We start from the raw sequence: 144,179 nt of genomic DNA on the forward strand, positions 1-144,179 counted from the left end.
TTGTATGCTAAGGACATTGGTTACAATTTCAGCAAGATAATTAACAAAACTTGATGTTTGTACCTCTTAGTAGCACTGGCTCAGAACTCCAGTGATCAATGTTAAAACTTTAAACTCAGAAATAACAATAGTATGTAGGAGGAATATGAATCATTTACTATTTTTTCTTTAAATCATTTCTTACCTCTCAATAATTTACATTTATATACATTAAAACATCTTCTTAGACTCTCTAACATTTTTAACTTGCATTTGCCAACTTTATACTAATTGCAATTATCAACTTCAAAACATCTTTGCATTTATCAATCTCAAACATTTTTCATGAACTTATTTTCTTAGACATTGACCTCCTAGATGGATCATAACTCACCTATGCCAGAGCACAGGCACACCTATGCCTTTGCAGTGGCCCAACAAGGGAGGGATGAGAGTGAGCTCCGGCTGCTGCTGTGGGACTGCTTTCCTATATTAGTACATGTTCTCTCACTGAACTGTAGGTCAGTTTCATTCATGTCTCCAGTTGTGTGTATAATATCAGTCACATCAACATCATCCTGTGTTTCTGGGATCCCATGCCAGTTGGTGTTCCCACTCTCCTCAACCTCAGCTTCCATACCCTTGTCCCGTGGGGTTTAGCTCAAATCAGGAGTGCTGTCCTCCAGGTAGGAGAGAGGGGGTCTTTGGATGTGTCACTATATGAGATAGATGTCGTATACATCCACAAGATTCTCCTGTGTGTCAGAAGTCCAAGGCGAGTTGATATCTAGTGTATTGTATAAATCAGGTGATCTAGACCTAGAGGAACCCTTGTTACATTTTTCTTCATTTATCTCCTTTCCTTTTCTCTCCTCAGAAGCCATGAATGTGAGCAGGGAAGGCTAACTCCATCTCCCCATTAAGGGAAAGAGGGAGGGTTAGGAGACATGCAAAACCATTTTTGAATGGATCTTTTGAAGAAGCCCAATTACCCCAAGAATGTAACCACTACTTTTTTTCTGGTAGAAGATATCTTTTTTAACAATGGCCAGGGCATCATTAAGTCTATTTATTCTTCCAGTTACTGGGTTTCCATTGGTGTGTAGTTCAAGAAACACATAGCATCCACAATGGTGGACATGGACCACCTGGAATGACTGTGAATGCTGATGGCAAATTTGCATCACAGAGATCCAGGCATGGAAATTCCACCTTCATTTCTGCCACTTCTAGGTGGGTAATGACACCACTACAAGGTGCTAGAAGTAAAATACAAAAAACCAAAGCAGGCCTAGCAGACAAGTTTATGGCTCTCAGTTTCTGTGCATTTAGGCTTCATTTTTTTTCCAAAGATTTATTTATTATGTAAGTACAACTGTGACTGTCTTTAGACATACCTGAAGAGGGCATCAGACCCCATTAAAGATGGTTGTGAGCCACCATGTGTTTGCTGGGAATTGAACTAGGTTCAGTTTCTATATCATGAAAATCACAAAAATCTCAAGCATCCTAATGATGCATCTTGTGTTCAGAGATTAAGAACAACAACAAAAAACCAACCCAAACCCCAAAGCAGTTATGCAAAGCATAAGAAATATCAGAGCTGGAAATAAGCAGACACATATATGCTGAAACAAAAATCACACAAACAAAGGCCTGGAAATTTGAGGGGACAAACCAATCTGACAGACCCTTGGCATTAATCACTCAGAAGACATAAATTATTAAAATGTGAGACACAGAAGAGACAAGTTAGAATCCACTGGAACCCTAAGGGCTATGAGGCAAACTTGCACTCCAGAGTGCTCACAATCCTGAAAGATATTTCTCAGACACAAAAATTGATAGGAGGTTATCAATTATGAACCATCTTCTGCCTTCCCACTGCCAACCTGTTGGCATGATAATAAATTCAGGATGTTACAAATCCTTAACAGGTCAATATATGAACAAGATAGGAAGATGTGGTATAATCTCCCCTAATAAAGAGAGTCTAGATCAACAGATTGATGGAGCTTAGCTACTGGCTGTAAAGTGCCATGAAAAAGAATGCTCAAGCTGCTTCACCAAAAGGATGAGATCATTCTAAACAACCTATAAAACCAGTTTTACTCTGGTGTCAGAACGATAACAGTAAATGGGTACACATAGGCAGCATGCACAAACATCATACATACATACGTACATACATACATATCACATACACATAAATGCATCTGTCAATATTCTTGAACATTCACATATACATCTGTTAGGAGATTACTTTGTAGGTCAGATACATTTCAGCATGATAGAGGTGATGTTTTGTGTTCATGTTGGGTTCAGCATGGGATCTTAGGGTAATTCCAAAAACCAAGTGGTCAACAAGAAGCATATGAGGAGGACAAGTGAAGAGGCCCATGCTCAGCAATGAAGAATGAAATTTTGTCATTTTTCTGAAATGTGAACAGACTGAGGGTTGCTTGTCTGCAACATGTCAGTTCCAGAGATAAGGAGAGCCTAACTAGGGCCATGGATATGTAGCTGGAACCTTAATAAAAATGAGAGGCTTTCAGCCACATGCCAGGGCCTGCTGCAGTGGAACAGAGTAGATGATGACCCAAGTTCAGTACATAAGTGTATAAAAACGTCACAGGGAAATAAATTCCTTATCTTACAGGGAAGGTTTCAAATAAGAAAATGAAACCAAAGGAAAACAGGGCAGACACAAACTGTTGACAAAGGAACAATTAAGAAAATTTAACACAGAAGCAGAAATCAATGCTTCAAGCAAAAGAATTGAGTGTGTGAATGAAAAGGAAAAACAACACGAACACCAAACCAACAAAGAGGAAACCTGCCCATATCAAGGTCCAAGAGATTAGGAAAGCCAAAGTTTATTAGGACCAATGCTAGGGTCCAGCTGGCATGATTTTGTTTTTTCAAGGAGGGGTAATGGCAAGATAGTTATCAGGAGAGAAAAACTTTAAGCTCATCAAAGGTTAGTGGATATAACAGTTCAGCGGATGTTTTCTTTCTTTCTTTTTTTTTTCTTTATTAACTTGAGTATTTCTTATTTACATTTCGATTGTTATTCCCTTTCCCGGTTTCCAGGCCAACATCCACCTAACCCCTCTCTCTCCCCTTCTATATGAGTGTTCTCCTCCCCACCCTCCCCCCATTACCACCCTCCCCCCAACAATCACGTTCACTGGGGGTTCAGTCCTGCTAAGGCAGGACCAAGGGCTTCCCCTTCCACTGGTGATCTTACTAGACTATTCATTGCTACCTATGAGGCTGGAGCCCAGGCTCAGTCCATGTATAGTCTTTGGGTAGTGGCTTAGTTCCTGGAAGCTCTGGTTGGTTGGCATGGTTGTTCATATGGGGTCTTGAGCCCCTTCAAGCTCTTCCAGTCCTTTCTCTGATTCCTTCAACGGGGTCCTGTTCTCAGTTCAGTGGTTTGCTGCTGGCATTCGCCTCTGCATTTGCTGTATTCTGGCTGTGTCTCTCAGGAGAGATCTACATCTGGTCCCTGTCGGCCTGCACTTCTTTGCTTCATCCATCTTGTCTAATTGGGTGGCTGTATATGTATGGGCCACACATGGGGCAGGCTCTGAATGGGTGTTCCTTCTGCCTCTGTTTTAATCTTTGCCTCTCTATTCCCTGCCAAGGGTATTCTTGTTCCCCTTTTAAAGAAGGAGTGAAGCATTCACATTTTGGTCATCCTTCTTGAGTTTCATGTGTTCTAGGCATCTAGGGTAATTCAAGCATTTGGGCTAATAGCCACTTATCAATGAGTGCATACCAAGTGTGTTTTTCTATGATTGGGTTAGCTCACTCAGGATGATATTTTCCAGTTCCATCCATTTGCCTATGAATTTCATAAAGTCATTGTTTTTGATAGCTGAGTGATATTCCATTGTGTAGATGTACCACATTTTCTGTATTCATTCCTCTGTTGAAGGGCATCTGGGTTCTTTCCAGCTTCTGGCTATTATAAATAAGGCTTCAGCGGATGTTTTCAAGTACGTACTGTGATGAGATACTTTATTGTCCACTTCTTATTCACACTAATGATGCATTTAAAATAAAAATTAAATTGAAAAATATCAATGAACTGTGCTTATGTAAGAATTTTTTATAAGTCTAGAAAACAAGAAATTCAAGTTAAACCCAAACTTAATCCAGAAAACACTTAAGAGATATAAATCGAAACCAGCAAAACCAGATACAAACCGACTCTTTGGATGTCAAATCAGATCAACAATGTCTGTTTTCAAGAGATCAATAATACCAAAGTCTACAAGAACCAATGTCTGAGTCCAACTTCTCTGCAGCCAACCAAATAACAGGCTCTGTGTAGTATGGGAACATGATCCAGTGTCTCCCTGCCAACCCCTCCCCACCACCGTGCTCCCTTTCCAGCCTTCTATGACAGGGGTCTGTACTTTCTCACAATGGCGCCAATGAGGTCATAGCAAGAAATGAGGCAATCAGTATGGCTCTTCACAACCAAAAAAGAATGTTTTCACTTCCTGTTCCAAAGCGCTCCATTATTTTTATTGCCATGACTAAATCCCTGAGAAGAAGCAACGTACTGTACACAGGTTCTATTCTCAGACAACAGGGAAGGCATGGCTGGAGACTTGGGAAGATGTGTCTGAAGCAGCTGTTTACATGGCTTTGGCAAATCCCATTGCTTCTAATGACCTAGTTCCTCCTGGTGGATTCCACTGTCCTGGTCTTTAATGACTCCTCCAAGCACAACTGTGCAAGAGACCAGCATTTTAGAGATAAGAGGCAGTGTGACTTCTCATACACAAACCTTGAAGAGGACATTTTTTACCTTAATGAGAGCAGCAGTAAAAAGAAGGATAAGCTTTGTGCTGACTTGGATTCGAGATGTGGCTGGAGAGTGAACACACGGGCTCCTTTAAGGCCCTTTTCTCTAGAGCTTTTCAAGAGAGGCAGAGATCATTTTGGCTCAGACCCTTAAATTCTCTAATGACCAACTACTGCAGACCTTCTATTAGCTACCTACATGCATGAGACCTACTTCCTTTCTTTTAAACTCATAGTTATAGGCATCAAAAAGATGGTAGCCTGTTGGTGACAATGTATTGCCCAAAGGAACTATGCCGTCCCTCAAGATCCCCAGGGTGTTTTGCCTCCTGAGTGGCAGGGTAGTAAGTTAGGACTCTTAACATGATAGGGGAATTTATCACTACAGAGAAAGGCTTGAAGGGTGGTGTGGTGTGAGGAGTAACAAGCTGGTGGTTATGATCCCAATATAATTAAAGTCCTTATTTTTATAGCTGATATATACTAACAAGAGCTTTTACAGTAAAGAAATAAGTCAACATACAAAGTGTCAAATATAAATGAAGAGATAACAATAGAAAAAGGTGATACTAGGAAGCAAATGCACAAATAAACCCAAAACAATAAACTGTAACTCAAAAATCTAGGCACAGAAAACAAAACAACAACAAAAAACCCCAACTCACCAGGAAGCAAACTCATTATGTTCAGGTCAGTGGGAACCACCGATGTTCAATTCCAAAGAGGGACAATAAAAAATAAAATTCTCTGAGAACCAAAGTCTGAGTCCAACTGCTCTACAATCAACTGCCTTTCTTCAGTGTGTGCACAAGATCCAGTTCCAACTGGTAACCTTCTGAGGGTGGGCTACACCACAATGGCAGCTTTTGAGGTCATGGGATAGACGCCCTGCAGCTGACCAAAAAAACCATTATCATCTTTCAGTTCTTTTCAAGAGAGGTGGAGACCATTTTGGCTAAGACTTTGTCTTAGTCAGGGTTTCGATTCCTGTGACAAAACAAGAATGACCAAAAAGCAAGTTGGGGAGGAAAATGTTTATTTGACCTACACGTTCACATCATAGTCCATTATTGGAGGAAGTCAGGACGGGAACTCAAGCAGGGCTGGAATCTGGAGGCAGGAGGTGATGCAGAGGCCATGGAGGGTGAGGGTGCTGCAAACTGGCTTGCTCCTCATGGCTTTCTCAGCCAGCGTTATTGTAAAACCCAGGACCACCAGATCAGAGATGGTACCACCAACCATGGACTGGGCCCTCCCTCATTGATCACCAATTGAGAAAATGCCCCACTGCTGGATCTCATGGAGCCATTTTCTCAACTGAGGCTCTTTCCTCTCTAATGGCTCTAAATTGTGTCAAAGTGACACACAAAACTATGCTGTACTGGTTTTCAGAGGACTAGGCCCAGTGTGGTGGTGGACTCAGCTGTTCCACTGGCAGCAGGGTCCAAGGCAACTGGTTTCACTGTATTGACAATCTCCCAGGTCTCCTACCTCCAGCCAGGCCATACATATAAAGGTTTCCTAACTTCTCAAACAATGCCTACCTAAGTGGACAACATCAGATAGCACAGGACATATTTCATGTAAAAACAGCCTTTCACTCTTTATGGTAATGATTAATAAAGACCCAGATAATGGTAGACTCCGGAACCGTTGATAGACTTCCCTGGTGATGGACGCTGGCTTTTACTACTTAGAGTTAGGAAGAGTTCTTTAATGGTTTTGTGACTTGGCTTTTACAGACTCATCATCTCTGCATGCAGGCACTCAATTCCCTTTGCTTTAAACTTACATAGGTTTTAAAAAGTGCTCCCTCACTTACATGGAGATACTGTAATAAAAGGTACTCTGTTTCCAAGGCCACAGGGACAGGTGAGGAACATCTATGGGCCTCAGAGGAAGAAGCTTTAACCCAACTACCCTATAATATCCTCATGTGACTTCTCATGAGAAACTCTAGATCTCAAAAGACGGTGGTTGATGGGTTCAGTATCATTGAGAATGCCATCATTGCAGAGTAATATGCTCAAAAAGGATTTATTTCTATGGCCATGGAAGGTGGTGTCATGTTGCCCTCCAACAAATGCCTCAGCTTGGGTTATTATTAAACTGTGGAAATAAATTTCTTGTTTAATTGGCAATTGTGAAGTCAAGACCAACCTACATGAAGATGAAGGGTGTGAGGAGGGCTGCTTTTTCTGTTACTGTTTTTGTCCCCCAGTGAGCTTAGTTCTTTACATTCTGTTCATCCATTCTGTCACATGTGTTTTCGCCCAAAGCATCAACCCTGATCTGCCTCTCTGCCCTGCATGAAGACAGGAAATTGCAGGAAGATTGTAGGATTGTCCCCTGGGAGATTTCCTGCGAAGCTTTTACCTTGTCTTTCAGTGTATTTTGAAGATGGGCAGATGGAGAACTGACTCCTAGGACTTCATCTTGGTTTAATCCCTACCATTGACAAAGCAACTGGCCTCTGTATTCCCCTTCATAGGACCTGCTGTCTATCCATCTATCTGCCTAGTCCTGGCCACTGTCCTTTCTCCTTTGGACTCAAGTCTGTACCTCTGATCTCAGACCCAGGATGTGTCTTCAGCTTCTGTTATCACTGCAGACGCATTTGAGCTTTTGTTATCTGGCTTCTGAAACCTCAATGCTTCCGTGGCCTCTTAGGCCCTTAAAGTGATTATAAAACCAAAGAATAGCTAGCAAGTAAAGAAGCAGATATGACAAGGAAGGGAGAGAAAAAGAAAGAAAGGAAAGAAGGATGAAAGAAAGATGATAGATTTAGTATGTAATATGTTATTGAGTTCTAATATTCCTAATTAAAATTTTATGATTACACAAAGCTGCTCAACTCAGCAGAGGTTAACAAGGACAATAGGAATGTCTGAACATTTCCTGCTTCTGGCACCTCCACACCTTGTTCCTTTTTTATTTCAGTAATTTCAGATATTGTGGAAAGACACAAATGCTCTTTTCTATTCAGGACACAGTGTGCTCAGAACACGCCCTCTTTATGGGACGGTGTAACTGCCAAGAAGCACCTTCCACACACCTTGGTAGACATCTGCCTGCTACCCTTTGACTTCAAATGGTCTTTCAGAGGGGATTTGAGCTAATTGCTTAAGACAGCATTGCATCAAAGACTGAACTTTCCCCAGCACTGATCCATTCACAGAGGCTCAGACCTTATGATCGATCTGATTATCTCAGTTAAAACTAACTTCTTTATTTATTAGCTTTCTATTTATTTAGACTTTTTCACTTCAGTCACAATAATTTTGTATTTGCTGTACATAACACCTTACCTATTGTACCATATTTATCTAATTTTTGGAATATAGTAATATAGTCCATAAGATATAATAATTTTTAAATAAAAAGTAGTTTCAGGTTTTCATTGTTTATATATATAAGCAAATATGGATTTTTAAATATTGGCCATATATTCCACAACAATCACTGAACCGTTCCATAAACATCTCTGTTAAATTCATGACATTGTCAACATACATGAGCTTGCTGTCTGAGGAGAATGCTTTTCCTTCCCAAGGCACATGCCTTCTCTTCTCTTCCTACCTGTTATCTACATAAGGCTTCTAATGGGAGATTGAGTTTGAATAGAGAAAAAGATATTTGTCTGTTCTCAGTCTTTGGGAGAAAGAACCTAATTTCTCTCATTAAATATCATGTTGCTTTCGGATATTTGTGATGTTATGAATGTCTAGTCCTAGCTTGTGGAGAGTTTTTTGCAAAAAAAAAAAAGCTGGCATTCAGCATTTTTCACTTTTTCTACACCAATTCTTATAATCAACTTTTATTTTTGATTCCATCAAAATAGTTGACCAAATAGATTGACTTTCAGTTTCCTTTTTTACTTTATCTTTTCAAAGAATTGTTGAGTTTTATTTTCATGTGTGCTCTGAAACACAAATTTGTACTCCATGCATGCTTGGTGGCCTCTGAGAATAAAAGCCGCCATCAGCTACCCTGGAGTTGGAGTTATAGATGATTGTGAGCAACCACATGGGTGCTGGGACTGAGCCCAGGTCTTTGCAAAATCCATAGTGCTCTTAACTCTGACAAGTCCCTTATTTTATTCACATTTATGCACATTTTCATGTTTGAGTGTGTGTGTGTGTGTGTGTCTGTGTGTCTGTGTCTGTGTGTGTGTGTGTGTGTGTGTGCGCGCGCGCGCGCTCGCACGCGTGCGTGCAGTACTCATGGAACTCAGGAGAGGGCATCAGATCCCTTAGAGATACAGTGGCTGTATATAGATGCTGGGAACCATACTGTGGTGGTTTGAATAGTTATGACCCTCATAGACTCATGTGTTTGAATGTTCGGCCCATGAAGAGTGGCACTACTAGGAGGTGTGGCTTTGTTGGAGTAGGTGTGGCCTTGTTGGAGTAAGTGTGTCACTGTGGATGTGGGCTTTGAGGTCTCCTATGCTCAAGCTCTATTCAGTGTGGCAGACAGTGTCCTCCTGGCTGCCTTCAGTTCAATGTAGAACTCCAGGCTCCTCCAGACCGTGTCTACCTGCAGGCTGCCATGGTTCTCACATGATGAAAATTGACTTACACCTCTGAAACTCTAAGCCAGCCTAAACTAAATGTTTGCTTTTATAAGAGCTGCATTGGTCATGGTGTCTCTTTACAGCAATAACACGCTAAGACATATGCCCTTGTCCTCTGAAAAGGCGGGTCATGCTCTTTACTGCCAAGTCATGTCTTGTGAACAAGAGTTTCTTTATAAACTGATGAAAGAAGCTTACCTTTAACAAATCCATCCTGATCTTGATGAATAAGCCATGTGTTGGGTTTGATTTGCTCATATTTTGTTGATGATACATACATCATCTTTGTTCCTTCCATGTATTAGTTTTCCTTCCATATTACTTATTTACCTCATGTTCATATCATGGTAATGTTAAAATAATGGCATGATTTAGGAAGCATTACCTATGCATCTGCTTTCTAAGAGAGGTAATAGAGGGTTGATGTTATTTCCTCTTTCATGTACAGACGATCTCTCCAGTGAAATTGTCTTGGAAAGAATTTATCTTTTCTTTTTGTAAAAAAGACTGTTAATTATTGTCTTCATGGGACATGGAGAGATGCTACAGTTGTTATATCCCTTTTGAGGCAAGCTTGGGCCCAGGAGTTCTGAATCCCAAGACCCAGATAAAGCAAGACACACGGTGCTGCCCGTCTAGAATCCCAGATTTCCTACATCAAATTAGGAGATAGAGAAAAAGGCACCCTGGATGCTTGAGAGCCAAGTAGCTTGTGTTTACAGCACAAATAAATTTAGTTTTAATTATGAGCAATTAATCAAAATAAAACCCTGGAAGAAGTGTCTTAGCAGCTGAAATTGCTTAAAAGAAGAGAAAAAGTTGGGGGGGGCAGAAACCTGGATGGTGAGGGGACAAGATGATGCAGAGTCAGTAGGAGGGGCCACTAACATGGCTCAGAGCCCTGAGGACTTCAGGATACGTTTAGAACTGGTTTGTTCCCATCCTTCCTCAGTTTCACGTGACTGACCTGGTTGTCTGGGCTGTGGTTCTCTGAGGAAGTCAAGTCTGAAGTCAAGGTGCTTCATTGTTGAGTGTTGGCAGTCTTGGGAGAGATAGGATATTGCCGGGCCATATTTCTGCCTTACCGCTGGGGAGCCTGAGTCCCACCTGTGAGCTGCTTAGGGGTGGCAGAGCACAGTTCATGATAGGGGTCCCAGCCTGTGCCTCCCAAGATTAGAAACAGCAAGGTCTGGGATGGATCCTGCAGTTTTCTGTCTCCTGTGTACCCAGACACCACTGGGATACCAAGGTGAGTTGAGAACGGATAGAGTGTCGGTACTTCACCAAAATGCCAGGTAGGAAGGAGATGGCTGAATCTGGGATAGGATGGAGTCCAGTTTGATTCTGGCTGAGTTTGGAGGGGCTGGAAGAGAGAAGGCCTCTGGGAGATTTGGGCACAGGTCTTTACAATGAAGGCCTCCCCCTGCAGTGATCGTTGATGAAGGAGCTGGTCCCTGCTTGTCCAAACTACTTTATTTGATGGTGGGTGTGAATGCATATGTCTTACTTAAAATGAACCATAGATTAAATACCTTTTGCAAGAAGGAATGCCCAGGAAGGGAAACTCATTGGCTAAACACTCAGAGCCTATCTAGATACCTCATTAACAAGGAGAACTCCAGGTTTTGATACTATGTAAATATTATGGTCCTCTCAATGGGGTGTCATGGTAACTTGCTCCAGATCAGGTCATTTGGTAGGGAGCTGACCTCATGCCTGCCATTCTCAATTCTAAGATTTCCCAAGGTTTAGGCTGGCTCAACCTTACCCGTTCTTCTGTACAGTGGCAAAGTCCATTTGCCCCGTAGGATATGGGTAGTGAAGAAACAAAATAATCTTGGGCCATCTTATGAATTTTACTAACTGCAGTGGTTTAAAGAAGAATACCTCCCTCTCCATATGCTTAGTTACCAGGGAGTGACACTATTTGAAAAGATTAGAAGGATTAAGAGCTGTGGCCTTGTTAGAGAAATAATGTCATGAAGGTGTGGGTTTTGAGATCAAAAGACCACACCATATCAAGATTTTCCCTCTTTTTTGACTGTAGATCAGGATGTAGCTCTCTACTACTACTCCAGAACCTGCCTACATCCCGCCATACCCCTTACCACACTGATAAGGGACTAAGCCTCTGAAACTATGAGTAAGCCCCCAGTCAAAAGCCTTCTTTCCTAAGAGTTGTCTTAATCATGGTGTCTCTTCACAGTCAAATAAATGAACATTGACTAAGACAGAAATTGGTACCAGAGGCCGGAGTACTATCATTACATGCCTGATGTGCTGTTTATTGTATGAATATGGAAAATTTAGGGACTCTGGGCTAGAAAAGCAGTCAGATGCTTTAATTGGGGCTAACTGGGCCATCCTAGAAGAACAAGGGAGGCAGTGTTTTCTGTGATTTGACCTATGGTAGCCCAGCTCAAGAAGTTTCTGGAGGGAAAATATTAGTGAGAGTCCTAGGGACTGTTCTTGGGATACTTTAGTGAAGCATGAAGCTGCTTTCTGCCCTTGTTTTGCCTGAGGTTGAATTGAAGACTTTTGGATTAGTGGCCTTGGCTGAGATTTCAAGAGAACTTAGTATTGACATGGTTACTAGCTGATACTCTCATGCAGATATACAATAAAGAGAGACAAGTAGGGTGGGGGAGAGATAACAGATGTAGAGTTTGGGAGAAAATGGAAACAGTAAATGTAATGGAGGTAAGTCCAGTGTTCAAGGAGATTAAAAAATGTCAAGAAGAGCCCAATGCTGGATGGAATCTTGACTTCAGGGCAAGACCCCACCAACAAAACCTTCCAATGTGTGAAAGGTGATGTAGACAAGCTTAAGCAGTGAAGGGCAGCGTGAGCAACAGAAAGCTGATGCAGACGTGATTTTAAAGGGGGTCAAATTCCAGTCTGATTAAGCAGCAGAATTGGGCATCAGTACATGGCTTTGTCTTTAGAATCAAGGATACAAGAAAGGGTTTGTAGAATCTCCTGCTAAGAAAAGCTTCTGCACCTAGGCATGTGTAAGGGTTATAGCCCTGCATGGAGGCTCAGAGAGTCCATTGCGTGAAACTGTGAAGGTAAAGCCTGGATTTCTAGAGATACCTGTTAGAGAGATGAAATCCATTGGGAAAAAGATCACAGAGTTAATTAAAATGACCATCTATTAGTTACTACTAACAGGCCAACAGCCCTAAACCCAAATAGAAGGTGTGTTATGTAGAACCAGTTAGAAGGAAGGTTTTTAAAGGGAGGCATCTCATTTGTGTGAGATGAGAAGCTGGGTGAGAAACGGCTTTTATGCCTCTCAGCTGTGAGGCTCTGTTTCTCTCCCCCTGCATCAGCAATAGAGTGGTTGTCTCACTCCCTGGTACACAGCAACATATGGGTTTAAAAAGGAAAGGGATTGGTTTATTACCTCATAGGAGTTTTACAAGTTTGGTGAGGATGGTCCAGTATTTCCTCACTAGGCTCCCTGTCCACTTTTTGGAATGGTAATGTATATTCTATGTCATTGTAGGTCAATGTGCTTTTTGATTTTGATTTTACATGGATGGCGGTTAAGAGATTGCCTCAAATCTCAAAAGAGACTCTGGACTTTTAAACACTGTAGAGACTACGAAAGATACGGAGATCTCTTCATTGTTGGTGGATGTATGCCACTGGGAATGGGCTTTGAGGTTTCCAAAGTCCATACCAGAATCAGGTCCTCTGGCTTTCTGTCCATCGGTATGATGTAGCATTCACCTGCTGCTCAAGCACCTGCCTGTGAGCCGCCATGTTCCACAACATGATGATGAGAGATTTAACTTCTGAAACAGTAGGGATGCTCCAATTAAGTTCTTTCCTTGATAAAAGTTTCCTTGGTCTTGGTGTTTCTTCACAGCAATGACTAAGACTTTCAACCTTGATATCTGAACTGTTATATCTTATTTATGAAAAAGAATACTCTAAGAACGTATCTCAGAATCAGACATACTCCACCAAGCCTGAGGCTAAGGATGCTGTATGTACATCTAACACCCGTAGATGTAAATTTCCCTACCTTGTTGTAACTGCTCATATAGTCCCTTCTATATATCTGGGAGACCATATTATTTTGGAGGGATAAAAGAATATTACTTTTCTTATTAATCTTACAAGATATTTGACAGATTCGGTATAAGCAGGGTTTGTTTTGTTTCACATGAAGGGCATACGTTAGTATCTACAATGATGACTGCTAAGCCTTCGTACCTGCAGTTGTCTGTTCCCTGCCACAGCTATCAGAGGCTCCTAGTATTACACCGTCTGTGAGTCTCTAGCCAAATGATGTGATACACACTTGAGATGTGACAGGAGACAAGTTCTTCTTGGAGTTTTTGTGTCTGTAGTGGTTTTATTTCTAGGCTTCGAGAGTCTTCAGTCTGTAAATGAGAATCATCGTTTTTTCCTCCCAACTCACGAAGAACTCAGGGGTCATGGACCTGCCGATTTTGTGATGCCAGTTCTATTGCAGGATTCTAAAGAACAACCTTGGTAAGAGCAACTTAACAGGAAAAATGGTGTCTCCTGAGTCACATCTCAAGAGTGTAGCACATCAGGGTGGGGAAATCAAGGCAGCAGGAGAGTAAAGCAGATGGTCAAATGACCTCCACAACCAGGAAACAGTGAATGCATGCATGCCTTCTCGACATGAAGAAGCAATGCATGCCATACGTTCATGTGTGGACACACATGAGACAAAATGGAAAGGAATGTACTGTACACTTGTTATGGGTACTGATCTCTGCACCTGTGAGGTTGCACTAATCAGCCATGATGTTAGGGAGGGACTCTCACCAACAGGCATGGACTTAACATGGCCACAGACAAAAATTCGAGGAGAGTGCAAAAGGAAAGGGCAGTCTTCATTTTTTTTGAAGCAGAAAAATCCAAACTTTCATTTAATTTATGGACTTAACAAGCGATAGAGTCAGAGCCATCCAGACTGTATCTCTTTGGGTCACTTTTTAGGGAAATGATCAGTAAATCTACTTTGCAAATGGCCTTTATGATACCACCTAGATTCGTGTTTAATGACGTGATTCCTGAGATGTGTATAAGCAACACACGGCACTTCTGCCCACCTCCCCCTGTTTCCCACCAGGGAGCAATCCTTGATGCATGTTCCAGCGAGAGACAGACATAGCAGGAAGGACATTCCAGAGTAGAGCTGAGCCACAGTGGTGTGCCCAGAGCTAGTTCCTGTGGAACATGCAGCTTTGACCAGACGTGGTTTTCTTCCATATTGATTCAGGTTTGTGTTTTACATTTGCTTGTGAAATCACACTGTGGTATACAATGTGTGTGTGTGTGTGTGTGTGTGCGTGTGTGTGTGTGTGTGTGTGTGTGTGTGTGTGTGTGTGTGTGTGTAGACATCAGAGTAAAGCTTGCAGGAATCAGTTTTCTCATGTGTTACAAGGATCCCTGCCAGTGTCATAGCAGCATGGCAGGCAGGGAAGTGAACAGCGGCAAAGAGGTTAGAATGAAATCTTGGGTCAGCTTGACTTTGTTAGGCCAGATCAAACTCCAGGAGTCTGGTTTGTAGCCTGCATATTTAAACACAGTACAATTTGGAGACAAGTTTCCAGGCCACAATCATTCCCATCCTAGGTTTCCAGACAATCATCATTCCAGTTCCAAGGACACAATAAAGCATAAGGTGTGACCACATAGAAACTTGTTTGCAAGTTTCATGTGACCATGAAGGTGGGCTCTACAGCTAAAGGCCTAGAGTCTTCTATGGCTTCTCACTGTGATAGCAGAGAGGTCAGCAGGCTAACTTTAGGAACCCCCTAAAGTTAGGTTCCATTCACTGAGAACTAAAGATAAAAGTCTGGAGAGGTAGAGTCAAGGATAAACATTCGGGGGACTTAGGTTTGGTCTGCCTCTGCAGATAGCAACGTCCTCACTATGTCCTTAACAACATCCACTTCTAGCCTTCTGAGTGGAAAACAAGTATTTCTTCCTTTGAGGAGACACTAACGCAAGATTAACATTCCTGGTTTCCCTAGTGATCTTTGGATGCAAGAAACTTTGTGTCCCCAATAACGTGGATCCCAGAGATTTAGCTGGGGTCATCAGAATTGGCAGCAAGCACCAACTCACTGTTAGGTCCAAAGTTGGGGCTCAACCCCCAAAATGACTTTCTGGGCTCAGGGCAGGCTGGATCCTGACCTGGTAAATAGATTGATTGCCAAAGATAAACAAAAGTCTAAAAGTCTAGTCTCTGACACTTAAGGTGCCTTTATGCTGCGAGGCTCCCGTCATGGTGGTAAAGGTTTAACCCTTTGGAACTGTAAGTCCCAATAACCTTTTTCTTCTATAAGTTGTTCCAATATGGCATCTCGTCACAGCCCTTAAAACATAACTACGACATCAACTGAGCCACATCTGAGCCTGTGGCCTTCTGAGCTTTTCTCACAACCATGACCCAATTTTTGCTTGCAAACCTCTTTCTGGACAGAATCTTCCTGCTTCTCCCCATCCACATGTCCCTGTCCAATTTATTCCACAAGATCCTGGAAAGTCCAGTGTGTACCCTCCACACTCCCTCCTCACATGAAGCACTATTTCAGCAGACTTGTGTGTTTCTAGGGCTGCCTTCTGAACATGGTTAGGTGGAACTGCTTTGAGCAAAGAAAGCACTTGGAGACATTGGCAAGATTCCATGGCCTCTCTATCTCTCCTCTTCTACTCATTTGAAAGCTAATGATTCAGACTAGGGAATACTTTTAAAAGTAGGAATACTTTAAAAGTTTGAAGCCATGCCTAGCTTCATAATAACTGGGCACTCGGGCTCTTCAATACACCCCTATTATACCTCTCTATTTAATCTAGCTCTCCTTGGGGGTGAACAGGAAGAAAAGCATAGGACAAAATCTCTAGACCTTCAAGGGAGAGGGAAAACAACCTTGGGATTTTCTCAATAAGCCACAGCCTGACTGCCCACAGACCATAGGTTAAGAGAAAAGTGAATGCCAATGGTGTCTTCTCAATCCCAGGAGTGACTTCCTATAATTTCCTTTCAAGTATTCATACAGAAAGCATAGGATTTATCTTGCTGCTTGCTCACTTGAGAGTCACACAAGTGTGATAGGCAGCCAGTCAAAATGGAGGCATATATAGTGGGATGGGATGATGTTCCTATGGGATATAGTAAGTTAAGGAAGCAATAGCCAATAGGCAAATGCCAGCAGCAAACCACTGAACTGAGAACAGGACCCCTGTTGAAGGAATCAGAGAAAGAACTGGAAGAGCTTGAAGGGGCTTGAGACCCCATATGAACAACAATGCCAAGCAACCAGAGCTTCCAGGGACTAAGCCACTACCTAAAGACTATACATGGACTGACCCTGGGCTCCAACCTCATAGGTAGCAATGAATATCCTAGTAAGAGCACCAGTGGAAGGGAAGCCCTTGGTCCTACCAAGACTGAACCCCCAGTGAACGTGATTGTTGGGGGGAGGGCGGTAATGGGGGGGAGGGGGGAGGGGAACACCAATAGAGAAGGGGAGGGAGAGGGGTTAGGGGGATGTTGGCCCGGAAACCAGGAAGGGGAATAACGATCGAAATGTAAATAAGAAATACTCAAGTTAATAAAGATGGAAAAAAAATTTAAAAAATAAAAATAAATTAAAAAAAGGAGGCAATAGCCAGTCACAGATGGATGAGTAAATCAATGAAGTTGGGGAATGGGGGACCATCATACAAACACTGGACTGCCTCCTTCAGCATAAAGCATGTTTTGGGGATGAAGGAAAGGTAGACTTTTCTCTGTTAAAAATCTGTAAAACCTCACAGGCAATCAAACCACCCAGACTTATAAACTGTGGTTTGTTTGACACAGAGAGGTGTTATCAGAGTGTGCTTGGCTTCATTTGCAGCTGTATTAGATGAACTCGGGAAGTTTGGGCTGCATTTGTTTGCATTTCAAATCTGTGGGCAGAGGCTGACTTTAGACCTGGTGCCTCCACTTGCTGATTGTGTCTTCTTGGTCATTTCCTTAATGTATTAATAGATTGATAACAACAGTCTCCTGAGATGCTATGGGGTCCCTACTGTATCTCCTTGGCTCTCTGCAAGAGTCCCCAGTCTCTCTCTCTGTCTCTCTCTCTGTCTCTCTCTCTGTCTCTCTCTGTCTCTCTCCCTCTCCCTCTCCCTCTCCCTCTGTCTCTCCCTCTGTCTCTCCCTCTGTCTCTCTATACCTCCCTTCTTTTACCCTCTTTCTCCCTCTCTCCGTCCCTCCTCTCCCCTCTCTCTGTGTGCCCCAATTCCCAGTAGATCATGTGTAGCTCTCAGCTACTTCTTCATGCTATGTCTGACTGCAAGCTACCCTGGTCCTTGCCAGGATTATAAAGAACTAAATCTGAAACTTTAAACAATTAAGTGCTTTCTTTTATAAGAGTTTCCTGGTTGTGTTGGCTTGAATACGCTTGGCTCAGGGAGTGGCACTATTTGGAGGTGTGTCACTGTTGCACTAGTTGTGGCCTTGTTGGAGGAAGTGTGTCACTGTGGGGGGTGCCGGTCTTCTCTTAGGGTCCTTCAGATGAAGATATAGGACTCTCAGGTCCTCCAGCACTGTGGCTGCCTAGACGCTGTCATGCTTCCTACCATAATGCTAACGGACTGAGCCTCTGTGAGCAAGCCCCAATTGAATGTTGGCCTTTATAAGATTTTCGGTGGTCATGGTGTCCCTTCACAGCACTGGAACCCTAACTGAGACTCTGGTCATAATGTCTCTTCATAGTTATAGAATAGTGGTTAAGACATTTACCCTCCTGATCTGAGAGAAAGGCATTGTGGACTTTTGTTTCCCACCAGCAGGTCTCTGCTAATGGACGGGATCCCCAAGCTCAAGGGTGGCTCAGATCAGGTCACGTGACAAACCATTGCGGACCAATCGACCTTCCTATTCTTCTTCAACAACTTCTAAATTAGGGGAGAAAGAATCTTCAGAGACTTTAAAATCTTTTTAGCATATTTTTCTCTGTGTGTCTGCTGCATGGGTGTGTTTCCTTATGACCAATAAACGACTTTCTTCAACTGCTGATCCTGTCTGCTGCTCTCTGAGGTATTTGAGATTTCTCTGTAGCTCTCTGTTGGGCTCAAGGTTTTTCCTGCCTCTTAATTCTTTAGTTGGCAGAGAAAATGAACCTGATAAAGATCCATAGACTGTATTAAAACTTCAGTGGATAAAGAGTTTGGAAGGCTGAGAAGATAATCTACTTAATTAGAGAAAAACTATGGCGGCCATCTGGTGAATCGTCGTATGTTCCAGATGGAAAGGGCGGAGAAAAGTGTGTATTACCCGGCAACTCTCACTTATAAATTGGGGTGTGTTTGCTGACTGAAAGCAAAGAATATGTGAACTTGTGTTTCATGTGTAAAATTATGGATGCAGGGGTTTGCATGTGAGGTGTCTGTAGAGCCTACTGTGCTAGTTAGCATTTAGCTTCTGTAACAAAATACCTGAGAGATGTTTGGTCTCAGACCCTGGGACAAGGGGCTGTGGTGCATATTTTACACACCAAAGCGGACCTGGCCTCCAGGTTCTCCCAGAATCCCTCAGTCCCTACCTGACATACCCTGCCCCTAACCCTGAACTTTACAGCCCAGAGGTTGGGCTGCCTTTCCCCTAGAGGCTCTTGCCTATAATCCAGACATTTTGTCTTCTTTCTCTCCTTGGCGCCCCACGCTCACTCCCATTCCTGCGCATGTTCTTTCTTGCTTTCTCCCTTTATTTCCCACCTCTCCGATTTCTTCCTTCTTATGGCAGGAAATTTGCCTTTATATATTTTAATCTGGCTTGAGTTGGCTCATTTCACCTCTGGAGAAACAATCTATCAAGAGACATCTTATAAGCAGAAAAGGTTTGGTTGCCTTGCCGTCTGTAATGAGGCTTCAAAACACAATGGAGGCTTTTGATGGGAGAGTTTGTGGATTGTAGGAGGGCCAAGGGAGGGTTTCCAATATCCTTTTCAATGATCTGGCTTTGTAAAGCCCAACCAGCTCCGTTTATGAAGAAACTCCATTTTGTGGGAGACCGGGGGATAAACTCCAATTCCAGGAAGAAAATCACAAAATCCACCTGAGCAAACATCCTATGACAGCTCCTCCCTCCACAACCTCCTCTGCACTCCCTCCACACCCACCCTGCAACAGCCAATCAGGCCACAGTAGCAGGATCAAAGTACATATAGGTAACTGAAGATATCCTGCAGAGAGTAGGCAACTTGGCTATCCTGTTTGTCGGCAGTTTTGGCCCTGTTTTTGGTTCTTGCAGATGATGCCAGAAATGCAGTTTTTAAAAATATTAACTTGCTGACCCGTATGGAAATTCCCCAAACTTGCTATAACTACAAAACAAACAAACAAACAAACAAACAAACAACAAAAAAAAAAAAACCTGCAGCCCTAGACTCAGGGCTCTCATTCTGACCTGCTGTGAGGTGGCATGGTGAGAGACCTTGCTTGAGTGCTCATAATAAAGACCCTTATGTGTTTGTATCACAATCGGCTCCTCGGTAGTCTTCAGGGTCCCTTTGACTTGGACATAATAGGTTCAATAGTCAATTCCCTCAGTTAGGTCTGACCTCCCGGAAGTCCCGCCTCTTCTCACACGTGATTTGACTGACGTTGAAGGGAATATGGAAGGACCCTGGGAGTTAATGCTTCCTGAGGCCTGGGACTCTTTTTTACATTTTTTGATTTGCATCACTGACTGGTGGTGGGGCCTCGAGCACCGTGGAATCGTGGAATCGTGGAATCGTGGAATCGTGGAATCGTGGAATCGTGGAATCATGGAATTTGAAAGACATTTCAGGTCAAAACTGAAACTTCGACTAGTGTGTTGTACATGTCAGAGTTAACCCAAATAAAGAACGTTTGAAAGCTATATGAAAACCCACAATCTCGCAACCCAATTAAAAACATATATAATAAGAGACTGTAATGGGACACACGTGATTTGACTGACCGTGACGGGAGTTGGAAGGATACTGTGAGTTAAAGCTTCCTGAGGCCTGGGACTCCTTTTACATTTTTTATTGTATTTCTTATCTCTAATATCTTTATACAAATTTTCTCACCTCGTGTTCCTATCTTCTATTTACCTTTCTCTCCTATATTTATTTCTTATCAATCTTTTTTTTTTGGTTCTTTTTTTCAGAGCTGGGGATCGAACCCAGGGCCTTGCGCTTCCTAGGCAAGCGCTCTACCACTGAGCTAAATCCCCATCCCTTCTTATCAATCTTCTAATCGTCATTTCTCTCTTTTCCTTTCCAATCATGTACGTGCTGCAGTCTTAATTCCCACCATATCATATCAGTGTTCTTGTACTTTCTGATAGGATTAGATTTTAAGTGGTTATTGCTATTTCACTCTTATCCTGTGTTCATAGGGAGTGACACGTCAATAGTGACTTTTTTGTATATAGTTTTCCTTCTTTTACTAGTGAATTCTATTCTTTCACAATTTGTGTGCTATGTATTTAGGTCTCTCAGTTCCTTTCCGCCCCAAATGGCTCCCATCTCTATAAATCTCTCCTTTTTATTTATTAGGTTCTTTTCCTTCCTTATTGTGTCTCACAGAATTTAACCGGAACTGCTTGTGTAGTTCTGAGTTTGGAAATAATCACCAAAACCCAATGTGCTCTCCTGTGTACAGATGGGTGTCATGCTTCTCCCTTCTCCTAGAATGGATTGACTGCCCACGGTGCAGCAGCATGGTTCTGGGTTGCCTTTCACAGTGCCAGAAAGAGCTATGCAGGTCTCTGCAGGACAACGTGATCAGTAGCTCTATGCAGTTACAGATCAGGCATCCTATAATATTAATCTTCCAGGTAAGATGGACCCACTGGTGCAATTATGCTTGGGTGTTATGGGGGTTACTGAGTATTTTTTGGATATAGTTAAGAACTGCTTCACTGGAAGAAACTCATGTTTGATGTGACTGGAAAGATCATGGACCCTGGACGGGAACCTCCTAGTACTGGTTTGTTTGTTTGTTTTATTTTTAATGGACATTGTCAAATTATCTTCTAATTATTAATGTTTATGCTTGATATATTATTGCTCCTGTCAGCCTTTTCTGGAGAAGCTGCTTCTGCTTCTTCTGCTTCTGCTTCTGCTTCTTCTGCTTCTGCTTCTTCTTCTTCTTCTTCTTCTTCTTCTTCTTCTTCTTCTTCTTCTTCTTTTTCTTCTTCTTCGTCTTCTTCTTCTTCTTCTTCTTCTTCTTCTTCTTCTCCTTCTCCTCCTTCTCCTTCTCCTTTTCTCCTTTTCTCCTTTTCTCCTTTTCTCCTTTTCTCCTTTTCTCCTTTTTTTTCTCCTTTTCTCCTTTTCTCCTTTTCTCCTTTTTCTCCTTTTCTCCTTTTTCCTTTTTTCTCCTTTTCTCCTTTTCTCTCCTTTTCTCCTTTTCTCTCCTTCCTCTCTTCTCTCCTTCTCTCCTCTCCTTCTCTCCTTCTCTCCTTCTCCTCTCCTTCTCTCCTTCTCTCCTCCTTCTATCCTTCTCCTTCTCTATCTCCTCCTCCTCTTCCTCCTCCTCCTCCTTCTTCACCTTCGTAATCAGTGGTTATTGCAAGATACTCGAGTGAGTAATGTGTAGAGAATAAATGACAGTTGAGTGCTTAGCCCCAAAGTGGGACATCAATATGGACTCCCTACCTCCAAGGCTTGGAAAACATCATGGAAGAGGGCAATAAAAGGGAAGGGAGAGTGTAAGAGCCAGGACATGAGGAGTACTGAGAAATACTCTCTTGCGAACATGACACGTGCACTGCACTCATGAACTCACAGTAGTTGTGGTTATCTACACAAGAACTTCCAAACGTTGAGCTAGATAACATCCCAGCGTGGGTGGGGGAGGGGCTTTCGAGGCCCTGCCCTAGATGAGAAGCTATTTATTCATAGTTAATGGCTACTGGAGATGAGTCATTTTTCTTTGGGGATGTAGCTTTGGCTCAGGTGGAAGTCTGAGGTAGATTGCCTTTGTTCATGAAGAAGATTCCATATCTAAGTGCACGTGGGCATTAATGGGATTCAGAGAAGAGAACATGAAGATTGGGTGGAGATGTGTTGGAAAGATGGAAAGAGACACGAGAAAGGGTGTTGGATGAGAAAGTGGATGGGATCAGAAACATTGTATACATGTATGAAGCTGTCAAATGATAAATAAAAACATTAACGAAAGTAATTATATAAAACAGAAATAGTTTTCCATGCAGGATTGTTAATCTTTTGCGCAGATATTCAAGGCCTGTCTCTGTGCCCTAGCTCTCCAGAGCAGGCAGCATGGGGGGAGGAGAAGGCCTTTTAACTCTCAAAATGTAGGGCTATCAAGTAGCAGCGACTTCTTCAAAATGGCTTTCTGCAGCTGTCTGGTGGAAGACAAGAGAAGGGAGGATTTTTATCACAGGTGCATGGTAGGGGGACGCCAGAATTTCTGCTTGTATACAGATCAATTCAGTGATGAGCCTCTGCCCTCTTCTGGTTTGCTGCTTTTGTTCTTTGAGACTAGCTGCAAGCTCTTTGCTTTCTCACTCACCATTACCGCCTCCTCCCTTCTCTTTCTCCAAGTTCTTGTCACATGGCACAGACTGGCCTGAGGCTAGTGGTCTCCTTCACCTCTGCCTTCTGAGGGCAATTACAGGTAAATAAAATACGGAAGACAATATAGTATACAGAAAAGGGGTGCAATTAAACAAAAAGAAATCTTAGTATTAAGCTCCACCAATAAAATGGCTTCAATGGAAGACCCAAGATCAGGGCAAATCATGGGCATAGAAGATGGAGAAGCCTCCCTCCTCTGTGTGATATGTCTGGCTTAGAGAAACGTTTACAGCTATGTTTACTGCAGTGCTGTTTTATTGGATGTTATATCAAATAGTCCTGTGCTTTCCAGATGAGAGGCAAATAGTTGGTATTTCATTAATGAACCTTTTTGGACTAGGTGCGACAGCTAAATGAAAGCATTTTCAGTTGTGAGTCCCACACCGACAGAGAGGAAAGGTCTAGGGCTGTGAGGTGCTTACAGCATAATGTATCACAAAACATGATTGCATTTAAGGACTGACTAAATTTCAAAGTCCGGCTATGGCCTCGGTTTAATCCACCTCCACTTGTCTTCTGCCAAAGTAAACAAACATTGTCTTCTTTCCATGGCAAAGTAAGGCCGGTTAGACAGGATTGCCTTCAGAGTACCTCTGAATTCTTCTGTCTGCGAGTACTCTTTCTCTACAAATCTCTGGAAGCTTCCACGTATCATTTCCCATAATGAATGATTTGAATGTTGAATACAAGAAAAATAAAATAAGTATGGAAGGGACCTGAGAGCACAGAACGCTGGTTTCTGTGTCTAATGCCCCTCGACTTCGTCACCATCCTTCCACCCTGACTCAATGACCCCCGAGATGCAGGCATTGAACAGCTCTCCCATTTGGGCTTGAGTGACCTTACTTCTGAGAATAATTGCATCTACATATTTCACAACTTTAGTTTGCCTTCTGCCATGGAACCCGAGTGTCAAGAGTGATGGACGGGTCACTCTTACTACTCCTCAGGAGGTTTTAACCTTGCGTGATGTGGAACACGTAAATCCCAAGCAGTAAGGCTATTTTCCAATATCAACATACTCAACTTTGTACTTCTGGTCAAGTCAGTCTTTATTGGCTCATAAGCTTTCACTCTTTGGCTCTTCCTTGAGGCATCTCTATAACTGAATGTGCTTTACTCTCTCTGAGCTGTGATCCAATACTTTTTGACCCATCCCCCATCCCATAAATCCCACTGAAACCAATATCACTGTATCACCTTTTGGTATTCTAAATTCCTTCCATTCCTGATTTTCATCAGTTTTTATTGAGTACTAGATGTGGAAGCATGAAAATGTAAAAAAATGATGACTGAATTAATGAGGGAACGGTGATGGGTAGATATGAAAAAATGGTTTATTTATCAAATCTCTGGAAATACAAATACACTGTTTTTCTTGGGAAGTCCTGAGGTCAGGGCTCTGGTGAAACACTTCTTATTCACCGCATCCTCAGGCATTTCCATAATCTGTGGTAGTGGAAAGAAGAGAAAATTAAGGTAGGCATGGGTTTGCATGAACAAATCATCCCCCTGCCTCTAAGTCTGAACCACATAGTGTCTACAACGACTCAATGAATACAGGAGTAGCTGAGACCCACAACAGCTAATTACCCAATAGACTGTGCAGCAAACTAGCTGAGGGTTCACGAGGCATCACACCTCCCCGAAAGCATACATTTTTCTATAATAATATGCAATCTAAGCAAAATGATTCCTAAAGGAGAGTATTTACCTAGAAGTGTATGGAGGAGGAAATTTGGGACACAAGCTAGAGGGATTCTGGAAGCCCTTTAAAAGAATATGAACTACTTACCTGCGCTGCAGGGAGCGCTGTATTTTGCAACTGCAAACTCATCTAAGTAAAAGAAAAAACAGAAACAAATGCATCATGTGATGTCACTCTGGGCATCTGTGTTTGCACCAGAAATGCCCACGTCATTTCCCTAATCCTCTCCTTGCTGCTCTGGGTAGCCTTCCAGCTACAGTGAGCCACATTTCACCCCAGACTCCTGACAGTCAGTGGTTGTACATCCTTATCTGACAAAAAGTTAAACTCTGTGATTAATTGGTTTCTCTGGTTGATGGTTTTAAAATGTGCTTTCTTCCACAGAAGTAAGGAGATGAAAGGGGCAGGTGTCAAAACCGAAGGACACAACAGGAAGTGATAAGAATCCAGTATTACTTGGCAGCCTGGCTCATTCCAAGTCTAAGTTTCGGTATTGGGAGTTGAATGTCTCTGTTCAGGCTGCTCTCTCTCACCTTTCTCATAGTAATCGTAGACTTTCACTACAGCTGACTTCAGGTCTCTTATTGGAATATCTTGCTGAACCGTGAAGGACAAGTTCACCGTCTGATTTGACACCTGGAAATCAAAAGGGGCTAAGTGACATCCTGGAACTTTTCATGTTGAAATTAATTGTGGTTTTATGGGTCAGAGATTTTTATCAGCCGACAATATTGTGCTTGGTATAGAAAACACCCAAAGTAAATGGAATATTGCCAAAAATTACTTCTTAAATGACTAATATAACTTAGCAAGTCCATACACTTTAATCCAGGGTTCGAAACCGTCTTAATGCTTCAACCCTTTAATACAGTTCCTCGATATTTTGTTGCTACTTAACTGTAATTTTGTTACTGCTATGATTGTAATGTAAATATCTGATATTCTGGATAACTGATATGGATTCTCCCCCATCCCGCCCAAAAGGTGTTTTGACCCACAGTTTGGGAACTACTGCCTTTTAAAACAAAACAAAACAAAACAAAACAAAACATTTATTTATTTAATATCTTCTGCCTGCAGGCCAGAAGAGGGCACCAGGTCCCATTACAGATGGTTGTGAGCCACCATGTGGTTGCTGGGAATTGAACTCAGGACCTCTGAAAGAGCAGTCAGTACTCTTAACCGCTGAGCCATCTCTCCAGCCTGGTAACGACTTCCTTAATCAATGCCAGCACATGGCTCTGTTCATGGAGGGATCTATACATAATTTCAGTTTTACTATCTATTATATCTTCTCCTAAACTTCAGAGGTTCAGCAATTTTGCCTTTCCATCTTGTAAAAATACAGACGCAGACCCAAAAAATTCTATAAAAATCAAGTCACTGCTGCTGCGTCAACAGAAATTCCTATCAATAGACGTTGAATAATTCGGCTACTGTTCCCATCTTTTCAATTATTGGTCCATGGATGGACTGCGGCTTTACTATCACGAGGCCCAACGGCCAGCTGAGATTCACGGTATTTTCCCCTCTTCAACTGTTGATGAAGATGATGATGTAATGACTGACTAATCATAATTATGCATTATTATTTATCTTCCTTGCATTATTCAGTATCTCCCAGCTAACTGGTTGCTATAATAAAAACCTGTTGGGGAGACTGTCTTTCAGGCTTGGAAGTATTCATACCCCTGGATTATATTGCAGAAGTATTCATACGCCAGGAGTATAGTCTACCCACAGGCTCAGGTGAAATAACTCCAAAGAGAGGAGAGCCATTGTGATACTAGAAATCTCATGTCTCTAGCACAGAGGCCACGACTCTAAAATATAGACACACCTTCCCACATAGTTTCTAGAGGACGATTACGTATGTGCTTTCCACATAGACAGTCGGGGGTCTCACCTTATCCAGGTAAATCAAGACATGGTTATTGCTGACTTCTGTCCGACTCACATGCACAGATCTTTCAAGCTAAAGAAAATGGAGACACCACAAATGTTAAGCATTCCTGGAGAATTCAGGAAAAAGAATGAAAATATCTATTATCAAAATATCCTGAGGGTAGAATTTCTTCAAAGGTTCCTTTTACATGAAGAAGTAAAATTAAAAATGATAACTAATTTGGATAAAGGGCATGCTGTTGGTATGTCATAGGAACACACATTAAAGTTGATTTATCTGAAGAAAGGGGTTATCCATCACTGAATGGTCAACTCTGAATCTATACATACAAGTAACAAGAAATGAACTCAGCAAGTTGTATTGTATAGTTATGTGCTTGCATAATATACATATACACCCATATAGGGACATGTACACATATGTAATGATAATTAAGAAAAAGAAGCCATGAATTTGAGAGTGAGTAAGAGGGGAGCATGGGAGACAGAGGAAAGAAAGGGATAGGGGGAAATGATGTAACTATATTTTAATTAGCATAAAGAAATAAAAGGAAACTATTAAGAAGTTTCCCCAGTAGCCACAATACACACAGTGATACATATACAAGCACAATCACACTTTGTTTGGACAAGGCATACATCTTTTAAGAGTCAATGTAATATTTATTTTAATAAATATTATCTTGATCTGGGGATGCATAACAAATAAAATGAACTGTGCTATCCTGCCTGATAGTGAGCATACCATTTTCACTGTTGGTTTCAAGGGGATGAAGCCAGACACCATCTTCACGTCAGCAATTGCCATGTTGGATTCAGAACGGCTTCCAGTGTAACTGAAGGTTCAGGAAAGGAAGAGTTAGGTTTTCCCAAATCAGTAAATAGTCTTTTTCTCTGTCTGCATAGTGTATACTGTATGGTTCTATGAAGTACACATAAGACTTTCCAAGGATCCTGAAAAAACTGGTGTGTATTAGAATTTGTACAGAACTGAGTAAACCCATAGAAACTGGATCTGGAACCAGAATTCAAGCCTGTGGACTCAGGTCTGTGTCTTAAGGAAGCCTGGCCAGGTGACAGGCCCTAGAGGGTTCTAATCTGTTCTGGGTTTTCTGTTATTCTCACTTTATCACCAGAGTTTCCTGGGTAGAGCAGCAAGCCGAGTGTTTGTGAGTTCTGTGGCCACTTGACTCCTGCTGTGTACATGCATGCTGTTTTCCAAACATATTATACCGTATATGACTAGATTTACTTATTTATAGTAGAATTACAATGGAAAAGCCACTACTTCCTTTCATTTAAATCTTCCCAGAATTTTTTTCTGTAAAGACCAAGATAACTAAAGGATCTCATTACATAGAAGGAATTCAAGTAATAGACAAAGGATGGTATTATTCATTTATATATTATCAGGAGTAAGTGATTATTCGAGGGAATTAACTTCTGAAGGTAGAGAACAGGCAACACAGCTCCGTTGCTGAGAAACTCGATTTTACCAACTTAATACCTTATTTCTAAAACAGATCCAGATATTTGCTACCCAACAGCTTTGTTTAGTGATCAGCTCCGGTAAAAAGCTGGGTTGTTTTCCCCGGATTATGAAAATTGGTCTTACCTGATGTTGAGTGAGATCTGGAAGCTGGTGTGAGCTTTGGGATCCTCACATGTCCCAGGCAGAGTCTGCACCACCACAGCGAAGGGGAACTCCTCCTCTCTCGGGAGAACACTGTATTTCAAGGATGTCTGTGGCACATTTAAGATAGGCATCTGTGTTTCTCCTTTCCTCAGGATTCCCCTCAGCTCCCTCCTCTTTCTCTGACTTGTCCATTTGCTCACCTAAGTTCTGGCTTTTTACAGGAAGAGTGATTCCTGGGACCCTCCTACTCTACCCAAGCCTCACCTGGAGGTAGACACAGCCTTCTCCTGTCACCTTCATGGTGTAATCCCCAGGCACAGTCGGCAATGTGACTCTCTGGAGTAATAATTGGTTGTTGTTGTTCACTTGGAATTTTGTAGAAAATGCGCCCGAAGAACGGATGGTCACCTGTGCAGCTTTCTTAGCTCTTGTGAAAGTGGCTGACCCGTATTTGGACAAAGCGTGGAGAGCCACTACTGTGTCCTGAAAGAAGAAGAGGATAACTCATTCAGGGATGGCCACATCCTGAAGTGATTGGTTGCCCAGAGCTCTGATGCTTAGGCCCTACGGTGATACTTTTGGATGAAAATATCAGTAAAGACTGTTCTGGTTTCGATGAAAATGTCTCACATAGAGTCATGTAGTTGAACACTTGTGCATTTCCCTGTTGGTGGCACTCTGTGGGGAATCTTAGATGGTGGCCTTGCTGGAGGGAAAGTATGCCACTGGGGGTGGGTTTCCAGAGTCCAAAACCTTGCATTAATGTCACTTGGCTTTCTGCTCCATGCTTCATGTTCAAAATGTGGTTCCTTAGTGTCTAGCTCCTGCCACCACATCTGTCCTGTGCCATCACTCTTCCTCTTCCTCTTCCTCTTCCTCTTCCTCACTAAGAGACAGACTCTTACCTGTTTGGAACTATAAGCCAAACAACCCTTGCCTTCTGTAAGTTGCCTTGGTTGTGGCGTTTTTATCACAGCAATAAGAAAGGAACTAATGCAGTGGTCCTTAAGTCGCTGGCAGCGTGGATCCTGGAAGGGATTCTGTTCTGGTGGGAATCCCAGGTAGCGCTTGTGAGTAGGTTGTCACAAAAAGGACAATCCTCGCCTATCCAGATCTCTGGCTTCCTGCTTTCAAATAGGGTATCATGTTCCCAAATATGCTCCCTCCATGGCTCTCCACTGTAAGGTGGGAAAGCCACCAGGCAAGGCAGCCCACTCCAGAACTTTATTTCTAATGTTCACATGCTCTCTGGACTCTCAAAAGCAAAACACAACCTCCTTGCTTTGTAGAACTACTCTCATGTATTTTGTTATGAACAAAAAAGACAAGACACTAATATAGGTATGAAAACTCCTATTTTCCAACATCTATTAGCAGTCATACGGGGTTGAGTTTCCTAATTTTGTATCGTCCTCACATAGATATTTAAGATTTAAAGATTGATTATAACCTTCAGGTGGATAACAGGATCATAGCATCACCTATATGCCCTGAGTTGTACATCCTACAAATAAGTCAGCAAATTAATTTTGATCTCCCCCTGTATAAAGTTTTGTGATATGGGATGTCGAAAATATATGTAAATGGGGATGGAGTGCTTTCTTGGCATTAGGTCTTTACTTATGATGTCACTTTGACCATTGTGATCCTATCTGCTGTTTCCTAGCCAAAACTTAGCCTGGTCCCCTTCCCAAATTAAACACTTCTCTGCTGATGAGAAGCCGAGGCCTTTTATAACTGTGCTCAGAGTCAGGCTTTCTCCAAAGGAAGCAAAGAGTCTTATAAACAACCCCCTGACGTATCGCTGCTCTGACTTGGCTCTCCCAGCTCAGCAAATACCACCTGTGCTCAACTCCCCCTTGCTACACACATTCTCAATGCCGCTGGCATGAGCTGCGAGGGAATATTTAAATAATAGATTTCTAAGAGATAAATAAAACATTTTTAATAAAATAGCTCATTTTTTATTCATGTGGGGAAAATAATCTTATTTTTTAACACAATAGAAAAAGACAAGGTTGTATTTCTCTATACCCTCCTTTCACTTACAGAGGACATATGCTAACATATGTCTCTGAGAATAAAGCGTCTTCCTGGGCACATGCTGATGAATTGTTTAGGTGTACGAATATAGAGTTGAGCTTGAGTAAACATATTTTTGTATACTAAGAGGCATCTGGAGACCATCAAAAGTGTCTAGTTTAAATATAGGCCTACAAATGGACACATTTGTAAGGAAATAATGTTGAGTTAGGGTTCCTATGAACAGCTCAAAAGAGAATCCTAGCCTTCAAGAAGAATAACAGGTATCCTGCTGTGGACACATAGATTTGTTGTTGAAACTAGGAGACTGTAGGATGATGTCACACAGGTGAAGTTAGGTACATGATAGAATGAGGCCTGTAATTGGATGAGAAGGAAGGATGGGTGGGAGAAAAGTTTTAGAGAGAGGAGGAGACTGGAACGAGAGAGAAGAGAAGTGGCTGTGAGAACATGGAGGCAGATGTTAAGATTCCTCTCTGCACCTTTACAGTTTGTTATCAATATTCATAAGGAATGGATGTGTACAGGGATTTGTGTGTCTAGATGAGCAAATTACATGTTATCAATTGGATCAGAGGTTATTGTGTTGTGTGTTCTTTCATGTGGTGATTTAAGTCCAAGATAGTATATGGTAGCTGGAGACGTGTATGGGGTGGCAACCTGCCTGGAGAACTAGATGGGTAGAGAGATTGTTGCCAGGCTCAGAGAGAAGCCATCAGCAGTGTGATATGAGATGGAGCAAAGTGAGTGAGAGACTTGCTGACTGAAATGAAGATGTCTACCAGATATCTTGGGGCACTGCAGTGCCAGACCTAGTGTGGGGTAAAAGACAGCCTTTTATTTTTTATAATTTTACAGCAACAGGAGACCATGATAATGCAAGACTAAGGTAGAGTGTCAGAGTTTAAGAATTCTTTTTTAGATGTTTTTGAATTTCTTTTTATTATCTCTGCATATGAATAATCCTCCAATAATCCTCCATTGTTTTCTTCTCATGTGTGTTTTTAGTCAGCAAACCTTTCACTAACTAAAGATGAAGTAAAATGCTCTAGCCAATCACTGACCTGGGTGGAAGAGAAGCCACCGTGGGAATTCTGCTGCTTTGTGAGCCACTTCACGATGAGCATGGCAGCTGTTAGGTCCTCTTGGGTTGGCGCTGGCTCAGTGGTAAGATAAGCCAGGAGCACATATGCAGTCATCTCTACCTCAGCCGAGGGCGCCTGGGGTTGGTACCAGAGGCCCACTGATGCGCTGGGTTTCTGAGGTCTGGTCCAGTGGACAGAATCTTCTGGAGGTGGAAAAAGGATGCGTATGAGTGATTAAACATTTGCACTTAATTGCTTGGAAGCATCCAAGACAGAGTTAAAGTGAGGACAGCTCTTCAAAGGTCATTCTTCAAACCCTAAAGAGATAACGGTCCTTAGGTGTAAATGGGAAGTCGACATTTCAATCCAGCCAGTGTAGGGTGGTGTTGGTAGAGTGACAGGCCCCTTAACCACTTACGACTTAAGACAGTTATTACAGTTGTGTGATGGGAGAAAGTTTTCTCATAGGCTGCGGGTATTCTCTGCTTCAGACAGGATCTAGAGCTTAACCAGAATGTATTAGATATCTTGTAAAGCCCTTCCTGAGGAGGCTCTTGTGACTATCACAAAGCACATGGAATGATAAAAAATGTATACTCATTAGATTGTCAAAAAAATTACTGTGGTCTTTAAAACAGCTGATATGGCCGTTAAGGAGTAGGACTGACAAGAGTTGTCACGGAAAGTCAGTTTTTCTTTGAGAGCAACTTGGCAATAGTCAGCAAAGAAAATAAATGTCTCGTCTACAATGAGTCGTTCATTGTGCTACTAGAAGTCTAACTTGGAGGAAACTGGTGCGCGCCCAGAGACTGGCACCTGTGCATCTACTGCTGTGTTAGCAATCAAGAAGTCTAACATAGTGCCACACATCTGTAATCCCAGTACTTGGGTTTGTACTGAGGTGGGAGAACTGTGACTTTGAGGCTAGCTGAGGCTACCTAGCAGGACTTTGTCTAACAAATAGAAGACGAAGGATGAAAATCAATAGCTATTGAATGGAGGTTCATTTGTATAATCTTACACCTAAAAATCAAGAGGAAAACAAGCTGCGAGATATCAATGGGTATGATACTACATACATAAAGCTGGACACTTTAAAAAATTAAAATATTATTTATGGATACATATGCAAGAAATACATAGGTATATATCACATATATACATATAAGTAGAAATAATGATAATGAATTTAAGATAATGTTAATCTCTAGAGGTGTAAATGACACATGGGTTTTTCATGCACTGAGAATACTTTAGTTTTTACACTGGGAATGAGTTACTCTGGTATTTTCTTATTATTCTTTATGCCTTTTGCAACAACTGAAATATTTCTCAATGTATTAAGAACTTTAAATGACACTAGCAAAGAAGAAAGACAAGTTCACTGGATATGTGCATTGTATTTTCTGTCTCTTTAACTTGTCATATAAGCTGTGACACATGGAAAACTATTACCTGAGAATAAAAAAAGACCGATCAACATGACTAACTTATGTAATGAATAAAACACCAGAACTTTCTCACGAGGTCACCAAGTAAGGGTCAGGTATAGATTAGGAAGTGACATCTTAGTAGTAGGTAATGACAGCTATTCTCTTGTAACATTCACCACCAGGCCACAGACCCCACTGTCTTCACATTTACTATTCATTACTTTCTATTTGACAACTCCAAGGGGAGCAGTGTTGTTGTTTGCAGATGAAGGAGCAGAACCATCAGTGACTGGATGGCTTGCCCGGCTTCACATGAATACTTCATTTTGGAACAAATCTCCAACACTGAGCTTCTCGCTGCTACACCTGATGCTTCTTAGTTTTTGATGTGTGATTTCACTTCTAAAAGTCCTAGATTTTAAAAGTAAATTCTACATGGAATAGATAGATACATCTAGATGATAGATGACGGGTAGCAGAGAGGACAGATTACAAAAGGCAGATCAGGGAAATTCTGCAGTGTGGTTTTGGTGCACAACATGTTAGCAGGAGAATGGCCTCAGATGTACTCACCTTCTTTTACAGCCTCCTCATCGAGTGATTTTAGGATCTCCTTCTTTGTGTCCTGGTTACCAGCAAGGGCAAATGCATAGGCCAACAGCGCCTTAGTGTAGACATGGCTGCCACCAGCTCCTCCCCTTGCCAACTTCCAGGCTGTGTCCAGGCAAAAGAGGGCATTGCGGACAACAGGATGCTGTGATCAGGGAGCAGAAAGGAGACAGCAATGTGAGGAAAGGTGCTGACACTCCCAGGTGAGCAGACAGAGTAGACCTGGCGATAAGAAGGGTTTCCAATTCATTCTTAGACAGGCAGGGAAGAAGCAGCAGCTAACCAAGGCCCAGGAAATGTCACAGAAGAGGCAGAAAGAATGTAACAGCCACAGGATGGGGAGGAGTGTTATGACATGCTCGCTTCTGAAGATGGTGTGGCTATTACATTCATGAGCTTACAGTAGCTGGAGCTACCTGCACAAGACACATGATCAAGCCAGTCAAAATTCTGGCAGAGATGGGGCAGGTGTTCTCCATATCCCACCCTCTACTTTGGCTCTCGTGGCATTTGGTAGTTTCTAGAGGAAGAGAGAATCATTATTTCTCAAGAATGCAGCCTCCCATCAGAGCCCCATGTGTGGATCCACACCCATGAACATATTGGCGGCACTAACTGGATTTTGCAGTTATATTTTTCAAAAAACAGGCATGATGTGGGAAGGGATGAGTTGAAGAGGATAAGGCAGGGGAAGTTGGAGGGAGGAAACGGAATGGGGTAGATATGATTTATGTGATTGTAGATGCATTTATGAAATTCTTAAAAGTAAAAAATTAAATAGTTTACCATTAAGTATTTATCTGGTATTATCCATGCCTTTAGGATTCTTTAGGGAGTGAAAATGGTTATAGGAGAGAAACAGCATAGATACAGCCCTCAGAAAATGCAAACCTTTTCTCTCTGCTGGAGCAAATGGGTTTGGGAAGCATTTGCACTGCATAGAAGGGAAACAGACACATGCTGTTTAGGAAGCTCAAGTCTCAGACAACAGGCCAGAGAGTTTTGTTGCACTCAGAACCATCCTTTGATAGGGAAGGAAGTGGCACCTACAGTGACAGGAAGAGACATCTCCAGGAGGGCTATGGTGATGTAGGCAGACAAAGTGACTTCATCTTCTACTCCTCCCTGTGAATGGGCAAGAGGAAATGATCTGAGTAGTTCTAGGAATTCTAATAAATAGCTATTCTTATTCTGCTGTGCTGTGGAACCTGTCATTTTTTAATATCCACCCCCAAACATTGCACTACAATCAATATGAACTCTATTCTCTCTTTCTTGGTAATGTCTAGGTCTTATTGTTCTTTGGTGGCTCTGCCTGTAATTTCTGCCCTATAATCTCTGTGCTCACAGATCTTATAATGGATAAACCAGAACTAGCTCTGGAATACTCACCTTCATGGCATTGTTGAGCAGTGACCCAGAGCTCCTGAAACAACCATTGTCCTTCTGCTGCTGAGAGAGCCATAAGAGGGCTTGGGTGATGTGTACTTCATCGATGAAGATATATTTTCGAGCCTGAGCAAAACTCTTCAATACAAAGGCTGTGAGCCTGAGTGAGGTGGAAATGATTGTATATTTGCTGTTACAATGATTTTAGAGCCCCATCACATCAACATGCCTTGAGAGTCCCTTCCTGACACTGAAGAAGTATCTAACAGGAATTGGTGCACACTGGAGAGTCCCTCTTCCCGGTCTCCAGAATTTGCCTTAGCCATAATAAAGAGTCTACAGATTTCTGACACACTTGTTTTTCTTGGCTTTTTGAGAAGATGAAACAACATGGGATGGTTCTTGACCCTTGGAAGGTTTCTTGCTACGTATTGATGACAGTATCGTCACATGTCCATGTTACATGCAGTAACTTTATGTTTGCTTTTACTTAGGAATGCAAAACTAAGATTTTGCATCATTCTATCCTTAATTCTTTCCCCTCTAAATCAATCCATCCTCTCCCAAGGTGAGTATGATCCAAGAAAGATAATAAAAAGTGAAGCTGATACGGTTTATCTAGAAGTCATGTGATATGCTCACTATATCCCTTTAAAACTGTTGGTTAGGGGAACTTAGAAAAGAAAATGTTGCTATACATAATATGACCAGGATAACTTTTAAGAACACATTTAACATGCATATATCTGAATATCAGATTCTCTGCTTGTTAATTCTCCAATATTGGTGCGCTTGTTTAATACAATTCACACTAATTTCAACAATACATGTCTTGACAGAGTTGTTATTGATATAACTAGGGTGCTACATGTAAAGAGCTTGTTCAAAATAAGAACTCAAGCCATGGGCTTCCCCTTACCAGGTATTGGCATGATTCCTGCCAGGTTTATCCCCAAAGGTGCTGTAGGAGCCATCCCGGTGCTTGTAGTTTAATTGTCTTTGGTAGCCTGTGAGTGGAGGTTAGTGAAACAATATGGCAGGGTGAGGATCTGTGGTAGCCAGAAAGATTATTAAAATGCTTGACTTCTCTTGTACCTGTTTAAAACTGTTTTGCCATATCTAAAGCATGCTCTGGGTTCATAGCATGTTATTAGAAGTTGGAGAGTAGAGTTATTTCTATGAAATAAACCGTACTGGTGTTTTCTATTGTGTTACTAGAATAATATGCAGTTGTAATAATAAATAACTCAACCTCATTGAAGAAGCCAACTGAAACAATACTGCCAACCTTTACCCTCTCATTCAGTACCTACCCGTATTGAGATAGGCAATGGCCTTGGTCTTGATCTCCTGTGTCAGCTGCTGTGTTTCATTCAGATAGTCCAGGACATAGATATTAGGAGCAAAGAGAACCATGTTCTGTTCTCCACAGCCATAGGGCATCTTGAGGAGATCCTGTGTGTTCTGCATGGCCGAACCCAATATATCTCCTAGAAAATGGGAGAGATGGGAAATAATGACCTTTAAGATTATATATGAAATGAATAATTAGCCATGTTTTAAAAATGAGTTCTTTTACAAAGGGTTCAGACAGGACATTGGAATTTTTGGAATTTGGAAATTATTGGAAACAGTTCAAAGAAGGGAAGTTAAAATTATAATTTGATGAATTTGTGTTTGTATGTATGTATGTATGTATGTATGTATGTATATTTTAACCTCAGCTGGCCACAGACTATGCATGTATCCTCCTGCCTCAGGCTTTTAATGTTGGGATTGAAGGTGTATACTACCACATTTTGTTGTTGTTGTCTTTTATTTTGAATAGATATTTATAGAACAGTAACACCATATGGACTGAGAAGTTACATTATTACATTTAAGAGTGTGTCTGTATATGTCAAAACAATTTTTACAAAAGAGGTAATATTTTAAGAGAGAGTGCAAGGGGAAACCATGGGAGGGGTTAGAGGGAAGAAATGGAAATGGGAAATGATATAATTATGTTTTAATTAAGAAAATTAAGAATTATAAAGTAAAAAACAATTTTTGCTGTGCAAATACAAACTACATATAAATATGTGTGTGTGAGTGTGTGTGTGTGTATACACATGCACAAATATATGAACAAAAAAGAAATACAGCAAAAGTTAATGTCCAAATTCTCTAGGGAATGAACTCACCCAAAACTGTGACAGAGGCTCTGGCAGATTCCTCTACCACATCTGATGGCAGCTTCAGGGCTATCAGTTCAGATATCTCAGCACCTAGGGCCAGAAGCACAGTCACAGGGAAGACCATTCTGCACTGGATCCTTCAGAGATGCTGATGGCCCAGAACTAGCGTTGTGCCTTAACCATGAGCTACTTCTGAAAAGTTCTTCCTTTTAAAAGATAAACAGTCTTTTTTTTTTCCTGATCTTAGAAGTTACTGAGACTCGAAGATTTTTATCCCAAATCTCCTCGGTGTGAAGTAGAATTTCCAAACAAGGTGACAAGTGAGTGAGAGTACAGAGCTGGAGGTTGGTGGCAGTCACCCCACTGTCTGCAGGATAAGATGACCCATTTTAGCTTTCCCACTCACAGCTTTTCTCTCAAAAGCCGTGAAAGGGGAAAAATACAACAAAGGTTCGTGTGTATAAATAAGCAAAGAAAACCTCCCTCAAAAGTTCAAACTCTACAACAATGTCATGTCCTTTCTTTCAGATGTGAATGTTGGTATATCTTATTGGGAAACCTCTAAAATAAGAGTGAATAAATAAATAGTGCCTGAGTCATTATGAAGAAAACAATCACTGTATATAAAAATAAAGTGGAAAGTATAATAGTTATTTTCCTTTCATAAAGTTATTCCTATGTACCCTCTTCACAAAGTTAATGTCAATCATTTTGAAAGAAAAATATTCTAAGCAAAAATAAAATAAAGATAAAAAGGTGGAAGAAAATATGTGGGCTTATTTAAAATAAGATAACAATTGCTGAATAAATATATGTGCAATTTTAATCTTGGTGGAATTTACGAAAAGGAAAACAAAGAAATTGCAATATTTATCATCTCATCCTTATAAAATTAATGTTGAGTTACATAAGAGGTCAGATACCATAGGTCAGGTTGAAAGAAAACACAATGTGCCCATCAAATAACCAATACCATTCAATCCAGGTCAAAAGAGACAAAATATTCAAACATGTGTGGTCAAATGACATTTTATAAAAATGCCTCAAACAAACAAGAGCAAAGTTCAACTCCTCTTGTGATGATCAAGACAGGATCAAAATATTTTCAATCCAAAATTTTGACAACATTTGTAAACAGTGGAGCTAGATAAAGATGCTGAGTGTATGTTCTGGAAATGTGTACTTACGGAAGCAAAAAGACAGGGAGGTGCTTGTAACCAAGCCTGGAGAGAATGTGATGAGATGGAAAATCCTAAGCCCCATGCAAGCCTTAAGATGGGAAAATCTTAAGCCCCATGCAAGGCTCAGCCAGCCTCTCTTCAGGGACTAGAGCATCTTTGGAAATTCATTACACAGAGACAAGTCTTAGATGCCTGGAACGGGTGACCCACAACTGGAGAGACCCCAAACCAGAAGTGCAGAACTGTTAAAGATGGTGCCATGTTAACCACTTCATGTTTGCTTTCCCCAGTTGGCACAACACTTGACAGAGATCTCCCCAAGCCCAGTTGGTACAGGGGAAAAAGACAACCAGAGAGAGTCGTCCACCCCAGTGGGTATGCTGGCTTTACAGGAAGCCTTTGTGGTCCAACTCACAGAAAACCTGAGGGCAATGCCACAGTTAGATTACACATATTCGGATGAAGATGGCTCAAGGCACATTGCTATAAAACCTTAGGGCAAGCAGAAAGAAAGTCTTGTTAGTAGATAAAATCTAAAAAGGATTAAAAACAACATTGCAGACAAACATCAGACCACAAAAGGAAGAAATGAAGCATCTACACCTACACGCCAAGAACGGTTAACACATGGAGTAGAGCAGGGCTTACTGGTCAATAACCCACCTCAGATGCAAAAGGGTAAGAGTCTCCCATGTAAAGACCAAGAAGGAATGGATGGATTAAAGCAAGACCTAACTATGTGGCACTGCAACAGAATCACCTTTTCAGGACCCATATGGGAACCAAAAATGGGGATAATGGCACTTCTATCGTGCAAAATAAAATTAAAATTATATGAAAAGATTTAGAGACATTTATGGAGACTCATTCTTTTTTTTTGAGACTCATTCTTGAAGAGAAAATAACAATTGTAAAAATGCATGTACCTCCAAATCAGAGTGTATAGACAAAACAAATATTAAAGGGTACAGAGTGATACAAGCTATCATGCAATAATGGTGGGGAACCTCAATACCACGATTCAAAGTACAGACAAATCATCCAGGGAGAAAAAGAATAAAACACCCACTTAAGCAACCCTCTACCTCAGACAGGCCTAACAGATGGTTGCGGAACACTTCATAGAAGACAACAGAACACCATTCTTCTTTATGGGATGGAAGCAATGCTTATAAATTGTATTTGTTTGGCCAAGAGATAAAGGCTCTGATTATCAAGTGGAATAACTTTCTCAGATTTTCTTGGCTAACCTTTCCTTTATTCCTTGTTATCCTCCATCTTCCTGGCTCAAATTCCCTCCATATAATGATAATGATAATGATAATAATAATAATAATAATAATAATAATAATAATAATAACATTAAATACATTGCTAACATTTGCTACTTTAAAAAATTAGTTTTGGAGCAGTCAAGGGCAAGAACCTTCCGGTTTCTGCCTGCACCTGGAGCTGACCCAGACTTGCAGCTCTCTGTACCCAAATTCTGTGGGGAAGAATGATGAACTCTCAGACGTGCAGATGAACCTGAGAGCTGAGGGGAGACCACCACTTCTGTTCACCTCAAGAGGAACCCACCTAGAGCTCTCTGGACACAGGAACCTAGGAGCAGTCAGAGAGAAGATCCTTCTGGTCTCTGTCTGTGCCCAGAGCTGAAAGTGAGTTGCCAGGGGTGCTGACACACCTGAAGGCAGAGCTAAGACCACCACTTCTGTACTGAGGGACCTGCCTGGAGCCCTCAGGACACACGAACCCACAAGGAGTCTGAGACAGGACCCTTCTGGTTTTTGCCTATGCCCAGAGCTGACCCAGTCCCACAGCTCTTTATACCCAGACCCGGCTAGGATAAAGTCAGTCTCAAGAAGTGCTGATATACAGGCTCACAGGAGGGTCAAGTCACTGTCAGAAACAGCAAGACCAGCTAACTCCAGAGACAACGAGATGGCTAGAGGCAACCATAAGAACCTAACCAACAGAAACCAAGGCTACTTGGCAACATCAGAGCCCAGTTCTCCCACCAAAGCAAATACTGGATACCCCAACACATCAGAAAAGCAAGATTTGGTTTTAAAATTGCATTTCATGATGATGACAGAGGACTTTAAGGAGGGCATAAATAACTCCCTTAAAGAAATACAGGGCAACACAGGTAAACAAGTAGAAGCCCTTAAAGAATTACAGGAGAACACAACCAAACAGGTGAAGGAATTGAACAAAACCATCCATGATCTAAAAATGGAAATAGAAAAAATAAAGAAAGCACAAAGGGAGACAACCCTGGAGATAGAAAACCTAGGAAAGAGATCAGAAGTCATAGACGAAAGCATCACCAACAGAATACAAGAGATCGAAAAGAGAATCTCGGGGGTAGAAGATACCAGAGAAAACATCGACACAAGTGTCAAAGATAATGTATAATGCAAAAAAACTCCTAACCCAAAACATCCAGGAAATCCAGGACACAATGAGAAAATCAAACCTAAGGATAATAAGTATAGAAGGGAGTGAAGACTCCCAACTTAAAGGGCCAGTAAATATCTTCAACAAAATTATACAAGAAAACTTCCCTAACCTAAAGAAAGAGATGCCCATAAACATACAAGAAGCCTACAGAATTCCAAATAGATTGGACCAGAAAAGAAACTCCTCCTGTCACATAATAGTCAAAATGCCAAATGCACAAAACAAAGAAAGAATATTAAAAGCAGTAAGGGAAAAAGGTCAAGTAACATATAAAGGCAGACCTATCAAAATCACACCAGACTTCTCACTAGAGACTATGAAAGTCAGAAGATCCTGGGCAGATGTCATACAGACCCTAAGAGAAAACAAATGCCAACCCAGGCTACTATAGCCAGCAAAATCCTCAGTTAACACAGATGGAGAAACCAAGATATTCCATGACAAAAACCAAATTTACACAATATCTTTTATTGGATTTTCTACAAATCCAGCCCTACAAAGGATAATAGATGGAAAACTCAAACACAAGGAGGGAAACTACACTCTAGAAAAAAGTAAGAAAGGAATCTCTTTGCAACGAAACCCAAAGAAGAGAGACACACAAACAGAATTCCAACTCTAACAACAAAAGGCAGGAAGCAGCAATCACTATTCCTTAATATCTCTTAACATCAATGGAATCAATTCCCCAATAAAAAGACAGACTAACAGACTGGATACATAAAGAGGACCCAGCATTTTGCTGCATACAGGAAACGCACCTCAGAGGCAAAGACAGACACTACCTCAGAGTAAAGGGCTGGAAAACAACTTTCCAAGCAAATGGTCTAAAGAACCAAACTGATATATAGCCATTCTAATATAGAATAAAGTCGACTTTCAACAAAAAGTCATCAAAAAAGATAAGGAAGGACACTTCATATTCATCAAAGGAAAAATCCACCAAAATGAATACTCAACCCTAAATATCTATGCTCCAAATGCAAGGGCACCTACATTCATAAGAGAAACCTTACTAAAGCTCAAAGCACACATTCATTGCACCTCACACAATAATAGTGGGAGACATCAATATCCCGCTCTCATCAATGGACAGATCACAGAAACAGAAACTAAACAGAGACATAGAGAAACTAACAGAAGTTATGAACCAAATGGATTTAACAGATATTTATATAACATTTCATCCTAAAACAAAAGAATACACCTTCTCACTACCTCAATGGAACCTTCTTCAAAATTGACCATATAACCAGTCACAAAACAGGCCTCAACAGATACAAGAATGTTTAAATAATCCCATGCATCCTATCAGATCACCATGGACTAAGGCTAGTCTTCAATAACAACAAAAATGACAGAAAGGCCAGATACACATGGAAGTTGAACAACATTCTACTCAATGATAACTTGGTCAAGGAACAAATAAAGAATGAAATTAAAGATCTTTCAGAATTTAATGAAAACTTTTAACAACATACCCAAACTTATGGGACACAATGAAAGCAATACTAAGAGGAAAACTCATAGCTCTCAGTGCCTCAAAAAGAATCTGGAGACAGCATACACTAGCAGCTTGACAGCACACCTAAAAGCTCTAGAACAAAAAGAAGCAAATACACCCAAGAGAAGTAGAAAGCATGATATAATCAAACTCAGGGCTGAAGTCAACCAAGTAGAAACAAAAAGAGCTATACAAAGAATCAACAAAACCAGGAGCTGGTTCTTTGAGAAAATCAACAAGATAGATAAACTCTTAACCAGACTAACCAGAGGGCACAAAGAATGTATCCAAATTAACAAAATCAGAAATGGGAACAGACATAACAATAGAATCTGAGGAAATTAAAAAAAATCATCAGCTCCTACTACAAAAGCCTACATTCAAGAAAACTGGAAAATCTGGATGAAATGGATAATTTTCTAGACAGATACAGGCACCAAAGTTAAATCAGGATCAGAGAAACTATCTAAACAGTCCCATAACTCCTAAAGAAATAGAAGCAGCTATTAAAAGTCTCCCAACCAAAAATAGCTCAAGACCAGGTGGGTTTAGTGCAGAATTCTATCAGACCTTCATAGAAGACCTAATACCAATACTCTCCAAACTATTCAACAAAATAGAAACAGATGGAGCGCTACCAAATTCCTTCTATGAAACCACAATTACTCTTATACCTAAACCACACAAAGACCCAATAAAGAAAGAGAACTTCAGACCAATTTCCCTTATGAATATTGATGCAAAAATACTCAATAAAATTCTTGCAAACCAATTCCAAGAACACATCAAAATCATCATCCATCAAGATCAAGTAGGCTTTATCCCAGGGATGCAGGGATCATTCAATATATGGAAATCCATCAATGTAATCCACTATATAAACAAACTAAAAAAAAATGATCATCTCATTAGATGCTGAGAAAGCATTTGACAAAATTCAACACCCCTTCATGTTAAAAGTCTTGGAAAGGTCAGGAATTCAAGGTCCATACCGAAACATAGTAAAAGCAATATATGGCAAACCAGTAGCCAATATCAAACTAAATGGAGAGAAACTTGAAGCAATCCCACTAAAGTCAGGGACTAGACAAGCTCGCCTACTCTCTCCCTACTTATTCAATATAGTACTCAAAGTCCTAGCCAGAGCAATCAGACAGCAAAAGGAGGTCAAAAGTAATAGAAAAAGGAAATTGGAAAGGAAGAAGTCAAAATATCACTATTTGCAGATGATTTGATAGTATACTTAAGTGACCCCACCAGAGAACTAAGTCTGATAAACAACTTCAGCAAAGTGGCTGGATACAAAATTAACTCAAACAAATCAGTAGCCTTCCTCTACTCAAACGATAAAAAGTCTGAGAAAGAAATTAGAGAAACAATACTCTTCCCAATAGTCACAAATAACATAAACTACCTCAGTGTGACTCTAACAAAGCAAGTGAAAAATCTGTATGACCAGAACTTCAAGTTTCTGAAGAAAGTAATTGAAGATCTCAGAAGATCAAAAGATCACCCATGCTCATGGATTGGCAGAATTAATATAGCAAAAATGGCCATCTTGCTGAAAGCAATGCACAGATTCAATGCAATTCCCATCAAAATCCCAACTCAATTCTTCATAAAGTTAGAAAGAGCAATTTGCAAATTCATTTTGGAATAACAAAAAGCCAGGATAGCAAAAATTAACCTCAACAATAAAAGAACTTCTGGAGGAATCACCATCCCTGACCTTAAGCTGTATTAAGCTGTATTACAGAGCAATAGTGATAAAAACTGTGTGGTATTTGTACAGAGACAGGCAGGTAGATCAATGGAATAGAATTGAAGACCTGGAAATGAAGCCACACACCTATGGTCACTTGAAGGAGCCAAAACCATCCAATGGAAAAAAGATAGCATTTTCAACAAATGATGCTGGTTCATCTGGCCATCAGCATGTTGAAGAATGCAAATTGATCCATTCTCAAAGCTCAAGTCTAAGTAGATCAAGTTCCTCTACATAAGACCAGATACACTCAACCTAGTAGAAGAAAAAGTGGGGAAGAGCCTCGAACACATAGGCCCAGGGGAAATTTTTCTGAAAAGAACACTAATGGTTTACGCGCTAAGATCAAGAATAGATAAATGGGTCCTCATAAAATTGCAAAGCTTCTGTAAGGCAAAGGACACCGTCATTAGGACAAAACAGCAACCATCAGATTGGGAAAAGATCTTTACCAATCCTACATCTGATAGAGAGCTAATACCCAATATATATAAAGAACTCAAGAAGTTAGACTCCAGAGAATCAAATAGCCCTATTAAAAATGGTGTACAGAGCTAAACAAAGAATTCTCAGCTGATCAATATCAAATGGCTGAGAAGTGCCTAAAGCAATGTTCAACATCCTTAGTCTTCAGGGAAATGCAAATCAAAACAACCCTGAGATTCCACCTCACACCTATCAGAATGGCTAAGATCAAAAACTCTGGTGACAACAGATGGTGGCAAGGATGTGGAGAAAGAGGAACACTCCTCCATTGTACAACCACTCTGGAAATCAGTCTGCAGGTTCCTAAGAAAATTGGACATAGTACTACCTGAGGACACAGCTATACACCCAAAATATGCTCCAACATATAACAAGAACACGTGCTCCACTATGTTCATAGCAGCCTTATTAATAATAGGCAGAAGCTGGAAAGCACCCAGATGTCCTTCTACAGAGGAATGGACACAGAAAATGTGATACATCTACACAATGGAGTACTACTCAGCTATTAAAAACAATGACTTCATGAAATTCTTAGGCAAATGGAGGAACTAGAAAATATCATCCTGGTGAGATAATCCAATCCCTAAAAAACACATTAATTATGCACTCACTGATAAGTGGATATTAGCCCAAAGGCTTGAGTTAACCAAGATACAATACACTGACCACATGAAGCTCAAGAAGAACAATGTCCAAAGTGCGGATGTTTCAATTCTTCTTAAAAGGGGGAACAAAAGTAATCATAGCAGGAGATATGGAGACAAAGTTTGGAGCAAAGACTGAGGAATGGTCATTCAGAACCTGCCCCACCTGTGGATCCAGCCCATATACACACAGCCACCAAACCCAGACAATATTGTTGATGCCAAGAGGTGCATGCTGACAGGAGCCTGATATAGCTGTCTCCTGAGAGGCTCTACCAGAGCATGACAAATAGAGAGGCAAATACTAGCAGCCAACCATTGAACTGAGAACAGGGTCCCCATTGGAGGAGTTAGAGAAAGGTCTGAAGGAGCTGAAGGGGTTTGCAACCCCATAAGAACAACAATGCCAACCAACCAGTCCCTACAGAGCTCCCAGGGATTAAACCACCACCTAAACAGTATGCATGGACAGACCCATAGCTCCAGCTGCATATGTAGCAGAGGATGGCCTTGTTGGGCACCAGTGCGGGGAGAAACCCTTGGTCCTGCCAAGGCTGGACCCCCCCCCCAGTGTAGGAGAATGTCAGTGTGAGGAGGTGGGAAGGGGTGCATAATTCGGGAGGAACACCCTCATAGAAGAAGGGGGAGGAGCGATGGTATAGGAGGTTTATGGATGGGAATCCTGGAAAGGGGATAATATTTGAAATGAAAATAAAAATATCCAATAAAAAAAAGTTCCTTGAAAAACAAAATAGTTCTTGGGGAGTTTCATACATGTTTTAATCATATTACATACCCTCAAGTCTCCCCAAATGTGGAGAAGGGACAATACTTATACCTTGCTGGTAGAAATGCAAATTGGTTCACTCACTGTGGAAATAACTGTGGCGTTTCCTTAAAAAGGTAAAAATAGATCTACCACAGGGTCCAGCTGTACCACCCTTGGCCATACACACAAAGGACTCCACAAAGCCTACTCTAGAGACACCTGCTCAGTCATGCTCATTGCTACTCCATTCACAACACCCAGGAAATGGAATAGCATAGATGTCCATCAGCTAATGAGTGGATAATGAAATGAATGAAATGTACTTTACACATGGAATATTATTGAACTATTTAAAAAGAAATCATAACATTCTGAGGTAAAATGCATGGATTTGGAAATAGTCACTCCTGAGCGAGGTCATCCAGATCCAGAAAGACAAATGTCACATGTATTCTCCCACCTGTGGGTGTCAGCTTTGAATTCCCACATTGTATGTTTCACTTGGAATAGCCATAAACACCAGGAAATGGCTAAGGGGCCATGAAGCCGGGTTTTCAAGGGAGGATAGACAGACTGCACTGGCTTAAAAGTTAATGAAAATAGTGGGATAGGAAAGGTTAAACTGGGGTGGAGAGTGGAGCATGGGGTAAAGTATGGAGTATGAGGAAGGATAAATAACTCCAAAGACACTTTGGAAAAGATCATTCCCGTGGCTCACCTCAGTAAGCAGCAGACACGAAAGCCAACCAGCTCCAGGAGCCTAGGTAGCTAGAGGAAAAAGACTCTTGGGCTCAGTTCTGGGGAGACCCAACCCACTTCTTCCTGATCATCCATTCTTCCAAAGCATGCAAAATGGAGCAATGAGCCAGGGAAATACTCAGATTGAAGGAGAAGGACCACGTAGCTGGGAAGTAGGCCTAAGAGGATCAGAATAACTCAGCACCTGCCCAGCAGAGTGCTGGCAGCTCATTAATAAAAATATCGGGTCTCTGAATCACTTATTCAGGAGCCAAAGCAGGCGAGAGCTGGCATGGAAATACCATACAGTTATTTGGGAGTGAAGGGGGCAAAGACTCCCCCCCTCAAATACTATTACAAAAAGAAAAAACAACAACAAAGGTAATCAAAAGCCAAACGATGAGAACTGAAGGTGTTACATTGTATCTAAGTATGTTGCAAAACAGACATAATTAAAATCACATGATATTTACATTAAAATATAGGCGGAGAGACCACCATGAAAATACAGAGACCATAGAAATGAACCCACACAGGTACAGATGTTTAATTTTCAATGACGAATAAAGAATACAGTGAACAAAGAAGAATCTCTCAGAAATTGCTGCCGAGGGACTTAGTTAGGAGTTAGAGCCTTTTCTTAGGAAGAAACCTCATTTTGTTGTGATAGGTTGTCTGTTTGATCCCCCTGCCTCAGCATTCCAAGTGCTAGCATTATAGGCATTCACCATCATACCTGGCCTCTCTAAGAACTACTTTCTAACTCTTTTGTATTGATGACACTTAGGGTTTCACCCCAAAGGAACATATAAACAGTCTTTGACTTCAAGTGGTACAAAGCCTTAGTCAAAAAGAGTACAATTGTAATGGTTGAGACTTACCCATTGGACAAAGCAGACTGTTAAATGTCACTTCATTCTCTAGACCTTCGGGCTTTAGGTAAAAAAAAAAAGAAAAAGAAAAGTTCAGATGAAATGCATTGACCTTCAGGATATGTGTGTTGTTGACTCGGTGACCACAGAGTCCCACAGTGTGAAAAGAAGGATTAGCTGCACTATATAAATAAATCCTAGTCATTGTAAATATATGAAAAAGATGAATTGGTAGAAAAGAAAATGAGTGAAGATTAATGAAGATAAATAGCAAGTATTTATCTTCATAGAGAAGAATGGGGAACAACAGATACTTAGATAGATAGATAAATTATTGATAGATAATAGATGATATATAGATAGATGATAGATACATAGATGATAGATAATAGGTAGATGATAGGTGATAGATACATAATAGATAACAGAGAGATAGATGATAGATTGATAGATGATAGGCACATAGATGATAAATAGATGATAGATAATAGAGAGATAGATGATTGATGACAGATAATTGAGAGAGAGATGACAGACAGAGAGATGGATGAATTGATAATAGGTGGATGAAAACTTGTGAAATATACATATATAAACTATAATTATTACAGCACCTACATGTTTATGTTATTGCCAATCTTATTATGGGCTGTGCATTACTCAACATTAGAAGAGTTGACATCCTAAAGATCATTAGACCCTAACTGAGTTCGTTCTTGTGCCTTGGCATGTCCTGTCAGGTAGGCACGTTTACTTACTTCAACCAGCAGGGACTTGATGATCGTGTCTTTTTTTCCCTGTTCAGGGACCACCGGTACCTCATTCCCACACAGCTCCTTAGAGTTCAGTGCCTCTGCACTAACTGTGAAATTCACATTTCCTAGTAGAAAAAGAAAAGCCAAGTAGAGAGATGTATGCTCCCTCTTCCCCCAGGCTTGCAAACTGGGAATTTACAAGGCTTTAGATTTATAAACACACCAGAGCCACAATGGAAGCAGCATCCACTAGAGGTCAATGTTTCTAGAGGTGGAGGTGAGGAAGTGAGGCTCCCTTAGGCCCTCCACTTACAGGAAAGAGTTTCTTTTTGTTGTGGCTGCTGTTTTGTTTTCTTTGAGTGGGCCTTGAATGTGCGGGTAAGACTGGCCTTGAACTCATGATTGACCTTCTCTCAGCCCTCTAAGTGCCAGACTGCTGGTGTGGACCAGTAAACCTGGTAGCCCTTGCCATTCTGGAATGGAAGTCAAAGAAAAGCGGTCCTATACCCTGGAGGGTCATTTCCTGGAGAAGAAGCACTGCTTATTAAGGTCTGGCTGGGACTCCTGAGCCTCTGGACTCTGCTGCTCACCTAATGACTTGGGGATCACTGCCCAGGACGCGGTGTGCCGCTGGTTCATACAGATGCAGTGAGACCTTTGTTCCTTCTCCTCTGGGGCAGCCAGAAAATCGCGAGAGGCCTCCAGCTGCACAGCAACCTGCAGCCATATGAGAAGCAGGATTAAAGGTAGAAGGTTTAAATGGAAGCCTACTTGGAGATGCTTAGATATTCCGTCACCTAACATCAGGGAGACAAATAAGGCCCCAGTACTGTGGTCCATTTATTAGCACCTCACAGATTAAACCTCAGCACATGGAGAGGTGCTCGGCCTTTCAAGTGCTGGAACCAGAAGAAAGAGAATGAGGGAGTGTTGCCTGGGTAAGCACTCGTTCTGGGACCCAACACAAAACCTATAAATAGTTATAGTATGGTTTTGACCGAGGAGAAATGCACACAAACAACATTTTAAAGGAAGCCACGTATAATGAATACACTGAGGAAAATTAAATATATAGGAATGTAGAAGTCGGATCTACAAACTCTAAAACATGAGACCATGAAGGCGATGCTTGCTCATGTAAGAAATCTTTCTACTGCACAGATGACCTAACTTTAAAGGATTATGATCAATGCTAGAAACTCGTCACTGTAGGTTGATTCGTAGAGATAGCCACTTTCCCAACATACCAATCGAGTATGAAAGCCTCATCCTCTAGAGTAGGCAAGAGGTGGGTTTCACTTATTCTTTTTTAAAAAATCATTTCATTCTTGGTATCTCTGACAACGTGAGTTTTAATTTGAGTGTGCTCAATTAAGGAAGTGAATCTTTACCCGGATGCATGTAGGGAGGTAGTTCAGCACAGTGGCCTTGAGCGTGAAGGCTTCTCCACGGACCACGGAGTAGGGCATTGTGAGCTCCACGAAGAAGGGCTGGAAGGCTTGGAATTGGACCACAGGAGACAGGCCCAGACCAGTGTCATTAGACAGGCAGAAGGCCCCGGCCTTCCATTCAGTGATGGTGTCAGGGACTGTCACTTCCACTTCAGCCACTCCTGCTGAGCTGCGGGGCGTGGGGTAGGAAGTAAAGGGAGTGAGCAGCTAAACCAATCCCCTTGATGATTCTATGGTCATAACTTAAGTGCATTCAGTACAAATACCAGTAATGGAAGGGCACAGCCAACGCTTTCCGTGAAGAAATGGTGGGCTTGCCTCCTGTTTCCAATCAAGCCCATATCGAGATCATCTCCCAACAATCAGAGCTAAATCTCATAGAAAAACATAGTTATGAACTATGTGCCTGCAATTGATACTGATCTCAGTTTTTGTTACAGAATACGATCCCACTGGTTGTATCATTTTTACTTTTGCTACTACTGTGTCTATTTGGCTGAAATTATTTTAAGCTTAACCTAGGTTTGCTTATCAGTAAAGAAGCACGTCTTCACTAATACCTATGGCGATTGATTGCATTTGGTCCTTATGCCCATTTTCTAGAAACATATAATTAAATTTTTCCAAAAGTTTTTTTTCTTTCGAACCAGAAGATATAGGTAACATGGTAACTTCTCTCAAAAACAGCAGTGGGATAGAAAACTGGAAACTGAAAAATTAGATCAGAGTTTTCAGTTTCTCCTAGAAGAGGTTAATTTAGCCTCCTTGGCTCTCTGAGAGTTGGACTCCTTGCTAGCCCACTTTAGAGAAAGGTACACAGCAGACCGACAGGAGCCCGAATAGAAAGGTGGATGCTTCTCCCTATTCTACCCAGGGTTCTCCTTCAGACTTCTCCTTAGAAGGAATTCCTGAATGTATGAAGCACTTCTACTTCTGCAGTTTTGTCCAAGGGTCTGGTCTGCCTCCTAAGCCATCCATCTCTGTGACTGAGTGATTCTCACAATCTCAAGATCTCTGACACCGGGGAGAACATGAGAAAATGTGCAGTGGATGTGTGCGCATGCCCAGTGGCTTCCTCCCAGGGCTCAGCACAAAGAGAAATGAGGGTCAGGGTCTGAGGGTTCGGGAGTCCGGGCATGGGGGGTGTTGGATTCCTAGTTTTGTCCTGGAATAAGTTTGACACTTGGTGACATTGGTTTCATCAGAGGATCAGGCCTTTAATGAGCCTCTGGGAACCTGAACCACAGCATGGGCCTTTCATACTGCTGCTTCTGCTGGATGATTCCAGAGACAGATCAACCCATTGTCCGGACAGCTAGCCTGCCTCTGGAAGCAAAAGGACAAGATATTTGCTTGGCTCCTGGGGAGGGGGACTGAAAGGATGAAGAGGAATACGTGCCGTTCATTATGAACAAGAATAGAAACATTGTCACAGACCTTCCCCTCGGCATTGCACAGTGTGAACCCAGCTCCCAGGAGAAAGAAAGGCCAGGAACAAATACTTTAAATGCAAATGACTGCCAGCCCTGTCTCAGTGCATCGATCTCCATCTTGGCTATCTCAAGGCACTGAAGGATCTTGGTACATGCCAAGCTCCTGGTGACCACAATGACAAACAGGATGTTCAAACCAGCACAAAGACCCGAGAAACATCTCAATAGAGGTTCTCAACTTGTGGGTCACGCCCCCTTTGGGGGTTGATGACCCTTTCACAGAGGTTGCCTAAGACCCTCAGAAAACACAGATATTTACATTACAATTCATAACAGTAGCAAAATTGCACTTATGAGGTAACAATGAAAATAATTTTATGGTTGAGGGGGTCACCACAGCATGAGGAACTGCACTAAAGGGTCAGCTTATTAGGATGGCTGAGAACCACTGGTTTAGAATCTCTCCGGTTTGGCTGGTTGGTGAAGTGTCTTTTAAATACTGTGAGATCTCAATACCTTATGTTCAACCATGGACACAATGTGCAGACAAATCCCATTGAGAAATAATAAAATTGAAACACAACCAAACAGACGCTAACAGAACATTGAGAGAAAACAGCAGAATAGGCACAAATGGGGGACTCTCTAGACTGAATCCAATGCTGGGTCAAGAAAAAAAAGTATCGGCAGCTTTCAAAAGCACAAAATCATTTTGTGTATCTCCTCTGACTAGATTGCTTCATTCATCCATTCCTCTAATTTATGGAAGAATTAATATCAGCCTTTCAGAGATATCCAAAAATGGAAGGAGAGACCAGCCACACTGAGATATCAAAATCAAATGAAAATCTCAAAAGAAAATCAAACTATAAACCAATATCTTAAATTAACAAAAAGCCACATTCCTTAATAGAACAACAGCTGCTAAATGCAACAGAACATTCAAAAGATTAAACAGTGACCGCTGAGTGTCAAACAGCGCAATCAGTGTGATAAACCACATTAGCCACCCAGAAGGTAAAGTCTATATGATTATCTTAATAGATACTGTAATACAGGACAAAAGATCCAGCATCCTTTCATGATATGGACTCTCAAAAAAGTAAGTATAGAAAGAAATTTTCTCTATCTCACTGGAATTCAAAAATTGTGATAGATCTATATTTCTGCATCTATATAATATATACTACCTAATACATTCTATTATCTATACAATATAAACTGCTCACAAGCTCCCGCTTAACATTATAACCAATGGAGAAGACCCAAAAGCTTTGCCTGTAAGATCCAGCACAAGGTAAGAATTCTATCCTCAGGCTTGTCCAGTGGAGCTCTAGAAATACTGTCAAGAACAATTAGACTAGAAAAAGAGGTCAAGAGTATCCAAATTGAAAACGACTAAGACGATGATCCCTCTTTACAGGTTATCTGATCCCAAGTGAAGAAAATCTCAAAAGTTATTTTAAAAAGTTGTCAGAACTAATAAATAAACTCAGTGATGCTGTTAGATGCAAAAATGAATCCATGTTTGCATTTCTAAGCTAGTAGCATGCTATCTGAAAAAGCAGTAAAGACAACAATCCCACTGAAGACAGAATAAATATTTAAAAATCAATTTAACTTAGGGGGCTTCTGTGTTGCTCAAACTTAGTAATGCTTTCCCGGTGACAGCGAAACGCTGTGCTCAGCAATTCTGAATATATACACTAAAAGGGGGAAGCTCTCGGAAGTCCCACCTGTGATAGAGCCATACTTCGGTATCTTATATAAAAATAAACTACTTACTCCACCACCACCAAGTCCCAGATCCACGTCTCAGGGAAGTAGCTTCGCCTAGTCTCTGTGGGAGACTCTGAAGACTCTAGAAAAGCGTCCATGTGGCCTTGGCTTACGAGGTGGTACGCAGCTGGTACTACAGTGGTCGAGAGAACACAGGGGCCATCAGTACAAAGATAGAGCTTGAACCCGTGCGCTACCGAAGAGCGACCACAGAAAGATGGAGGAGGTGCGATGGGAGCCAGGAAAGGACATATGGGCAACGAGGAAGCCTTCTCTGAGGAGGTGACATTCCAGCTGAATTCTGAGGTACTAGAACACACTGAGCCGGGGAAGAAAATGCCTAGCACAGAACTGGAAGAATTGTGTCGGAAAGCCTTGAACTGTATGCAAAAGAGATGGCTGTGTGGAATCCCAGGAAGCGACTGCCCATTGTGCCAAATGGACAGACCCAGGGTATTGGGTCGGGAGGAGGGAGGTAGGCTAGCCTGCCATCCTCATCTCTGGTAGCATAGAAAAAAAAACAATGGTAGTGGTTCTGAGAAACAGTTTACATCAATGGAGGAATCAAGGATAGAAAAACTAGGTATTCCATGCTGAGCGAGAGCATCAGTTGGCTGTCCCAAACTGTCACGTTCCATGAGTACGGTGCTGGTAAACTTTTGACAGCCACCTACTCTAGGGAAATGTACAGCAACAGACACACGGGCGGGCAGTAAACACAGGGGCAGATGATAGGTAAGTTTCCTGTAAATCCTGGTAATAAAAGATTCGGCAATTTATAAATAAAAAATATCTGATTCTCTGTAGTAACTTTCACATAGAAAATGGATGCTCATAGAACTTTTTCCTAGATTTTTCCTTTTCCCCGCACTTGACACATCCAATATAATAATTAATCCACGCTGCCTACAATGACTTGGCAAAGAAACAGCCTACGTTGCTGAAAAGAGTGGAGCGTGTTGGGGTTGGGGATTTAGCTCAGTGGTAGAGCGCTTGCCTAGGAAGCGCAAGGCCCTGGGTTTGATCCCTGAGTGGAGCAGTGTTTACTGCTGTTTACTTCAGGGCCATCGAGGGAGATATTTCCCCGCCTGAGAGAATGCTGTCCTGCTTTGTGAGCATTTCTGACTCTGTTTTCATGGTTAGAATCCTGGGAACCTTCCTTCCCTTCCAGCCCCCTTATATCCATGGGCAGATAGAAGTGCTTCTGGCTGGCGTTCTAACTGCTCAGAATCCGTCCTTTCTCCGTGCTGTGTCCGTGTTGGACCCGCACTTCTCCTAGGCCACTGTTCACAACCCACCTTCCACGGTCCTCAGACTTACACTGGATGGAGGGGCACCGGTATCAGATTTGAGCTTTGATTGTTAAGAACATTATGTTACACCCCTATGACAGCTGAATCAAGGTTTCAGCTAATTTTGATCACATTTTACTTTTAAAGTTTTGTCTTACTCAGTTCAGTATTTTACGCACTCACTTCCTTTATTGTCTCTGAGTCGTTCGCAGACTTTGGGTTTACGGATGTTCGAGTTGGTAAAGACCTTTAAGCCCATATCCTACAAAGGAAACAACCACCTGATTAGTGTGCCCCCCACATACCTCCTTTCATCTGAATAAGAACTTTCTGTGTTTGCATCTGAAGGGACGTTAAGTCATGCTGCCCCTTAAACTCACCTGACAGTGATAAATTAATACGTAATACTTAGAAATATCACAACGTAATGACTTTCGATAAAAAGAAAACTTCACTAATCATTAAAACTTCTGCTCCCAATTCTGCTGCGTTAGGCAGATCCCTTCCGGGTGGCAACCGGGAGAAGTCACTTGGTTTCTTTATTCTGTTAATTTTCAACTGTGATAAGAAGGCATGGAAACAAATAACTTTTCCACACGGCGTACTTCAGGAACCTTTAGACCTGTCTCTAAGATAAGATGTCTACCTTTAGGAAGCCATACATGTCCTCTTCATTTGTATTCTGCACTGGGGAGTACAGGATTCCATTAATGTAAGTGTCATTTTGCTTAACGCAGCCATTAGTGTCTTCTTCCCGTTGATCCGCACCCTGAGGGAAGCCAGTGAGGTCTTTCACTGGTAGCAGGTCATAAATCTGCAGGAACACAAAGCAGGTAAGAGCGGTCTGTGGCTTTTTATTAAGCAACAAGGAGAAAACCCCCAAGGACAGCAGCACCAAAACCTAAGGTACTTCTCGTTTAATTAATCAAGGGTCTTGATACTGTCCACACCATTTGGCAGTAGACACTACGTTCTCAACATTGAAATGAAATTGAGAAGTTGAGCTGGGCCATGGGTGACTTTAGGGAGAAGGAGTGAAGGGATAGCTCTGTCACCACCTCAAAATTGGCCACCGATTCTGCATAGGCAAAAGTTGGCATCATTTGCCCCAGAGAGAGCAAGTATGGGGAACATCCTCCTCATAGGAGGAAACAGAACTCCTAAGGTTTTAGTCACACAGACAAAATACTCCAGGACATCGTCCAGTCCCTAAGGGCTGAACTCTGGAATACCGGACACGATGCTTTCAAACTCACTTAGGGGAGAAAAGTAAAACAGACATGACGACATGCTGACTGAAACCCCAATGAGCGTTCACAGGAAAGTGACTGTGGTAAGAAAAGACAGGACCTGGAGCCTGTGGTGATCCACAAGGGACTCCTCCTTAGCTCCTCCCCGACAGCCTCCCTCCCCTGCTTTGCTTTTCTCCAAGACATATATTTTCCACTTCAATGGTAAAAGTGTAAATCTTAGAAGACATAAACATCTGACTTTCCGTAACTTATAACGAGTTCCCCAGCACTTAGTACAGCCCAGAGAACACAGTAGGTGTTCAGTTCCTGTTCACTGAATGACTTAAACTGCAGGCGAAGTTGTTTTATTAGTAAAACACTGACAGAGGATGGAGAGGGACTCATGTCCTGTTGCAAATGCCTGGATGCTCCTCTTTCACCACTACAGAATTACTAGACTGTCTCCCCCATATCCATTAGAGTTGGCACCATTTTACAGCTCTGACAAGTACAGCAATCGCATCACGCATACACAAAACAACGCCACTTTTCTCCTTGCTGTGCTATTGTAAATGTTCTCAGTATGTCCTTTAAATATACATTTTAACATTTCTATTAAAGCACCACTTGAAAAGCACTGTAGACGGAGGAGGTGGCACAACAGGAATGTCTGCCACACAAGCCTGAGGACCCGAGTTCAATCCCCAGAGCCTCCTGTGCAAGGATCAAGTTGACACTTGAAAGTTCTTCTCTAACCTCTACATGCGCTCTGTACTGTAGTTCTTGGACACCCACGCAGAGCACACACACAATATACACACAATAATATAAAACTAACATTCACAGACTTTTATTTTCTTAAACTTCCATTTCCTTTATTAACCTTGTTTGTTTGCTTGTTTGCAAAAGGGTCTCTCTATGCAGTACTGACTGTCCAGAATTTATTATGCAGATCAGGCTGGCCTCAAACTCACAGAGATCTTTCTTCCTCTGCCCCCTGAATGCTGAGATTAAAGATGTGTGCCATCACACTGCCCTTTTAAAAAACTGTGTGTGTGTGTGTGTGTGTGTGTGTGTGTGTGTGTGTGTGTGTGTAAGTCAAAAGGCACCTGTTGGAGTGATTCTGTCCTTTCACTATGTGAGCTCTGGGGATTGAACTCAAATGATCAGGATTGGCTGCAAGCTTCTTTATTCATTGAGCCTTTTTGCCAACCCTATACTTATATTTTTTATAGAAGTAAAAAAAATACATTATTTATTTTGTAAGCCTTCATAAATACTGTAGCAAAAACATATTCCAGTTGTTTGTATGCTTTATGAAAATGTGAGTCTTTGAGCAAACTACAATTAGAATAGACTGCTGAGCAGTTATGGACAATGGTGTAAGCTTTCATTATGTCATTCAAGCATTTTAGTTCTCAATGTCACTTGTACAGTGGTTCATTTTCATAAGTTATTTTCTCAATAATGATGTTAACTTTATGATGTTCCTTATTTTCGTTGGCGCCTTTCTCATGAAAGCAGACATCTGAAATACTATTAGGTCTGTGTAGTCTTACAGCGGGCAAACAGACCACCCAGACCTACCTCATGAAGTTCGTCAGCTTCCCAACACTAAAACTAGCTCAGAAACCATCATTATTGATTTTACACAGTTATGGCTCTCAGCTGCCCTGCCCTCTTATATATAAACATATTTATCATGACCTCTCTGGTTCTACAATCAGAAATAATCCTGTTTGTTCTGCAGGGCCACGCCCCTCTTGTAGCACCTTTTTACAGCCTGCCTCGTGCTCTCCCCAGCACTACCAAGCTCAGAGCTCAACACAGCCGCAGCTGGGTTTACATAGTCACGTGATCTGGAGCAAGACATTGATGCTTGCATCATGAGTCTTTCGGGTTAATTTGTACTGTGTTTCTACCCTTTCAAACTATTGATTTTCTGGTTGGTTCTATATACCAGGCAAACACTTACATAGTTCTTTCACTTGCCATGGCTAGCAATGTGAGAGGAAATGGGGTATACAGGAGAACACATCTTCTTCCTCACTAAGCAAAGTGTCAAAGTTCAAAACTATTACCCTACAGCAAAAAAAAAAAAAAACTATAAACCTACAGTTGCTTTATTTCATGCTTTTATTTCTTCTTTGGGAATTTCATGTAATATATTTTGTTCATTCTCTTCCCCCTTCCTCAATGTCACTACAGTTTCAATAGGTCTTGCATTACTCAAGCATTTCTCCTTGTTCAAGGCCCTCCCATGCTTGTCATCTCCAAGGCTGACAGGGTCTTACCAGGGATGCGGAGAGCTCAGTCTCAGGTTTCATGAGCAGCACGCTTTGGTCCACAGCTCGCAGGCCACAAAGGGACTGAGGAGAAGCCATGACACTAAGGAGGGCACGGGTAGCTGGAAGACCGCTATTCGGGCGGAAGACCAAATCCACCTGACAGATTGGAAAGAAAGGTCAAAAGAATCAACTTCTGAATCCCAACCCCACCATGTGTCTCTTATAATTCCCAGATATTTCACGCCTTTGACATTGGTAGATCTCACAGTAGTTGGTGTTGTGCTTCTTGAGTGAGGTCTTTTCCCCTCTTGAACTTTGTTTTGATTCTCAAGATTCTGTTAGACAATTGTAATGGTCTCTAGAGATGCTTCTGAACTGGCCATTTTGAAGTTTTAGTCTTTTACCTCTGATATAAGTGTGCTTGTTAGCTCTGGCTTTATGGAATACATAAAGGTCTAAGCATTTTTGTTTGAGCTTCTTGTGACCTTTAAACTGGCTGTGTACCTTCCTAACATTCCACCACAGAGAGGAAGAAGGCATCATTGAGAGCTGCGTTACGTGTTGAGAGTCAATGTTGCACAGTGAATTTTGCGATGGAAGCCATCACTCTCTGATGTGAGTCTGCAGTGGCCTTGCAAAACCTTCCTAGGATAGTCACTGAACCCTTCAATCCACACAAGAATAGGTGACCGCAGGGATTACTCGTTATAAGTGCTGGGTTTTTATTCTATGAAGGACCCACCTTGTTGGCCAGGCAGTTCTCAATCTCATATTTAGCAGTGTCTCCAACCACTTCTCCATTGGGCAGGATGGCATAGAGGACCAGTCGAGCCACGGGAGCCAGGTCTGTCTCCATGGAGATGAGTATGGAGAAGTGACCTCTCACTGGAGCAGGAAGAATGAGAGGTGGCAACCATGGGTTAGATACATCAGAGTAGAAATGAGAGTTCCTTTACTACACAGAGCCAGCCTGGGCACCCAGCCTGACCAACCCCTGCTTTTGTGAGTGGACATAATGACCAGTGCACACAACAAATGCTTGACTGCCTTGCAGAACTCTGACTCTGGGGAAGACCATCATACAAAATCCTCTCTCCTATATAAATCATCTACGTGTTTTCTCTTCCCTTTTGAGCTTTCGCTGGCTGACACTAGCCTCAATGCTATCTAAGGCAGTGGAGGTGCCAAATTCACCAGTAGTCATTCATGGTTCCTCGCTTTAGGAGAGGACACATGAGGAAGCTGTGAGGCCTGACGGTAGGAGATTTCCATACTGCAATTATGCTTATATCCTGTTTACCCTCCGTGAAACATGGCCCTCTCCTCTTCTCCTGAAGAGGAGATCTACACTCCCATGGAGGCCCGTCTAGACACCTGTGGATGCTGTAGTGTTTGCTTTAAACATTTTCGAGTCTGCTGCACCAAGACATAAAGAAGGGCCCATTCATGGCCTTCTGGTAAGTCAGGTTTTAGAACCCAACAGAATGGGGGAAATCTTTAAATGTTTATTATCCCTGATATTCAGGGCAGAGTCCCAATCCATGGTAGAAATAACCAGCGAAACCTTTGTAAATCATTAACTTAAAAAGAAACACACACACAGAGAGAGAGAGAGAGAGAGAGAGAGAGAGAGAGAGAGAGAGAGAGAGAGAAAGAGATGGGGGGGAGGTTATTACAGAACCTGGTAAGCAGAAAGCACCCCCAAGCTCTTCCTCCTCTCAATCCACACAATTCTAAAATGTCTTTCATGTTGAGAAGAGAGTGCACAAATATTTATGGCTGGAAAATGTGAAATAGCTACCGTATCCTCATGGCCCTATCAACATTTGAAGTAACCCAAGTAAAATATAATAGAACAGAAGAAACTATTTGATAAAGGATGACAAAAGAAGCACGCATTCCTCCCGGCTTCCTCTTCCTCGTGACAGATGCAGAAGAGCCCCTTTGGAAGCATCCTGTGCACTGCACTGAGGTCAGGCAGTCAGCATGCAGCAGAGCTGTGGAGATGGTGCCATACTCACTTTGTCCCTGCTTCAGGGGCAGAACGTGAGTCCCCGCCCGTACGATGCCTCCCTTGGCCATCATCTGCAAAACAGGAAATTAAAAAAATTTCCAACAGACTTCTACTGTCCTCCATTCTACACGCTTGTCTTCTTGAGCCGCTGCTGGAAATGATTAGCCCCGGGAGAAGTAGGACTTTTAGAAACAAGTAAGAGAGAGGAGCCAGGGGCTGGAGAGACTGCTCAGCAGTTAGGAGCGGTGCTGTTCTTCCGAAGCACCAAGTTCAGTTCCTAGCACCCGTGCTGGGCAGCTCAGTCATCTAAACTCCAGCTCTAGGGGGTCAGACGTTCTTATCTGGCCGCAGCGGCATGGCAAACATTCAACGATACACGCATATGTTAAAAGAAAACGTTTGAAAGGAAGTCAAAGTGGGGACGTGCATAGTTTCCTCACCCCTCGCCCCCAGAAAGCGTTATGTATAGGCAGTACTGGAGTGACCTCCCGTCTCACCAGATAGTAGAAGACGAGCTCCTTCAGCTCCTGCACGGCCTCGCCATTTAGAATGTAATGTGCCTGGACCTCCAGGGTTTGGTCACAGCGCAGTTTATCAGGCAAGGATTCCAGGTGCAGGAAGCTTCTGCTTGGTGAGAAAACGGCGTAGGCAGTGTGCCAAGCCTCTACATTCTCTTCTGTCAACCATCTGAATCCATAGCAGACGTTGCTATCCTTGTATTTGGCCTAAGGAATTAGAAAAACAGTGTTACTTTACTTGATCATATGTTAGGGACCCTTGTCCCCACAATGGTCTGTGGATTTACTCCTCCCCCTTCGCTAGTAGCTACAAGTCTTTTCCTCTATAGTAAAAGGAAGAGAGGCCCGCGTTCTATTTATCTGTCTTAAATAGAGGCATGGTTTGTGGCTTTCCCCACCTAACTTTCTGAGTTTGGTATTTGTAGATCAGAAGAGTGGCAGTTGGTTGGTTGAAGATGCCTGGGCTCCTTGGCCAGTGCAGATAGACGCTGAAGCTATGGAACTCCAGCAGGGACAGCAAACACAGTAACTGCTTCACAAGGGGGTCACGTCTTTCCTGATTAGTTCCCACTGGCTTTTACCAATAAATGAAACAGTGTAACCTCAGGGGCTTGAGAAAATGGTTGGGAAAAGCACTGGTTAGAGCCAAGGGGGAGAGTTACCTGATGTCCTTTCCAGGCCTCTCGTAGGTGTGTGAGGAATGCCTTCTGTAATTCTGAATTTCATAATATTTTAATCGGACTAGGCATCCTATTTGCTAACATAAACGTTTATTATTTTTATGGCAACAACATTTAAAATACTTTTTCCAGCTCTTTCAAAATATACAGTACATTACCATTAGCTAAGATCTCGCAACTGGGCAGTAGGGTGAACACTACTAATATTTACAGAAGAGTGAAGCTGCTAAATTTTATAGAAATGTTAGTTGTTTTTAGACTTCTTTAGTAACTGGTACAATATTTTCCACAGTGTGTGTACCCTCTTATATAACAGAGAACCCATATTTAGTCACAATATTACTTCCTCATTAAAACTATTACAAGTTGACCTTAAATTATCTCTAAGTTATGGTGCTGTTTTCTCTCCACAGGACTAAACTTGATTTGAAGATTTCACCTCTTGAGGTGGCAATTTTGTTTCCAAGACTTGTTCATACCATTCTAACCTCTCTCCACACTCACCCTGACAGTTAGGGACGTGCCCATGACGTCATCGGTGTTGATGGAGAACCGCACCAGGCCATGCTTATCAGTGGTTGTATTTATGTTCAGGTTTGCTTCATCCGCCCCAATGAAGATCGTTTCATACGGAATAGGGCTGCCTCTCCCATCCACCAGGAGCACCTGAGGATTAAAAGCAAAGGTCTACCCCTAGGCACTGCATGCACACACAGTCCCAGGCGCTGTGGATATCATCAGGAGTGCGGTGACAGGGTCCAGACGCTAAACAAACACATAAATAATGTAAACTTAGTGAGCAGCAGCCAACCCTAGGGAGAGCAATAAGAGTGTGAAGAGATCTAAAGCAACAAGAATACACAGGAGCGAGGTAACGAGTGCATTGTGGCTAGTGTGCAAAGACTCCCGGAGCTATGTAAGAATTATATAGTGATAGGAAATTCAGTAGTCAACTTTATTTGAGACTCAGACACTTATCTCATGGTAGACAAGATAATTTCCTATGGCTTAATATTATGGCATAGCATTCTGTATGCAAGCAGAGTTTTCATACAGGTGCCATGTGCTTCTCTGTTTGATTTGTAAATGTTGTTGCTTCTCGTCCTAGATGGCCAGCCTTCTGGAGAGTAGTCAGACTTTATGAAGTGTCCCCCATGGGACAAGGGTAAGATTGAGGAGCCACAGTCGACATCATATCAGATTTTAAATCAAGCTGTTGTTAATACTGAACTCAGCCAAGCAAACAAATAAATGAAACAACCCAGTCTACGCTGCGAAGCTGGTGGCTTTTCATTTTCACTCTATGCTACTTTGAAATTTTTTATTTTTAACTGACACATAATACATATTTATAAAGTTTGATATGAAAGTTCAATGATATGCAAATGATGTATAATGATGAGATGGATCCTCTCATATGTTTAGTAGCAGAAAAACAGGCTGATATGGATGAGAATTCTTAAATATCAAAGACATCTATCAAGAAGATGTCGGCCGCACATGCAAACCCAAGAATGGGTACACAACTCCACTTTTCTGTCTTCTGCGGAGACAGTCTCGCGGCAGACCGTGAAATTATTTCCCAGTAATAAATTATGAAGACTTCTGAGAACTTTTAAATGGACTACACTTTGATTTGGGGGAATGTTAGGATTTTAGTTTCTGAGTTTGTTCTGCCATATAACTGAGCCTTCCACAAGTTTCATTTAAGTCTAGACCTGTCATCTACAGCCTCCACAGTGAAGCAGCCTTTACCTTAGAAACTGTAATACACAGCAGTTACCCACTGGGATAGATACAGTCCTTGCCTCAGTCTTGCAGAGTCACAAAGCTCATTCAAACATCTACTAACAGTAAAAAAATAAAATCACGATAGAAAGTTGTCACAGGTCTGCAACAAAGGTCATTTACAAAGGGGAAAGCTCAACTTGATACATCTTTTGGATGACTTTATAGACTTCACATATAACTTGGAAGACAAATGCATCCATTTTGTTAACTTTAACAAATATATATATATATGTATATGTATATATATACACACACATATATATACACACATACCATATATGAAAAACTATTATATATGTGTATATATACCATATATGAAAAATTATATATGTGTATATATACCATATATATACTATACATACATACATATACATATGCATACACCACACACACACACACACACACACATATATATATATATATAATACTTTTTTCCTTTTCTTAACCAGGTATAATTTTAGCAGACCTGTACCTATGATGTGGGTTTTGGCAGCACATGTCTTGATGAATTGAAAGATACCCTACCTGTCCAACGAAAGGAATCCCTTGTCTGAAATGTGAATCCACGTTCACAAATGATAGTTTGGTTATGGTTCTTGTGATCTTAGTGAGCCCCTTTCCAGTTTCTTCCACACCTGAAACAGAAGGAGGGTTGTTCTGTTGTTGAAGGCTCATGTCTGCGAATTTCTTATATCATTATCTCCTTCCTTACAGTTCACAATTCGGGCCAAGCAAGAAACCAATGTCACATTCTCCTCCCACACCCCCGCAACACACAACCTGTTCCTTCTTCCTGGATCTTGGCGTGAACATCGAGCTGCATCTCATACTCTTGTCTCTTTAGCTGGAAGGACTTGGTTTTCACTAGCTGTGAGAAGCAGCCACGGCCGTCTAACTAATAAGGGAGAAAATAATGGTGCCTATTAGACTGGGTGGACCAGTGGTTGGCAATCTGGTAGAATTTAGGGAGAATGATAAAATAATCTAGGCACTTTTTATTATATTAGGGCACAATGTGCACTGCCTAGGGACTAATTGCTGATAATTTTATAACAGTATCTTGTATATAATTGAGAGATATATACACTCACTGCCTGACATTACTTGATTGAGAAATATACTAATGGTTTTGGGTAATCTTACTGCAACAGAGACCTAATATTTCCCCCAAATGCTGGGTTCCTTCTCACAGCAGACAGTTGGTGATTGGTCACCTATGTGATCCCACCCACATCAGACATCTGGTGATTGATCACCTATCCGATGACCCTCCCTGTGTCATCTTCCTGGCATCCAAACGGGAAATTGTAGTAGGTTCTCGCTTCTAGAAAAAGAATAGAGCTGACACTCTTCAGGGTCAAGGTGATTTGAAAGATGCATGGCTTTTGGCTTTTCTCTTTTTACAGAAGACTCCTGAGGAGGCTTTGCTTGGCTCAACTTCTGTTGTTCTAGAACATATACATTGGGCAATCGCAAAAACACAAGGAATGATATTTTTAGCTAAGTCATTTATTTATTTTTAATTCCCTAGAGATATTATAAAATTCTCTTCCTGCCTTAGCGCCACGTTGCTGGCGACAAGCCTACCTGTTGGCTGAGTTTCTCACAGAAAGCCACGGACTCTTCGCCGAAGCAGTTAGAAGGATTACTGTACTTTCTGCAAATGTTTACAGTCACACGTCCTGGAACAGGCTTCCCATAGGTGTATCTGTCATTAGAATATTGCCAAATGACGCAAAGCTAGCACCAACGTCCCTGTTTCTTCCTTCTGTGAGTCCTCCTCCTATGATGTTGCAAACCCCTTCAGCTCTGTCAGTCTTTTCTCTAACTCCTCCATTGGGTTCCCCATGCTCAGTCCAAGGGTTAGCTGCAAACATCCTCATCTGTATCAGTAGGGCTCTAGTAGAGCCCTCCAGCCACATATGTAGCAGAGGATGGCATTGTCCAGCATCAACAGGAGGAAAAACCCTTGGTGCTATAAAGGCTCATTTCCACAAATAGGGTAATACCAGGGCATTGAGGTTGGGGTGGGAGGGTGGGAGTGGGAGCATTCTCATTTATGTAGGGGTGTGGTGAAGGGGTATGGGTGGTATAAAGAAGACAACATTTGAAATATAAATACATAAAATATCCAAGAAAAATAAGATTTAAAAAATTAATTCATTTTCAAAATACTAATGGCTTATACAAATATTCAAGGAATTGTACAGTTTGGGTACTAAGTTATCAATAAATATATTTTTTTTTTAAAAAAACGTCCTCCTCAGCTACAGCAATTCATTCTCAGAGTTCCATTCTGCCCTGTGCGGGGGTCACAAATTACACATCAGAGGCAGATGAACTCTGACTCAGAAAACCTCCTCGCCACATGCTAGGTCTCACTGCACTCTCCTTTTGTCTGGCATATTTTTTAAATTTTAAAAACTGTAATTGAATTTATTTTGAGATAGTTCTGCAGCCTAGAGGAGCCTTGAACTCATCATCCTCCTGCCTCAGATCCCATTGTGTTGAGATTACAGGCATGTGCCACCATATTCAGTTCTTGCCCTTTCCCTTCCTCCCCTTACAGCCCCCATCCCACTTTCTTGTCACACATATTCTCTTCCCTTTCCCTTCTCAGGGGGTCCTAGCCTCTCAGTGTATGCGCATGCTCTCCCCCACTTATATGTGCTCATATGGCCATTCCGAGCTAGGATCCACACCTGAGAGACGATGCATGATTTCACGTACTTAAAAGTGACACCAGCAAACTCACAAATAGAAACTGAAACCACAGATATTTTCACAACTACTAAAAAATTCAAACTACTGCTTGATGTAGCTCCAGTACAAATCTCTGCCTTTGTAAGGTTTCATGAAGTGAATACTGTTCTGGGATACACGTCACGGGGGACTGTTTTCTTTGCCTCTGTTCTCTTCCTATTTCAGGTATCATCTGTGTCAGTTTGCAAGAACATTGATTAGCAGTTACAGGGGACTTGGTGGCCATGACTTGGAAGCAGCTGATAGTATGTGTGCCACATGCATGATGTCACGGCAGTGCTAGTCTGAAGCAGCCAATCTCATGTGTGCCACGTGTATGATGTCAAGGTGGCACTAGTCTTTTTGCCTCCTGTCCTGTTACTGCCACTACAGGGCTCTAAGAATGGGGGCCTAAGATACTGCAGACATTTCTGGGTTTAAAGGAATCATCCCAAAAGAGCATGTTCAGTCCCTCGGTGAAAATGGTGTACAGAGAGGGAGGTGACAGGCCTGCAGCAGCCTGGTGATTTAAGCATGATGTAGATTCCAAATCTACTCTTTTTACACAGTTTGCAAGGTCAAGTCCACGACCTGTTACTGACTGACATTCCTCTATGTGCAAGTATTACTCATCTCCCTCCTTAGAGTATTGCTAACACTTAAGGCTAAGGGAAAGCCAGCATCCTTCAGTGTACTTGTGTGAGTGTGTGTACATGTGCATGTGTGTGGACACATGTATGTGTGTGCATGTGTGCAAGTCTGTGTGTGTGCATGTGTGTATGCGCACACATGTTCACATGCGTGTATGTGTGCATGCATGCACACATGTGTGTATGAGTATGCATTTGTGTGCACATGTGTGTGTATGTATGCATGCACCTGTTTGTGTGTGTGCATGTATATAGCTTTCTCACTTGTAAATTCAATCCAAGCCATGTGGCTTTTCTATTAGTGGTCCCCACCTCACTGAAAGTTATAGAAATGTTGATAAGGATATAAAAGAAAATAAGGAAACCCAAAAATGGAACTCAAAGTTCCCATGTGGCCCCTGCTCCTGGGAAATCATCCAAAATATCTCAAACAATGAATCTGCTTCACAGAGTTGTTTTCATTTTTGTCAACTCACCTTCCACACACGGACACATTCATCTCTTCCTCCAGGATGGTGATTGTCTCTGGAACGGTCACTCTCACTTCGAACTTGGGAAGCACTGCGGGCCACAGTAAAGGAGGTTAGTGCTGCTCTTCAGAGTTGAAGGCTCTCATATCCCTAGTTCTTCATATCAGCTCTCTCATGATATTCTGGCATTTTGTAAAGGTAACTCCACTCTCCAGCTTATCCACACTCACTTCATTCTCAAACACACACTTTGATTAAGGAACTATGGCAGATCATTATAATCTCAACAACCCCACCCCACCCTGTCTCTCTTCCTGCCCCTGCTTCCTTTCCCTTCCCTTCCCCCTTTCCACTGTCACTACTGGAACAATATTTTATTTTGGTCATTCACAGCATTGCTACGAACAACTGAACTAAATGAAATTTATTCACAAATCACTCATGCCCCACTGGGCTTTAATGTGATTGGTTCTACTCTAAGCTTGAAATCATCCACAGGAGACCAAACGAATCTAAACAAGCCCGACACTGAGCTCCAGAGGTCTCAGTTATGAAAAACAATGTTCCCACAATCCGTACCGAATTCCTCCACAGAGAAAGGGTGCTCGACGGTCCTGCCTGATTCTGTACGTATCACCACCTTGTAGGAGCCCTGAGTGGGCTCTGAGGAGAGGGGGAAGGACAGCTGTTTGAGGCCACCCTCTAAGTTGAAATTCTGCCATTGTGCAATGCGATTGTTTTTGGGATCCTGTAATAAATAACCATGATTCATTAAAGTGCAAAGAACACCATAGATTATGAAAGAAATCTATGTGAATTTCCGTGTTATCCATAAAGAAGGCAAATGAGAAGGGCCCAGAGGGCAGGTGAATTCCAGTCATGCATTCCTGGTTGTGCTGGGAAGTACTCCCTTCCCTCAAGTGTCAGGCATATTATAAGAAGTCCTCAAAGAAGGTTCCCCCTGAAATGTTTGCGTTTTCTCTATTTGTGGACTATTTGTGTTACTCACCTGAATGTACAGTAGAGGAATCTGAAAGGAAAAAAAAAAGAATTTTATAATGTTCTGAAATATTCTCAGTTCTAGTTTACATGGGCTAAATCAACATATATAGAATCTCAATATCTCTCTCTTATATATCTACTTCACACAAAATCATGTTGGCTTGGAAAAATACCATTTCTTACTACATATATATATATATACATATACATATACATATGTATATATATGTGTGTGTGTAAACATATTCTACAAATTAAATTTTTTAAAAATTTGTTTTAATTAACTCATTTCAAACAATTAATAGGTCATGTTAAGCATTAGTAGGCTATGGGCAATGGATATTCATTGTGTACTATTGTTAGGAATCGCGTTTGCTAATCCCAGCCAAGAATATCCCCTGGCTGTGCAACATCACAGACTGAAAAATAAACACATAACTAGTAACTATGTAGCCAGTAACTAGTCAGTAACTAGCCAGTAACTAGTCCTGGACTCAGTTGTTGAGATTCATTACTGGGTGCTTCTAGGAACGAGATGGGATGGGAATAGCATCTCTACCGCCAAAGTTTATCCATTTATAAATCTAATATTGACTACATATCTAGCTGTTTGTTGTGTGCCATTCTAGATGCTGAGAACAGGAGAACAGAGCAGTATGGAAAAGAACAATGTGTCTGTCTACCCTTGTTCTAAAAGGATGGACAAAGAAGAAAAAAAACTCTATATGATATGTTTGGCTTCATACATAGGGTTTGATGTGTGTGCATGTGTCTCTGTGTGTACATGTGTTGAGTCACTTGATATCACACATACATGTCAAGCTGACAGAGTGGTGAATATCATATTTGATTTCAGGTAGAGTGTAAGTGGAAGCTGAGAGACAATATTAAGTTTACTCCCATGGTCTTGTTTACAGATGTTGGGCAAAGAGTACAGTTCAGGTCGTAAGAAATGGTATTCTTCCAAGCCAACATGATTTTGTGTGAAGTAGATATGGGAGTGAGAGACAGAGAAGCCCAGGCCACTGCATTTCCTCTTGCCTTTGGAGTTAAAAGAGAACCGAGTCTTTGTGAGATGGAAGATGTGGTGGAAAACTCAGCTGAGAATGGAGAGTTGGCCTGTCACCCAAGTGGTGGCAGGAAGAGTCGTGAATCCTCAAAAGAGGAACAAACTGAATACCCCCAATTTCTTTCATAGCAATCTTTGCATCTCTAAGAAATAACACTTAGATTTTCAGACAGCTATCCACTGTTTATTTTCATACTTTGTTGTGGTTTGCCTTGCCAAGATGTGGTGTGGATAACATGGTTGGTGAACAGAGTTGGTGGACTGGGTGATCAGCATATTGTTGGTTTTGTAAATTGCAGAATGGTAATAATGATGCTTAGTTCACCTATGTATAGGGAAAGGTTTTTTAACTGGACAAAAAGGGGGAAATGTTGTGGTTTGCCTTGGGGTTTTCTCTGAATTTGTTAAATGAGCAAATTTGGGCAGAGGTAGGAGTTGGGAGGAGAGGGGATTAGATTCAGAGGTTAGGTTGACAGTTGACAGTTGGAGACAGTTGAGCGAGTGGAACCTGAGCAGGGGGGTGAGGATTGACAGTTGAGGGAGGAGGGGTTAGAGAAGGAAGCCAGGAGGAAGAAGAGAGGAGTTGGAGGCGATGGGGAACTGAGAGGGTTAGAGGTACCAGGGGAGAAGAAGCTGGAGACTTGGTAAATAAAAGGTGCAGGGATGAGTAATTTGGGAACTGGGATTAGGACAGTGTAATGTGGATCTGCCAAATCTAGGCGCTGGATTGCTTTAATGCTAAATGAGTGTTTTTTTTTAAAAGAGTCTCAATTTAAGTAAGTGTGGCTGGGCTGAGTTTATGCCAAGATATCAGCAGATATCTGGGGCACTGAGGTGTGGAATCCTAGCAGGGGAAAAACACCAGTTGTATGCTCTTTTGTGTAAGAGTCTCCGTATAAGAAAGTGTGTGGCTGGGTTGTGTTTCTGCCAAGATATCCAGAAGATATCTGGGGAAGGAGGTGTGGAACCCTAGCAGGAAAAAACACCTGAGGGAAAACATTCCACCCCGGTTTTCGTTTATACATTTTTACTTTTACTTTATTTTTATTTATTTACGACAACAATACTTCTCCTAGTTAGAAACCAGAGAGTAAGTTTAAATGTATGACAAGCAACTGAGTTCCAGATCACAACAGAACATGCTCTCTCCTGTTCGACCTGGGGGAGTGTTTTAAATGAAGACCCTGGACTATTGCAATGTGGGAACTCATTCCTCCACTCTCCAACTCCTCCTCCCTCTACAATCCAAACAGGGTCCTAGCCAATGTACACAAACAATTATAATTTTATGTAAGTAATAGGAGACTTACCAATTCATTAAGGGGATGGAAACTTTTGTCCAATGAGACAACACGAAATCTCACTGAAATAGAAATATTTTTGATGAGCCCTAGCCCTTGACCAGTCCTATCGGTGAGCAACAAAAACTGTCAAGGATCTAGGATCCCAGGGGCTGAGAGGGACAGGCAAGGAGAGAGGAGCTTCCTTTTTGCTGCTATCCTAATTGTGGACCTCATCATACCTGTCTGTCCTGGTTTGTAGATGGGCTTGTCAGTCTGAGCAAAGACCAGGCTCTCTTTCTTCTTAACCAGCACCGTGCTCCGCCTCCTGAACTCATGAGTTGCTCCTTTTACTTGGACAGTGAAAAACATCACCTCATCGGATGAAGACTGTGGGACCTGAAACACAGAAGAGAGTCTGAAAACGTGGAGTCTCTCCAGCCTCTTTCTCCTCCCCCTGTTCTATATCTCTATGGAGATCTCATTCTTTTTCTTGATTTCACTCCTTCATTCTCTTCTGGGAAGTTGGCATAGGCAAGGATTCTTATATTTTACAAATTGGAAGACCCAAGTTTAAGGTGAGGAAATACATTACTAAGAAGAGCTGCGACTGAAAAAGTCATCTCGGTTTGTATAGAAGACACAGTACAATCTTGACTCGGTTACACACTGTATTTGACCAGGTAATTACACACTAACAGAACACTGTGGAATCAGGTCTACAGGGTCTTAACACTATGGAAAAAGAAAGCATTTGGCAGTACTAGATTACAAGTATTCCCTGTGCATCCAGCTCTGAAGATATATTGGACTCCTGCTCAGGTTGATTTCTACAATTTTTACTCTTAAAAGAGTCTGAGGTAGCCTGTCAACTACCAGTGGTGGCTTATGGTTAACTTTAAACTAGCTTTCTTTTTTTCCTTTTTTCGGAGCTGGGGACCGAACAGGGCCTTGTGCTCACTAGGCAAGCGCTCTACCACTGAGCTAAATCCCCAACTAAACTAGCTTTCTTTATGAACATTAAAAAGGAATTTTAATTTTAAAAGTCACATTTCTTCCATTCTCTTCTTTTTTCTTTTTTTTTTTTTTCGGACCGAACCCAGGGCCTTGCGCTCCCTAGGCAAGAGCTCTTCCGCTGAGCTAAATCCCCAACTTCCATTCTCTACTGCCTGCTGTTTCTGTCATCCTCATTGTCGTCATCATTGTTGTTGTTTTGACAAATAGAATTTTTTCTCTGTTCATTGGATTTATTCTCAAATTGCTTCTTTTTTTTTTTTTATTAACTTGAGTATTTCTTATATACATTTCGAGTGTTATTCCCTTTCCCGGTTTCCAGGCAAACATCCCCCTCCCCTTCTTTATGTGTATTCCCCTCCCCATCCTCCCCCCCCTTGCCACCCTCCCCCCAACAATCTAATTCACTGGGGGTTCAGTCTTAGCAGGACCCAGGGCTTCCCCTTCCACTGGTGCTCTTACTAGGATATTCATTGCTACCTATGAGGTCAGAGTCCAGGGTCAGTCCATGTATAGTCTTTAGGTAGTGGCTTAGTCCCTGGAAGCTCTGGTTGCTTGGCATTGTTGTACATATGGGGGTCTAGCCCCTTCAAGCTCTTCAGTTCTTTCTCTGATTCCTTCAACGGGGTCCTATTCTCAAATCAAAATGCTTCTAATATGCAGTTGGAAACAGATGAGTTGCTCCTTAATCCCTACGCTTGGTTGCCATAGTTACATTCTTTATTGACACGCCTACCATCCCGAGGCTCCCACCCCTTGACTCACGGTGAAGGAGGCACAGTGGAATAGGTCCTTGTCAACCACAAGGTCAGTGAAGAGGCTTTGGTTCCCACGGACAGACTCCAAGGACACTCTCACCGCCACTGTCTCGTTTAGATGGCTGAACAGGAAGCAGGCCTTCTCGGGGGTGCCTGCGTGGAGCAGGGAGGGAACCATCACCATGTAGATTCTGAGGGTGGAAGAATGCAGTTAGAGGAGAGGGAAGGGGTTGTTGCTAGGAGCATCTCTGAGTCCCATCACGGTGCCACCATCATCATCCTTAGCTGTTGAGTAGGAGAAGGCAGACTCGGCTGTGGATGGCCTAAGAATCCCCTCCCCCCTCAGGCCATCGCAGTGAACGTCTTTGTTGAGAGGGTGGTGGGGGATAAGAAGGCACCCACATGTATTCAGCAAGCCTGTAAAACTTCCACATCAAGAACCTGCCTCTATTTTACAACTAAGGAAGCTGAGCCTCATGAAAACAGAGTCACTAGTGAGAGTCTCAGCTGCGGTTGCAGTTAACTAAGTCTGTGTGAGCTACCCAACCTGGATGCTTGCATCAAGTGGATTTGCCTTTCCAAATGTAGAGAAAAGCTCCATTCAAACATCATCCATCCTCTGGTAACTCAGGAACAGGGCAGACAGCTTATCAATAATGTATGATAAAGACTGACACTCCAGTTTCAAACAGCAACTCTCAAGAATGTTCTTAAATGCCATACAACTCTTAAGTAACACTCCAGTTAACTTCTATTTTTATTACAATTTCAAACAGTAAAGCCTTTTGATAACTTAATATAAGGCTTAATTTCTCTTAAGTTAGATTTCAACTTCTCCACAGAATTATTATATTAAATATTATAGGTAGTATCACCTGCTTAACAATAAATATTGAGAGATGTGGCTCATGACTTGAGAGGCTGAGACAGGAGGATTTCCACAAGTTCGATGCTGTCAGGCACCCTTAGCAAAACCCTGTCTCAAAACAAACAAACGAACGACGAGAGAAAATAATAAATAAATAAAATGTATAGGTTCTTTTTGTAATGCTCAAAAATTCTAATTTTTGTGCCACTTACTATTATCCAGAGTTTATACTATGATTTCTTTATGCTGCAAAATAACTCATGAACAATTCTCATTTTTTTTATTAACAGATAAATGTACAAGAAATATCACCTGTGGGTACGTAAGTCTAACAGTAACTCCTGTTTTATATATGTGGCCATAAATTCGTAAGTGTTAAATGCTTTCTTATGATTGGATTATTTTCAGAAGTTCTAGTACATAACTTACTAAAAATATGTTCATGACCCATATATATTAGATGTAAAAGTGAGATACTCTCACAGCACGTCTCTGTTGAGAATTGTGCGTGTTCCTCTCCCACCGTGAGCATTGATGATGACCCTGAGCTGGATATGCCTCATTAAAACAAGTAACATTCGTCTTATGTGTAAATATAGGCCCGAAGAAAAAGCCTCCAGTAACTACCTCTTTGTCACCGTTCCTTGTGCATCCTCTTGTATGACCTGCTCTAAATCAGCCAGAACCAGTGCTCCCAAGTATTGTTCCAGCCGTCTGTCTGGCCGTCTACTCTCCTTGGTTCATTTCTTTGAAACACAGAATCCATCGCTAGCTGATTTGCACACAATAGTTTTTCTCCGTAACAAAAGTCGTTTGCATTTTCAGCATCAACATCAACATTTGAAATCATTCCTAGGGGATTTTAAACCCGGGGACAAAGCGCCACGCTGGAGAGGCGTGTCTTTTCTGTCAAACGGACAGAGGAATGTAAAGGGGGCAGCAAGGACAAAGTCTCAACAGAGCCACATTAGGTTCTGAAGACACAAGTACCTAGAAAGGTCCTACATGTCCCGGGGGGAGTTTGGATATCGCGAAATCCAGAGAGCTAGAGAGAAATGATTAAAACTGTGTTGAGGAGGAAGAATGACTGAGGAAGGTTTGGAGAAATCTCAGAACCTCGGAGATGAGAAAGAAGGTCATGGTTTTAAGAAACGAGTAAACAGAAACCCTAATCAAAGCGTCTGGCATTTGCTGGACTCACGGTTTCTGTGGAGCTGAGGCATCGGTGGGCAGCAGCAGCAGCAGCAGCGGCAGCAGCAGTGGCAGCAGGGCCAGGCTTCGGAGCCTGTGCTTCCCCATGCTGCTGAAAGGATCGGAGACCTGGCTGCCTTGCACCCTGCTCCCCGCCAGAGATCTGGTCCTGAACGTGGTGAGGAGCAGCTAGACTTTATGCTGTTCTTTGTGCAAACAGCTGCTCCCACCCACACGAGTTCTCCAAACAAAGCTGAGGTTTTTGAACATTCTCTGAAAGGGTCACTGATAGCCTAATTACCGCCAAGGTTAATTCCTGACCCGTTAGCCAGAATTCCCAGAAGGATTAAGGACTTTCCAGTTACTGCTCACTTTTTCTCTTTTGTACATGAAACTTGATAATCGGCTTCTCCTCCCCCACGGCCTCTTAGGGATGCTCTGAGCTTCTGTCTGGATAGTTGGCAAGGAGGCTGTGGCTTAAGGAGCCCTGGGAGGCTTGAATAGTTCACTCCAACGGAGTGTGCCAGCAAGCTCTGGGCCACATAAGGCCTGTCTTTAACGCGAGGCCCATGATCAGCACCCTTCTATGGAAAGCATTTTGAACCAAACTAGGAAGTAGGTATTGACTTTAGAGGTATTATTATACATTAGATTGACTGAAAATGAAGTGTCGGGGCCAGGAGAAATGATTGATTCCTAATGCTTAGCTAGAATCTGGGTTCTGGAGGACAGGAGACAGGAGGGTCTTGGGCTTGCTGGTCAGTCAGTGTAACCTTCACAGTGAATTTCTAAATTCCAGTATAACATAACATTGACCTTAACCTTCACATATACTCTTTTCTGTTTTAAGAAGGTGAAAAGTAACAAGTGTCAAATAACCCCTTTTTACTGTGCCTAACCAACACCCCAGCTGACTTTGCCATTCACTACACAAACACTTTTGCCCAACACTCCCCTCTCTAGTCTCCAGGCCCTGAAGGCAATTTCATTAATTCATGCATCCATCCTCTCGTTGCTGCAGCTCCTTGGTTATTTCTAACCATTCATGGGTCCTCCTTGGCTAGGACCTAGCGATAGAATGTCAAATAAGTAGAAGTCAGAACCCATAAAAGTTCCAAGATACGGGGCAGGGGATAGGACAGATTTTGCATTTGAGTAGCCAACCGCTATCATTAGAGAAGTTGAAATCTCCTGAGGGCAGATGCCAGAGTCACACTGTATGTGGGCTGGAAACAACGTGGAAGGAAGCAGAAATCTAAAGTAAGCCGTAAATTCTGAGTGGTGGCTTGGCAGAGGAAGGAGATGGGCAAGGGGCCTTCTAAGCTTTAAAACGACATACATATTCAAGGGTAGCGATGATGAAATGAAATTTCTTTGTCCTGAAGGGAATGCCTAACTACTTAGGAGGGTGGTAAAGGGAGTTGGCTTTAAATCAGAGAAGAGCTTGGCAATACTAAAGCTCACATTTGATCCTTGAAGAGACCAGTCTTACTGAAATACGACGGAGGGGTGGCAAAGGAGATAATCCAGAAGACAAGAGAATGAGTGGATGGCGTGTGGGCAGTGGCCGGATGTTCACGATGGAATTGGAAGGAGGTTGCAGAGTGGCAGTATCTTTGAAAGAGAAGACGATAGGAAATAAAAGAAGTGTTTGTTTTAATTCCCCAGCTGGTCAGTAAGTGGATTGTGCTGCCTTTAACTGAGTAAGATGAGAAACAGACAGACAGGAGCAGGAACAAGGACAGAGGGCTGGGCTGAGAGAATGCATAGTTTTAGAAAGGGCTTGTGAGCTATCCAAGTATGCTGTTCTTGGTCTGTTTGTTCTAGGAGTGTAGTCTGCATCCTAACTTTGTATGCCATTACTTCTGTGAGTCATCGCCATGTTCAACTATTGATGTCCCGGGTCATAACTCAAAATTATATTGTTGCTGCTTTCTTTCTTTCTTTCTTTCTTCCTTTCTTTCTTTCTTTCTTTCTCTCTTTCTTTCTTTCTGGACAGGATCTTGAGAACACACATGATTTCTTGTAGGTTAAAATTGCCTGAATATGTGAAGTCCCAACATCCACCTGCTTGCACAGGCTGTGGAAAAGAATGGTGGTACTCAGAAGATGTTAATAAAACAAACAAACAAATACACTCAACTCAAGGGCCTGGGGAACTTTGTTAAGTTATGGGAAGAGCAAAAGTGGGATGGGGGAAGCTCAGGAGAATGAAGGGGTCTCTGAGTCCCAAGAAAAGGACCATTCTAACGAAGGTCATTTTACTAGATCAGCGTGATTATGAACTCATGCCAACACATCAGTAACAAAAGCATTAAAAATGGAAAGATACAAAGGACTTGCTTCGTGGCATCTTGGTTCAAACTGTAACAGAATTTTAGTTATTTTTTACAAGCAAGTCTTTTTCAGGGACGATCTCTTAAACAGGATGAATAAACCTTAATAAAATTTACTTGATCCCTCATCATAAATTGTGAAGATGAACAGTGAAGGTCATCACTGCCAAATTTCTGGCTGTTTGTGTCCAATGCTGCTGCGAAATTAAATTATGGAACAGCAACTATTCGTCTAGATGAGAGATGTGAGCACTGACGTCCATCCGTCTTGGTGCCTACGTGGAGTAGAAGCTTCGCCCAGGCACAGGGGAACATAAACAACAGGAGAGAATTGTGTAGTTGATCTGAAAAGGAGAAAATGGGAGTGTGTATCTGCCAGAGATGCTGAATGAAAGGAAGTTTTCTAAAGAGCAAGAAAGTCTAGAACACATACAAATAAAATATTCCGTCTATAAACGCTGAGTGGGGGCAGTCAATGTAAGTGGGGAAGGAGTACCCAATGTAAGGGGAGCAGTCAATGTAAGGGGGAGGGGCAACCAATGGAAGGGGGAGGAGCAACCGTGTTGGGGGAGGAGCAACCAATGTAGGGGGAGGAGCAACCAACGTAGGGGGAGGAGCAACCAAATGAAATGGGGGAGGAGCAACCAATGAAAGGGGGAAAGGCTGAGCTGCCATGATTCCTACAGTGAGTTGTCAGCTTGGCAGAATCTAGACTATCCTAAAAAATGGGACTCTACACATCCCCTGTGGATGTCTTGGCTACCATAGCTGAGGTTCTGATGTTGGAAGACCTACCTGCCTTGGGTGGGACCATTCCTTACACAGTGTGAAAATTCAGGAGGAAACCCAAGGCCTGCATGCTTAGTTCACACTCACAGTCTGTTTCCACTGTGGGTGTGATGTGTCCATGTGCTTCATGGTCCTGTGGCTTTGGATTTCCTAACACGATGTACCCTAAACCTTGAGCCCTTAAGTTGCTCTTGTCAGGATGTTATCACAGCCACAGATAAGAATTTCAAACGTGTGTGCAGCAATCATTTCAGAGGGAGACTCTGAGGACAGGATGAGCAGATGTGTTCAGATGTGTATCGCGATGAAACACTATTCATTTATGTTCTGTCGTGTGCAATAAATGAAAGGATGGCAGAATGCTGTGTTAAGTGAAACAGGCCAGGCACAGAAAGGCAACTGCTTCAGCTTTTATTGCATAGGTGGAAATTATTCAAGTCAGTTGGAAGTATAATCTTGATTACTTGAGCTGGGGAAACTGTAAGAGAAAAAAGGAGGGTTGAAATTGATCTGCACACACTGTGTGCATGAGTGGAACAACAATAACAACAACAACAACAACAACAATAATAATAATAATAATAATAATAATAATAATAATAATGTGTGGAGCAATTAATTAATGACCCCTGGTGGAGGAACATTCTCTCCTCATGTATCCCATTCCTCACATATTCATAAGGAGGAAAAGTTTTTCAAACCTATTTCACTTGGGATGGGGGAGTTTGAGAAGGAACAGTTGATAAATGGGCAGGGCAGTCAGTTGCGGGGTCACCAGAACCTCAGTTCTGACTGAACCATGTGGTCCTGGCCAGCTAAGCTATCTGCTCCAGGGCTTAGCTGTCCTGCCAGCAAGTTTGAAGCCTGGCATACAGGCTATCAGCTTCACGGGGCTAATGTGGACCAGATGCTGCAGCAGTGACCTTTAACCTGTAAACCTTATCACATTAGAGAAAAATCAATCTTTATACTTTACATCAGTGGTTGAAGAGATTATTTGTATCTTCTGTGGGTTTGGCCAAAGGCACGGTGTCCAGAAATATTTCCAGGAGAAAAAAAAAATGTGAGTTTCCTTACCTGAATAGACCATCCCTCATGGGAAACGGAACACACGATGTGGAGGGTTTTATACAACTTTGAAGAACTTAGCGAGTGTTACAGTCAGAAATATGAGATAGGGTAACTGAAAGTAAGAAAATAAGGAAGGCAGTTCATGGGTGCAGAACACAGAAGGAGCACGTGGCAATAAGAATACGAGGGCATATTTGGGAGTTGAGAAAAAAAAAGATTAGGACACAGATAGGCCTTAATAAAAATTAGTAAGAAAACACTTCCCCCTCACATTGCAAAATGACTTACAGGAAAGAGAAAGTTCTGTGATTGTACTTGGTGTGCACTAGCTCACGTCGCCTAAGCCAAGAGAACATGGGAAACAGATCTTCTGTCCCTCGTGATGATAAGGACATTTCAGCTGTTTACACATTAACTACCTTCAAAACGAGAAAGGTAAGTTGTCGACAGAGGCATACTCACCAAATCAGAGAGCTGCAGGCCTGGAACGAGTAGTGAGGGGCAGCACATGAGCACAGTGAGGCTCTCAGGACTAACTACAGGAACGAGGGGCAGAGCATGTGCGCAGCGAGGCTCTCAGGACTAACTACATTATGTTACTGCAGTCTCATCACCTCCCCTAACTTTCAATGAAAACTCAACAGTGGAGATAAAAGCAGACTGACTCCTGGCTGTCTCTATTCTAACAGTGTCATTGCCATAGACTCCCCAAGTTATCAGACGTTTACCATATTTTGTCTTCTCATTTAAATTCTATTTGCTCCCTTGGGTATCTGAAGACAACAGACACCCACAGCCATATGCCCATGGTGGTAGACCATACACTGAGATATGGAGGAATTAATGCCTAGACTGAACCAACTTACTACAACCAATAAAATTCCACCGCGGTCTCCACACACTACGCACATTCTTCGAAGCCTTACAGATGTGTTTTTGTTTAGTTTTAGACTTATTTATTTTGGTATTTTTCATGTGGATGTATGTTGAGCCTGCATGCATTTCTCTGTAGCACGTACATTCCTGGTATTTGCAAAGGTCAAGGGAGGGGGATATCAGCTATCCTGGAACTGGAGTTTGAGATGGCTGAGAGTTGGTTGGGATTTAGCTCAGTGGTAGAGCGCTTGCCTAGCAAGCACAAGGCCCTGGGTTCGGTCCCCAGCTCCAAAAAAAAAAAGAAAGGCCGAGATGGCTGAGAGTTGTTAATGTAGGAGGTGGAAATCAAGCTCAGGCCTCTTAGAAAAGCTGCAGTGCTCTCAACCATGCACAGAGTCATCTCTCCAGCCCCTGCAGACACCTTTTAATTGATCTGTCCATGATGTTTTCTAATGGTACAGTATTGTGAAAGAACTTAAACACACTTCCATGTTATCAATTCAGAAATAAAATCTCTTGCCAGCAGTGGGAAAGACAAGACCATGTTCCCACAAGTCAACTTTTAAAATGTCACCAGTCTATGGAGGGGGCACAAAACATACCCCTCACTTTTGAAGTCTGTTGTCTCTGCACTGCTTGGCACCATCGTCACTTCCAGGTGTCATGTCTGTCGCTCATGGCTTACCTTGGCTTAGAACAGTGGTTCTCAACCTATGGGTCACAACCCCTTGGGGGGTCACATGTCAGATATCCTGCATATCAGATATTTACGATTCATAACCATAGCAAGAATGCAGTTATGAACTAGCAACAGAATAATTTTTTGGTTGGGAGTCACCACAACATAAGAAACTGTATTAAAAGGGTGTAACATTAAGAAGGTTAAGGACCGCTGGCTTCGAAGTTTTGTTTTCTGTGTAGAAATACTCTCCTGTCTCTTTTCAGTATTTGTGTTGAAATTTTTTTATCTGTAATGTCCACCATTTATTTCTGAATATGAAACCACGGGGCAGACATCTTTTGGGGTTAATTTTCTTTTATCAAATAAGAATGAAGTGCATGTGTATATGTGTGCATTCATGCACACCTGTGTGTGCATGTGTTGTTCACAGGGCTGTTTCATGGCTCAGTTACATGTGCATGGTTTGTTCACAGCAGTTCCAATGTTTATGATGTCAAAAGTGTGTTTAACAGAGAACCCAACACAGAAGCGAGGGGTTTTTTATTGATTATTTTATTTATTTACATTTCAAATGTTATCTCCATTCCTGGTTTCCCCTCTGCAAACCTCCTATGCCATTCCCCTTCCCATGTTTCTGTGAGGGTGTTACCCCACTCCCAGTTCCCACCTCACCGCCCTAACATTCCCCTATGCTGGGGCATCAAGCCTTCACAGGACCAAGGGCCTGCCCTCCCACTGATGCTAGATAAGACAATTCTCTGCTACACATGCAGCTTTGGTAATGGGTCCCTCCATGTGTACTCTTTGGTTGGTGGTTTAGTCCTTGGGAGTTCGGGGGGGAGGGGTGTTGGTTGGTTGGTATTATTGTTCTGCCTATGGGATTGTGAAAGTCTTCAGATCCTTCAGTCTTTCCTCAAACTCCAGTCCCTGTGCTCAGTCTGATGGTTGCCTGCAAGCATCCACATCTGTATTGATCATGCTTTGACAGAGCCTCTCAGGAGACAGCTGTATCAGGGTCCCATCAGCAAGCACTTCTTGGCATCCACAATAATGTCTGGGCTTGGTGAGTGCATATGGGATGGATCTTCAGTTGGGGAAGTCTCTGGATGGCTTTTCCTTCAGTCTCTGACTCACACTTTGTCCTTGTATTTCCTTTAGACAGGAGCAATTCTGGGTTAATATTTTTGAGATGGGTGGGTGGTCCCATCCCTCAACAGCGGGCAGTGCCTAACCTCTGGAAATGGTCTCTACAGTTTTCTCTCCCTTTTGTTGGGTATTTCAGTTAATGTCATCCTTGTTGGGTCCTGGGAGTCTCTTACTTTCCTGGCATCTGGGTACAGAGACAGACAGGTAGATCAATGGAATAGAATTGAAGACCCAGAATTAAACCCACACACCTATGGTCACCAGATCTTTGACAAAGAAGCCAAACCACTCAGTGGAAAAATGACAACATATCCAATAAATGGTGCTGGCTCAACTGGTGACATGTAGAAGAATGCAAATTGATCCATTTTCGTCTCTTTGTACAAAGCTCAAGTTCAAGTGGATCAAGGACTTCTACATAAAACCAAATATACTGAATCTAATAGAAGAGAAAGTGGGAAAGAGACTTAAACACATTGACAGAGGGGAAAAATTTCCTGAGCAGAACACCAATGGCTCAGGGTCTAAGATCAACTATAGACAAATGGGATCTCATAAAATTGCAAAGCTTCTGTGAGGCAAAGGACACTGTCATTAGGACAAAGCAGCAGATCTTTACCAATCCTACATCCAATAGAGGGCTAATATCCAAAATATACAAAGAACTCTAAAAGTTATATGGCAGAGAACCAAATAACCCTATCAAAAAATGGAGTACAGAGCATAAAAAAAAATTCTCAACAGGAATTTCAAATGAATTAGAAGCACCTAAAGAAATGCTCAATGTCCTTAGATATCAGGAAAATGCAAATCAAAACGACCCTGAGATTCTACCTGACACCAGTGAGAATGGCTAAGATCAAAAACTCAGATGACAGCTGACGCTCACGAGAATGTGGAGAAAGAGGAACATTCCTCCATTGTTGGTGGGATTGCAAGCTGGTACAACCACTCTGGAAATCAGTCTGGAAGTTCCTCAGAAAACTGGACATTGAACTACATGAGGACCCAGCTATACCTCTCCTAGGCATATATCCAAAAGATGCTCCAACATTTAACAAGGACTCATGCTCCACGATGTTCATAGCAGCCTTATTTATAATAGCCAGAAGCTGGAAAGAACCCAGATGTCCCTCAACAGAGGAATGGATACAGAAAATATGGTCCATCTACACAATAGAGTATTACTCAGCTATCAAAAACAATGATTACATGAAATTCTTAGGCAAATGGATGGAACTAGAAAATACTATCCTGAGTGAGGTAACCCAGTCACAAAAGAACACACATGATATGTACTTACTGTTAAATGGATATTAGGCAAAAAGCTCAGAATACTCATGATACGACTCATAGACCATATGAAGCTCAAGAAGGAAGATCAATGTGCTTCAGTCCTACTTAGAAGGGGTAACAAAATAATCACGGGAGGTAGAAGGGAGGAACTTGGGATGGAGAGAGTAGGGGGAGTGGAAAAGGGGTCACTATCAGGTGTGGGAGGAGATGAGGGAGATGTACAGAGGGTCAGGAAATTAAAGAGAGGTGTGCAGCAGTGGGGGATGGGGAACTGGGAATAGCCACCAAAAGGTCTCAGATGCCAGGAAGTGAGGTTTTAAGAATAGGAAAGGCTGGGAATGTGATTTGGTGGAACAGGCGGAGGAGGAAAAGGAAGATGATAAGATGGATGTGTTAAAATGAGGCTGTCAATGATAAATGACAAAATCCATATAATTCTTGTATTTTGAAGGAAAGGTATAACTAAGTATTCTCATTAAACCTGAAATAGCATGATGCATTTGGAGGCAATTACAAGTTATCTATAAAGGAACGTGAGGCGTATATCACGTATCATACTCTGAATATTTTGACTGTAATAACAAGAAATTCTATTTGTTGCTTAAACATTATAATGTCTTTTCTCAAATTAATGTGTTTTAATTTTTGATGCAAAGCACAAATGTTCATTTTTGTAAGGGAAAATAATTTAAATATTTCTTGTTGGTGTGTCCTGTAACTTTATAACAGCTTTTTAAACTCCCTCATTTAGCCTGGTGTAGCATTTTTCTTCCATAAAGCATATGCTCAGCACAGTGACATTTTTTAGATCTTGAGTTTTTCTTGCTTATGAAGAATGGAGTGAAGGCTCTTCATAGGTATTTTACACTTAAAATATGTAGCTATTTCTTCTAGGTGTAATTCAATGACATCTTTTTTTTTAAAGAACTACAAGATGGACTTCACGCTTTACCAAATAAAAAGGATGTTGCTGAAGGACATTGATAAAGAGCACTGCCAGTGAATGGTGCAAAAGGAAGCTTCTAAAGGATGCTGCTGAAGGATGCTGTGAATGGATGCTGCAAAAGGATGATGCTGGAGGGTACTCTGAAAGGATGCTGCTGAAGGATGCTGGTAAAGGATGCTGCTAAAGGGTGATGCTAGAGTGTGTTGCTAGGACTATTGATATGACAGCACTGACAGCTTTGGGGGTTTAACTCAGGCAAAGATGAAACACTGAAAACATAACAAGAAGAAATGTAATGCATTTGGATGCATTCAGTGTGTTTAAATTCATGAAACTCTTAACTGCTAAGCCATTTCTCCAGACCATCTTAATTTATTTTAACTGAAAATATCTAAGCATTTTTAACTGACTTTATATATACACACACACACACACACACACACACACACACACACACACACACGCCTAAAACATCACTCAAAGATGTGTACACAATATAGAATGGCTTCAGCATTTTAAATGACATTTCCTGTGTGTGTGTGTGTGTGTGTGTGTGTGTGTGTGTGTGTGTGTGTGTGTGTGTGTGTGTGTGTGTGTGTGTGTGTGTGTGTGTGTGTGTGTGTGTGTGTGTGTGTGTGTGTGTGTGTGTGGTGTGTATGTGTATATGGTGTGTGTGTAATGTGTGTTGTGTGTGTGTGTATGTGTGTGTGTGTGTGTGTGTGTGTGTGTATGTGGTGTGGTGTGTGTGTGTGGGTGTGTGGTGTGTGTGTGTGTGTGTGTGTGTGGTGGGGTGTGTGTGTGTGTGTGTGGGGTGTGTGTGTGTGTGTGTGTGGTGTGTGTGTGTGTGTGGGTGGGTGTGTGTGGTTATGTGTGGGTGTGTGGTGTGTGTGGGTGGGTGTGGTGTGGTGGGGGGTGTGTGTGTGTGTGTGTTTGTGTGTGTGTGTGTGTGTGGTGTGTCTGTGTGTGTGTGTGTGTGTGGTGTGTGTGGGGTGTGTGTGTGTGTGTGTGTGTGTGTGTGTGTGTGTGTGTGTGTGTGTGTGTGTGTGTGTGTGTGGTCTATCAACTGGCAGATCCTTGAAACCTGTCGGCTTGGTCGTTTCGACTTCTGCTCCAAGATGGAGCTAATTTACTCTGCTCATTTGCTCAGTCTTTCTCAGTCACCCACCTGTCATGCTGGACAAGGGCATCAAATATTTGAAAGGTCAGAATAAGTAATATGGGAAAACATAAAAGTAGAGCGTTAGGTTCTGGAGTAAAATTAATGTCCATAAATGGCATTTCTGGGCACTGTCAGGAAGCCACTGTGGGCACACTAAATCCTGGGCATTGCCAGGAAACCACTGTGGGCACGGTAAGCTCTGGGGCACTGTCAGGAAATCACTGTGGGAACACTAAGTTCTTGGGTACTGTGAGCAAGCCACTGTGGACACAGCAAGCTCTGGGGCAGTGTCAGGAAGCCATTGTGGACACACCTCGTTCTTGACTATTGTCAGGAAGCCACTGTGGGCACACTAAGTACTGGGTACTGTCGGGAGGCCACTGTGGGCACACTAAGTTCTTAGGACTCTCTGGAGGCTACTGTGGGCACACTAAGCTCCTGCCCTCTGCCCCTTCTCATCTCCCTTTTTCTTTGTAGAATATGCTACTCATTTTCACCTATGCCATCTTCGCAAAAAAATGTTAGAAAGTGTCTGACTAATTCTTCTAAGAATTGAGAGGAGACAGGGAATTTGAATATTTTTAGTTTTCAAATATTTATTAGATTATAAAACTAACTCACACTTAAGCCAATATACAGAAAATGATATGAAGACCATGAGATATGAGTTGCCTCAAGTGTTACCTGTCCCTATCACTCGTATATTGTTCGTACAGATTTCTCTCTTCTCTCTCTCTCTCTTCATATAGATTTTAAGTAGAGGGTTCAGTGGTGTTACATACATTTACATTGTTGTGAAACAGGTTTAACTTTTTTCCCAGAGTTTTTCCCATATTTTTTTTAATCAACATCCATTTCATTATGGCTGAGTAGCACATTTAAGAGTTAAATACATTTAAATAATGTAGAGGTTGCTGCATGATGGCAACATTGATAATTAGATGGCAGTACAATTTTAGAAAACCAGGCAACTCTCTATGCAAAATACAGTTCTTGTCTCATCAACCTTTGATCACCTTCTCGGGGGTAAGGGGAGAGGAGAAAGAACCTGCTGGACACATGGAAATACGTTAAGGCCAAATATGAAAACCTTTCCAGAAGTTTCTTTCAACTGGCTTAAGCCTCCAACTCCAAGGCAAGAAGTTTGTGGCCTCAGGTATTAAAGCTCTTCCTGTCTACCAGAGCAGACAGTTATAAGTTTCATGCCAGGCCTCAGAGTCTGAGTATAGCCCACTCCAATTAAACCAGATTTACTGACTTTCAAAGTAGCAGAAGCAAGAGGCGTCAACGAGGTTTCAACAGCGATGCCAAAATGAGTACAGTTGGAACCTGATGCTTACGGATTCTTCACACACATTAGGATAAATTGATTCTGCAAATTCTGCCCCGTTGTTGACATTAGGGTGTAACTGGAAGTCCCTAGTCCTGAAGCCTACTGCGAAGTTACTTCTTGCCAGCTTTGGTTTGACACTGTCAAAGGTCAGCTGGTACCCAGCAAGCCAGCCCTGTAACCACAGACAGCTAAACACGGATTTCAGGTCTAGTACAATCAAAGTCAAGGTTTGCACATCCCCTCTTGTAAGCAGACTTGACTATTTTTAAATCACCTTTCTTTCTGTGATCGGTGGAAAACTCGCATCAAAGGTTAGTCTCAAACGTTGGCAAGTCTGATCTTAACGTGAGTGATATCAGTGTTCCATTTTTCTGTGAATGTCTCACCATGCTCGTACCATTTGTATTCGCTCTCCAAGGTTTCAGTGACTTTACCAGCATCTGTATTAGATGAACTCCTTGTTGAAAATTCCACGCCACTGCATGACTGTGACTTTTCCTCCTCACATCCAGTTTTACCAACCCCAAGTCAAATCCTCTATTGAAAATATTTGAGGAAGCTTGGCCAAGATCAACATACAATGGAAGGATTCACATTGGCTGTGGGTAGGTCCATACACACAAAACAGTCCGCCAAGGCAAAAGCATGGGTGGGGTTAGAGAGTAGACAGCGGGTGAGGGGAGAGGTGATCTGCGCATGTCAGGAGGTGATCGGGCCCCCAAGGCAGGGTTCTTAGCTGAAGCCGCTTGCTGTCTGGAGGTTGCACTGCAGACACTGCAGCTAGAGGGCCCAAATTTAATTCTGGTCACTTAAATGTGAAACTTTATATTTACTAATCAACATTAATTTACTTCCCTTCTCCGTAACTTCTAGTAACACCATCTGCCTTTTGCTTCCATGACATCTGGTATCTCGTATTATAAATAATCTAATGGTAATGTTTAGTATACAGGACAGCACGCACAGATTATATACAAACTCGACCATCCATGGATTTTGATGTCTGACGATGCCCTAAAACCAAGTTCTCATAGAAGCTGAGGAAGGGCAGTCTACCTACAAGTGGGAGCGCTGAAGCATGTATTCCTTTTAACTTTTTGAGGAAACTTCATCTTCTTCTCAACAACTGATTTCTGCAACCCCGCGAATAGTGCCCAAGAGACATAATTTCTCTACATTTTCGTCTATATTTCTTATTTTCGGTGTCATTTTAAAACACTGACCGTCACCAGATGCGATCTCTGACTGTGGTTGTGTTGCACTTCTGTGTTGAGTAGTGATGTTAAAGCCTCAGTTCACCTGCTCTCTAGCTACTTGTACCCTGTCCTTGGAGAAATATCTGTCCAAGACACTTGTCAGTTTATAAACTCAGGCCAATTTTTTTGGTTGTGCATTCAAAGGAGTTCCTTATATATCATGTATACCAGTCTCCTAACAGAGATATGATTTACAAGTATTTTTTCACATTCCAGGCTGCTTTTTTATTTTATGTCTGTGGTGGTTAGGAGAAGTGTCCCCATATAGGCTCAGGTATCTGAGTAATTGGTTCTTAGTTGACTGTGTTGTTTGTGGGTTGTTATAGAATCATTAAAGAGGTGTGGTCTTGCTGAAAGTACATCTCTGGGGGTGGGCTTTCAGACTTTACAACGTTACCCAATGTCTAGTTCATTCTCTGCTTTATTCTTGTAGTTGACGTTGTGATCCAGGGCTCCAGTCCTGGTCCCTGTTGATATACCTTTCTGCCATTATGGATCCTCTCTCTTGGGAACCATAGCCCAAATAAACTCTACCTTACATAACTTTTGGTCATGGTATTTTATCACAGCAATAGAAATGTAAGTAATACTGTGTCTGAATTTGACATCATCTTATCTGTCAGGATTTGTTTTTATTACCTGGGCTTTTTGTTCACCTATGAATCATTGTCAACACCAATGCTGTGGGCTTTTCTATTACTTTCTTCTACAAGTTCTGTAAATTTAGGTCTTGTTTTACAAACTCAACTTTTTTAATTTAATTTTAAATTTGGCATAACATGAAGACCTGCCTCTATTTCTCTGAGTACAAATACTTGTTTTCCCCAAATATCTATTGTTAAAAAGTCTGTCCCCTATTTAATAGTCTTGGTACTTTGTTAAATATCATTTGACAATAACAGAAGGGCATATGTTTGAACTTTATTGTATTCCAGTGAGTGACTTAGTCATCTTTACTCCAGTACATATCCATCTACATGACTGCATCTGTGTAATATGAAGTTAGAAGTGCTTCTTTCCAAAAAACAAGGTTAGCTATGTACAAAGTAGTTATGTACAAAGCTAGTTATGTAGGGTCCCTTTAATTCCACATAAAACTGTAAATTGATTTTTATTTCCAAATAAATGTTTTACTGTATATTTTTCTCTGTTGTTGTTTAAATGTTTTGCAGATAGTTTCCTATATAACATAAATATAGATTTTAAAAGAATATACTATTGTTGAATAGCTACATTGTATTGTAATTAATAACTCGCTCACTGATAATCGCTTCTTGTTATTCTATTAATGACTTCAGTGAGAATTATTTCTTTTTTGAGAATTATTTCTTTGAGGAGTATAAACTAAACTAAAAATATTGTGTAAAAATATTGGCTCAAAACCAAATATTGGATGTAATTGCATAAAATGAAGGATTTGGGTCATTGTTATACAATAGTCAGTGTTACATACTGTGTATGAGGTACTTGTTAAATATTTAGGTGATGATGAAATGAGAGAGAGAGAGAGAGAGAGTGTGTGTGTGTGTGTGTGTGTGTGTGTGTGTTATATAATTCTAAGATATAACTTTTGATATGATACACGGTAGAAAGACATTTTCCCAGTTGTTTCCCAATGCCCCGGAGTCCTAGGAGACATTGCTTAAAGAACAATATTTTCTCTGGGTATTTTCAAACTGGTACTGACCGTGTGATAGATCTGGCCAGTGAAGTTTGCCTTTAGGTCTCTATTGCAGTGATAAAGCAACATGACCAAAGGCAACTTGGAGAGGGAAGAATTTATTTCATCTTATAGCTTGTGGTTCATCATCCAGAACCATCCGGTGGGGAATCTAGGCAGGGATGAGGAGGTAGGAATTGAAGCAGAGGCCATGGAGGGGTGCACCTCACCAGCTTGCTTACCCATGGCTTGCTCAGCCTGCTTTCTTACAGGACCCAGAACTACTACCCACAATGCACTGAGCACTTCCACAAGAATCACTGAGAAAATGTTCCAAAGGCTTGCCTATGGTCAGTTTTATGGAGGGATTCTCTCTATTGAAGGCTCCTCTTCCCAAATGACTGCAGCTTGTTGTCATAAAACAAGTCAGCATAAAGGTCAAGCAGAAAACTGCTGGGTGGGGCTTATGGACAGGGACTTTATGCTTTCTAAATACACAGAACCAGAATCTCAGTGTGCACACTGGTCCTTATTCTTCCTCCATGGCAGGCTGATGTCTCCTTGATGTTCAGTGGCCGTCTTGGAAAGCTCGAGCAACAGCATGAGGTCAAAGTTCTGCCTGCGAGAAAGGTGCAAAAGACAGAAGAGGCCTGGCTCCTTCCCAGCATGGTTGAGCAATTGCATCAGCCTATCCAGCCTTGGAATATCAACCTATGGACTTCTCTGCTTGGTTAAGCAACCAGCAACTGCGTTCCTGTTGTTTGTTGCCAGAGGAATTGCTAGTTAACCCACAGACAGATGTGATAAATTCTGGAGATGAACCAACGTGGCCAAAGACATGGAATTGTGAAATAACATGAGGTGTTAGGCGAACTGCAAAAAAAAAAGACTCAGGGGCTGGGGATTTAGCTCAGTGGTAGAGCGCTTACCTAGGAAGTACAAGGCCCTAGGTTGGGTCCCCAGCTCGAAAAAAGAACCAAAAAAAAAAAAAGAGACTCAGGTTGACTGGGGCCAAGAGATAAAACTAGAGACAATCAGAGTTTGAGTTGCATAAGAAAGAATTCAGGTTTACTTTTGCAGGCAATTGTGTAAACAGTGAGTAGGAGAGGCATCGATACTCTGCTGGACTGTGGCGTAAATGTTAGTGAAGGGCAATAAAAGAACGTGGTATATCCAGATGAGAAGAAAGTGAAGATCCAAAGCTACGGTTACGACATTAGGAAGACGAGAGAAATGTGAACGTTTAATATATTTAATGACATTTTAATAGTAATAGTACGTTTGAGAAGGAAATTGTAATTCTGTATGTTATCACGTCTAAGATTCTATCAATATAAAGGACACAGTTACCTAACTACCACTTACAGAGGCAAAATCTCATCTAAATAAATAAGCATATGTTTATGGCCAAACGCATCCTGACTTCAAAGATGAGGCTTTTATTTTACAATCCGTGAAGGCGGCAGTAGCAAGCATTTATGCGTAAGGTATGAGGAGCGTTTGTGATTAGCACTTTTCCGGTTCATTTTACTTCATGGAGCCAAAACTTCATGAAATAGGTATGTCTTTCTCTCCCACTTTAAGGATGACGCTGGATGAAGTGAAATGCAGACATGGCCTTGTCATTGGTAAATTTGAGGAAAGCAGGAGGGAGACTCTTCGATGTACAGAATTTGGGCTCATTTGGGGATGTCCACTGAAGATATTCGGTGGAGAGTGGCACAAGTCACTCAGAATCTCAAGATGCTTAAGTAAATCATTCACCCTGGCAACCTTAAAGAATCTACAAAGAACGAGGTTCTACATCAGGTCCTGGGGGTTTTGTTGACATCAAAACAGTCAAACAAAACCAAAGGATGCCATTCTGTCAACACACAACCATTTTTAATGCACACTATGTACCCAGGACTGTTCTGTGTTGCAAAACGTCTCAGTCAAAATATGTAGACAAATAAAGAGGTAGTTCCATGTGATGATAAGTTATGACTAAGAGGATTCTTCCCTTTTCTCGTAAACACACTGAATGTTCTCAAAAGATATTAAAGAGTCTGGACTGTGTGTTCAGAATTCCAGTGATATTGCTTTTTGTCCTTGTTGAGAGGGAGGAGGCCAACTATACCGATTTAAAGTAGAGGAAAGCTGGCACGTAGATCTTCAGAAATGAAGTTCTTGAGAACAGAAAGCATGCCAGTGTGGCGACCCATCACCACAAAGGAAGAGAACAGGGGGGAAGACAGGAGTGAGCACTGAATACGGATGACATTGAAAATGGAACGGGATGAGGGAAGGCAGTAGGCTAGAGACATCCAGGATCTCGGTAAGGTGGGCAGTGTGGAAAGGCACAGAAGGACAATAGTAAGACGTAGACAAAGATTAGGTAACATTCAGAAATAGCAGCCTTTAGATTTGTAGAAAGAAACAACTGATGCTAAGATAGTGTGCTAGGCACCGTCATAGCTAAGCGGGGACATCTCTGTGCTAAGACTTTAAACAGAAGACTGAAGACCTGGGGATGGTCCACTGCCATGCTCCTGGTTCTTCAGGGATAGCGCTTGAGATGGGAGCAGTGTGATATATGCAACAAAAGAATGCTAGAAAAACAGTTCCCCACACTTCCCATGCCTGCTTGGCTGTGCCTTAGTGGGGACTAATCTTAAGAGAAATCTTACAGTTAAATCTTTCAGCTAAGGAGAGCAGAAGTGCCTTCATTTCTGAACTTGTCAGCCTCAGAGGTCTGTCTGTATGGTTGTGATTTAGCAACAGAGTCACAAGCACAGGCCTAACACCAGAGAGGAAATCTGGAGATGATTACTTTGGGGAACTCCAGCCCCAACATCTGAGGAAAGCCAGAGACTAGCTGAAAACCAGAGAGGGCGCTAGGACAGAGATCAGCATAACTAGGGCATGTATGCCTTGCCCCACCAGAACAGATTTCTTTGGTTTAATTGCCTTCTGCAATTTCCAAGCCCCAGAGACGTTAGTGGAATACACCTGGCTGTCATTTCCCATGCCCTAGCATGCACTAGTATTGTCCCTGGTACGATGGAGCAACCAGGTGGTCTTCAGACTCAGTCGAAATGCTTCTGAACAGAGGAGAAATAACTAGAGGGAGAAGAGGCAGCCTGCAGAATGGGAGCAAATCTTTGTTATTCATATCCAGAAAATAAAAAGAATTAAAAAAGAAAAAAAAGCCTAAAACACCCAAAGACAAGCAACTCTGTTTGAGGATGGGCAAATGGATCAAGCGCTTGTCAGATGCAATGTAAGTGGCCAACAAACGCACAGAAAGATATTCAATGCCGTTAGCCTCCAGAGAGATGTAAAACACAATGTGAGTTTCCGGGAAACAGCGTGTTGTGATTGTTTTGGTTTTTGTATTTTTTCTTTTTCTTTTTTCTCTTTGTATTCCCCCCTCCCCCCGCCAGCAATTCAGTCTGCATCTTTAAATTGGTATTAGTGTATTATATTCAAACTTGCTACAGACGGTTAAAGGCTATTCCTGTTGCTGAATTCTCTTCAGTGTTTTGAATGTTCTTGCTACTTCCTACCTCTCTTGGTCATATTAGTGCAGTGAAGAATCAGACTGAAATATATATATATATTTATATATTTATATATTTCTAACGGGGCTCACACCTTGACTTGCTCTTATGATGATAACTAGTCTTCCTCAGTTCCAATGTAGGATCATCAAGCACATTACCCTCTATAACGTGCATCTGGTAGAAATGAATTCCATCTGCTGTTGGTTATCTCGAAAGGCCTCCCTTTCTTTTTCATTTCTAAATACTTCTGCTGAGTGTAATATTTTTGTTGGCAGTTATTTTCTTTCATAACTTATACATAGCTCCATTCTTTCCTGGCCGGAGGGTTTATGCAGGGAAATCCACGATTAATGAGATAACCCTTAGATGTGACTTGCTGACTTTTCCCTTAGTGATTTTAGAAACCTTTCCACCTTGAACTCTTGGCAGTTTGGTAGTAATATGCATCGACTAGGCTCTTTCCCGATTGTCTCTCTTTAGGGTCCTAAGGGTAGCCTGTACATAAATATCCACATCTTTGCTAAGATTGGGGATTTTTTTAAACTGTTATTATATTTAATCAATTTTATATGTCCTGAACTTTTTCGTTACTTCCTTATGATACTTCACTTGTGGGTATTTGTCATTCGATGTTGCTTCAATGGTATTTCTGTTGTTTCCTGTGTTATCTATTGCTTCATTTATCTATTCATTCATTTCAAAAGACTTCTATCAAATTAGGATATTCTTTCTTCTGATTGAACTAATCTGTTGCTTTTAATTTATTTAAATTAAACTTTCAATCTAATTATTTATTTAAATAATTACCTTATATAAATTAATATAATTAGATTAAATTAAAACAGAACGAATCTGTTTCCTTTGTTTATTTGAAATTTCTAAATTATTTTATGCATATGGGTATTTTGCCTCCATGTTTATCTGTGCATCACATGCATGCCTGGTACCTACAAAGGCCAGAAGAGGGTCTTGGGTCCCCTGGAAGTGGAATTACAGAAGTCGGAGCTGCCATATTGCTGCTGGGAATTAAACCCAAGCTTCCTGGAGGGGTAACTAGTGCTTAACTGCTGACCAATCTCTCCATCTCCTTTTATTTATTTTAATATATATTAAACTATTTATCTCCAAGATTTCAATTTGGTACTTTTCAAAAATCTCCCTCCTTTCCAGAGGTAACCACACAAATCCCCTATTGTATTGCTAAGGAAGCATAAGTATCCATATTCTCTTGCCACTCAGAAGGCTTCCTTAAAATCACTTTGACACTGTTTATCCTGTACTTCCTCCATACTGGCTGCTGTGGAGTCTGTTGCTAGAATGTTACTCTGTGCTCTATGGAAGACACAATTTCCTCTGTTTTTTCACATTTCTGGGTTCCCACTTTGAGATTTACACACATGACAGGTCAGTGTTCTCCATCAGTTCCTCAGAGACACTTGGTAACTTTCTTTCCTCCAAGGGTGTCAGTTTCTTACCTTTGGCCCTAGTCGAGCATCATATATATAGTATCTCTACGCCTTTACAAAAGCTATTACCATAGCTAGTGAATAGGGCACTGTGCACCAGGCTGAAGCTGTAGAGACCCATGGTCCCCACAGGCCATCCTAGAGCAGAAGTATTCTAACAACCGAGGAAGTTAGAGGCAGTGCTCACTGTATGCTGACTCCCGCAGTGGCTGGCTGTGGTGGCCACAACTGGGGGATAGAAGTTTCTTGAGCACTAGTTCTGGTATTGATAAGTGCCTCTGTCATGGACAACTCTAACAGGAAGGAGTCAGAAGTGTGTGTTCTTTTACCCAGCACCTCAGTGGGCTCAGTAGCTGCACGTGAACAGGAGTGCCCAGAAGTACAGTCCCCTTTCTGTGGTGCTCACAGGCTGATGTACCACAAGGGCAGGGAACCGGCAGGACCCAGGTGGGTAGAGTGGGCAAGTGTGGAGTTCCATTCTGCCAATGCAATGGCAGTGTGCGTCCACACATGGCCGTGGCTAGAAGCAGGGCTTTGCTCCTGACCCCATTAGCTTCAAGCCAGGTCCAGAAGCTGGAGCATTTCTAGAGCTGGATCAAAGTTCGTGTCCGACCATTTGTGTGCATCCTAGAGATTGGGTCACAACAATGAATATTGTTGTAAAAATATAAAAATAAAAGTCTTTTTTACCTGCTCTAGGTCCAGCACAGCAGTGCCCCAAGATATCTGCTAGATATCTTGACAGAAACACATCCCAACTCCGTGGAGGCCCAGTGACTCTAGCCGGTTTTTTGTTTGTTTGTTTGTTTGTTTGTTTTTGTTTTTTGTTTTGTTTTTTTTTCCAATTGATAGATCAGATGGTGAACCAACCTGTGGGCGAGAATCCACTAGTAATCCTAAGAGTTGAGAGTAAGTTTTATTTTCTAAATAAGAGGAAGTGGAGAGTAGCCACAGGACAACACGGAAGATGACGTTAAGATTCCACGCTGTACCTTTACAGGTTGCTATGTTCTTAAGAGATGGACGTGTACAGGGCTTTGTATGTTTAGGTGGGCAATTATATCTTATCAATTGAATCAGAGATTATTGGGTTGTGTGTTCTTTCACATAGCGATTTAAGTGTAAGACAGTGTGCGGTGGCTAGAGACACTGGGCTGCCACGGAGTTGGGCTGTGTTTCTGTCAAGATATCTAGTAAATATCTTGGGGCACTGCTATGCTGGACCTAGAGCGGATAAAAAGACTGCTTTATTTTTTATATTTCTACAACAACAAAAGAGAACCTGCTCTTATAGCTAGGGCATAAGAAGAAAATTCAGAGTTCCTCCAATCCTGTCATCAGCTGGCCTCTTCTGAGTGTGGAACAGTGTGTGTGTGTGTGTGTGTGTGTGTGTGTGAGAGTGTGAGAGAGAGAGAGAGAGAGAGAGAGAGAGAGAAAGAGATTGAATGGAGAACAGCATGTGTGCCCACTTTGGGTCCCGGCACTAGTCTTAGTTCACCTATAGCTGGCCTTGATCTTCAGAGAGCAAGTACCTGGTCTGGTTCTTAAAGATGTGCCTTCTATTCTTCATGTGGTAACACCTCCTCCTTAAAGCATAGGCACATTTGTGTTCGTCACTTCACTGAACTAATCCAAACCACACATTCTGAGTCCTCTTCTCTGTCCAGCAACTTCCCACCCTGTAAATAATTCTCCCTTTCACCTACCCATTCAGACTCCAAATCTATAGGTTCTCTTTAGAGTTCTGCCTTCCTACCTGAAGTTCAGCAACAAATCAAGGTCTCTTCTTGACCCCACTGCCTTTTGTATATCTTAAGTAGCGTTATAGAAATCTGAACCACAACCATCCTTGCTCATTGGTGCAGCAGCCTCCTAACTTAGATCTCTCCTTTTGTCATTTTCCTCCCCAATATCTACTCTCTTTATAAAAGCCTAAGTGAGCCCTTTCGGATGAAAATCCAGTATGCCGTCTTCCAGAAAAATCTTTCAGCCATTCCCTATTGTTTTAAGTAAAATCCGAAATATATATGGTATTGAGTATTTCTAGCATACATATATTAGCATACACACATACATACAGTTTCACAATATATATATATATATATACTATAAAATTCCAGATTGTTTCTATAAGATACTTAATAATTATTGAAATACCAATTACAATTAAATCCGCATCTAAAAGAAAACTATTAATGGTCAACTGTAATCTTCTGCTTTTTCAAATGTGGCTCCAGTGCTCACAGTGTGGCTGTCTTTCTGAGCACTGTGCTGTTTGCAAAGCTGATAAACATTTCTCTTGTGATAATAGCCGAGCGGAAAAGCATCAAGTAACTCGAGTTTTCTAGCAAAGAGCACTTTCTAGATAAAATTTGGTTTATCAATTGATGATCTGTTGTGGTTTATTTTGTAAATTCACTAACAAATATATAGTTCACATTTCTTCCATTGTTTTGTTTTTTGTTTTTTTTTCACAAAGACGTAACGACTGCAAGGAACACTTCTTAGCCAGCAGCATGGTAGAAGGTGGCTGCATCTTTATTGTATGCTTCCAGGAATTAATCCCTTCCCTTTTCTCCATCCACACATCAACAGCCTTTTGCTGAGCACACACTGAATTCAAGTCAAATAGTTCACCCCCTGAGGTAAAGCAGGCTCTTTCTTTGTGAATTCGTGTGGGATGAAATACTACCCCCACAGAAACCCTGATGGTTGCAGCCTGGACTGTACTTGAGTAAACTCAAGCAAACTAAACAATGGCACTTCCAGTAATAATGACATTTTCTGGGAATTCTGTGAAAAGGAAATCAACACTATTTTTTTTTTTTTTTGTAAACTGAATGGAACATTGATATCAGAACTTATCAAAGAGAATACACATACATGAAAGTAAGCTCACGAACGAGTATCACTGAATGCCTTAAATGAAAGGCAAAAGGAAGGAATTACAGCGGACGTTAAAGAACTGATGCTTTTTTTTTTAAACATGACCAAATTGATTTTATTCCATATAGGTAGAAAACGTTTTGAAAAAGTAAATACAAGATAGTTTTAAAAAAAAAAAGGACTAGATATGTGATTTTATGTAGAGATTGAAATAAAATGCTAACTGAAGATTTAGTAATAAAACTCTCTAGTAAAATGATCAATGGTGAACAAGAGGATATTGAAAAAGGCAGATCAATTCGGCTGAGGGCTAAAGCTTAGAGGAAACTCAGCATAAAAAAAGGTCAATAATGGGTTAGAAAATCTGCAATGTGGGTCAAAAGGTCAGCAAAATGAGGGGAAAGTCCAGCTAACTGAAGCTCCTGTGCTCTTCCAGACGACCAGAGTTAGATACAGAAAAGCACTGGCTGTGGATTCCTCACTCACTATTAGCAGTTTGTAAAATCAGTTTGGAATTGTGGGACTCTCATCAGAACTGGATCTACTGACTCTCTCTCTCTCTCTCTCTCTCTCTCTCTCTCTCTCTCTCTCTCTCTCTTGCCTGTTCTGATCTGGGACTTCACCCCTCCCCCCACCCCTCCCTAGAAGCTGTCCCCTTTCATTCCCACTCTAGGCCCTGGAGGGAGCCGCATCTGCAAGCCCCCTTGGTGAGTTGACTTGGTTCTCTGATTCCACAAGCTCCCCTTCTGGTTCTAGACCCAGGGAGGGCCATGCCCACACATTTTTGTTTGTTTGTCTGCCTGTTCAGTCTAAGCCAGGACTCTTCATCAGAACTGCCCATCCATGCTGCCTCTCCAAGAACAGGCACACTCTCTTGCTAGGTCTGACCCATGTCTGAACCAGCGCTGCACTCCAGGCCCAGGCACAGCTGGTCGCCAGATTCCCATGGTGATTTTCTTTAGGACATTGGCCAGGTTCCTTTCTTCTCCCTCTTCTTCCTTTCTCTGCCCAGGCCCAGCTGGGAGCCACTCTAGGGGACTTTTTTTTTCAGCTTCATCCAAGCAATCTCACATCATCGCCAAGACTCTGCAAATAAGACAAGAGTCTGAGGGCTTGAAGGCAAGGTAGAAGAATTAGATCATTTAAATAAATGTGTGAATTATTTTTAAAATCTGCACACAGAGAATAGACAGGATCCACAGAACTCTTAAGAAGATCCATACGCAAATCAAGCCATAGAACAAACACAAGTAAGGAAAAGGAAATATTTTCAATACAAGCACTGAAGAAAACTTCCCAAATCTAGGGAAGAAGAGGCACACAGAATATCCAACATGAAAGAGTAAAAAAGGAATTCCCTGAGCCATGTTTCTGTTAAAAGACTAACTCCACAGCTATAATGAGATGGCCTAAGAAGGCAAGCCCATCAGAATAGTGGCTGACTTCCCAAAGGAAGCTTTAAAAGCCGGAGATGCCCGGAGCAATGTACGTCAAATTCTGAAAGAGCGAGAATGCCACTCCAGACTATTGTACCTGACAAAACATTTTTTCACAATTGAGGAAGAAAAAAATTCTCACACAATAAAAACAATCTAAAATAAGTTATGACCCTCAAACCAGCCCCATAAAAAACATTGGAGAAATAGTTCAGACTGAAGAGAAGGATATGCTTACTACAGGAAAAACTGAGAAAAGCACAAAGGTAATGTGTAGTAGGGCTAAGAAAACAAACACCAAAAAATCAATAAAACGATAGCAGTTAGTACACAACTTTCAACAATAACCGAGTATTAATGGCCTCAGTTCTGTAATCAATAGACAGAGTAGCTGATTGGACTAAGAAACATGACCCATCTGTTCGTTGTCTACAGAAAACACCTTAGCTTAAAGGAGTGAAAGGATGGAAAAACATATTCCAAGCCAACAGGAGCAGTAAATAGCAAAGGTTGTTATTCTAATTGATGAAAAAAAGACTTCAAACAAAAACTAATCACAAGAGATGGAGTGGGGTCACTTCTCTATTCTAGTCACCCGAAGACATCACAACACTGTGGTGGTTTCAGTGAAAATGGCCACCATAGGTTCACAAGAAGCGGTACTCTTAGGGTGCGTGGCTCTGTTGGAGTAAGTGTGTCATGGGGGTGGGGCTTTGAGGTTTCAAATGTAGGTTACTGAAGAACAAGGAACCTCAACGGAGGAACTGCCAAGATCGGACTGACCTGAAGACATGTCTGCGGGTCTGTCTTGATCAATGGCTGATGCAGGAAGGTTTATTCCAATGGCTGATGTAAGAGGGTTTACTCCACTCGGGCAGTACCATCTCTAGGCAGGCGAACCTGGTTTGCACAAGAAAGTTAACTTAGCATGAGCCAGGGAGCAAGCAAGAGAGTGAGCCAGCAAGCAGTGATCCGCCATGGTTTTTGTTTAAGTTCTGCCCCGACTTCCCTCAGTGTTGGACTGTGACCTGGAAATGTAAACCAAATAAACGCTTTGCACCCCAATTGCTTAGTCATGGGTCACACGCTTATCACAACAGAGAGTGAACTAGAAAAATACCAAGATCTCTGGGATACAAGGAAAGCTGTTTTAAGATGTTCACAGCAGGAACTGTCTACATCAAAAACATTAGAACAAACTCAAATGAATAACTTAGTGATGGGCTGGAAGAGTTGGGAAACAGAAGAGCAAACCAAACCTAAAACCTAAAAATATCAGGTGAGAACAAAAGATAGGCAGAAGTCTCTGAAAAGAAAACAGATTACAAAGAATCAATAAAACAAAGAGTTAGCTCTTTGAAAAGCCAAACAAGACTCGCAAACCATTAGTCATACTAACTAAAGAGGGATAGGGTGGTGAGAATTGTCATAAAAATTAGAGTCAAGCAGGGAGACATCACAACAGATGTCAAGAAACTCAGAAAAATCATAAGAACAAACCTTAAATCCTGTATTCCAGAAAGTTAGAAAACTTAAAGAAGTGGATGAATTTTTTTATACATCTGACCTACTAATCTTAAACCAAGGTGAGACCAGCAACTAATGCAAGACTGTGACAAGCAAAAGGGTGGAAACAGTAATTTAAAGAAAAGTTTCTGTAGTAGTATTTATTTAAATAAATCCATGTCAGTGTGTTCCTTGCTACCCACCCCAATGTTCTGGACTCCCAAATGAAAGACACACATACGTACACAGCCTTTATATGTTGATATGCCTAGAACCAGCTCAATGGTTGGGCCACTTCCTAACCTCCGTGTGGCTAATCCACCCCCCTCTGATAATCCTGAGTTATTACTTACTAAATCCATCTTGGTTGCCCTCCCCCGGCTTCTACCTGGTGGCTATGCTCTCTGTCCCACACCTTCTCCGGTGTGGTAACTCTTCTCCTCCATCTCTCTCTCAGCACGGTGAATCTCCTCCTTCTCCTTCCTCTCTGTCCCTAAAAGTCCTGCCTCTTTCTGCCCTTCCCAGCCATTGGATTCCAGCACCTTTATTTACCTATCAGAACCAACTGGGGCAGATTCCCAGAAGCTGTGTGAGTGCAAATGTTCTTGTGCAAACAGTCTTGGGGGGGGGGACACAAATTAACATAAGAATACAACCAGCATAACATAAGAATACAAGTCCCCCCACTCCCAAATGCTCAGATCCAGGTAGATCACAGCAGAATTACACTCCTTCCTTAAGGAATTTTCAACAATGACAACAACAACAAAATTGAAGGAATGCTCCCAAATTCTTCCTACAAATCTAGTATTACTCTAATATCAAAAATGACAAAAAGGCACAATAAAACAAAAACACACCAAATATCCATCCCTAAAGAACATTGATGCAAAAATTCTCAGCAAAATACTTGCAAATTGAATACAAGAATATACTGAAAAGATCTTTTGTAGGATCAAATGGACGTATTGACAGAAATTACATGAGCATTTCAATAGAAGCAGAAAAACCTTTAGGGGTAGGGATCCATGATGATAAAGATGGAGTACACCTTACTGTAATGAAAGTTATATATGACAAACCCATAGCCAATATGGTGCTAAACATACATGCAGGCAGAACACTGTATACATAATAAATCTTTTTTAAAAAAGGAAATCAAATGATAGCAAATACTGGTTAGAATATGGGGATGAAGAACACTGTGTTCACTATTAGTAGACCTGCAAACCAATGCAACCTATATGAAACTCAGTGCGGATGTCCCTTAATAAGGTGGAGGTAAAAAAAAAAAAGACAAAATAACAAAATAGGGGTTGGGGATTTTGCTCAGTGGTAGAGTGCTTGCCTAGTAAGCGCAAGGCCCTAGGTTTGGTCCTCAGCTCTGGGGAAAAAAAGGAAAAAGAAAAAATAAGCTGAAGGTAGAACAACAATGTGACCCAGAGACACCACTCCTGAGTATGTGGGGACCTTATCTCCTCCCACAGGAATTGCTGTTCACCCAAGTCCATTGCTTCTCTGGTTGTAATTGCTAGAAAATGGAAGCAGCTTACCTGCCCATCACTAAACTAGTGAATTGTGGTACATATACACAACAGAATCCTATACAGAAAAAATGAAATAGTGAAATTTAACGATAGGTGAATAGAACTCAAAAACTATATGGGGGTAGGGGGGTGAGGTAACTCAGGCCCAGAAAGACAAATGGCAAATGTTTCTTCTTCCATGGTTCCAGGCTTGGAATCTTGAGAGCTGTTTGTTTAATAAAGTACCTGTAAATGTAAGGAAATAGAAAATGGGCATTCAGAGGGAGGAAATGCTTTAAAGAAAGGGATGTGGTAGAATGTGAGAAATATGAAGGTAGAGAGTGGGGAAATGAGCATAGAAAAATTTAAAGGAGGCTGGAAGAGGGGGAATGGTAAGATAAAGGGAGGGTTAACCCAAAACAAGAGTGTATGGAAAACTTGTGTGGAAGCCTGTTATTCTATAAGCCAATTAAAATCAAGTTTGTGAGCAGGGTTAGAAGGGTGCTATCTGCCTGGACAGATAATTCTGCCTCTAGAGGACATAGGTTATTAAGCCAAATTCTCAGAGCCAGGTACGAGATCCCTCCTTATGTGGGCCCACTGATCTCCAGCAATATAAGACAAAAGTTGGAAGTTTCAAAGAACAGTTCAAAAAATATGAAATAAAACAGTTACAGGGATCATCATTGATGGGGGAGGCCTAGGACCTATCAAAGGGGAAAATGGTCTAAAACAACTTCTGATTCTACAAGTTTCTTCCCCCATTCACCCAGCTTGTTTTCACCCATTACTCAATCTTTTTGAAAAACAAAAGCCTTACTATGTTTCTCCCAAACACCGAAAGAAAAGATGTTAAGCATAGACGCCTTAGACTATCACAATGTTCGATACAATTATTTATACTCTCCATAGGATTGTATCAGAATTGTGAACAGCAACGAGAGGAGAGAGAGAGAGAGAGGAGAGAGAGAGAGAGAGAGAGAGAGGGAGGGAGGAGGGAGGAGGGAGAGAGAGAGAGAGAGAGAGAGAGAGAGAGAGAGAGAGAGAGAGAGAATATGAATTTCAAGGGATACAGAAAATAAAATCTATTTGAATGGGACCTAAGGGACGTGCTCCCAAGGAAGACAGAAAAGAATGGAGAGGCAGCGCTCTTGGAGAACTTCAAGTGGGAGTTCCCCATCACTCTTTGGAGTGTGCTCTGCTTGTTTGCGGACCTTTGAATCACACATTGTCTTAGCTCCTGTAAGACCTGTGGAACTATGAAGATCTAGTCTGCAGCCCAGAACGCTCCACAAGGGGGCAGCTTTGCCTTGTCCCAACTGGGAATAGGCCATGCCAGGCACACAGTGGGCAGAGGCCAGATTGGAACAAACATCACAGAACAATGAAGACAGTAATTATCTGGCTTCAAACGCCGGAAGGACTGATGACGAGAAACTTGCTTTAGATTGCCCAATGAGCCCAGACAGCATCGGAGCGGAGTGATCTTGTGCTCAATTCCACAAGGATGCACACTAACAAGATTTAGTATAAACTATCTTTTTATTTCAAATCTCCATCAGCCTCAAATATCTTTAAATACACCTTATAGAATTTAATTCTCCTCTTTTCCTTATAATTACTCCATTTTCGAGTTTTCCCATGGCTGTGTCACCCTGGAGAATACATGGCAGAGGAGAAACCGCCATGGAAATTCTGATGCTCACAATGAACAATGCTAAAGGTAGGTTGTTGAGGGAAAGCAGATGAGCCTGACGTTGGACCCAAAGAGCCACGGGTGCCCTGAGTTTCTGAAGTCCCTTCCCAATAAAATGACTGAGTTATCTTAAGAGTAAAAGAACATGAAAGAGAGACCAGACTGAAACTGGTAAATAGTAAACGAATGTGTATCATAGGGAGTTCAAAGTAACAGAGGTGAGAAAGGAAGCAGAGTCCTTTTTTCCACAAGGCCCTAAAGCTCACTAACTTGTAATTCTACACTGAAGCAGTTTAACTTAGCTCAGTCATACTAGAGTAGAGAATATTGTTGGAGGGTGTAGAGAACACTTTTATCAGTCTCCCAAATGTCCTTTTAGTTGGACTAATTGGAATAAGAGGAAGAATGAAGACAGCTCTCTGCTTCTTCTTGTTGTTGTTGTTGCTGTTGTTGTTGATAGGGGTGGTGGTGGTGGTGGTGGTGGTGGTGGTGGTGGTGGTGGTGGTGTGTGTGTGTGTGTGTGGGTGTGTGTGTGTGTGTTACTTCCTGCAAATCAGAGTGTACGTTTGGATGTGTTTTAAACCAAACTGTTGACTTAGAAGTTTTGTGAGGATCTTTTTTTTTTCTTTTCTTTTTTTCAGAGCTGGGGACCGAACCCAGGACCTTGCACTTGCTAGGCAAGCGCTCTACCACTGAGCTAAATCCCCAACCCCGTTTTGTGAGGATCTTACCAGAAATATTTAATCTTTGAGCTATCCTCATGTACCTTAGTGATTCTGACCTCAGTATGTGGCAGGAGGTGACCTTATGGGTTGATGGGAATCCAACCCAGAGCTTCCTGTATCCTGGGCAGGCAGTTTACCAACTGAGCTAGGTCTCCAGCATCCTTTGCAAGACTTTAGAAAAAAATATATTGAAAATGTTGTTTCACATCCCTTCCTATGTACATTTTGGTACCTTTCATTCATGTATACAGGCGGTTATATGAAAATATATAAATCTGTGTAATGGGGTTTAGCCAATAAGAATAAAAGCCCACAACGTATATGTAGTTCTGTTGCCTGTGCTCTGTATAGCACATGCTTCCCTAGAGAACATATTATGAGGTGATCTGATGTTGCACTACATGGCCTGATTAAAGAATTCCAGACGGAGCCTCCTACTTCTGGCAGAGGTACACGCTTTTCATAAAACAGGGCCACCTGTGTCATTTGCTCTTGGTGCTTGTGCTCCCTCATCTAATGTATTCAGTATTTCTCTGTTCCTATTTTGATACCCCACCAGGGTGAAGGCACAAGCCAGATGACTGTGGTTTAGATACGGCGTCCTTGGGCTCCCTCCTCCGAGGTGTCCCAGGCTGACTCCAGGCAGGATAGACTTTGGGAACACTGAGATGCTGTGAAAGCAAATGAGGTGGCAGAGTCCAACCAGGGTGAAGAGAGGACAGAGCGGTCCCTGAGCCGGCCACTGCTGGGCAGAAATTTAATTAACGGTCAACAACCAGATGCTTATCATATTCAAACTGAAAAATAGTAAGTCCTCTTAACTTCTTATATAAACTTAAATAAAACAAGAGGACTTTTATATTCGGGTCCAAGGACATCACCAGGCAATTTAAAATACCCCATTAATGCACTCCCTCCCCCAAAGAGCTCATTGATCTAAGCGAGCAAGCAAACAAACAAACTCTTCACTGAGCAAGGAATCAAGGTCTGGCTTTTGATTGGGTGTTGATCCAGACAGCAGGGCTGGTACCTAGGGTGGCTGGGGAAGGAATCCCAGAAAGGCCTTAACACAGGCAGCAAGGGCTGCTCCACTGCCGACTTCTTCCTATAAGTAGAAGAGACCACGTGAGGAGAGCAGAGGGCGTAGCTGACAAGGACTTGATTTCCCATTCTATGTTGTATTGCGTTGACTCCTGCTGTCCAATGGGAATTCTCCTTGCCCGCCTCTCTTATAAAGTAACTTTCTTTACTCTGTAGAGAAGGGTTGATGTAGTCAGCCTTCTATCCAGAGGTCTGCCCAAATGTCGGTTGAAATTTTTATTAATAGAATCACCCGTATTGGGCATGTAGAGTCCATTTACCTTGTCATTATCCCCTAAGGAATATGGTATAACAAACACCACTTACACTGCACTAAGCACTATTTCAAGTAACCTAGAAAGCAGACATGCGTAGCCTGCGAATGCGTCACTGTGTTAGACAAGACTTTAGATTCCGGGTTCTGGCAAAGGCCCTAGACACCCAAGCAGCGGCCCAGAGGGTGTGCAGTACGTGCGGTGCTCAGCCCCAAACTGTTCTCCATTCTGCTACTTCCTGCAGTTCCTGTCCAGGATACCTATTTGTTCAAGCTGAGTTTCCCCCTGGGCCATAACGTCTGTGTGCCGTACTCAGAGGTGGCTTAGAATCACTCTCCTTCTCACCAATTATTGCTCTGAGTTCTGCCACATCTATTCCCACCTCTGCCTTGGTGTTTGTAGTTTAGTACTCTCTGGTGACTGGAATGGAAGTTAGGACTGATAGTGTGTGAAATGTTAGGGAAGGTCAAACCGCCCGCCAGGAACTTACTTAGCTCTACAGTTTGTTTGTTTGTTTGTTGTGTGTGTGTGGAGACCAGAGAACAGCTTAAGGAAATCAGTTCTTGTCTTGCTTCTACCTTACGGGTCCCAGAGATCAAACTCAGGTCACCAGGCTCGGTGGCAAGAACCTTTAACCCCTGAACCGTCCATCTTACCAGCCTAAGCTTCTGACTTCTTAGAAACACTATGCATGCATTCCCGCCAGAAGTGTTAAATGGCACTCAAGACAGCGCTTGAGAAAAGACATCAACGTTTAAAGGAAGTAAGAAACACAAAGAAGACAGTTCTGTTTTCTAAATAATCCAGTCCTGACATGAGCAGATGGTCCGTGTTTAATTGCATAAAAGTTAGTAACTATTAAAAATATCTAAAGAATTAGCATAACCACATGACGGTTAGTCCTTTTCTGCTTGGCATAATGAAGGGTTACTTGGGAAATAGGGATGTCATCTGGGGAATTATGACCATCAGATTAGCCTTTGGGCATGTCTATGAAGCATTTTATTGGCTTATAAACATGTATTTCCAAGTCCATGCTCCCGTTCAATTTCCCACTGGAATATCAACTATTATCTGATGGACCTGCCTTTGTATGTAACTCAGTCCTTTTCTCTGCAGCTTCCAAGGCATCTTTGTTCTGTGTTCTTAATAACTTGACTATAGTATGGTATGGGGTATAAGGTTATGGGGTCCCATGTCTGCTCCACCACAGGGCTCCGCAGCTTGGGGAGGCAGGATGCGGGAAGTGACCTTGCTTACCCCATGCCATTGCCAGGCAGGTGTACTAGGGAAAGCCCTGGACACTGCTCCAGGGGTGGGGAGGCACAATCTGAGGTGCAGGACAGCCAGAGCTGGCTCAGAAGTCCCCAGGCCTGCAAGGAGGACTGAACCATCTGGTTCTCAGACTCTCAGACAACCAGGTGCCACTGGATGCCACGAAAGAGCTGAGAATGGAGTGGGGGGCTGCAGACTGGATTTAGCCCCAGGACTGAGAGGGAAAAGTGAGGGAGAGCTCTGGCTGGTTCTTCGGGAGAGTTCTTGGCTTCTTAGCTTGAGGCTTGGTCTTGGCTTGGTGGTAGCTGTGGCTGGGACCACAGAAGACCTTCTACAGGAGATTAGATGGCAGCTCTATAGGTGAAGGCCTTCTCCATGGCTCCCCATGGTGGATCCTGGTGAAAAGAGACAGTTCACCATGTTTTTAAGGCATTTGTTTCCATGGCAGAAATTGGATGAGTAAAACCATACCCCACTTCTCAGGGCAGGCCTGAGGCTAAATACCTTTGCAGGGTGGAGTGTCTGGGAAGGAGAGTTTATTGGCTAAGTCCTTCAGGCTTTTAGATACCTCATTAAAATGGAATGAGCACAGGTCACGTTCTCTATTAGTGGAGGGGTTTGGAGCATTGCCCTTATGTGACTGAAGGCCACAAATCTAAGGGGAGCTGTGGCTAGTGACAAGGGCTTGGTGCCCAGTAACAGGCAAAGAGCCTATCAAGTCACCAGGGTTTTGAGCCTTAACTTAGCCAGGAACAAAAGGCTACCTTTCATGGTCCCACAATGGGGGGTTTCTTTTCTAGTAGTATTTGGTGTTCTGGGATGCCTCCTGTGCTTGAACGTGACTTTTTTGAGATTTGGGGAGCTTTCTCCATGATTTTATTGTAAGTATTTCCTATGCCTTCAGTGGAGGATTTTCCCTCATCTATGTCTGTAATTCACAGATTTGGGGACATATTCTGTCATATTCCATAAGACATTTCTTCATGAGTCTTTTATTTGGCTTATGACATTTTTATTTTCGTCATCATTTCAGATTGTTTTTCTTCCATGTTTTTGTTTCTTCATTAAATTCTGCTCTTGCGTGGAAACCCTGCAAATTAAGCTCATTGTCCACCACGACCAAGTAGCTTCTCTGAGCTCCTCAAAAAAGTGGAGGAGTCCCATTATTAGCAAGGCTTTCCCTTCTCTGACCTTGTTTGGGGATCCCGACATCCCCTACACCCTCTACTTGGGGAAGGTCTAGTAGTCCTTGGCAGACCTACAAATTCAACACCCCCCCATAAGAACCCACCCAGCAAGTACCTGGGGTCCCTGGAATGCCTCTACAAACAAATGAGGCATTCCCAGAACTTTAAACTCTAGCCAATGCTTTTCATTTACCACAAAAACTTCTTTCCACTCTCCAAGGTCCATACATACCCTTGGCTCACCCCAAATAAAGCATGTGCATACAAGCACACCCCTGAATAAAGGTATGTGCACAAGCTAAGATCATGTAAGAGTGCTGTTTCACTGAAGCACTTTGAAGACCTTTGGAGAAGGCCTTCGTCTAAAAGAACTGTAACACTAAGGTCCTTGGAGAGGTGTCCTCCTACCTCCAGCTACCTCACCCCTACCCCAACTACTCTCCACCCCCAGCACTCATTCCCAGGCGGACTGGGATCCTGTAGAGCTCCACTCATTCCAGATGAACTCTACTTGACCCTGCCAGCCCGGTGTGCAGTGGCCTCTAGATACCCCAAGCGGGAGGAAATGGAGGATGTGGAACCACAGCTGGACACCAACATGCTTACCACATTTTCTCAAATTCTTAACTGACTCATTTCATTCAGATATTTGTTTGTGTTCCCTTGGAATCCACTCAGATTATTTTTGTCCTTTTAAACTCATCTCTGAGTTCATCTTCTCTGAAACCTTTAAACATATTTATAACTGATTTTTGTTGGGGATCTCAACGTCCTCTTATTTGAAGGGACATCTCATTCAAACTATCACACCTTAGACTAAGATGTCTTCCTTAGGCCAGTGGCACCCAAGTGAAGTCATTGCTTTCGGGTGAGCCCACGAATACAAACCCAACTTGGACAATGTATGAGACCCCCATCTCAAACTTTAAATGCCAATCAAAATAAATTTCAGAGAAAAAATTTATCAGGAACAAATAAGGTCGTTTCATAATAATAAATGGATGTAGATGCCAAAAAGCACATACTTCTAAATATGCATGTTCCTAATACAGAACTTCAACATATATAAAGAAAGCAGATAGAATTTCAAGAATAGTTCAATACACAAATGGCTTTCTTTTGTTTCATTTCTTGAGACAGGGTCTCTCTAAAAAGGTCCTGGTTATCTTAGAACTCACTCGCTATATGTGGGCCTCCCTTCTCCTTGGGGGGTCATTGGCCACTGACTCACAAGGGTGAGCGTAGCAGAAGCAGATGGTGAGATGATGTGAGGACTTCTGGAGACTGCCTCAGTGAGACGGCTCTACTTTAACGCTCCAAAGGTAGGGTGTATTAGGGCTCTTGGGGGTATGGGAGAGAGGGTTGACTGGTCATAACACAGTACCTAATTATCATGTCAGGAAGAGCTAGCTGAGCGAGGACTTGTGTGCTGAATCATGCAGCACAGTGCTGGGTCATCCTCCAGAGAAGGTCAGGCATCTGTGCTTAGAGATATCTCCCAGATAAGGTCACTGGGGAAGGGGGAGCTCCACTGAAAATGGAATTCTCCATTTTTGTGCCAAGCTTGGAAAGCTTCTCTGGGCATGGTGGACATAGCAGGGCGTTCCAACAACTCCGTAGCCCAGGCTGGCCTCAAACTCACAGAGATGAGCCTGCCTCTGCCTCCCAAGTGTTAGAATTAGACACACAGCCCAAATCCAAAACTGAAACAAGAGAGTTCAATACTATTTTTTTTTCAGTGATAGGTTTGGGTTTTTTGTTTGATTGATTTCTTACTCATTAATTTATTTATTTACTTTACATCCAGATAGGAGCTTCCCCTCCCTACTCTCCTCCCAGTTCCTCCTTCTCAAATTCCCTCTTCCCATGCCCCTTTCCTTTCTCCTCAGAGAAGGAGAGAGCTCCTATGGGTATCCACCTGCCTTAGCATATCATGCTACAGTAGGACTAGGTGTACCTCCTTCTATTGAGGCTACGCTAGGCAGCCCAGTTAGGGGAAAAGGGATCCAAAGACAAGCAACATAGTCAGAGACAGCTTCTGCTCCTGTTGGTAGGGATTTCACAGGAAGACCAAGCTGTATATCTGTTACATATGTGTAGGGAGCCTAGTTCTATCCCACGCATTCTCTCTGGTTGGTGGTTCAGTCTCTGTGAATCCCTATGGCCCAGGTTAGTTGATTCTGTAGGTTTTCTTGTGGTGTCTTTGACCTCTCTGGCTCCTTCAATCCTTCCTCCTCTTTCACAAAATTCTCCAAGCTCCACGTAATGTTTGGCTGTAGATCTCTGGATGTTTCCATCCGCTGGTGAGTGAAGCCTTTCAGGTGACTGTTATACTAGCCTCTTGTCTGAAAATATGGCAGAATATCATTAATAGTGTTAGGGGTGGGCTCTCTCTCATGGCATGGGACTCAAGTAAAGCCAGTCATTGGTTGGCCATTCCCTCAATTTCTGTTCCCTCTTTATCTCCACACGTCTTATAGGCAGATAAAATTGTGAGTCTAAGTTTTTGTGGCTGGGTTGGTGTCACTCTCCCTTCATTGGAAGTCTTGTCTGGTTCCAGGAAGTGGTTGTTTCCAGCCCCATACTCCCCATTGCTAGGAGACTTAGCTAAGGTCACCCTCATAGATTCCTGGGAGTTTCCATTGTCCTAGGTTTCTAGCTCATTCCACAGATGACCCTGTCCCACCAATTCCAGTTTTCTCTCCCTCTATCTCCTCACACTTGATCCCTCCTGTTCTCTACCCAGTTTCTTCCCTCCTTCCATCCCTCCCCCATGTCTATTTTATTTCCCCCTATCTTTCTCAGTGAGATTCAAGCATCCTCCCTTGGGTTCTCATTGGTATTTAGCTTCTTTGGGTCTGTGGATTGTAGAATATCCTGCACTTTATGTTCACTTATAAACCAGCATGTACCATGTTTATCTTTTTGGGTCTGGATTACCTCACTCAAGATATTTTCTAGTTCCACCCATTTGCTTGCAATTTCATGATTTTAATAACTTGGGAATATTCCACTGTGTAAATGTACTGTATGTTTTATCCATTCTTCAGTTGAGGGAAATCTAGGTGGTTTCCAGTTTCTAGCTAATATGAATAAAGCTGCTATGGGCAGAGTTGGACAAGGGTCCTTGTGATGTGTCGGAGCACCTTTTGGGTATACATCCAGGAGTGGTACAACTGGGTCTTGAGGTAGATCTATCCCAATTGCTCTACATGATCCTCAACAAACGCCATCACCTGAGATTTTGCTCTTAGTCATTCTGACCAGTATAAAATGAAATCTCAGAGTCATTTCAATTTGCATTTCCCTGAGACTAAGGATGCTGAACATTTCCTCCTTCTGGGCTATTAGAGATCCCTCTGTTGAGAATTCTATTTAGCTCCCTACTCCATTTTTTTGAATTGGGCTATTTGGTTTGTTGATGTCTAATTTCTTGAGTTCTTTATATTGTTGTGCCCATTCACAAAGCGTTCCTCAAACCCGAAAGACCACCAAAGAGCTGATTCCAATGCAATCACATTTGGGTCTTTATTCAAGCTGGAACTTGGGCTCACCGATGATACTGACATGGCAAGACGGGAGTGTGAAGCCCTGAGCCCAGTTTCAAGCAAGCATTTGTAGAAGCAAGCAAACACATCTGATTGGGGTGGGGGAGGCTATTATGGAATTTGTTGCTCCTTAATTTGATTGGCTGGTACTGGGAACCAAACCATGAACTTAGCTTTTGCTTGTCTCCTGATTGGTTCTTAGGGAGTGACCTGAAAACTAGTGCTAGGTGCTGGCTTGTTGGTTAACTAGAGTTCACCCTTAGGTCAGGTTCTCTAATATGGAGCCTGAACCCAAGATGGAGTTGGTCTATCTGGTCTCTCAATATATTTTGACTATCAGCCCTCTGTCAGATGTTGGGCTTGTGAAGATCTTTTTCATTCTGTAGGCTGCCAGGTGTTTTTTTTTTAAACCTATTGACAGTGTCTTTTGCCTTACAGAAGCTTTTCAATTTCATTAGGTCCCATTTATTAATTGTTGACCTTAATCCCTGAGCTATTAATATTCTGTTCAGGAAGTTGTCTCCTGTACCAATGAGTTCAATGTTATTCCCCACTTCCTCTTCTATCAGATATAGTATATCTGGTTTTAGGCTGAGGTCTTTGAGATCTTTTAATAATTAATAAATCAAGCAGACAATCAATAAACATGTCAAAACTTAAACACCACTCTCAGTCTGACCTGTTACGTGCAGTGGGAGGTAAGGTAAGATACTGAGAATATCTTTATTTGTAGGTGAAACCAGTATCCAGGTAAAAATGCTGAACACTTAGGAAGAGTTCCAGAGGAAGAATTTAAGACCTGTTCACTGGAAACCCACACGTCCTTTGTACCCTTCCATTGAGCCCCATCAGGTCAGCCCAGTTCTTTCTGAAGCCCAGGACCTCTTTTTGCTCTGGCAAATGGTCCATTGGTTAATTCTGAACTAAATGTTTGGAGGATTCTTGCTTTATTTTCAGGTGATTGACAGAGCATTTCATCGTTTCTTTGTTAGTTTTCAAAGCATTGGAAGACTCTTCATTTTGGTTCTTTGTTTGTTTCTAGATATGTATCTACTTGGCAACATGTGGTCCCTTTCTCCTGTCACTCTTCCAATATCTAGTTGTTGTTTGTCTGCAAATCCTGCTAATTGCAACCTTACTCCTTTCCATTTAGAATTCCATGAATATCTGGTCCAGTTACGAAGATGACTTGTTCCTCCATCCCAACAGAGTGGGGTGAGAAGGAACACGCTGGCGTGTGGATCAGCTTTATACGGAATCTACAGCAATGTGATCTATTCCTGGGTCAGAAGGAAACTCAGCCAGCCAAGAAGAGGTACAGAGGGACTGATTACCCAGTGGACCCCTTTCGGTATCCCTTTGAATATGGATAAACCAGGAGTGCAGTGGGATGAACCAATCTCACGGTGAAAAATGAAGAAATTAAGCCAACAGAGCAACAGATCAATTTATTCAAACGTGAAAGATGTTTTTGTTTCTCCAAAAGGCAGTTAGCTTGCCAATGGCCAATATTCTATTCAGTGGGCTTCCCTATCTCTGCCTGTCTTTCTCTGGAAAGTGTCCCTGAACATAGGTTCCTGGCCTTGTCTAGCCTTGTCTGAAAAGTCACCTCTCTGCAAGACTGCATAGCTCAGCACACACATCCCACTCTGGCTTCCTGCCCACACGATAATCAAAACTTTATTAAAACCAATCAGCCCTTCCTGCTTGCTTGATGCCATGACCAATTAGCACTTTCCACCTGTACCCCTAAAAAAAAACCCTTTTATACTCTATCCCTGAAACAATAAAGTAGACTGGCCTTGTTGCAGCGGTCTCCAGAGGTCATGTTGTCTATACTCCCAGCCGTCTGATCCCTGCTCTCTGCCTCTGCCCCTTTTCTCCCCTCAAGATGGTGAACAGCCCCCCATGGAGAAAAGGGGTACACAAGACACCATGACTATGGCAACTCTTAGAAGGAAAACACTGAATTGGGGCTGGCTTGCAGTGTCAGAGGTTTAGTTCATCATTGTCATAGTGGGGAAACCTGGTAGCATGCGGGCAGACATGGTGCTAGAGAAGGAGCTGAGAGTTTTACAACTTGCTCTGCGGGCAGCAGAAGCAAAATGTGCTCCACACTGTGTGTAACATGGGCATATAAGACTTTCAAGCATACTCTCACAGTGACACAGTTCCTCCAACAAAGTCACAACTACTATTAGTGTCACTCCTTGTGAGCCAGGTATTCAAACATATGAGTCTATGGGGCCATTCCTATTGAAATCACCACAGTGTTTGAAGGTCAGTGTGATTTAAGCTATAGTAGTATTTCCTTTACAAACTTGGGTGTCCTTGTGTTTGAGGCATAGTCATTAAGAATTGAAATGTTACCGTGGTGGATTTTTCTTTTGATGAGCACATAGTATCCTTCATCATCTGTTCTGACTAGTTTTAGTTTGAGGTCTATTTTGTTAGATATTTAAATGGCCAGACCAGGTTATGTCTTAGGTCTATTTTCTTGCAGTATCTTTTTCCAACTCTTTACTCTGAGGTAATATCTATCTTTGATGTTGAAGTGTGTTTCTGGGTCCTGTTTTTGCATCTACCCTGTTAGTCTGTGTCTTTTTATTTGTAAATCAAGACCATTAATATTGAGAGATATGACCAATGGTTGTTGGTTTCTATTATTTTGGTGCTGATGGTGGTGATGGTGGTGGTGATGTTTGTGAGTGTGTGTGTTTACTTCCCATTTTTGTTGGTATGAGATCATTTAGTTCCTGTGTTTTCACAGGTGTAGTTAAACTCCTTAAATTGGAGTTCTCATTCCAGTACCAGTAAAGCTGCATTTGTAGATAGATATTGTTTAAATTTGACTTTATCAAGTATTCTCGTCTATGGTGGCTGGAAGTTTTGCTGGGTATAGTAGTCTGCACTGGCATCTGTGAGGTCTTGAGTAAGAAGCACATCTGCCAATGCTCTTCTGCCTCTTAGAGTCTCCATTGAGAAGTCAGGAAATTCATGAGGTCCAACACTCAAAAGAAGAGCCAGAGGCTATCAATGGCTCCAGAGAGAGAGAGGTGGGGGGTCTGTTTTCTCAGTTCTTATAGGTTGTCCAACCCATACCAGCAAAGTTCAATGGACTTGGTATGGTATGCATATGAGTGTAACAATAATAATTGAAGAAGAAAAAGCTATGAATAGGGGATGGAGTTAGAGAGACACAGGAGGAATTGGAAGGGGACTAGAGAAGAGTGAGTATGATGTAGACACAGTGCTCAAATATGAAGTACTAAATTAAAAAATATCCATGGAATCCCAATTTTTAACAGATCTGGCCTTTTGGAAAAAATACTTTAGCTTTAAATTTTAAAGTGATACTATATTTTTAATCTATAATTCTGTAATTCATTTATTTTCCCAAACTAGAATATGATACATCAAAACAGGAAGACAAATGAAGCTATTAGCTGCAAATTAAATCAATGAAACTTTAACTACTGAAGACTGATCTCTTCTAAAAGTTCAACTAAGCACTCTGAATGAGGTTGCAACTATAAGATTAATTCATGTGTAAAAAGATAAAAAGTATAATTAAAGAATAATAAATCATTTTAAATTTTCTAAACATCAAATAAAATATTTCAAGAGTAATAGTACATGTAGACACAGTTGAAAATACAATCAGTCTGGTTACAGTGTTTGCCTTGGGTTATTACCATACACAATCAGTCTGGTTACAGTGTTTGCCTTAGGTAGTTAACATTCCCATTTCCTTCAGTTACCATCACCACTTCTTTAGATGATACCATATTCTTGATTGTTTAGTTTTGGACATAGTATTCTCGATTATTATATGCCATACATAAATCATAGTTTAGATACAGAAGGTAGACATGGATTGTCATGACTGTCTTATGTAGGTGGTGAGTCAGATGCAGAAGAGAGATCTGATCAGGATGACTAGTGAGGTTGCTACAACCTAGGATTTCTTTTTTAATGACTTTATCAACCATTTCTCTCTTCTAAAGAATTCTTTCTTATACACTCAGTCTCATCTTCATCAGATCCCAGAACTGAACCTTCCTAACACCAGACACAAAGCAACATTTGTCTTCTGCATATACAAAATATAATGCTTGACCAATGTGGAAAACTGAGCTGAAGTTCCCAGAAGTAAGTGACACCCATGTAAGAGTCCCCATGACTGATAGACTGATTAGAACTTCATCAAGGTAGAGTTGAAATGCTGTAGGTCCAAAGCCAAATAACTCTTGAGCTTGTTTTAGTCCCTGTAATAACCATTCATTGGCCACATTTGAGTCTAACCCAACATCCTTGTAAATATCAGAAAGAACCCCTAGAAACACTTTAACTTAAGAGATTTCAAGCTTCTACCAACCTCAAGGCAAAAAGAAAGAAAGAAAAAAAGAAAGAGAGACAGAAAGAAAAAAAAGGGAGAAAAAGGTCATTAGATGGTATTGAAAATCTAAAATATAGATTTCCTTGATTTGATATGACTCATTTGCCTCATGTTTCTGCTAATGTATTTGGAAAAAAGTTCTTAATTTGTAGATTTCTTTTGTTATGAAACTATAAAACACTCATGAGATAATTTCTACATTAGAACATGTTATTTGACATTTTGGTTGTAAGCCCAGCCCTTAATGGGCTGAGCCATCTCTCCACCCTAAACTGTTTTACTTAATGTGTTATTCGAGATCATTGGAATCTGTATTCCCAAGCCACAGTGAGAGTTATTTTCATGCATGGCTTCTTGCCTCAGCTTTCCTGTTTATGTTTACTCCAGTTTAATGACTTGCCCCACCCCAGGTCTGACTGAGATAGAGTGAAAGACCAAGAAAATCAAGGAGACACTGGGAAAAAAAACCACTCACCCCAGGACCTGGTTTATTTCTCGATAGATGAATCAAGAACAGCTGACAAGATCAGGGATGAGCACCCATGAAGACAACAGCCAGGGGAGGAGAATGGCAGGGCATTTATATGACACACCATAGGAAGAAATCTGCACATGCTCATTTTTAATGGCTTGTTTGTTTTGAGTTATTTCTCTGGTCCAAGTGGAGCCTGGAGGGGTGCAAAGATGATACCTTCTGACATTAACCAGATATCTTATTCAGGGATCCAGATGTCTGGAATTGAGGTAACATTCACTGTAGTAACCACGCAAAGGGAGGGAGGTTAGATGGAGAAATGACCAGCTGGCCTTCTTCATGCTCTATAAACAGCACTGTTGGGTGAGGTATTGACTCATGGTTTTTCAGAGGTTAGCATTCTCCCTCCTCAGATGGTCAGCTCTCTAAGAAAAGCACGGCTTAAAGGCTCAACTCTTGCCTCTGCTTACTGGTTTTGCATCAGCCAGACTGTATGTGCATATTTTGGCGACCCCACTGGGACACCTTTGGCACTGTGACTGTAAGTGACTGGATACTTCAGCTGGGGTATCCCAGATTCTGAATTTGGAAAACTCCCTAAAGGCCAACAAATGAATTAACTTGGTGACTTACCCCTTCCCATCTCCCAGCATTGGACACTTTCACTTAACAAATTGAATCACTGTGCTTTCTCTTCTGTTCCTCTTTTTCATTACAAACTACAGGGACTTGCTTACAGAACTTGCTGCTCTGTCTTCACCAAGTTATAGTCTCTGTAGATGCTGTCTTGAAGTTACCCATATTATTGGTCTTCTTCATAGTTCTCTGTTAGAAAGGGGACAGAACCTCCAACTAAGTGTCATGGGAGAGTGACCCCCTTCACTGACTGTGTGAGTGGAGATGCTTATTGGTATAAATGCCTTGGAAACTACTTGGTGCTATGTGATGAGTTGAGGGAACTCCTGGTTCATCCCTTTAAAAAAATTATTCTGCATATGTAAAGCAGACACAATGAGGGTCCAAACCATGTTATTTATAACATTAAAATAAAAAATTGGAAACAAACCATCTAAACTAGTAGCAGAGTGGATAAGCCACAGAATTAATGGGAGAGAGTCTACTATTTTGAATAAATCAACAAGCAATAGAACAAGGCAGTTACTGAGATGGTTGCTTTGTATTGACTTGTAAGTTTTCTGCATGATCACAATATGTTAAAAATTGAGTCCCTGTACAATCTGTCCACATTGATACAATATTAAATCTGTCTCAGTTTCAACATTTTCTTAGTATTTGCCAATACTTTCACTCAAGCTTGTGGGACTATCCCCCTGTGGAGCCTTTGTTGCTGTTATTTGCAATAAAAATATTATAGATGTGCATGTGTGTGTATGCATGTCTGTGTATCTATTTGTGCACATGCATGTGACCACATGTGTGCATTTGTGTGTGCATATATATGCAACTGTTCATGTGTAAGCGTGTATATGTGAATGTGTATATGTATGTCTCTGTGTGTATGAGTGTGTGCACATGCATGTATGTGTGCATGAATGTGTGTGCATGTGAATGCATATGACTGTGTACATGCTTAGATATGTATTTGTGTTATGCATGAGTGTGTGTGCATATGTGTGTGCATGCTTGTTTGCATGTATTTGTGTGTGAGTGCATGTGTACATGTGTGTATGTATGTGTATAGTGTTGTTGCTGCTACTCTTGTAATTTTTAATGTATATCTCAGGTTTGCTTTAAATTAATAATAGTTCCACGTCAACCTCCTGAGTACTGGATAACAGATGTGTACCTCCATATCTGGCTCTAGAATATACTCTTTTTTTTTTTTCCGGAGCTGGGGATCGAACCCAGGGCCTTGCGCTTCCTAGGCAAGCGCTCTACCACTGAGCTAAATCCCCAACCCCTAGAATATACTCTTAAAGGATAAAAGAGAAAGCCAACTCTCTACTTCCTTCCTCTAGGAAAGAGTACACTCTTTTCTGACAAAATGCTACCATACTATTTAGGTTCATACATTATTTTTATAGTTTTGTAAGGTTTTTCAAATATTTAAACAAAATCCATCTCTTAAGTTTTTGTCATAATATATGTATCTGTTCTCATATTTACACTTACAAATGTTCTCTTAAAATGACTTGTCAATTTATGAATATATTCATGGGGTTGTCTTTGACAAGTTACATTTGAATAGGGGAAACGTTTGTGTGCGTGTTTTATTGTACTGACTTTTTAACAAAAAATACTCTGCTTTGTTTACTGGAAAAAAACAGAAAGAATTCTAGCACATTTTTCTGACTATGTTTATGACTCTATCAATGGTCCAATGATGTATTAAAATAGTTTGATCACTCTATGTCTTGGTTTGTAGGGTGAAATATTACACTATTTCATAACTACAACATTTTTGCAGAGGGTCAAAAAAAAAGGTTCCTCATACCCAGGATTTTATGCCACTGCTCAATCAGAATTTGGCTTTAACTGGAAATAAATTAGTGAGACAAATATGAAACTAACATTTGACAGACTTTGAAGTGTCTTGGAAAAGACTTACTTAAGAAAGTCTGATCCAGGGGGAAAGATACAGGAAGAATCAGAGACTGTCAACTGTCAGCACCAGGTCTTCAATACTCAGGACTTCATAAAGTGAATGAGGAAGAGGATAAAGGAATCTGAGATTACATCCTCTTCTTGAAGCTTACTGAGTACCCCTTATGGTGGGGATACTATTCAGCCTCTGTCAGGGCAATAACCATTGAGAACACTTCTTCTTGGCATAGGAAATGGACAGGCACTGGAGTATTATTGAGCCCATATCTTCCTCCTGACACACACACACACACACACACACACACACACACACACACACACACACACACACACACTAGATTGCTTGAATTGAATGCTTGGGGGATAATCTACCAGAACAATTCTATCTGGGTAGCTGTTTTAGTGACTTCATGTTGTGTAGCATTGTTTCTGAAGAGATGTGAATGAACATCTATTCAACGCAGATAAGGGATTGCTAAGGGTCATGTCGGAGGGAAAACAAATAGCTTAGAACTCATGGAATGCTGCCCACTGGTTACCACAGCCACAGGAGTGAGCCTCGGTGTGGCACAGCCCCCGAGGACCACGTGTTCTGAGGACTTCATGCTGTTACGGAGTTATGCTCTGCTTTCTGAGCTCGAAGCTGTAAGAACTGTATGAAAACTCTAAGGGAGCTTGCAGCCCCTCACTGGACAGCATCTCTATACAAATAACGGTTGATCTCTTTCAGGCATTGCTGCTGGAGCAGATTAATGATTTAACCACCAACCTAGGAAAGAACTTAGAGACATAGACAGTCAGCCATGAACACAACCTTAGAAAAAACATTTGGAAAAATAAAATTGTTAGTGAAGCTAGGTTGAGATGTTTTTACTACTGGCTCTGATGTAGAAAATCTTAGGGAACAATCTGAAGTTCAGAATGGCACACTCTTACTAGTTAACTAAGAATCTTTTAAAGTCAGGGACCAGGAACAATGGCAGCACTGGCTGACAGGTGTCGTGGGTGTGTTGTGGTTTGCCCTGGAGTGATCTGTATTTTGATGTTAATTCCACTGCCCCAAGGACAGCTGCCTAGTCACATATTCAGGAATCAGGTGACTTCACCACAAACTTCTCCCCATTAAATTTGTAAAGTACTGGTGAGGGGCAGGTACAGGATAGAAGGAGGCCTGTCATTGGAGGAGAAGGAAGGATAGGTGGGAGAGAAGTTTGAAGGAAGAGGAGGAGACTGGAACGGAAAGGAGGAAGAGACAGGAGGGAGAGAGAGAGAAGCCGCATCAGGACAATATGGCGGGCGCCATTAAGATTCTACGCTGTACCTTCACAGGTTGTTACAATGTTTTTAAGGGATGGATGGTACTGGGCTTTGTATGTTTAGGTGAGCAATTATATCTTACCAATTGGGTCAAGGATTATTGTGTTGTGTGTTCTTTCATGTGACGATTTGAGTGTAGCAAAGTGTGCAGCGGCAGGAGACACTGGGCCGCCGAGGAGTTGGGATGTGTTTCCACCAAGATATCTAGCAGATATCTTGGGGCACCACAGTGCCAGACCTAGTGGGGATGAAAGACAACAATACTTTTTTTATTTTTTTATATTTTTACAACAACAGACGTGACTCTCACTGAGGCTGGACTGCGTGGTGATTTATTTCTTATACCCATGTTTGCTCTCAGCTTCCTGATATGATTTAATAAGAATTGCTATGAGTAGATGTGCATTCTGAAGATTTAAGCTAGATATGACTGATTTTTTTATATACAAGTTTAGGTTTGTGATTCTTTTAAGATTCCTACAAGATTATTTTTAGAGGTAAATAGCAAAACAATTACTCCTTTCTTTGTCACTGCAATTTGCTGCCTGCCAGAAAGAGAAACTGGCTGTGAAAACTACCTCGCTTGCTCATAGCTTGTTTATCTATGACAAGTTGCTTAGTTAAAAATGTCCATGGGTTTTTGGAAACAATGTGATTTCTTTACCTGTTCTACATAATGTTATTTCTTATAAAGGTATTGGGGAACACACTGCTTTTTTCATAATCATTTTCTAGAAGAGAGCTAAAATATAATCACATTGAAATTTTATACTGCTTGAAAGATTTTGCTGGGACATATAATCTATGGAAGACAAAATAAACAGTGGAGGGCTAGAACATTGTTCCTTTCATTCATCAACTATGTATGTAAATGTGTGTGTGTGTATGTGTGTGTGTGTGTGTGTGTGTGTGTGTGTGTGTGTGTGTGTGTGTGTAAAGCTTGCCTCAGTGTGTGTTGGAGCTTGCTCCATTCACCAACTGAATGTTTACATGTATGTATGTGTATGCATGAAATGCTTGGAGCCTGCTTGTTGGAGTTTCGCTCTAACCATTCTATGTGTAAATGTGTATATGTCTGTAGTTATATATGTATATATGTATGTATGTATGTACATATTGTGTGTATGAAGTTATTAAAATCTGCCTTTTGCTTCATCCACTGTGTGTCTGTGTGTGTGTGTGTGAATTTTCTCTTTTTCTTTCTCTTTTTCTCCAGCCCCAGGGAGTTAAAAGAATTCATAGTTTTTCCACTGGCCACAGAGAACACCAGCCCCAGTAGATTAAGCTTTGTTCCCTCTGAGAAAGTGTGTGAGTAAGTTCTCTCATCGCTGGTTGCCATTGGCAGCAGCCCTGTAGGTATCTGGATCCACCCTCAGCAGCAGCTCTAAGCACTGACCCCCAATGGCTGCCTGCCTCATTTTACCCACTACGTGGATGCCAAAGCCAGTCATTGGCAAGGAATCAACAACTGACCAACATATGGTTACCACCAAAGTCCAACCCGATCAGCCAGTGAGTTTTATTAAGGTTCTGTATGGTAATGTGGAGGAGAGGCTACTCACAGGCGCTGAAGTGACTCAGAGATAGCTGCACCAGCAAAGCCACCCTTTCAACACTACTGGTTTTCAAAACCTATTTTTAATGATGGTCCTTGAACACTTTAACCTCCCTTCCCACCACCCACCTACAGGGAATGGACATGTTTAGAAATGGTTCTTTGGAGCAACTCCCATCTGTGTCATCGAGAAATCAGCAGTTCAGTCAGCAGCAGCTCAATCCATCGACTCGCAAACACTTCACAGGCACAGCAGCAGTCCAGTTCGGTAGAGTTGGGGCAGCAAACGTGAATCAGTAGCAGTGGCACTACCTAGCAGAGACAGCCAGGCCTCAGCCTCTGCTCCAGTCAGCAGGAGGGACCAGGATCAACAAGAATGCCAGGAAAAGTTCTTGGCTGTGCCTGTCTTAGCAAAGCCCTACAGAGTTAGCTGTACCAGCAATCCAAGCTCAGCCTAGACCAGCCTCTGTTACTCTCCATTGAGTTCTATTCATACTCCCTCTAAACATCACATGTCCTCCACAGGTCTTGCCTCAGATCATGTGTCTGTCTTAGCTGACATCACTCTGTCAATCAGCCAGAATCTGCAGAAGCTGCAAGAAATTGCAGCACACCAGAACTCTATGGAGTCCCGACAAATGGAGCTCAATTACTCAGTGTAAGGTGTACCAATACATGTGCGCTGTTAGTGAAGAATCCTTCATCACATGTCCTTTCATGTGCTTGCTTTAGCAGAACATCCTTTCACCTGGGTCTGCTTCAGCTAAATGTCCCTTCATAAGTCTGCTTTAGCCTTGTCAGCAAAACATTCCTTCATGTGTTTGCCCCAGCAAAACACCATCCAACAAAAGTAGCTTTCCAAAGAACCCTCAAGTTTCCACCCCAGCTCACAAAATCTGGAAATCCATAGTATTTTGGACAGCCTACCAGCAGCTCAAGGGGTTGGAGAGTATCCCTTCCAGGTAGCTTGACCTGGACTAGCAAGACTTTCTTCAGCAACAGGATCTTAAGGTAGAGGACCAGGGGATTAAAAAAAATGATACTGGACAGTTGGGATCAGGAGATTTTGTGCAAGCTATGTCTTATGTCAAACCAAGAAGTACAGCATCGTGTATACCATCCGTTGTGGGGAAATGGGACAGAGTCCATGGAAAGCAGCCTGCAATAGGCCAAAGTCAGCAGGAAGCTAATTCAGCAACATTTTATAAAGGGAACACAGACCGTCTCAAGTACAACACGAAGTACGCAGCTGCCTTGGGATTGATAACTCCGGTTTCTTCAGATAGGGAAAGTTGGGTTCCCATGAACTGAAACTCCTTCAAGGCTCTGGCCCAAGCCCTAGACTGGACATTTCCAAGTCTACCCCTGGGCAGGGGCACAGAAGCCATGTTCTCTTTGTCCTGTCATTGGGGCCTCTGAGAAAGCTTTGGAGTGGGCTGGCTCCCAAAAGCAGTTCCATTAGTCTGAGCCACTCCACGGCCATCAGTTAGTCTCTGCTTCTTCTAGGTGGCTTGGCTGGTCAGTTCCTTTCAGATAGCTTGACTGGAAGCCCCTTCTGGGCACCTCAGATTGTCTGAAAGTGTTTCTCAGCGGTCCTTGTAGTTTACAGACACTTCTTGGGTGCATGTCCTAGTTAATCTGGTCGGGTTCAGGGCTTTCTTCACTATTCATTTGGTGGACAATAATGAAATAAAGTAGAAAAGACATTGCATCAGAACAATCTGGCTTGGGTCCATCTTCCTGATGAGGCTGTCTGCATGGAGATCCTAATTGGGATCCTAATGAAGATGGGCTGCCACATCTAGAGAGATATTAGAGGTATGTCCGGGGAGGTCTAAGGAAAGAGGAACCAAGCCAAGAGTTTATTTATGAGCCAAGAGATATAAAAAGAGCCAATCAATTTCCATCTGAATTCTTGGAATGAATACATTACGTGCATCTGTAATATGTTAATACTGCTCGTCCAGGCCAGGCAGTGTCAAGATGGTAAATACAGCCTGTACTTCACAAAGCTCTCTGACATTCGAAAGAAAATTTAAAAACCTCAGCACTGGGGAGGCAGAAAACATAGCAAGTCCATAGCCAGCCATAGTTACAGGGTGAGCCCCTGTCTAAAATGATAATTTACAAAATGTAGAAGGAAATATGGTTACAAATTCCTCTCAACCCGTGCAGCCTGCCTTCCACGTATGTAACAACTGGACATCTTGTACGGCACACTTGCCACTATCTCCCTGGAAGGGGTCTTCGGAAGCAGAAGACCGGGAACACAGGACAAGTCTTTAAGAGACTCAGGCAGGTATACAGCTCTGACACCCAACTAAAGGCTTCCCATCCCCCAACTTGAGTAAAAGTGCCTGCTACAGAATTCTCTAGAGAAGCAATAGCAGTGATCAGCATTTCTAGAACCCAGAGAACCAGTGTTTTCTCAGCCCTCTGGAAATGCGTCTCAGGATTTAAGTTGCAGAAGGCCAAAGGGCCTTGTGCACACAGATAAATGCTGGAGAAGCCAGGGAAGTTAAACATGCAGCTTACCCTTCAAGGAAATGAAGTGCTTAGCTGCTCTTCCTGGAATGTCAGGAATGATATGGTTTTACAACCTGGTGATCCACTGCTGTCTGATGAGACAGGCTAGGCACATGTCTCCCAGAATTTACCGACCTCATCTCTTTCCTCCTAAATCTTGAGCATTGCTTTTAGACCATAAAACCATTTTCAGGAGTGATGTGACTTGTGCTTTACCACAGCCTAAGTGACTTTGTGCTATCTTAGGGCCAGGCCAGTCCTGACTCCCACAGGCACTGTGCTTACCTCAGTCAAACTTCCTAGACCCCAAGTCTCTGTGTCCACAGTACCTTTTCTTGTGTAAGAAGCCGGATGTACTTTGTAAAGCATCTCAGTGCAAACCTGTCTTAAGTTGTTGTGCCCTTGGGACTGAGGTGTTCTCTGAACACCTTTTTCCAGAATCGTGCTGTGCTTCAATATGGCTAAAGTACAGTGGCCCGGGCCAGACTCTGGAAGTCCTGCTCCAGCCCTGGGTACAATAAAATCGGGCTGAGTGGAGTTTCCTTCTCTCCTCACCCGGATGGTCTCTCCTGTCAGCTGTAAAGCCTGCTGAATCACCACAGCTGGTGATGAAATTGGGACACAGGATCCCCAGAGAAGGTTAGGAAAGTTTTCTTTAAATAGAAATTAGGAGCTTAGAAAATTCAGTCCTCCCACCCCCGGGAAATTAACATGGATTCTTCTCAGTTCTTTGAAACGAAGCATTTTGTACAGTTATTGAGATATTTGTTTGTAGCAGCTTGTGTTTTCATACTAATTGTGTTACCCAAAAACCTGTTGCAAGGAACATGTATTCTACATACAAATGTCACGTGTTTTTCAAAGATTTTTTTTCCCATCATAGGTGATAGAGTTCAAAAGTTTAAGCTTGCTGTGATCAGTAAGCTTTTGTTAGATGTTTCTCAGTCATTGAATGATTTAGCTCTGCTATGCATTTACATTTGGATGGCAGTTTATCAGGTGGACTAAGAAGAATCAGAGACTTAAATCATAATGGGAGACTGAACCCTCAGTGAACGTGATTGTTGGGGGGAGGGTGGTAATGGGGGGAGGATGGGGAGGGGAAGCCCATATAGAATGGGACAGGGAGAGGTTAGGGGGATGTTGGCCTGGAAACCAAACCGGAAGGGGTAAATAATTGAAATGTAAATAAGAAATACTCAAGTTAAAAAAGAGAAAAAAAAAAGGGATGTAGAAGAGCCAAAAAAAAAAAAAAAAAAAAAAAAAAAAGCTTAAAATGTAACAAGATAGCTAAACCTATGCATTGGTAATTTTAAAAAAAAAAAAAACTATATAAAAAAAATTCTTGCTTAAAAAAAACTTGTAACAAGATAGCTAAACCTATGCATTGGTAATTTTAATTTGCTATATCCCCCCTCCCCCTCCCTTCCTAATATATGTCCCCTCCCAACCCCTCCCCCCATTGCTGTCTCCCCAACAGTCTAGTTCACTAGGGGTTATATTAAGAATCCATATATATATATATGTAAAACACAGTCCACAATTAGTCTCTGGTTGGTTGCTTACATAAAATTAAGGGTCCTTTCTCAGTTCAGTGGTTTCCTGCTGGCACTCTGTAGCATATAAAATAGATTTTTTTTAAATAACAGCCACAGGTCTTGACTGGTGGGTCATGAGGATAAGAAGACTCTGTGCCTGGCAGCCATCTTTACTGAGGTTAAAGAATACGTACCGTGTAATTTCACCACCGTCTTCAGGTGACCACATAGTATAAAGCAACTATACTTTCATAAGCCTTCTGTTTATTATTTATATCTTCTGTTTAGACTAAGGAGACAAAGGCAAGACTCTAGGATAGTTTGGGTTGGAATGGATTTGTATGATGATAAAAATCTAAGGTTATAAAGTTATACTCGGGTTAACAAAAACTAACTTGGAGATGTATGTCTAAAACTATAAGGGGTTGGGGATTTAGCTCAGTGGTAGAGCGCTTTCCTAGCAAGCGCAAGGCCCTGGGTTCGGTCCCCAGCTCCAAAAAAAAGAAAAGAAAAAAAAAAGATAAAACTATACTTAATCGTATAAAATACTTAATCGTATAAAAGGTACCAAATTGAAAGCTGGTAAAGATAATTAAGAGGTGCAAATGATCAGTCATCTTATAAGTAGTCAAATTCTTCGAAGGGCTCAAAATTAAGTCTGTATCATACTAACTACTAATATGGTTTATTTAAAAAGACAAATTCTGTTTTCAAGATTAAGCCTAAAGCAAGTAAGTAAAAACATATTTTAAATTTTTTTTTTAAATCAGCTATATTTAATAGATGGTTGGCTGCTCAAATCCTGTAGCCTTTCGATAATGGTGACATTGGAGATGAGGATGCCAAAGCTGAGACCATACCACACAACAGTTCTCATTCAAGAGATTTCCTGGGGGGTGGGGGGAGCAAAGGCCATCTGAAACTGGAGACTTGAAAGGGGATAGGGACAGAGTGGGGTGGGGAGACTGATAAAGGGCCACCACCACCTTTAAAGGACACACATGTTGTATAGGGAAAATACCCAACTCAACCCAACAGTGGGAATGTGTCACATTTGGCAGTGGGGGTGAGGACTAGGGGTTGGTGATGATGGCACGGCTTCTGGTGCTGAGTCCCTGAAAGCAAGCTGATGGAGTGGCTGGTTTCTAACAGCACTGCAAATATTAGCAAAATAGGAACTTTTGTCTTTTATTACTAAAAACTTCATGTTAAAATTCATATTTTTATACAACACAACAAAAACTTTCAGGATAGCAACATAAACAAGCTTGGAGTGGATCCCAAAAGGAATTAGGGGTAAATTGAAATCATGAAAGTTTTAAAAAGTCTTTCTTCTGCGTAATACTAAATGGCCAATAAATACAAACACAATTACCCGTTTCTAAACTTTTTCTTGGAGACCAGAAATGCAGTCGGTAAGAATTAGATTATTTTGAAGTTGGTTTGATCTAAAGTCATTTGGTGCAGCCTGAGAATCTGTTACATCACTCTGCCTACCGAGCACAGTAAGCACTCACGCCTCTAGCAGGTGAGTTCTCCCTCCGTGAAATTGTATGCTTCGATATTACTCGCCTTTTTGTTTGGCTTTCATTTAAATACTAGCTGGATTCAAACTTCCATACTTACATGGGGAATCTCAACTGTGTTCTCCTTTGGGGTGTTCTGTGATTATTTTTCAGCACTTCTAAATACCCTGTTACTAATAAAAGAGTCTTAATCTCAAAATTAAAATCACCCTGAATTTTAAAGATCTCAAATTGTATAGCCTTAAGTTTAAATCTTTAAAGAACATTAATAACCACTGTTAATTACACAGTTTATATTTTTTCAATTTTATACTGGTCAGATACCAGAAAGGGCACACTTAAAGAGAGCTCACAGTCACCTATCCTTGATTAAAGGCACTTTTATACAGTATAAAGAGGTTATTTTATTCTAAGTGCCTAGTTTACAGTTAGCAATGAGTGGATGCCAGTTTAAGACTTGAGACTATGACTGCCTGTGTCTTGGTCATTCTCTGCGATCAGGTATGTAGAAAATCTGAGCCAACGCTCTCCACAGGCATGTACAGTGCCCGTCCCTAACTAGTCAGCTGTAGAACAGATCCCCATAAATGGCATGATTCCCTGGGACTCCAGGAAATACCATTATCTCCTCTGGATCTTTGTCAAATAACTCTATACATGTCCTTCCTAGGACCCTTAGTCCAACTAAGTGCAATACTGGTTCTGCATAAGCTAGAAAATAATTTAAGGAATTTTAATACCAATCATGTTACTAAAATCCCTTACTATACACAGGGCAAAGCTATTATAAAACACCATCAAATGCTTACCTGGCAAATCTTTAAAAATTAAAAAGCAGGTAAAGGACTTTAGCCACTTAGATCCCCATGTGCTATACTACATTTAGCTATCTTAACTTTCAATTCTTTTCACATTAAAGGAATTTTTTTGTTGCTGCCCAAGAAAGAGAGTCACAACCTAAAGCAAATGCTAAGTAAAAAGACAGAGCCTGATGTTCCGTTGACACCGAGGCAAAGTTATGTTTATGTCTTTCCTGACAAATGAACAAAGTCCCAGAGGACTCCTGATTTGATGCGTCCAACGGGGACACCCAGAGAGCACTAGACAAACGGGGACCATCAAGACTCTTCAAGCTGAGATTGGGAGAAACAAAGACACCATATGACAGACCCCAGAAGTGATGCTGTTAAATTTAACTGAGTGTATAGCACATTAACCCTCAGCTTGTCTATGCAGAATCCTTTTGTCAGAGGGGATAAAGGACGCACCTGTAATCGGACACAGTGCGGTATCTTTGCCAAGCTAAGCATTGTTTTTACACTTTAAATGCCCATTCCAGAAATAGTTACTGGAATACAGAGAGAAGCCTCTAAAATAATCTGTATGATTAGCAGAAATGACTAATATTATAGCAAAATTACTAGTAGGAATCAACCAGGAGATGGGTGAGGTAAGAACCATAGTTTTACAAAATAGAGCAACTATGTATTATTTGTGGCACAAGCATAGTCTCAGTCGTCAACAATTTCCTGGTCTGTGTTGCTTTAATGGGTCAGATTTTTCTCATATGGCCCCCTGAGGCTAAGATTGCCTCTCTCTTTCCTTGGTCCTCTGTTAACTAGTCTTATAATTCTCTTATGCTTGCTACAGTAATTAGACTGGTCACAGAAACAAGGCATTCAACCACGGCCTCCATTACAGCTGCTACTTTTTCTTTAAAAAACTTAGAAATGGGGAGCTGCAGAGCGCAAAAGAGCCTTGTGCACACAAATGCTGGAGAAGGCAGGGAAGTTAAAAATGCAGCTTACCCTTCAAGGAAATGAAGTGCTTAGCTGCTCTTCCTGGAATGTCAGGAATGATGTGGTTTTACAACCTGGTGATCCACTGCTGTCTGATGAGACAGGCTAGGCACATGTCTCCCAGAATTTACCGACCTCATCTCTTTCCTCCTAAATCTTGAGCATTGCTTTTAGACCATAAAACCACCATAAAACCATCTATCTTAGGGCCAGGCCAGTGATAGGCACTGTGCCCCCTCAAACTTCAAGTCTCTGTGTCCACAGAACCTTTTCTTTGTAAGAAGCCGGATGTACTAAAGCATCTCAGTGCAAATGGTTTTTGCCCTTGGGACTGACGTGTTCTCTGAATACCTTTTCAGAATCATGCTGCTTCAAAAGCCTGGGCCAGACTCTCCGAAGTCCTGCTCCAGGGGACAATAAAATCTGTCTGAGGAGTTTCATGTCATGATGGTTTCTGCATTCCAAGCGCGTCATGTCATGAGTTTGTTCCAGTTGTTCCCGTACATTTTAAGTGGAGAACTGTTACCTAATCTGCAGGTACAAATTTATGTATTCCCCCCTCCTAAAACCTGACAACTTCTCTACAGGTTCTTCCAGAACACATCTGACAATTCATCCTGAATTGAATACAAAGGAGCTTGATTGTCACATGAAATAAAGGACTGACCGAGGTAAGTCTAGCTGGATGGGCTTCTAGGGAATTCGAGAAGTCTCAAAGAGCTTCTTCTTCTGTAAGCATCCATCTAACAGACACTCCTGAATTCAAAGTGAAATGCAGTATTCCACACTCAAGGAAGCCTAGACAAAGCTAATCTGGAAGTTAATTTTCCCAATGTGTGAGCTTATTAGAATCCTTAATGAGAGTCCCACGCTACCAGTGAAGACGTCCCATTCTGATGAGCACTCATCTGTACAAGAGTTGTCAGCCATCATTGATATTGTGCATTGATATTGTCCCTGCCTGTACCAGCTGACTGATGGCATGCTGGGGCATGTTTGTGGTTTTCAGTTTGGACTTGGAGACACATTGTGAATGTTCCAGTTGACTCAGAATCTCAGCCTCTGTTCACCTTTGGGTGAAAAGACCCTGACTCACATTTAGAACAGTAAATCTAGGGGCTAAAGAGATGGCTCAGCCTCTAAGATCTCTGGCCGATCTTCCAGAGGACTCAGGTTTAATTTGAAGCATTTATATACCAGCTCACAACTGTAACTCCAGTCCCAGGAGATCTGATGCCTTCATGTGACCTAGCAGGACACTGCATAACACTGTCCACAGACCAGTACAGGCAAGACACTCATACACATAAAAAACAAAAGAAAATAGTCAGTTCCATTAAACAGTGCTATCTCAGGGGGTTGTGGGTTTCTCAATAACCTTTGGGGGACATTGGGTCAAAATTTTAAAGATTTAGCACTGAAAGGGAGGGAGTTGCTTATAGAGGACTTCTGATAATGACCAATTCCTTTCAGCAATATTTAACTAACACCAGAGAGCATTTACATCATCTGATTGCCTGTGGGCTTGTAGCATAAACACCTAAGTCTTCCATGAGCTTCTTGGGTCTCCTCCTTGAAAGATAAGCCTGATCAGGAGCTAGACGTAGACAATTTCATAAGCAGAACCCCATTTAAATAACAATAGGGTGTTCCCTGGGTATGGCAGGTTGCTACAGAATTTGGATCCCAAACTTTGGCCTCCTGGGCTAAACCCCTTTAGGAAGCTTGGCAGGGAAATGAATGGAAAGGATTGGACTGAGTCTGGCAATACTAACAGGCTTCGAAGGAGAGGGGCTGCAGCTATTGCCTGAGAACTCTTGCAGGAAGCAAAAGAGGTCTTCCCAGGCCACTGCGGTGGATGTGCCATCCCAAGGGATGACCTTCTTAGAAAAAATGGAATATATGACTCACTGCAGGACAGATGGAGGAATGTCAAGCCATTCTACCTAATAATCCTCTGCTGATATAAACCTAGCTACTCTCCTTCGGGGCCCAGAATGGAAGCCTTTACTACATGAATGCACCAAGCTAATAGATGAAATCTACCTTGTAGATTTGACTTACAGGATCAGTTCTGGCAGAAGGTGACTGCACCCTGTCCACTGAGGAAGAAGCTACCTACATCTACCAGTGCAATGAAATTGCTAGGTGTGCTGTGGTTACCCTAGGAGAAACCAACCAGTCCAAAGTGCTGCCACCAAGGATGTCTACCCAGAAAACTCAGCTCATTGCCCTGATGAGCATTTGAACTGTCAGCAGGGAATCCAGCCAATAGTTATACTGACCCTAGGTGTACGTTTGCAGTTGAACATGCTCACAGTTCTATTTGGAAAGAAACGGAACAGGTCAATCCAGTAAGAAAGAAATCAAGCACACAGTGGAGATTCTTAGACCACTGGAAGCTGCCTGCTCTTGAACGGGTGGTATTAGTGTTCTGGCCACAAGAATGGTGCTGCTTCATTGGTCAACAGAAACAACTAGCCTGAGAGAACAATTAAAGAGACCTGAATTCCCACAATGCCATGCCACCCCTTCCTATACTTTGCTGGATTGAAATTGTACCTCAGTATTCTACTCAGGTGCTTTTAAAGCTATTAGATGTGATTCAGTGACTCCAACTCTTATAATCACAAAAGAAAAAAGGAAAAGCACTCTCTCCGGCCCATTTAGTAAATCCATTTGTTAAGCAATTGCATGAGTCTACTATTTGGGACTCCGGTTGGGAGAAACACTACAAATAATTACATTAAGTTTTGAGTTTTAGGCCTCAGACTCTCTGAAGCTATAGTAAGGACAGCTACTCAATGTACAGTTTGTCAGGAAAACACTCCCTCACCCCCGAACCAAAAGGACTTAAAACACTAGTGAGGGCAGTATTCATTTGAGAATTGGCACGTTGATTTTACACTAATATCAAGGCCAAGAAGGTTCAAATATATGTTGGTTTTAATGACCTGTTGGGGGGACAGATTAAAAAATTCTTCATAGAATTGAGAAGTTATCAAATCCTTGCTGAGGAAAAGTGTTACTTGTAAACTGTTTCTAAGATTGAACAAAGAGTAAACAAAGAATTAGGCATAAATGGTACATTGCACAGAGCCTGGAAGCCTCAAGGTAGAGAAAATGACCCACACTGTAAAAGTATGGTTACTAAGTTGTACCAAGAAACATATCACTGGGACCAAGCCTTGACTATTGGCCTTGCTCAGGGTGAGGTTTGCTTCCTGAGTTAGGCTCAGTTTGAGTGAACATGAGATTGTCTATGGGTGACTAGTTCAGACCAAATGTATACTAAGTAGCACATTATAAACCCCAACCAATGAATACACATGGAATGACCCATGACTCCAGCCACATATGTAGCAGAAGAAGGCATTGTCTAGCATCAATAGGAGGAAAAACCCTTGGTCCTGTGAAGACTCATTTCTGCAATGTAGGATAATGCCAGGGCGTTGAGGTTGGAATGGGTGGGTAGGAGTGGGAGCATCCTCATAGAAGCTAGGGGAGGGAAGTATAGGAAAGAAGGGAAAGAAGATAATGATTGAAATGTAAATACATAAAATATCCAAGAAAATTTTAAAAATGAACTGAACATTAAGAATCATGTATATTATCAAAGGCAATTTTACATTTAATCAAATATGTGCAAGTGTTAATGAGTCTGTCCTTACAGGTCCTGTGTATTCATTAAAACTGGCAGATCATGTTCTGTTGCAATACCTGGAAGTAGGATCAGAAGGCTAAGAAGTAGCCTGGCTCCTGGGAATCGCTTCTGGAGACACTAACCACAGGGCAAGTCACTGAGCGGAAACATTAGATACACTGCACCATGGTAAAAAGGCATGTGAAGACCAATGGACAGTCCAGCAAACAGGGGACTTGAAACTGACTCTAAAAAGACAATGTTAACTGTGCTGCTCTTCATGACTGGCCTTTTGACCCTCCTGGAAAATACCACAGCATTTAAGAAGGATGAGATTGTTATGGGTTTACTTAACAGAAAATATTTTAAATAACTCTGACTTTGGCGTTAGAGGGGATTTGTATTCCAAGGAGGTTTCTACATCGTGCTTCGTGGGTGTAGGCACACACCTTGAGGATTTACGAAACTGTACTTTATTCAAGAACATAAAGAAGCCGATGGACTTTTCTGACATCTATAACTGGGGGCCTGTTGTGACCAAGATAGAAACAGGGATGTTCAGCTTATGGTATGCACTCATTGATAAGTGGCTATTAGCCCAAATGCTTGAATTACCCTAGATGCACAGAACACATGAAACTCAAGAAGGATGACCAAAATGTGAATGCTTCACTCCTTCTTTAAAAGGGGAGCAAGAATACCCCTGGGAGGGAATAGGGAGGCAAAGTGTAGAACAGGGGCAGAAGGAACACCCATTCAGAGCCTGCCCCACATGTGGCCCATACATATGTAGCCACCAAACTAGGTAAGATGGATGAAGCAAAGAAGTGCAGGCAGACAGGAACCGGATGTAGATCTCTCCTGAGAGACACAGCCAGAATATGGCAAATACATAGGCGAATGCCAGCAGCAAGCCACTGAACTGAGGACGGGATCCCCGTTGAAGGATTCAGAGAAAGGACTGAAAGAGCTTGAAGGGGCTTGAGACCCCATATGAACAACAATGCCAACCAACCAGAGCTTCCAGGGACTAAGCCACTACCCAAAGACTATACATGGACTCACCCATGGAAGCCCTTGGTCCTGCCAAGACTGAACTCCCAATGAATGTGATTGTTGGGGGGAGGGTGATAATGGGGGAAGGATGGGGAGGGGAACACCCAGAAAGAAGGGGAAGGGGAGGAGCTAGGGGAATGTTGGCCGGGAAACTGGGAAAGGGAATAACAATTGAAATGTAAATAAGAAATACCCAAGTTAATAAAGATGGAGAAAAAAAATTGGCAGGTATCACATCTCCTGGGATTGTGTTATTTTTTGGGGGTGCCCTAGAGATTGTGTAGATCTCACAGAAAGTAGCCTCGTGAGATGCGATTCTTTCTCCCTTATGTTATATGCTGTGGGCCACCTAAAGCTACCAACAGGGTGGTTCCTGCTGTGTGGGAAGACAGCTTACTCTTTTGTGCCTGCAAACAGTGCTGGGGGACCCTGCACCATAGGAAGAGTTACAGTACACATGTCTCAGAAAGCCGCCCTGAAGCACAGAGTGAAAACAAAGAGGGAAATCTCCTCCCTGCTTACTTGTGGTGACAGAGTGCATCTGTGGAGAGCTGCAGAATATGCCTCTATGACCATCTTTGTAACACCAGAGATGATAGGATTCTTGAATGCAGAATTGGAAGACCTGGCTTGCACTACCAGCAGAGCCTTAGACACAACATCCCATGCTACTGGGGCTGTTAGACAGGAATTAAGTCAAGTTAGGAAAGCCTCTGAGGAACTGCAGGCTATGGTAGATTATTTATTACTGAGACAAAGCCGTGGATGTGAACAGTTTAAAGGAAACTCTCATTTTGACCAGTTAGACAGTGCCCAACTAATCAACAAAAAGGCTAATATAATTAATGCGATTATCTCTAAAATAAAGAAGGAAGAGTGATTCTTACTTATTCCCATGTGGAAGAGGCCTCATGGAGGCCTTCCTAATTTTCCTGATTTATTGTCTTTTATTTTGCACAACTGCTCACTATTGCATGAGGTCTATTGCAGAGTGTGTGAATATGTGTCAGAAAGTTCCCTTATGGATAAAAATAAACTTACTGATAACAGACAGGTTGCCATTTCTCACATGCAGAGAAGATGTTGCAGAGGCAATAGTCATAAAGGGAGAAGAATAACAGACCAGGCTAGTACTGCGCTTTGTATCACACACTAAGAAGTGAATCTGTATGGGTCTACACTAATGGTTTGTTTTGAGTTAATCTACAACCATACATTATTAATGGCTTGTTTGTTCTGAGCTAACTCTCCAGTCCAGAAATCACGTGATGCAGTGATCTAATGGTATTGATACCAAGGACCAGGGAATCAAGGGAGCTAGCCAAGGTCATGTAAGCCCTTCAGTCTTCTAGAATGTGTACAGTACAGCTGAGCTGGAACCCCACATGTCTCATGCTTCCCAGCTGAACCAAGGGAGCAACTGCATCTTAAAGCTTGACATCAAGTCCACAAACAGACAGAAACATCTCTGTAGTACTGTCAATCAGAAAAAGAAAGTCATGGGCTGGAGCAATAACTTCCATGTTTAAGAACATTGTCTGTCCTTGCAGAGGACCCAGGTTTGGTACCCAGCATCCACATGGCAGCTGACAAACATCTGTAATTCCAGATCCAGGGGATCGGATGCCCTGTTCTGGCCTCCAAAGGCACTGCACAAATATGGTGCACGGTGATTATTTGGTATTCTGAAAATCTCTCTTGCATTCTGAGACTAGAAATTTTGCTGAACCTCCCAGCCAGAGTTAGTGTTACACCTGGAAGTCACTAAAGACTATGATCACACTATATTCTCAGCCTGTTTGTTTAACCTTCTTTTAAGAGAACAACGTAACAGTCAGCTCACTCGTCTTGGATTTCCCATGTAATCAACATTTACAATCTAAACTAATGGATAGGAATCTTCTAAAATGAATATTTACCATAAATGTTGAATGTAACATTCATGGATGTTGAACACAACATGTGGCCATTGTTTGATAAATGACATTTGTAATACTCTTTGCTCTTTGCTACCTGAGTCGGTTGGACTCTGTTGGAGTCAGTGACTTTAAGCCTAGAAAAACTTCATGAAAGATTTCTATACAGTATCCCCATTTTCCCCCATGTGATGCTTTCTGTGCTATTCAATAAAAGAGAGAACAATGTCCTTTGTTAGGGATTATGATAGACATTCTTTTTCTTTTTTGTCAACTTGATTACATCTGGAATTAACAAAAACCCAAGAGGCACAGTGAAGGATTTTTCTTGATTGAATCATTTGAAGTGGGAAGATTCACCTAAATCTGAGGTTTTTGAGGTGGGAAGATAGACCTTAAATTTGACCACCCCTTCTGGTGGCAGACTATACCAAGAGCATGGAAGAAAAAAAGTGCTTGCTCTTTGCCTGCTTGCTTTTACTCTCACTGGCAAATCCATTTCTTTACTGGCATTAGAAGCTCCTACTTCAAGATTCCAGCATTCCAGAGATGTCTCTCTCTCCATGGAAAGATCCATCCTTCACTTCCTACCCAGCCAGCTATTGACTATCAGATTTCTATTAAAGCCAATCAAATAGAATTCTAGTTAGTCAGGTGAGAAAGAATGAATATTTACAAAATATAAGACTAGTGATGGGCCATTAGCTCTCTGTCAATACAGAATTAACCATTGAATATACAGAGACATACCTTCACATAGTGTACCCCAACAGCCCACTGCTGAAAAAGCAATGGCCCAATCTTAAAATGGTGAACTTACAAGCCTGTATCGATAAAGCAATAGCCCTTAACTTAGGAAAAATGGCAGGCACTTGAGCAGCTAGTACAAGAGCAGCTGAAAGCTCAACATAGAGAAGAATCTACAAGATCATGAAATTCACCTGTTTTGTAATAAAGAGAAAGAAATAAGAAAAATGGAAGATGTTAACAGACTTAAGAGTGGTGAATAGAGCAAGTCAGTCAATGAATCTATTATAGCCTGGAAGTCCTTTACCTTCTTTATTATCTAAGTTATTGCTATGATAGATAACTGATTTAAAACATTGCTTTTACAATCATTTTCCATGAGGAGAATAGGAAAAGGTTTGCATTCACAGTACTTATTTATAATACTGGTGGAGATATCAATGGAAAGTTGTTTCACAGGAAGTGTTAAGTAGTTGAACTTTATGTCAATATTTTGTGCAATAACTACTAGAAATAATTCATAGGCAATTTCCTCAATCTGCTATTTATCATTACCTGAATGATATTTTTGGTTGATTCTAATGCAGATACTTTAGAGAAAAATGTTTAAGGAAACACAAAGAATTCTGCCATGTTGTGGGTTACAGATTGCTCCTGAAAAACTATAGAGAGAAGATTCTATTAACTCTTTGGACTGTAAAATAATTCAACAGAAAATTCAACCACAAAATTATAGATCTGAAGAGATCAGTTGAAGACTCTTATTGATTTTCAAAAAATAATGGGAGATAGTAATTGGCTATATCCTACCATTAGATTAACTACTCAAGAGTTAGACGTGTTTCAAACTTTACAAGGAGATTCCGATTATACAGTTCAAGAAGGTCAACACCTGAAGCAGATAGAATGTTAACTCTAGTAGAACAGAGACTGCAAGATGCATATGTGGATTGCGTAGGTCCCAACTTGACTGTATTTTGGTTACTTTGCCTTCAACTAACTCTCCTACTGGGCTCATTGTGAAAATGGAAGATAGAATTCTGGAATGGATTTTCTTAGCATACAAAGTAAAAATTTACAACTTACATAGAAAAAGTTTCTGATTTATCATAAGAGGGAGAATAAGACTACATCAATTGTCAGGAATAGACCCAACCAAATCATAGTGCCTTTTACTAATGCTGAGATTATGTTATTATGAGTAATTAATGAAGAATGGCAAAGAGCTTGTGGCAGCTATCTGTAAGAAATTAACAAATATCCTAAAAGCAAGCATCTTCAGTTTATAAAAAGAACTAATTGGATTTTCCCACATATTGGAAAGGGAAGGCCAATTCCTGAAGAACTTAATTCTATCCTGATGCAAATAAGTTGGGATGTCATGCTGTAAGTCAGACAAAATAAACAAAGTAATTCAAAGCCCATACACTTCAGTTAAAAAAAATCAGAGTTTTATACAGTCCTCATTTAATATAATTGCTAATTCAATATTTTGCATAAAGAACTGATTAATTTATTCCTGATAATTCAGAATTAACCCTGTTATTGCTGCAACTGTAACAGGCAATCAGAAATAGAAACTATACATTATATGTCACCTATATCCAGTCTCAAACAGGCTTGCCAGGTCCACTAGCACAAGGAAATGAAGAAATTGGTCAATTAATAATAGGAAATGTGTTAGAAGCCTCACTTTTTCATGAAAAACACCATTTAACAGTAAAGGTTTAAAGAAAAAAAATTCTATCACCTGACAGCAGACCAACGAAATTATAAAAAAAAAAAAGTCCTAGTTTTTCTTTGTATAATCAAATTTCATTGCCTGCCACAATTAACCTTAGGAGTACTAAAAGAAACAAAATCTGTAAGGTGGGTATGTTTCATTTTACAGGATTTGTTACGGGGCTTCTTTAGATTGTCCACAGCAGCTGAGTATGATTTGCTCTAACAGGGGTGTGATTTTGCCAGTTGCAAGTAGTTTCTGCAAGACTATGACATTTGAAATTCTGGGGATTCTTGAGAGGGTATATAAATGCTAGAGCCTTGGGAGGGGCATGGTTCCTCCTCCTCTTCCTCCCCCTACTCCCCTTCCTCCTTCTGTTGTTCTTGTTGTTGCTGCTGCTGCTGCTGCTGCTGCTGCTGCTGCTGCTGCTGCTGCTGCTGCTGCTGCTGCTGCTGCTGGTAGTGGTGGTGGTGGTGATGGTGGTGGTGGTGGTGGTGGTGGTGGTGGTGGTGGTGGTAGTGGTGGTGGTGGTGGTGGTGGTGGTGGTGGAGGTGGTGGAGGTGGCTGCTGGTCACTTTTGTTGTTTGTCAAATGATCACAAGCAAAATGATGAGAAGAAGAATTTGGATATCATGTCATGGTGAAGATCAAACTTGCCCCAAGGAATTCAATGTCCTTAATCAGCAGGAAGTAGTCTAACAATATTAATGCTCCCTTTCTCCTCTATCCTTCTTTCTCTCCTATCTGGAAGGGTACAAGAGGGGTGGAGAAGAGTGGTAGAAAAAGCTGGCTATGCATACCTGCAATCAAAACACTGATACACATAAAGAGTTTGTTGGTTTTTTGTTGTTTTTTTTTTTTTTAAGAAAAGTTCACCTATGGGCCAGAGAGATGGCTTAGGGGTTAATAATGCATCCTGTTTACCCCAGGGTTCAGCTTTCAGCACCATATCAAGACCCAGACTCTACTGGCCTCTGCATTCATCTAGCATACTTTCTCACACTGACACACATAAGCATAAGTGAAAATAAGAAAATACATCTTTCTTAAAGAAGTGAAAAAGAAAACTTGGAAATGGTTCCAACGTTTCCACTATTTGTTCAAACATTCTGAGAAAGGGAAAAACATATCATTCTCATATGCAAGTTTTGGAAAGACTCATGGAGATCCAAGCAACAGATGTGAAAGTCCATCTCTGAAAGCTGAGAATGGAAATACAGGTGCAGGGGAGCATTTTAACCAGAATTATCTAGAGGAACACAATGTTCGGGCTTGCAGGAGGAAGAGATGAGGTGGACAACAGCAGCAGTCTGCCCCAGCCACAGCAACACTCAGCCAGCCCAGTTCCATCCCAAATCCCTCACTTTCTCCCTGCCTGGAGCTAGTGTCCATTCCCTCAAGGATCAGTATTCTGTTATTCAATTCGTGGCCAGCCACCTTCATCCTCTTCATAGTCTTCATTCTCATGTGTATTATCTTTTGTGGGACCTAAAGCTCTAGATGTGGGCCTAGGATTGCCATGTCCACATGTGCTGCCATTAATCTCACCCACCAAAGGAAGGATCCTGGCCAAGTCCCCATACCAGAGGCTGTGTGTGATTAGGATGTAAAATGCATAGGAGATACCAATTGGTTCATCCTCAGTACCTATTCCAGCATTCCCGTGGCCCTCAGATTCTGAAATTACCCCTACTGCCCACAGTCTCCCACATCCTCCTCTATCACATTTCCTTGTCAAGCCAGATTCTTCAACCCACAGCCCACAATCCCAGGTCTGGTATTAGTCTGCACACAGTGTCCTGCAATCTTGCTGGACTTGCCTGGCATTGGTGCCTAAGGAACTAAGGGAATGAATATGCAATGGATAGTTGACACAGAGAACAGCCACTGCCCAGGCACATGGAAAGAGACAAGAAAGTTCAAGAAGCCAACATCAGTGGCTGGTCTCCAGTGTTGCTGGTAGAGTTCTGAGAGTGTATGTGGTCAAAACTCTGAAGTTGCTAGTTACAGTGATAGTTCTGGCTTGACCAGATGCCTGTAAGGCATGTAAGCACATGTCAACCTTCCTAATGCTGAGACCCTTCAATATAGTTCCTCATGTTATGGTGACCCTCTCAAACATAAAATTCTTTTAAGTAGAATTCCTGTTATGAGTCACAATATCTGATATGTAAAATATCTAATATGTGGAAGGGTCATTCAACCCCCAGGTTGAGAACCACTGATGTTGAGGGTTCTGACGCTGCCCACCACTAACCCTAGTTACAGAGAGTCTCTGGGGGAGCGCTATCAGATAGCTACTGACTTCTTGAATTTTCATCCCAATGCAATGAATATTTCTACTCTCTCTCTCTCTCTCTCTCTCTCTCTCTCTCTCTCTCTGTGTGTGTGTGTGTGTGTGTGTGTGTGTGTGTGTGTGTGTGTGTGTCTGGTGTCTGGCACTACTGATGTACCAAGCAAGTGATATTATTTACATAAGTAATTGAAAGAATTATAATAAAGTTTCAGTGCCATGCATAGTTCAACAAGTCATCACCACTGAAGGAACCTGGTTAGAAGAGGATACAGAGAGTTTAACCACATCTAGAACATTGGGGGGGGGCATGGCAGTGGAGGGAGATACCCTCAGAGTATGTGAAGTATGGTTCTATAGGGGTTAAATCACTTTTCTGCAGTAGAAAGGATGCCAGAGCCCACCCAAGCTCCATTATAGCCAGGATCTTGGCACTGGCTATATATAACAGATATTGGATGGTGCTGGCTCATGTACCTACTGATTCTCAAGTGCGTCGTGTGTGTGTGTGTGTGTGTGTGTGTGTGTGTGTGTGTGTGTGTGTGTGTGTGTGTGTGTCTGTGTCTGTGTGTGTGTGTCTGTGTGTGTGTCTGTGTGTGTGTCTGTGTGTGTCTGTATGTGTCTGTGTTGGGGGCTGTCTTAGTCAGAGTTTCTATTCCTGCACAAACATCATGACCAAGAAGCAAGTTGGGGAGTTTACACATTCACATTGCTGTTCACCACCAAAGGAAGTCAGGACTGGAACTCACCCAGGACAGGAAGCAGGAGCTGATGCAGAGGCCATAGAGAGATGTTACTTACTGGCTTACTTCCCCTGGCTTGCTCAGCTTGCTTTCTTATACAACCTAAGCCCAGGGATGCTACTACCCACAAGGAGCTCTCCTCCCTTGATGACTAATTGAGAAAATGCCTTACAGCTGGATCTTGTGGAGGCATTTCCTTTCTCTGTGATAACTCCAGCTTGTGTCAAGTTGACACAAAAAAACTAGCCGGTGAAAGGACTAGAGTTGGGACCAATCTGGGGCCCACTACAAACCTCCGAGCACAAGGACCCCCCCCTTCCAGGAAGAAAAAAAAAACTGATCTAGTTCCTGGAACAGCTGCAAGCCAAACTGTCATACAAAGCTACCTGACTTCCAACTGAAAGTCCTGAACAATACACTGAGTTGATCTGAAAGTTGTTTCATTCCACCAAATGTGCAAAGTACCCTGCCTAGTTACCATTGTGCAAATTCTGCCCCAATTGTTTGAATTCTGCCCCAATTATTTACAAGGTATATACTTTCCTGTTCAGAACTGCTCAGGGTCATCTCCCCTTGAAGTGGGATGGCCTCAACATGTTGGAATGATTAAACTCCTCTTGCTTTTACATCAATCACCACCTCCATGAGTCTCATTCAAGAGGTTCCAGAAGAGGTTCAATTTGAGCCCCACACCAGTACAATTGACCCCTTGTCAATTTGACACACATACACATCATTATTAAGACTCAACCCTTACTTTCTTATTCATTCCCAAGATTTAAATAACTTTAAGTGTCATACTGTCTTTACAAATTCTTACATATTAAATTTTCAATCCTGTTAAAATATCCAATCTCTTTTATAATTCAAAGTCTTTTTACAATTCAAAGTCTCTTAACTGTGGGCTCCACTAAAAACCTTTCTTCCTTCAAGGGGAAAAAGTATCAGGGCACACTCACAATCAAAAGTGAACTCAAAACTCTAAACGTCCAATGTCTGGAATCTACTCATGATTTTCTGGGCTCCTGCAAGGGCTTGGGTCACTTCTCCATCTCTGTCCTTTGTAGCACACACATTGTCTTCTAGGCTCCAGATGGCTGTACTCCACTGCTGCTGCTGTTCTTGGTCGTCATTTCATGGTACTGTCATGTCCAAAACACTGCTGTCTTCTGCTGCAACTAGGCCTCACCAATAGCCTCTCATAGGCTCTCTTCATGGTGCCAAGCCTCAACTCCTTTGCATGACCATTTCAGTCCTGGGCCATCAATTGCAACTAAGACTGCACCTTCACCAGTGGCCTTCAATGGCCTCTCACAGTGCCAAGCTTAAGTTGTTCTTCATGACTCTTTCATGCCTTCAAAATCAGTACCACCTGGGTGACTCTTAAACATCACCAAGTCCAGCTACAGCAGGAGGTACAACCTTGGCTATCTCTGGAACACAGCCTCTTTGTGCTCTCAGAAAATACTTCCCAAAGTATTTCACCTCATGCTGGTCTCCTCTTAATCACTACTAATTTCTTACCTCCAGCTGACCAGCATCAATAGTCCCAGTAATGCAAAGGTTTTGATTTAGCAGTTCTGTATCTTGTTAGTCACAGCTGATTCTTCAGCCACAGCTAACCAAAACCACAGAATCTTCACAATCAAAATAGCAACAACCTTGATAAGAGTCTTTAATTTTCCCTCTGAAATTTCAAAAGCCAGGCCCCTGTCTTCTGCACTGTTCTCAACATTATCTTCTAAACTCCTACAGAACATCCCACAGAGCTCTTAACATCCCAATGGATCTTCTAGCTCGAAGTTCTAAAGTCCTTCCACAGTCCTCCCCAAAACATGGTCAGGTTGACACAGGAATACCCCACTATGCTGGTTCCAATTTGTCTTAGTCAGGGTTTCTATTCTTGCACAAACATCATGAACAAGAAGCAAGTTGGGGAGGAAAGGGTTTATTCAGCTTACACATTCACATTGCTGTTTATCACCAAAAGAAGTCAGGACTGGAAATTACACAAGAACAGGAAGCAGGAGCTGATGCAGAGGCCATGGAGAGATATTACTTACTGGCTTGCTTTCCCTGGCTTGCTCAGCTTGCTTTCTTATAGAACCCAAGACTAACAGCCCAGGGATGGTACCACACACAAGGGGTCCTTCAACCCTTAATCATTGAGAAAGTGCCTTACAGCTGGTTCATGGAGGCATTTCCTCAAGGGAGGCTCCTTTCTCTGTGATAACTGCATCTGTGTCAAGTTGACACACAAAACCAGCCAGTACAGATTTCAACTCTGATATATCTGTTTATATCTAGCTTTATAGACAGAGATAGATATTGATATAATGTATACATGTATATATAACTTCTCAGTCACCAATATTGTATTGATGTTGCACTGAGGAAAGAAATCAAAATAATAACGCCTGGTATTTGTGATGGTTTGAATAGGAATGGTCCCCACAGAGTCATGTGTTGGAATGCTTGGCCCATGATGGGTGCCATTATTAGGAGGTGTGGCCTTGATTGAGTAGTTGTGACCTTATTGGAGGAAGTGTGTCACTGTAATGGCAGGATTTAAGGTCTCCTATGCTCAAGGTCTGCCCAGTGTGACAGTCTCTTTCCTGGCTACCTTCAGATCAAGATGTAGAACTCTTAACTCCTCTACCTCCAGTACCATGACTGCCTGCATGTTGCTATGCTTCTCACCTTGATTATGATGGGTTAAATCTCTGAAACTATAAGCCAGCCCCAATTAAATATTTGCCTTTATAAGAGTTGCCATGGTCATGGTGTCTCTTCACAGCAATAAAAACCAAACTAAAACAGACATTGGTACTAGGGACTGGTATATTGCTGTGATAGGCCTGACCATGCTTTTGTTTGGAGGAATCTGAATTTTGGAACTTTGAGTTAGCAAAGCAGTGAACTAGTGATACTAGTAGAAGCATGGAAGACAGTGGTGCTGACCGTGATTTGAACTATGGGTGCCTGGCTCAAGAGGTTTCGGAGGAAAAGAATTTTAGTATGTTGCCTAGAAATCATTCTTGTGATATTTTGGTGAAGAATGTGTTTGCTTTTTGCCCTTGTTCAAAGAGTCTGCCTGAGGCTAAGGTGAAGAGATTTAGATTATTTCCTTTGTCAAAGAAGTCTCAAAATAAGCTAGTATGTGCTCTATCCTGTGGTTTACTCTTATGAAGAGCATTTTGTTGAAACAGAGCAAACTGAGAAAGGAAAAAATTCCTTCAGTGTTTGAATTCTTGGCCCATGAGGAGTGGTGCTAATAGGAGGTGTACCTTGTTGGAGAAAGTGTGTCAATGTGGGGGTAGGTTTTGAGGTCTCCTATGCTTAAGCTCTGCCCAGTGTGGAACACAGTCTCCTTCTGCTGTCTTTGCATGAAAATGTAGAACTCTCAGCTCCTCCTCCAGCACCATGTCTACCTGCATGCTGCCATGATTCCTGCCATGATGATAATGAATTAAACCTCTGTAACTGTAAGCCAGCCCCAATTAAATGTTTTCCTTGGTCATGGTGTCTCTTCATAACAATAAAACTTTTACTAAGACAGCTAGTCATTTAATCTGTCCTGCTAGAGAAGTGGAGTCAGGAGAATCATGGCAGCGAATCTACATAGTCAGAATCTGTTATTTTTAAGTTACATCATAGTATGTTCTGTTATGAATATTTTGCATTAAATAAATAAATAATTGCATTTGTTATACGAGTAACAATTAGAAAACTTTAAAAAAAAACATTTACAGACGTTGCTAAAAATCATAGAAATAAACTTTTGAAATGTATGCAAAGACATTCTTATAGATTGCTAAGATATGGGAGCAGACTAGACCAACAATAAATGGATAAAGAAACTGTGCTATGCATAAAAGCAGTAAAATTTTATTCAGCCATGTAGAAGAGTGACGTCATCTAGTCTGCAGGAAAATGGGAATTCCTGGGGTAGTTATAGATGGTGAAATAAGCCTTGGT

At 41.8% G+C, this 144,179-nt stretch overlaps 1 protein-coding gene and 1 pseudogene across 1 annotated transcript; both read right to left on the bottom strand.

The window, feature by feature from the left end:
* Positions 1 to 24,424: 24,424 nt before the first annotated feature.
* On the bottom strand, positions 24,425 to 73,820 carry LOC116903891 (alpha-2-macroglobulin). Its single transcript, XM_032906652.1, has 36 exons — positions 73,690 to 73,820; positions 71,628 to 71,811; positions 70,091 to 70,247; positions 69,879 to 69,931; positions 67,507 to 67,527; positions 67,077 to 67,245; positions 66,504 to 66,588; positions 64,223 to 64,343; positions 63,416 to 63,530; positions 63,161 to 63,270; positions 61,349 to 61,510; positions 60,144 to 60,371; positions 59,654 to 59,717; positions 58,375 to 58,517; positions 57,639 to 57,788; positions 54,759 to 54,926; positions 54,296 to 54,374; positions 52,827 to 52,953; positions 49,549 to 49,777; positions 48,748 to 48,874; positions 48,161 to 48,282; positions 47,412 to 47,463; positions 36,984 to 37,067; positions 36,114 to 36,290; positions 35,720 to 35,807; positions 34,804 to 34,960; positions 34,462 to 34,536; positions 33,376 to 33,556; positions 31,349 to 31,572; positions 28,506 to 28,724; positions 28,221 to 28,348; positions 27,351 to 27,441; positions 26,607 to 26,675; positions 25,234 to 25,336; positions 24,788 to 24,829; positions 24,425 to 24,441 (listed from the first exon to the last, which is right to left on the bottom strand). The coding sequence occupies exons 1-36, from the start codon at positions 73,785 to 73,787 to the stop codon at positions 24,425 to 24,427; spliced, it is 4,419 nt and encodes a 1,472-aa protein (XP_032762543.1). The 5' UTR covers positions 73,788 to 73,820.
* An 11,276-nt stretch (positions 73,821 to 85,096) lies between these two features.
* On the bottom strand, positions 85,097 to 85,912 carry LOC116904609 (annotated as a pseudogene).
* Between the last annotated feature and the right edge of the window lie 58,267 nt (positions 85,913 to 144,179).

The sequence above is a fragment of the Rattus rattus genome, chromosome 6 (assembly GCF_011064425.1).
Source record: "Rattus rattus isolate New Zealand chromosome 6, Rrattus_CSIRO_v1, whole genome shotgun sequence".
NCBI lineage: Eukaryota > Metazoa > Chordata > Mammalia > Rodentia > Muridae > Rattus > Rattus rattus.

Excerpts from the sequence above, each read along its gene's own strand:
- LOC116903891 (XM_032906652.1), bottom strand. The coding sequence starts at position 73,787 with ATGGGGAAGCACAGGCTCCGAAGCCTGGCCCTGCTGCCACTGCTGCTG. Across the intron at positions 71,812-73,689 it reads GCCTCAGCTCCACAGAAACC|AATCTACATGGTGATGGTTC; the intron begins GTGAGTCCAGCA and ends TTCCACCCTCAG. Across the intron at positions 34,961-35,719 it reads AGGAATCATGCCAATACCTG|GCTCACAGCCTTTGTATTGA; the intron begins GTAAGGGGAAGC and ends CACCTCACTCAG.